We start from the raw sequence: 143,754 nt of genomic DNA, 5'->3' as shown, positions 1-143,754 counted from the left end.
ATTCAGATGGATAACATGTGATTGATTCCCTACACATTATGGAAGTAAATAATCTAAGGGAGCTTACCAAGACTCTGAATTTTCAATATCAACTTCATCGATTTAAGTACTTATTTTTTAAAAAAGCAATTTTAAGCTCGAAAATAATGTGTTTACGCAAATAATTTTTCTAGCAATATGGATTTTATTTGATAGATTGTATAGAGATCTTTTATATGGTGCAAAAAAAATTAAAAAAATATTTTTTATTTATATTATTTTTGAGTTTAAAAATGTGAAATAAATACTTATTTTTTAAGAATGTGTTCTGAAACGGGGCAGAATCAGCTTATTTTTTGCTCAAATTATAAAGTAGAGAATGTGACCACATTCTCGTTGCTCAATCACTTTTATGAATGCAATTTTTTACGATTGGCCGGAAAACCTAGTTTGGTGGGGACGTGAATTGCGTCGTAACCTCAACAACCTCATGACTTCTTATTAGGGTTACTTTATTAGTAAATGGAATGGAATGGAGTTCATCCAGTTTCTGGGCCGTTCCCAGCTCTATCTCGATAATCTAGACCATTTATTTTTTTTAGAGCTTGTTGAGAATATCAAACATGCCAAAAATCATATTGATTGAAGGGAGAATTTTTCATAAGTCTACTATAGCACTATCCAAACCCCCTAAGTCCACTTCTAAATTCTAAAACTCCATAAATCAACTAACCTATTAGTAATGATATAATAACCCTGTGTAGTCTAATATACCCCTGTTTTTTTTAAAAAATTTTGCCCTGTTTTCCCATCAATTTCAAAAACATTCATTTCAAATTTCCCTTCTCCGGAAATTTCTCTCCATTCAGTACAAATCCCATTCCCCCCTTACAGAACGAACGATACTGTTCGTGAAAAACCCTAGACGGTTCGTGAAAAGCAATAGATCGCCTACCATTTCGTCGTCGGCCTGCTTCATTCACCAACGGTCTCACCTGTTGATAGTCGTCGTTCTTTGCCATAGTTTCAGACGGACGTTCTTCTCCGTTCGTCGCCGTTCTTCAACCAGTTTCAGTCGCCCGTTCTGGTCAGGTGCTAGTCGACACTTTTTAATATGAAAAACTCCATTGGTTCTATTTAAAATAGCATACACGTGCCATTCACACCCTGTAATAACACAAACAGCTGTAACCCTAAGTAAATCATTTTTCACGAAACGGTACATAAAGCCATTCTCAATCGCATATTTAGCTAGCACAACCCTGAACTCTTTCACACCTAAGGGAAATTCCTGTCCAACACCCTCTATCAAATAAGCCCAAGCTTCCTTCAAATACCTAATCTCCGCATGTTTACAATACCTTTCCGCAGGGTCCATTCTATCCACATATTCTACATCATCATCAACAACTTCATCAACATCACCCACTTCATCAATAGTACTATCAACAATTAACCTGCTACTATGTTCATTCTCATCAACCTTTGCATTTATGCGATCACAATTACTAAACAAGAAAAGCATGTTTTCAAAATCAGATTCATTCTGAAGAGCACAATAACCATCCTTATAAATATATGAAACAAAAAACCTCCCTACCGACAGATTCTTCCACCTATTACAAATACTGCTTAAGACATCCTTCAACCAACCACCACCCGATAACCTCAACGGAAAAATTTGCAACCCATACTTATAAATAAGGGAAAGTCTATAATACACACCCCCCTAAAAGGGTGTACCATATGCACCTATTTTGTGGTTCATTCATAATATTTTAGAGTGTTTCATAACTTTTGTTCTAGAATTCATAACTTTTCAGTAGTACGATTCGTAACATTTTCATTATAATTCATAACATTTTGGTGTATCTCATAACCTTTATACGATTCGTAACTTTTTAGCAATACGATTCATAACATTTTCTCTATAATTCATAACATTTTAGGGGGTGCATATGATATACACCCAAATAAGGGATGTATATTGTAGTCTTTCCCTATAAATAAACATGATTGTTGAATCCATGACAACTGTACATATAATAGAAAAACAAGGTTATATATCAAAAAGAGGACAAAGTTTCAAACATATATATGGTCATATATTCGCGTATATCATATGTAACTCGTAACTCTACAGAGCAGAATATACAATGTTATATAACGTTATATAATAGCAATAACGCTATATAAGTGCAATAACGTGATATAAGAACGATAACGTTATATACAGAGTATTTGAAAAAGAGAGTATAGAATGTCATATAACGTTATGTAAGTATAACAACGTTAGATACGAAACTGATACAGTTTCAACATCCAACTCTCATATGTACAATAACAACTTCAAAAACCCCAACAACGTTATAAAGATCAGAAACGATATAAAGATCAAAAACTATATAAATATCAGCAGATCAATAGAGAGAGAGAGAGAGAGAGAGAGAAAGAGAGAGAAGCGAGACTGCTTGGATCAATAAAGAGAGATGACAAACGATCACCGGGGGAGATTTTTGTGAGAACAATCGACAGACGATCACCAGAGGAGATTTTTGTGAGAACAATCGACAGACGATCACCAGAGGAGATTTTTGTGAGAACAATCGATTTTTGCGAGACTGCTCTTTCTCTCTGTCGCTCTAATCCAACGTAACTGCCGTTATTTCCCGAGATCTTCGTGTGATTTCAAACGTATAAGGGATAATGGGGTAAACGGATGAGATTTGTATGGGAGGGTAAATCTGTAAAGCACTATTTCTTTTTTAAAATCTAGTGGACTTTATGTCTTGTCAAATACATATTAGTGAACTTAGAGGGTTAGAGATTCGATCAGTGGACCTAGTGGGTTACAAACAGGCTATAGTGGACCCTAGGCCATTTTTTTTAATATAAGGTAACATATGTAAATTCGTGATTATTCATATGCATATATTGTATTCTAAATAGTATATCGTAGGCAGTATTTAAATCTCGAATTTGTGGAGAAAAAAGAATGAGACAACACTAGAATTGGGAGGAAAAGTAAAATCATAAGCTTATGTCTTTCTTCACTCTTTTCTCGTCGGATTTGAAACTAGAATTCAATGATTATATTTTTCTCAAAGTTTAATTTACTAATAAAAGATTAATAACTCCTTTGTTTTTGATTCCCTTGATAACTGCAGAACCCTCAATATCAAAGTCAGTTGTCTTAACAATCAAACAAAAAAAAAAAAAAAATGAACCCAACGGATTGCCCTAGAGGTCAAGGCCTAAAACTTAGAGATTTGCTCTCTCCTAAGAACTAACATTTGAAACCTCTCAGGGGCTAGAAACTCCTTTGGAGTCAGTCCATAAAGACTTTGCTCTGATTTTAATTGAAACCTCAGCAAGTGAACAATGAATTGACTCCCAAAATTAATCGAGATGCACGTAAACTAATTTGCCAGGTCAAATGTGGTGGTAGATAAAACATCGCATTCTTGATAGTCGTATTAATCGGAACAGTTCACTTTTTCTTGGGTTGGACAAGCGCATCACATAGACACATAGGCAATAATTGGTAACGTGATAGCGACTAAACTCAGTACGTCCGTGCAAGAAAAAACAACTTTTGAGATCGCTTGCTCCAATCTGCTCCTCTTCTTGTAACAATTGATCACTTTGCTACACGAAACTAAACGGGCTAGGCCAGCGTGACAGGACTTTGACACCTACTAGGGGAGAGAGAAGCGAGTCCGTTCTAAACAAGTCTGAAAGAACCTTAACATTAGAGAGACTGCATTGATGTGAAATTGTAAACGGTCTTGCTAATTTTCCGCCAACTATGCAAAGGATAATATGTTAATAATTTCAAATAAATTTGGATGTTAATACATATTTTACGAATATTAATAATTTTTTTTTCTTAAATATCAATGCATTTTTTATCTATCATCCTCCGCCTTAAATTAGCTTTTTCCAATTGCGAAAATGAGAGATTGAAGGAATTTGACCTAACCAGCTTATCAACTAAATTATTAATTTCTCATATTAAAATCTAATGAATAGAACAGAGGGAAGTGATTTTCACCCTCTCCAAATTGTTAACCACAAAATCAACGCACATTGATTTTTGCACTCTCCAAAAGTTAAAAATTTGAGAAATGCGAAAATCACTCTCCTAGAACAAAAGGAAAGACACGCGGACTTTAACTTAGCTTTTATTTATCAATCAATCTAAGGACAACATTGTCCTTATATTTTGTTCGTGTTTCAAACAACAAAGTACTTATCGTCGACTTTTAGATAAAAATAACTTTTCTCATTAAACTTTCCACAATGACAATTACACGTTTCGACCTATGCTTCAGAAGTCTTTTTCTCAACATTTCCAGAATTACTAAAAGTTTTTATATTTCTGAAACTTTGTACAGAGATTTTTTTAGTGGGCTTTTAACTGTACTTAAAATGAAAATAAATTGTTTAAACAAGGAAAAAAAAAAAATAGGCAAGGCACAACAAGTCCTGCTGCCTCTTATTTCTGGGCTCACCGAGTTTCAATTTCGCCGATCCGCATTGTTTATTTTTCCTAAGCTTGCTCATCCATGGAAAAACCCGGATTAATTAATTTAATTGAATATTGGTAGCTATATAACTTGAGCGAATTAATCTTACAATTTCTTTCCTAATCACACTAGCTCCTCAATTTTTTCTCAAAAAAATAGTAGAAAATTAGCCTTAGGTCTATTATGTGAAATTCATAAGCTCACAAGTCCACCTATTAATTTTTTAAGTTATCAAATCCATTTTAGGGTACTCTAGAGTAGGGTAGGGTAGGGTACCCAACGGTTTAGACACTTTCATAAGATTTTAAGGTGCACTTTTTCTATTATAGTATAGGGTACTCTAGGGTTTAGGCACTTTTATAAGGTTTTTATAAGGTTTTAGGGTGCACTTTTCTATTATAGGATTTTAGTAGTTTAGGCACTTTCATATGATACACTAGGATTTAGGTTTTGTGAACTTGCGACTTTACAAAATTTTTAGATGAACTTGTGGAATTATGAAATGTCTGTAGTGGGCCTACCACTAAATCTCCATTTTCTTGGAAAAATAACGTCCCATGACGTGTTTTGATAATTAATACCCGTCAATAACATTCTGAGAACATTTATTAATGCTGAAAATGTCATTGGCCGTCATTTTCCCTTTTTTTTCTTTTTGCCGACCGGGCTATGTATTTTAAATTGAAGCCCAGCCCAGCCCATGAGCCACCCAAATTGATGGGCTTGCGGGCGGACCTTATTAGTTAGTACCTGTCATCTCAGCTCCGCCCCTATCACAGGTGATATCTAATTTCCAAAGCTAGGGGTTCTCTTTCTCTATATCGGAATGGGAAGCCTTCTAGCTACCGAGTTCGCACAAGAAGGCGGAGCCGCCGCGGAGGCTCAATTTCCTTCGTCAATCCTTCCGAGGTCAAAACCAACCGCTACTCCTCCTCATTGCTTAATTTCATTGCCCACTTTTATACCTCCGGGAAAAAAAAAATCCCAAAAATAATCATTCGTTGCCCACTTTGATTTTGGGGGTATTTTGGATTATAAAGATTCTCAATTTCTGCTTCATGTCTGAGGCATTTAGAGTTGAGGAAAATAGGAAGCTGCTTAAACCAAAAGAAAACTAGAAGTTTGTGGGCAGATTTATGTGTGTGTGGGGGGGGGGGGGGGGCTGTGGAATATGTGCACCTGATTTTATCGGACTTAGAGTTAGCACACCTAGATTTATGCTTTGCCTTTTTGGTGTTCTTTTTAATGGCATCTCAACATTCTTATTTATTTAGTGGGAAAAAAAAGCTTAGACAAACACACTCCATAACTCACGGATTTGTAACTTTGATGATAAATATCATGGCTGAAAATCATTGGTTTTTTCACATCGTGTAGTTATTTGTAGCACAACCTAACAAAGAACATCTGGTTGGTGGCAACAACAAAGTGGAATAGGAATGGATCTTGCAAAAAACCTAGGTGGTGAGTGGGATTCGTATTGTTGGACGACGTTGTACGTAGTGTTGTTTGAGAGGAATCAATGACAAAAGAGAGTAACAACCCGAGGCAAAGAACAGAAACTTCTTCGGTTGGTGGTGTGTTGTTCAGCATGGGTTGTAGAGTCGTGAGATAGCATATAGTAGTCAACAGTGTGCGAGGCTAAAAAACCAATGTTAATGACACTGAATAGTGAATGGGCTGGCAGTTGGCATTTTTTGTTGGAGATTTGGTGTCGAAGTTTCATTCTCTGCTTCTTGTTGTTACTCTTCAGTAGATTATTTTGACCAAACTTCCAACTTTGTTCATCACCATCGGTAAATACACTCGGTTCTTGCATGATGCCTTCCACTGCCTTTGCCACCAAGCTAGACAGCCTAGATGGTTTGTTCTTTATGGTCGTGATGGTCGTGGTAATGTAGGTAATGGTTGGAAAACTGCTAGAGGATTTGTTTTAACTCTGCTTTGATACTCCTAATTTTTTACTTTTAAGGCATAATTTTACTGGTCTACATTGAAGGTTATGTTAATAAGAATCTGATTTTTGTCTATACAGCAACTAATATAATGTGCTTGTGGAGTGAGAAAAGCTCTGTGGAACAATTAAAACTTTATCATCAACATCACAAAGGATGAGTGCTACTTATTTAGGCTGACAGAGTGAACGTCTTATTACTTCATCTATGATATGTAAATTGTATTCAAGGTGTGAAACTGGCCGTCAACTTCCGGTAGGTTACAATAGCTCACGATAGTTGTAGAAATATGACCATCCTAACTAATATTCTTGCGGTGACCCTGTTGCTCGTGCTCCTTTTCTTGTAGTAATCTTATCGATGTCGGTTTTGATTACCTCAAGTATGGAATTTAATGAATCACAGTTAGGATTCTGTTGGCACTACTTGCTAAGATTTTGTTGTTTTTCTAATCCTTAAGTTTCTACTTTGTCTTGCCTTGTACCTATGAACTTTTAAGCACTCTTTTTGCTTTATAGTTTGATAGCCTTGCATTGGAGGGGGGGAAAAATGAATCAAAGAGAGCAAGAGACTTTGTGTCAAGTATCGAAAACAATAAACTACTGCAAAAGATTACAGTTTTTAGTCATGATCCTTTGTTGCCCATCACAGGTTATCAAATTGTGATCTTTAGCAATGTCAATGTGGTTGTTTTTTATGGTTTTCGTATCCCTTATTCATTTATATTTGCAATGGTTGAAATCCAGAGATGCCATTAGAGATAAAATCACAAAGCAAAGCACTAGGAAATAAAAATCGAGACAGATTGTTGGTTCTATTCTTCCAAAGTTAGATATATGATGAAAAGGAATGGAAAAGGTTGGGCGGCTAAAACGACTATCACTTCCGTCTAGGACTATCCATCCAGCTAGAGTTTTTACTCAACTTCACTTGTTAAGTTTGAAGATAGTTTTAGATTGGTGACTTGCCTTTATCATTTCATTGGTGGAGAGATCTATTGGAGATGATTGTAGCATGATTAAGCAGATTGTACATGGTACAGGGTGCTGCTTTTAGGAATGTACGGATTCTTTATTCATTTTCATGGCATGGTGGAACAAATTAAAGCTACGAAGATTGAAATTGTTTCGACACTTGCAAAGGTTCCGAAGATGCAGACCCGCATTTTGCTGATAATTTATGAATCAGAACAGGATGTGGAGGACATGGAAATTGGATACGTCTACGTCAATTTGTGCAGAGGAGTTATTTCATGATTGCTACTTCATGGGTGTGCAATCTTTACCTGTTGATATTAAGATTGACTTAGTACTTTGTGTGATGTGCCATCCGGGTTAAGGAAGTGTTGCGCCACATCGAGTTACATCTCCTTTAGTACTTTTGCTCTCGGTTGAGGAAGTGTTGCGCCACATCAAGTTACATCTCCTTTAGTACTTGTACTCTCGCCGCTTTCGATTATATTTTCTCAGGAAAGCGGAAGTTGGCCATGGGGAAGGCATATGATGATACTTGAAGTTGAAGGTATTTGGTAATTGGTTTACTCATTTTATTGATAGATTAGAGTGCTTTTTGCTGGTAGCATTGATCATTATGTTACTGGTTGCATGTAAATGGGCGACATGTATTATTAGGTTTTGGTTGACTTGGTGATTTGCAAACTAACAATATCTGTTTAAGATTGTGTTACCCTATCTTCCTTCTCCCTCTGAACTCTTGCAAAATCAGGCCTGAACCAAATACCTCAAAGGTTTTGAAGGCGAACCCGATGGTGTTGTTCTGTCTTGTCTCTTTTTTTCCTCTCTTTTTTATTTGGTTCTATGCCCTGCTAAGCTGTTTCTCCATTAAATTGGTCTGGTGGAAATGGCATATATCCAATGCTTTGACTTACTTATTTTGCATCGTTGTGGTACCGAAGCACAAAAACTTGAAACCTCCAGTTGAAAATGATGACAGGGAGATCTTGTGGAAGATGACACAGTCAGACAGGCCTCTGCATGTGGAGAATTCAATAGTGTATCTGCAATTCGTTTTTCAACTTTTCTGTTTTCCGGTAGCTGTTATTAGTTTTGTAGCATGTTTTGTGGTAACTTTTTCGTAAGTGACTATTAGAAATGCAGTTATCCTACAGTAGATTTGAGGAAGTAACATGTTGCAATTGAGTCGATAGAAATGTATTTCGTTGTACTATGAATGCCGTAATTAGATTTGAGGAAACTGATTTACCATGAGGCCGTGAGAACCTTAGCAGATGCAACTTCTTCCGTCAACCGTTCCTTTCTCATACTTAGTGCTATGTTCTTTCACTTTGTCAACTATTCACATTGTGAAAGGCTCACAAAATTACCACTGTCGAACAGCTAACTTCAAGTGTGAAAAAAAGAAGGTAACTTCAAGTGCAACCTTCAAGATAACAACCAACTGAATCTGCATACCATTTGGAAATAATGATTCAAATGAAGAATGTGGAGTGGAAAATTCCAGGAAATGAAACCAACAGCTTATCTCATGGACTACGTAGCAACACAGGCTCAATGACATCTGAAGTGCTTCTAGGTGAGGTCCTAGTAAATCATTTTTATGTGTTTTGGTTCTTATCAAGACTTATCTGCAATAAAAGATTAAACAATTTGATTTACATTGAACCCTGATAAACAGATCCAAAGATTCTACCTTGATAAACAAATTGAACACATTTAAAACCCTAATAAATAGAGTTATGGCTTTTAAATCCTACTGAATAAACAGCTTCAACACTTTTAAAATACTAATAAATAGAGTTAGGGCTTTTAAACCCTAATGAACACCAAAGATTTTAAACAGTTTCAAATCTTTTAAAATCCTAATAGACAGAATCAAAGAATTTAAAATCCTAATCGCATTTAATCACCGGTTTAAGTTTAGGAATTTCTTGCACTGATTCAGAGATAAGATTCCAAGCCCAACTGATCGGAATCCATTGTGAATAGTTTCTTGAGAGAGTAAGCGAGAGATGTAGAGTAGGAGGAGAGCGAAAGGGAGAGAGGTAGTGTGGTAGAGGGAATTGTAAAGACAACACGCGGTTTGAAACGGTAATTATAAATAAGGTACCTAAGTTTCCCGCGTCTAATATTGCGAGCCGGCCTCTATGGTTTTGAGCCTCCTTTGGTAAAAAATATAGGGCCTCCATACAGACCTCCTCTAAAAAAAGACCAATGCAAATAAAAAAATGGGGTTTTTTTTTTTGATCCATGAAAAAAAATGAGGTTTGTTCTCTGTTTTTTCTATGGCCTCCATATAGACCATAGGACAACATAAACTCTTTTTATAAACTCCATATAGACCTCTATTCAACTGGTGAAGGTAGGCCATATTTCATATTTGGTTAGACCTAGAAGAGACAAACTGAAGCAAAAAATGAAAAACAGGGGGTGAAAAAAAAGTTAGAAATGTCTTGTGTGTAGAGAGGAGGATAAAGAAGTGGATAGCAGAGCTTTAGTGGATGGATCAGGGGAAAGTCTTGTTGTACGTAATGGAAATATATGGTGGGAGTTTGTGGACGGTAATTGAGAGAAAGTTGGGGTTGGTGGATGGATGGCAAATAGTATTTAAATGACTTTCCCTCTTCCCATGCTTAGAAATTATGATTTTCCCTTATTTACCAAAAAAAAATGATGATTTTTCTAACAATGAACAAACCCCCTTGTTTTATATTTTTTGCTTCAGATTCTCTCTTCTAGGTCTAACCAAATCCGAAATATGGTCTTTGTTCACCTATTGAATAGAGGTCTATATGGAGTTTATAAAAAGAGTTCTATAGGGAGGCCATAGAAAAAATAGAGAACAAACCCCCTTTTTTTCTGAGGAAAAAAAAAAACTCCATTTTTTTTATTTGCATTGTTTTTTTTTTAGGGGAGGTCTGTATGGAAGCCCTATATTTTGGGCCAAAAGAGGCCCAAGAGCCCTGTTTGCAATATTAGATGCGGGAAACTTAGTACCTTTTTTGTAATTACCGTTTCAAACTGCGAGTTGTCTTTACAATTCCCTCTACCACACTACCTCTCTCCCTTTCCCTCCTCTCGTCCTACTATATGTCTCTTGCTTTCTCTCTCAAGAAACTATTCTCAATGGATTCCGATCGGTTGGGCTTCGGGATTCTTATCTCTGAATCAATGCAAGAAATTCCTAATACGGAGGTGTTCTTCTAGACTTAAACCGGTGATTATTGGAACTGTGTAAAATCTTTGGTGTTCATTAGAGTTTAAAAGCTAGCCCAAACTCTGTTTGTTAGGGTTTTAAAAATGTTGAAACTGTTTAATCATTTGGATTAAAAGCCCTAACTCTGTTTATTAGGATTTTAAATGTGCTGAATCTGTTTATTAGGGTAGAATCTTTGGATCTGTTTATCAGGGTTAAATGTAAATCAAATTGTTTGATCTTTTATTGCAAATAAGTCTTGATTTGCTAGGATTCTGTCTTTTTCTAATCTTTAAGTTTCTACTTTGTCTTGCCTTGTATCTATGAACTTTTAAGCACTCTTTTCTCTTTATAGTTTTCATATATGATAGCCTTGCATTGGAGGGGAAAAAAACTGAATCAAAGAGAGCTAGAGACTTTGTGTCAAGTATCGAAAACAATAAACTACTGCAAAAGATGACTAGTTGCCCATCACGATTTATCAAATTGTGATCTTTAGCAATGTGGTTGTTTTTTTATGGTTTTCTTATCCCGTATTCATTTGTATTTGCAATGGTCAAAGATGCCATTAGAGCAAAGCAACAGGAAATAAAAATGGAGAAAGATTGTTGGTTCTATTCTTCCAAAGTTAGATATAGGATGAAAAGGAACGGAAAAGGTTGGGCGGCCAATACGATTATCACTTCTGTCTAGGATTGTCCATCCAGCTAGAGTTTTTGATCTTTACTCAACTTCACTTGTTAAGTCTGAAGACAATTTTAGATTGGTGACTTGCCTTTGCCATTTCATTGGCTAAGAGATCTATTGGAGATGATTGTAGCATGATCAAGCAGATTGTACAGGGTGCTGCTTTTAGGAATGTACGGGTTCTTGATTCATTTTCATGGCATGGTGGAACAAATTAAAGCTAGGAAGATTGAAATTGTTTCGACACTTGGAAGGGTTCGGAAGATGCAAACCTGCATTTCGAGGATAATTTATGAATCAGGACAGGATGTGGAGGACATGCATGGATATTGGATACGTCTATTTCAATTTGTGCAGAGGAGTTATTTCACGAGTGCTACTTCATGGGAGTGCAATATTTACCTATTGTTATTAAGATTGACTTAGTAATTTGTGTGACATGCCATCCGGGTTGAGGAAGTGTTGTGCCACATCGAGTTACATCTCCTTTAGTACTTGTACTCTCGCCACTTTCGATGATATTTTCTCAGGAAAGCGGAAGTTGGCCGTGGGGAAGGCATATGATGATAATTGAAGTTGAAGGTATTTGGTAATTGGTTTAATTGCTGGAAGCATTGATCATTATGTTACTGGTTGCATGTAAATGGGCAACATGTATTAGGTTTTGATTGACTTGGTGATATCTGTTTGAGATTGTGTTCCCCTATCTTCCATCTCCCTCTGAACTCTTGCAAAATCAGGCCTGAACCAAAGACCTCAAAGGTTTTGAAGCAAACCCGATGTTGTTTTGTCTTGTCTCTTTTTTTCCTCTTTTTTATTTGGTTCTATGCCCTGCTAAGCTGTTTCTCCATTAAATTGGTCGCTGTGGTCTGGTGGAAATGGCACGTATCCAATGCTTTGACTGACTTATTTTGCATCGTTGGGGTATGGAAGCACAAAAATTTCAAACCTCCAGTTGAAGATGATGAAAGGGAGATCTCATGGAAGATGACACGGTCAGACAGGCCTCTGCACATGAAGAATTTGATAGTGTATCTGCAATTTGTTTTTCAGCTTTTCTGTTTTCCGGTAGCTGTTATTAGTTTTGTAGCATGTTGTGTGCTATCAAGAGCTTACATACACTTGCGTCATTGCATATTCCATGCAAATTTTTTGTAAGTGACTTCCAAAAATGCAGCTATCCTATGGCACTTTTGAGGAAGTAACACGTCGCAATTAAATCGATAGAAATGTATTTCGTTGTAATATTAATGCCGTAATTAGATTGAGGAAACTGATTTACCATGAGGCCATGAGAACCTCAGCAGATGCAACTTCTTCCGTCGACCGTTCCTTTCTCATATTTAGTGCCTTGTTCTTTCACTTTGCCAACTATGCCCATTGAGAAGGCTCACAAAATTACCACTGTTGAACAGGTAACTTCAAGTGTGATAAAAAAAAAAAAAACAGGTAACTTCAAGTGCAACCTTCAAGATGACAACCAACTGAATCTGCATGCCATGTGGAAATAATGATTCAAATGATGAATGTGGAGTGGAAAATTCCAGGAAATGAAACCAACACCTTATCTCATGGACTACCCAGCAGCACAAGCCCAATGACAACCTGAAGTGCTTCAAGGTGAGGTCCTAGTAAATCATTGCTATGTGCTTTGGTGCTCATCAATTCCACGTTCACGAATGGATTGCAATAATTTGGCCGTGCGTAATTGAGTTAGTCACATTTCTTTGCCTCCTGAGATTGAAGCATCATCTTTGGGATCTCATGACGATGTTCTGAAAGTCAAATGTTTGTCGCTTTTCCGATTGTTTTTTTTATGCAGTATTGAGAAGTTTTTCACGATTGTGTAAACAAATTGTCATTTTCAGAATGAGTGTGGATAAGAAAGTAACAGTAGTAAAAGAAAAGAAAAAGGTATTGCATTGCTCAAATAACAGGTGATGTTCCATGAAAATATATACTAGCGACATTAGTTATTGTAGTGTGGGCAGCACGCCCTTTTGGAAATTTTCGGATTTCCAAACGCGAGGGCCCGGAATCGAGGGAGCGCTTAGCTGGATGACAAGCGCTCGCAAAATACAGAGTCACCACTCGGGTTTTGAAGGTCCGACACCCAAGGAACCGTATTTCGAAGCACTTGCCGCGCTATTTTTTATTTGAAAAAGTTTAAGGAACCAGTCCGTCATAACCATATCTGGGTTTGGGAGCCAGGTTACGAGAGGGGAAGGGTTTTATGACACCCCTCTCGCCCAATCCGGAGATCGGTCTCTACTTAAGCATTTTTGTGAAAAGGTTTGCGATTCTTCTTTTATTAATCAATTTTAGCCAATTAAGGCGGGGAAACAGTTAATTGGGGATTCAAAACTGTAACATCTTGCAAAATGTGATCAAAGATAATATGAATGGATGGCATGCTTGAAAGATAAACGAGATAAAACCCAACACTATTACAGGGCATCAAAACAGTGCGTTGATATGAATTGGGCACAGGCAGCAGCCAACTTGCATGCATGGCTCTGCTAGCATGCAAGTTAACTATCGTGCGACTAACTTATACCATCGCACGATGGTTATATCCCTCCAACAGGTTGAATTTCATCTCCTTCTGGGCTCTGGAAGGACCAGTGCACACCCAAGATTCAAACCAAGCAGTTTATATATACTGAAAGGAAATTATTATTACAAGCGAGATGGATAGAAAATAAATACAAACCCCTAAACAGTGGAGGCATTAAACAATGGTCATGGACCAAGCTGCCCATGCAAGGGCAACCACTGGAAACAGACGGACCATCGCGCGATGGAGTCACTTCATCGCGCGAGTGTCATGACTGGACTTCTAGAAATTGCTTTGCATGCCTGAGCTTTGAGACATGTTCAAGAGCAACCCAGGGGCATTCCAAAGCTAAATTACTAAGAGTTATAAGTTAAACTACAAATTTTAGCATGCAAGATAGTGGTTTTAATTCAATCATACTTCAACATAACTTTTTATGCTATAACAAAACAGAAAGGAATCAAAACCCTATCCCCACGAGGACTGTCGCGCGACAGCTATAAGCATCGCGCGAGTAAGTGAGTCCATCACGCGTAGGAGGATTGGTGTACGATTCTTGTAACTCTGCTGACTTTAGAACCAGAACTGGTATTGATTACCAGCCTTGGCTCTGCCAGCCCCCCTCAAGGATCAAAACAGTAAACAGTAATTAAAGGTGTTATACCTTTGCTTGAGTGTTTCGGAAATGGATTGAACTAGGTGGTGTGGCTTGGAAGATTGGAAGTGACTTTAGTAATGAAGTATGAGGAGTGTTTGAAAATGGTGTTGTCTTTCTTTCTTTTTCTCTTTTTTTGTAACCCTTTGCAAGATGATCAATGGGGGGTATATATAGGAGATGAGAGAGTGCTAGGTGGGTGGCAAACAAGGTGTAGAGACCAGCCAACAAGGCTGGCCTTGGTTACTTGGTAGCCAAGGCCATCCCAAAAGGTGATGGGAGTGGTTGTGAGAGTGGTGCAACCCATGCACCTGCAGAACAATGTTTAGTCGACGAAAACGGGGTTCCTCAGGACAGTGGCCCCCTGATCATCACAAAATCCGGCTGGAAAAAGGTGAAAATGACGGGTGTTGACCATCGCATGAGGTACTGGGTTCATCGCGCGTTGGTTTTACCTACCCACGCGATGGTCAACAGTCAAGCTTTGACTTTGACCAACACCTGGCAAGTAAGGCGTCGCACGAGGGACCCGATAGGTCGTGCGATGGTCAGCCCTCGAGGCCAGGGTTTTGACTTAAGGTTTTAGGGTTCAAGATGGATTTTGTTTAGTCCAAGCTCAAACTATTTCACACTCAATACTGTCTTTGACCTGATTCATCATCGAGAAAATAAAAAATTGAAAAAGAGAGCAAATCAATTGGAAAACCAGATTGGAATGTCTACATGTAGATACATTCTGTACCATGTACTTGATACACACCAGAAATGTGTTTCTCATCAAATTTCTTGAAAAGTTCTGGATTACTGTATCCCATTTAGAGTTCGGAAATTATTGCACGTATTAGTTCTAGAATTTCTTCGGTTATGGGCTTAGTTGCCTTTCGATGCTAGTTGCCATACATTGTCCGGTGACAAACAAATATCGTGCCAAGCCTTGCCCGTTCGTGAACGTGCCATGATAATTTCATGGAAAAAATCACTTTCAGAGTGCAATGTGTTGTTTCCAAAGTGTCTCACCCCTGTCCCCTGACATCTTCGTGGCTCAGTTTGGGATCACAAAGAGACATGCTAATGATCATAATTATGGATTAGATTAGAAATATGCAGTTTATTATATTATACTAGTAATGGGTTTCAACTTTCAATCTATTTCTTCTTCTTTTTGCTTTTTTGTTTTTTTGTTTTTTTTTTTTTCTGAAATCCTAAGAATGGATCAGGAACATAGATTGAATTGAATCAGACATTTCTGAGCAATGCGGCGATGCAACTTTCAAATACAATTCTGGGGCACAATTGTGTCCCGAGTTAATCGATATCGGAATGCACATAAGTCCACATACATCGAACGATTCCTAACGCAATTGTATCCGGAATGATGTTAAGTAGACTTTTTGATAAAAATTCTCCGACATAGTTTTCGAAGTTTCGTCTCAGATGCATAATCACCAATGCAAGTGTCTAGGTGGTGAGGAACTTGTAAAAAAGGTCATGGACATGTTCAGATGTTTCTAATGTCATTGCCGTTTAATGAGAATGTTTGAGAAAAGGTGGACAAGAGATACAAAAAGTAGATCATTCTCACATTAAATAATCAATCAAGGACTGGATAAGCAAAAGTTATAATAGCCAAAGTGGTTCACTTTTAAGTAGTACTAGAAGAGAAAACTTCTTGTTTGGATTTAGTATTTTCAATAGCTCTTTTGTGTGCTTTTTTCTCTATAGTTTCTTGTTTGGGTTGGGGGGTGTTTGTTTTGTGAGCATATGGTTTAATGGTTTTAGGGCTAAGCCAAAAATACATCCCATAATGGATACCACGGGTGAAATATCGAGATTCTGCTTTTAACACACCCTTATTCTCCTTTCAATCAGAGTTGGCGTAACTTTGGCTCATGACCTATTGCTTTTCACAGGCATTTGCTTCGAAGAGGCTTGTTGGCCCCCTTCTTAACGAAGTAAAATTGCTTTCAAAAAAGATGGATTGAAATTATAATGTTGTGGAAAATATTGCCCCTCGAGATTTAAATGAAATGCTTGTGAGTTGGTTCGGAAACCATGAGTTATCATAAAATAAAATAAAAATGTTGTTACAAGGTACACCTGCCAACAGCACTCAATGTGCCTTAAAAAGTTGTACTACATAGTTTAGGTTTGGCTCTGGCAATAGCAACAGTCTCATATAATTCAATAAAGATACTGCTACTAAATAGCAGCTGCTAGTGGAAACATTACCCATGTGGTTCCAAACTTTGAAAGAGTCCTCCCTATTAACCTTTCATGGACCTTTCTACCCTCGATTTTGTGGGGCTTGAGGCCTATATTTGTTCATCAAAATACACACATTTTCAGTACCTAAAATGAATAGGCACTCTGCATTCCTTCCTCCTAGTATTAATTACATATGAACCCTAGTTTGAATTTTCCACTCTGTGCTTTCAATCATCATTACCTTTGCCATTATGTAAATCAAAAGCAATCCTTCTCTTTTTGTTTGCATGCACCCTCATATCTAAGTAAAGAAGAAAAAGAATACGGAAGAAAATTCCCATCAGGTCTACGAAGGACAAACATTTCAAGTCTTGGGCCTACTTGATGTTTGCTCGGCCATTAACTTTACAGTTCTTGAATTAGTCGAGGTGGACGTAATCTGGCTCAAACATTCCGACATTTGTAAAAAAAAAAAAAAACTCTCACGAGGTATGTTCACTCTTTAAAAAGGATGACTAATACTCCCCTATCCCATTTTGTTTGTCCATTTTATTATTTGTGTCGTTCTTTAAACGCTTATATGTTTCAATTTAAAATGTTTTTTCGTAATTTTGAAACTTTGTATTATAGACCTAATCGAGAACTTCAAACAAGATCCATATTGTATATTTTTAGAGATTCATATTAGAAAATATAAGCGATTAAAAACTAACGTGAACATCAAAAGGGACAAACAAAATGAGACAGGGGAGTAGCAATTAACACGAAAACCTTTTAATTGAGTGTAATTACCCAGATTGCAAATGGGTAGAATCCAATTTCTAGCCCTTTCACCACAACAGTTAAAAAAACATGTTATTAAGTGTGGGCTTGTAGCCCATGATGATAATTACTTTTGAGGTTTGTTTCCACGAGTGATGAACATGGATGCCACTAGTAAAAGTCCAAAGTTGCACGGGATCCTCTGTTTTAGTATCTCCCTTTTATTTTCTATTATACTTTTAAACTAATTTACGCGCACCTCGATTAATTTGTCTCTCTTCATATTTTTTTTTTGTCATATATTGTGTTGTTTATGTTACGAATATGTTTTGATTTGATTCAAATAGTTTGCATGGAAGTATAGTACCATGTAGTACTATAAAAACAAGCAAGTTTTTGATATATTGTTGATCTTATTTAACGAAAATTCTGGCTCCGTCCCATTGGAGATTTCATTTTTGATTGGATGATTAAAGGAGTTTGAGAGATGAGCTTAACATCAAACCCACTAGCAGTATGTCATGAGCACAAATACACTGTAAAAATGATTATTAACCCTAAGCTCACGTGTAGGGTTCAATAGAATGCACTAAGTACAATAATGTAAAAATTCCATCATTAGCCTTGCAGGAATTGGCATTATGTGAAATGATTAAATTTACCGCCCAGAAAGCAGAGTTTTAAAAAAAAGGGTGGCTGCAAACTTGCAATGCATGATGTGGTTAAAAAGGGAAAAAGAAATGCAAAATATTGACCCCTTTGGTTAATTAATGTTTTTCTTTCTTTCTTTCTTTTTATTATAAATAAAAAAAATGGGAAAGATAATCAAGTGTTCACATGTATTTTGTACCCCAAAAACCAGAAGTGCTCACATGTACCGATAATGCCCTTGTAGATTACATTGGGGTGAACTAGGTAGTCCCCCAATGGGTAATGCAATCATCTCTCTCTCTCTCTCTCTCTCTCTCTCTCTCTCTCTCTCTCTCTCTCTCGTTTGGGTAAGTGAAGGGCCATAACCCAGATGGGTCAGTGCATAATTGTATTTATAGGGCAATATAGATGATGATGGATACTCAATGGGGTTGAATGAATGCCCCTGTAGAATCTTGTGTCCATGCAAAATCTTTTGATCACTGCCATACATTTATGAAATCAACCTCCCCTTTCCAACCCAACCCACCCAACCCTTCAAAATCATGAACGAAACTTTTCTTCTTTCTTTCTTTTCTGAACTTCTCGGAGCACTGATATGAAAACAACTTTACTAAAATGCTACTCTAGACAAAATTGGGTTCATAAACGTCGGACCCAGTTGAGTTCAAAGTTGTGTTCGAAACGCGTGTTCCTAGAATTTTCCTTTTTATTTGAGGAAATTGATATTCACGCTTAATTTCATAAACAAAGTGAAGCGTCTGCATAAAAAAAGGGAGCTTGAATATCAATCAACTCCTTGAAGTGGGGGAAAGTACTCCAAATTGCTGCAAAAAGCAAACAGGTTATTTAAGTGGGGTTGTAAAGATTTTACTAGAAGAGAAAAAGTGGCCACAATTATTATTTGGCTTTGCCATCATTGTTTGTTTCAGACCCAATTTATAACCCAAAGATTCATTCACACCCTTCAACCAATTGCCCTTTCTTCCATTTTAGGGCAGACCCGTTTTCTGGTTATGTTTGATTGACTGGACCATTAACTCCATAGAAAAAAGTGGGTTAACCCTAGAAATGGATATACCACCTCTAGACCATATCATTCTCTACAGATCGATGAGGTTTGAGTATTTTCTATTTACTCCTATTTTTTTGCTAATAAACAAAGATGATTTCCCAAATCAAATTTAGGATCCAATTGTGTGTTTAGGGTTTGTTATATTGTCGCGTCTTATATTGTCTTACTCTTTCTGTCTCATAAAATTAGACTCCTGCAAAACTACGTGCAATTTTTGAACTGAAAAAAATAAGGTACTTATTGAAATTTTTTTTTATTGCAATATAGAGCTTGTGTTAATAGATCCTGATGAGATTTTTTGAACGGTACCAAAAAAATTGAAAATTTTATTTAGTAATTATGTTATTTTTAAGTTTGAAAATTACAAGTAATTTCGTAGGGGACTAACTTTATGGGACGGAGAGATCGAGTATTTGTTTACCTTCTCTCTCAATCTCGGTAAATTACAAATTCAAGCACAAAACAAGTAGAATAATATAATAAGACAATAAGATGTGATAATCAAATGGAATCGTGCAACGAAAACCTACCAAGCACACCGACCGGACGTACCAATGGCCACGTGGGGTCCACTTCAGGCCATGCAAGTCTCACTCCGAATCCCGTATAGACGATCTGAGTCATTCATAATTTAAAAAAACAAAAAACGAATGAGCTCGTGAAAAATCAGCTCAATTTGATATATGTAGGTGCTCGATCCAATCTTTCATTTTTTCATTCTTTTTCCGGATCCGTGAAAAAAATGAAAGATTGGATCGAGCACCTACACATATCGGATTGAGCTGATTTTTCACAGGCCCACTCAGTTTTTTTCTAAAATTATTGGACGGCTCGAATCTTCCGTGCGGACCCGAAGTGGGCTCTGACCAGCCGTCAATACGCCGGATCGATGTACCCGGTCGGTTTCCTTAGGTTTCTCGAATCAATGAGCCTTTCAGTTCACCTGCCCCGTTCCACTTTCTTTTTAAACCTTCTTTTTCCAAAAGAATATAATTTCAAACTCAAATACAATGAAAATGAAAAATATTTTTTTAATTTTTTTTGCACCATTTAAAAGATCTCAATGAGATCTATCAAATAATATCCATATTGGTAGAAAAATTATTTGCGTAAACACATGATTTTTTAGTTTGAAATTATCTTCCTTTTCTAAAAAGTTTTTTTTTTTTTTTGAACTGGAACGGGGTAAGAAACTCTATTAAGGGGGTGTTCGGACAAATAAGCCATTTTGGCTTATTTTTTGTCCTTATTCAAATTTTTTTCGTATCACTTGGCTTATTGTCATTTTTTTGGGGATTATTGCATCTTCACGTCAAGAGGAATCTAAAAAGTAAAAAATTTTGACCGAAATCCAATTTTTTTTGAATAAAGACGAAAAAAAATCAATAATCCAATTTTTTCATCTTTATTCAAAAAAAATTGGATTTCGGTCAAAATTTTTTACTTTTTAGATTCCTCTTGACGTGAGGATGTAATAATCCCCAAAAAATGACAATAAGCCAAGTGATACAAAAAAAATTTGAATAAGGACAAAAAATAAGCCAAAATGGCTTATTTGTCCGAACACCCCCTAAGATTACTTAAAGGAAGCCCAATGATCATTACACTCACAACTAGGGATGGAATTAGTAGAGGAGAGTAGAGCGTCATGGTCTATGAATAAAATTATTATTTTGGTAATACTGTACATTACTTCAAATAAATAGGTAGTAGAATTTTTTTTTTTTTTAACATTTTGATGTAATTCCTACGGTGGATGGCATGGCATTTTTGTCCATAATTTCGTTGATGAATTTGTAATTTTTACATTAAAATTCCTATTAAGGCTCCGTTCCGGAAACGGAAATAAGTCCTTATTTTTTAAGAAGGCAATTTCAAGCTCAAAAATTATGGTCTTATTGAAATCTAAAAATATGTAATATGGATCTTGTTTGGAAGATCTTGATGAGATCTTTTATACGATGCAAAAAAATTTAAAAAATTATTTTTCATTTACTTTATTTTTGAGTTTGAAAATGTGAAATAAGCTGCTTATTTTTTAAGAAGGTTTCTGGAACGGGGCCTAATTGTCTTTGACTACTTTGTTAATCTTCTTCCTTCATGTCCTTCTGAACTGTACGTACATCGAGAAGCTTCACTTAATTTCTTAATTTTCTTTGGCTGGAAAAATCCGTGTAGTTTTGTTTTTCTCAACCAATCCCCAGGCTTGTATACGTAGCACCTTAGTCACATAATTCTTGAAAATATATTTTATGTTCGCGTTCTAAATTCTCGCTCTCACGGATTTTAATTATTTGAGATGTAATTAGAGACGTTTTCACGGTAGCACTCGTGCTCTCACTTGCACACACACGCCACGCTGCATTATGTAACTTAGGATGATACAACATCCCATAAAAACTACTCCCTCCATCCCATAATATTTGTCTGGTCAGCAAAATGAGGACTATAAAATAATGTATTTCTTTCAAGAAAAAATTCAAAAATTTTTCATAAGTTAAAAGAACTCGTCAAGATGTAGTAAATTGTTGAATTTTTTTCCAACTTTTCTTACAAAAATTGTATTATTTTTATGTCTCCGTTTTGCGGACCGGACAAATATTATGGGACGGAGGGAGTACATTTACAAGATTCCAGTAGCTTTTACACACTTTGGGTACGGATGATAATGCCTTGTATCCATCTAACTGTTAAGTGGGGTCGTACTTGCAACTCAAATACTCATAAGACACAACATTAAACCCCAAAAAGTCCCATGAGTTTTTTTTAATCAACCGTCAAGAAATTTGTTTCTTTGCCAATACCCGAAAGCAAAAGATTGCATCACAATAAACAACAATGAACCAAAATTACCATATTTAAGACATGAGCTACTGCAAAAATTAAGCACATCATGCTAACAGGTTCAAGAACACACTGCTGAAGTAAACCGACACTAGGTGTCAGCATAAGAGTCTTGTCCGCGACTAAGTGGTAGAGAATCCTAAGGGAACTACAGCTCAAACCATGAACGCAACTGACATCATCAATCAGGAACAAAAACCCAAACTAGCATGTTGGCCTTCTCTTGAGAGGAATACAGCGCCAACAAAACGCCAACAAGCCTTCGTAGTTACTAGCATGGATGTCACTCCGAGGCAAGCTTTCGCTGTCACGGCAAGCTCTGGCGTGTGCATCACTACAAGAAATCAGGCTTTTTGCGATGACCATAATTCCTCGCAAAATCCGAATTGTTCCTCGCCAAATGCCTTTTGCGAGGAAATTTCATTCGTCGTCAGTTCCTCGCAAAAATATAGTCTTTGATTCTCTTTTGCGAGGAAATTTTTTTCCCTCGCAAAAAAAGATACATTTTGAAAGAAATTGACTTTGTCACAATTGAGTACATTGTTTAGCGAGGAAATTAATTGGACGCTAATATTAACGTGGGAAGGCACAGCGGCCCATGCAGCCACGACGGCCACAGATTTCAACTTCCGAGAACCAAACCAAACAACAAAATCAAAATAACTTATTCGCCAACCAACACCACCCAACGAATCTAGGGAAATTAACTAGATGTGCAATCACCGGACTCAGGAAATCAGCCGGAAGAGCAAAAAACAAACCCTAACCCAACCTTACCTTTATTAGTCACACCATCGACCGCCGCTCATTGGACTATTGCTCACCGCCTTCCCTGCTTCAATCTGAACTAGAATCGCTGAACAACTTGACAAGAAATTGTTACAAGGCCGGACCACCGGATCCATAATGTAATGACCCGAATTTTCACGTCAATTTTTTTTAAACATTTTATTATAATTCTTTTACTAAAAATCATTTTATCATTTATTAAAGTGATTGTATTATTATTATTTAACTCTAGGAGCTAGCCATTACAAACCATTTGATATCATAGAATTTTTTTTTCATATCTTGAACCATAATATTCTTGTACCCAACTATTATAAAACCCTAGCCTTCGGTTCGTGATCCTAAAAATCTAGGACAAGATTACATTGGATTGGGATAAGATTAAATTGGATTGAAATTTTATTAGGATAAGATTTGATTGGATTTGGTTAGATATGATTAAGATAAGATTTTATTAGATATTATATAGATTTTGTTGGATATTATTAGATTATACAAGATATGATAAGATTCTAGTGGATTTTGTTAGATTACATATAGATTTGGAAAGATTTGGCAAGATATTACAAGATATTGTTAAGATTTGATTAGATATTATTAGATATCGTTGGATTTTATTAGATTATATAAGATTATATAACATATTATTAGATATTATTAGATATCATTAGGATTTTCTAGATTCTTCTTTCATGAGTATAAATAAGCTCCATCCCTCCACACACCTCACTTCTCATTGTTAGCTTAGAGAGAGAGAGAGAGAGAGAGAGAGAGAGAAGTTTGAGAATTTATAAATAGCTAGTGATGTTTTGGATTGGTGGGCTAGTGGTGTATTTAGTCGGAAGATGGAAAAAAAATGTTTTAAGGCATTGATTCGTAGACGTAACGACCGGCATAGTTGAGGTAATCCGAGGAGTATACGATATGCTTCCTACTTCCGGAATTTTTTCTTCACTCTCACCTTTGTACTCTTTTTGATTATCTCGTGAATTTCGTTCAATCCTGTGGAATATTGTTGAAAAGTGGAATAATTGGTATTGAATATGATGTTGTTGATTGAGTACCATGGAATTGTTTCGTACATGGATCGAGTGAACTCATGCACCAATAGCCTATCCAATAGCCAGAATGGGTCGAGGATGACCCGATGAGGAAGAAGTTGGGGGAGGATCACAGGTCATGTACTGAGGAGGACATGGTATAAGGTTCCTTATGATTGTTGCTTCGATTTGGTCGATTATCGTTTCTTGATTTCACTTATGAGCTTTGTTATTCTGTTGTATCGTATACTTCTCGGATAATTTCTTTTTCAGGTGTGGAGCCGGATTAGTCGAAATTGAATCGGAGCATTTAAGGATTAATTTGGAGATGTCTTGGAAGAGTTGATAATTTTGGAGCATCTAGAAGATTATTTAGAAGGCAGCTTAAGTTTATTTTGATGATGTAATTTATTTATGGAGAAAATAGGGGCCTAGAAACATTTAAAAATACAATGTATTTTGGAGTTTATTTATAGAAAATAGCGGGGCGTTACACATAAAATGAAAACATAAAAAGCGGACAGGAGGAGAAAACGGGGAAGGAACTACATATGAAGGGTAGATCTAGTGGGTGGGGGAAGGAGAAGAGGAGAGAGAGAGAGACCAGAGGAGGAGGAGATGGGCCAACCCCCAAGCATTAGAAACCCTAGCCGCTGGCCTTTTTTAGAGAGAAGGGGGAGGAGCCAAAATTCCCAAGAGTTATCCTAATTGGTTGGTAGTTTTCCTTCCCCATAATTGATCATGGTTAGATTATTGAAATAAAGTTCAGAAAAGTAATTGTTTGTGAATTTTCTAGTACTAGCATGAATAGTTTGCTTTTGATCAGACCGAAGAGAATATTAGTCGAGGTGCGCACAAGCTGATTTGAATATCCTGGCTATCGAAAACCAAAAGGAAGCCCACATTTACTCGTGAGTGGACGACATTAAATTTTAAGGTCACAAACACCAGCCAAGGAGCCGTATCTGAAGTTATTTCCTTCCTTAAATAGCCAATGTCCAATAAACCCTCTTTCTAGCAAATCCAGCGAGGTGTAGTAAATCATATCAACACATTTTCCACTATGATCGCCAAAGTTGTAGCAGAATTCTTGTATAATTGGGCATTTAAAGGAGTTACTTGGTCAATCGAAATAAAATCAAGGACCATTACGTCAGTGATCATCGATATAGATCAGTCATTACGTCAACCGTCGCAAAAGTGCCTTAAAATGAAAAAAATGTTAACAACCAATTGACCAAGATATTAATAAGGAGATAACCTAAACAATAAACAACGAAGGAGGTACTTATGGCAGAGATATAAAATTAGGGCTAAACTTTTTTGAAGATACATATCAGTCCTTATCCAGTGAGGGATCCCGCACGGTTTTACCGTGCGGACCTCGCTTTTCTCATCAACTTTTGATGATCCGAGCCGCTCAAAGTGATCAGAACGTGATTTTATGGATTCACCCAAGAAATCGGCAAAAAAATGGCCGGGAAGGGCTTGATTGGAGCAGTTTTTATTGAACGGTTCAATAAAAAATGGATCAAATCAAGCCCTTCCCGATCATTTTTTTTGCTGATTTCTCTTAAGTACACCTAAAATCACGTTTTGCACACTTTGAGCGGCTTGGATCATCGAAATTTGCTCGGGAAATGGGAGGTCCACATAGTAGAACCGTAAGGAATCCCTCGTTGGATAATTTGTAAATGCATATATGCTTATATATATTGTCAAAAACATAAGATCAAAAGGCCAAATATGTCATTTTTTTTTATTAAAAACAAGAGCCTATGGAATGGAAACCCATAATTGCAATTGATGTAAGCCAAAAACCCAAATCAAGATTTGCATGAAGGATCCCCCCCACGAGGACACCCCATAATATTAAAGACCCATACAAAAGAACACCTGTCAACAATGATGTTTCACGTTAAGGGCACTCATAACCCATGAGGAAGGGGTGTTTGGATTTGCCCATTTTTTTCATTATTGCAATCTCATCCCCTAAGTTTAGCCACAAAAATGCTTACCTTATGATACCCACAAGCCTAATAATTAGTATGAGTATTATAACGTAAAAACAAAAGACAATCATGGTGTGACAGGGTGAAAAATTTGTAGGGGAGGCATAGTTTTCATTTTTGGTTTTTGCCAAGGTCGCCCTTGGAATTTATTCAGAAGCAAGTCCGGTTCGAGGAGAGTGTACAGATAATCGGACCGCGCTACGTGAAAAGTAAGAATTAAGGATCAAAGAAATTAAGAAAGTGTGATTCGACTCATTACAAACTTATACAGTACTACAATTGTGAATCAAATTGATCGAGTGAGCTGTAAAGTTGCGATTCGAAGCATGAAATTTGCTACACTTCGTTTTTCAATTCTATTTTTGTCATGTTTTCGCTTCTGTAGAATCAAAGCATATGAAGTTCAATTGTAATGCGATGTCAATTTTAAACGGCCATATCAACCGTGAAGCTGAAGCTTCTCATCATGAATATACTTTGAACATACAATTCACAACCCTAACTGTATCATACTAGTTATTAAATGGTGAATGATAATAGGAAAAACCATCTCGATCAATTGTTTTAGAAATTTTCCAAACAGATGATGATTTTTTAGGATCGGAACAAGTTAGAGAGAATTTTATTTATTTTTACATGAGTTTTAGAGACTTATACTTCTTATTTATTATGACATCTAATGTCATCATTTATTTATTTGATCCTCTGGATCCTTTTAACCGATATTGGCTTTGAATTTGGATTTCAAAAAATGTCATCATCTATGCCAATTAATGACAGTAATTTTATTTGGTTAAAAGGTAGGCGTATTTACTGTCAAAATTCACTTCTCATCAATTAATTAAACTCTATTACTAATTATCTTGGTGGAATGGATAAGAGAGAACCAAGACAAATGACAGAGTGTGTGTATGTATATGTGAGTGTCAGTCAGTCTCCCGTAAGGACTACCTCATTTTAATCAAATGCAGACCTCCTTTTTTCAATCGAATTTCGATGATCTAAGCAGCTCAATGTGTTCAAAACGTGATTTTAAGGTTATCTAAGAAAATTCAGCAAAAAAAAAAAAGAAGACCGGAAAAGGCTTCATCTGAGCAGTTTTTGTTTGCTTTTTATTGAACGGTTCAAATAAAAACTGCTCAAATTAAGCCATTTCCAGTCATTTTTTTTGCTAATTTCTCACGGGTACTTTTAAAATCACATTCTGATCACATTGAGCAGCTCGAATCATCAAAATTCGATCGGGAAATGAGAGAAATTGGGAGGTCCGCATTTTAGTTAAAATAAGGTGGTCCTTAGGAGAGAAGGATTGTGTGTGTGTGTGTGTGTGTATATATATATATATATATATATGTATGTATGTATGTATGTATATATATATATATATATATATATATATATATATATATATATATATATATCTAATTGGCAACAATATATTAGCCAAACGAAAAGGGAAATATATCAATTGGAGAATGGTCCCATCCCCAGTGAACCCGAACGTAAAATGGATAATTGAAGAAAAAATGGCTAAACTAGTAAAATGAAATATTAGGGGCCACATGATCATGAGGGTAAAATCAGAAAGTATTTAGACAATTTATATAGTTGTAGGTATGGTTGCATGTGAATATAAGCCCAACTATGGTGTAGTAAACCATTTGGTGTGTACATAAAAAAATAAAGAAAAAAGATTGCGTGAAATTCATTTTGGCGTCCAAACTCAATTTGTTTGAAATAGGATGTATTATTTTAACTGTACTCCAAGCCCATTCACATATTGATAAAGGCTCCGTCGATCGCTTCATTCAATTTTTTCTTGCCTCTGTGAATTAGTGAATATGCGGACGGAAATCGTTCGGCCTTATCGATATTTGAATGGGCTGATTTTTTCAAAAAAAATTTAGAAAATGCGTTTTAAACAAGTTGGACAACACAATCATTTGTCTGAGATTATTCTAAAGTAGGTTTAACGCGACCCGGTGTACATTTGTTTTGTTTTTTTAATTTAGAAAATTAGCAATGGATGTAGATTTGTGCCTTGTTTGAATTCAAACTTGAAAAATAAAAAAAGTTCAACTCAAAAAACATTTATTACGCTTACTTCCAATTATTATGCTCATTTATCTCTCATCTTTTCAATCATTATTCTTATATCTCTCTTTATTTCTCTACTCATTATCCATATTTCTAATTATTACTCTAATTTCTCTTTCTCCACTTATTACCTTACCTAAAAACCAAACCTAAATTTTTTTAAAAAGTCATCCAAAGAAGGCATTGGTTATGCAAGAGTGAATATACACTATCCACACAAAAAAGAAACAAACAAACAAAAGAGAATGGATGAGAGAGAAGGGTGGGAGGGGGTGGAGGTGATGATGGGCTGCGTCGGTTCGAGCCAATCCAAACCATCATTGCGAATCTTCGGACGGCCGAAGCCCACCATCATTTGGGAAAAAAAACCCAAACAAAATCCCCAAACTGCCCTCCCAACTTTCCTGAAATGCCCCTCCTCACTCATCATTATTATTCACATGACGCCATCTCCAAAAAAAAAAAATAATAATAATATTGAAGGGGGGTGGAAACTCCGTAATCATCATCGTAGTAAGAACATTAAATCCTTGCCTATACGAGCCGCCTTCCGTGCTTACACATGCATGATTGTTGTGCCAGAGAGAGAAGAAAACAAGAGAGAAGAAAACAGGAGAGAGAAAACAAAAGGGGAGGGCATGTCTCCCCCACTCCCTACTTTTTATCCCTGTGGGAAGAAAAAAAAAATTGTTTCTCTCTCCTACTTTATTTTGGGCACTATAAATTGACTGCTCCTTTAGTTCTCTTTGTCCCTCACTTCTCCTCCTCTTGTTCTTTTTAACTGCAGCAGAGAAATCTTCTTGTTACAGCTTCCTCGGCCCCAAAGGCTTCTTCTTCTAGTAGTGACCAACCTTCGAAAAAAGGTGATCTTTTTTGAAAGGATAAAGAGCGATAGAGAGGGAGGCCCCCACCCCTCCTCTCTCTCTCTCTCTCTCTCTCTCTCTCTCTCTGTTTTTGTTTACACTTGTTGCATATTCAAGTCCCAAGTTTAGAATTGGAGTTTTAGTTTGTAAACTCTTTTCGACATCTCACCCAACGCATCCACTAAAATGCTTACAAAAATCCATACACATTTTGGTATACTCATATATGCATGTATGTGTGTGTGTGTGTCCTCTGTTTCTTCTTCTTATTCTGCCTCATCTTTCTAACTTCACTTCCTCTGTTCAGTGTACAGGAGGAACCACAACATATTTTCATCAAGGAAAAAATTGGTTCTTGAAATTTGTACTAGTACTTCTTATGATCATTGGTTTTGTTTCTTCTCTTAAATTTATCAAACCTCTCCTCTTTTCACTCACAAAAATTGGGTTCATTCTTGTGGTTTTACTTCTTCAATTGAAATAACGTTTGTGTTTGGGTACATTCAAATGGACTTTCATTTGGGTCAATTTCGTCGTTTTCAACTATGCAAGTGATACATTTTCTTTGTTTCTCTATGAGAAGAGAATGTAATCTGAGATACCCTTTTTGTTCTGTTCTGTTCTGTTTTGTTTACGCTCTGTTTGGCCACAGGGTGAAAAAACAGGGTGCTCGAAAAAAGTGGGTTATGGAGAGGCTCAACTCGAAGCTGTACCTGGAGAACTGCTACATAATGCAAGAGAACGAGAGGCTGAGGAAGAAAGCCCAGCTCCTGAACCAGGAGAATCAGGCCCTCCTTTCCGAGCTGAAGCAGAAGCTGTCCAAGACGAACAGCGGCCCGAAGAAGCCCAATGGGGGCCCAAACTCCATTCCTGATCTCAATCTCTGCTCCACTTCGGGCCCAAATGGGTCCAAGCAGTGATGATGATGACCCCACAACAAAAGAGAGAAATCAGAAGCTTTATGGGCCCCACCTAGGAAGGACTCCTCAACCCTTTTGCTAATTTTTTGTGTAAAACCCTAGGGAGTCAAATAGTGGTACTAGTAGTGCTAGTATTAGTAGTATTTTTAGTTGGTGGTGGTTCTGTTTAGAGATATATATAATAGTAGATATTTACATGTGGTCAATGTCAGATTATCTTTTTTTTGGGGGGGTTAAAATGATGTATTTCTGAACTTGAAGGCTTATTATCTTTATTAGCTTATCAAAATGGAATACAACTCTTGTTACTCTCTCTCTCTCTCTCTCTCTCTCCCTCTCTCATATGGATGCAACCGATTATCTAACACATATAATCTTGATTTATTTGTGCAATTAAGTTGGAAAAACAATGTAATAATATTTGCGATTGCGAATGCCAATGGAATAAGATAAAATAAATAAATAAGCCATAGTATGTGACATTTCTTCACCTTCTGGCTAAGAAAATATTATATATAAATGCATTCTTTTCCGATTAACAGGAAAATTAAATGGAATTAGAATAAGGTGCACAATTTATTCTTTGTTACAAAATGGTCATTTATATCTAATCTTGTAATTGGCCCTAGGAAGTCTAGGGGCAAAAGGGCTGGTTTGGTTTGATTTGGTCTCTGAGGATATAACCGTAACAAAAATTGTCAAGCCCTGGCCCATAGCAAAACCTTTTGCATGCCAAGCCCTGCTTAACTTTTTATTTGGATAATTGCAGTGGCATCCCTTGTTTTTTTCACTCTTGCAAAAATGGTAATTAGGTATCTGAAATTACACTACCACCTTACTTTAAATTGTACTAACATAAAAGAACACCCCAACGTAATCGGTCTGGTAAGTATAACAAAGAGAGAATATCTAATTACTTTCACAGATTTGCATAATCATTTCCAATTGTATTGCATAATCTATAATTCACAACCAAAACTCCTAATTTAAAAAATAAAAAGCTCCCAAAAGCCCCCTAAATAACCGGGCTCGAGGGAGGTGATTTGCGGCACCGTGCACATTCGGGCTGTCCATTTGGTAATCCAACAATCCAGATTTCATCTTAGCAATGAACGGCTCGGATATTTGGATGGTGGACAAGAGATTTGGACAATTGGATTACCGAACGGACAACCCAAATGTGCAGTGCCGCACAACAGTCTTGAAATATTTGCTTAAATATCAAATGATTACTTATCAAAAAAAATATCAAATGATTTTTTCTCCCTGTAATAGTGGTTAAAGTCCTGTTTTTTAGTGCAAAACTCTCTTAATAAACATTCGTTATCATAATATTGAAGGAATACGTACATGCTATAAGTTGGCATTGAAGTTCTAAAAACATAGTGGCAGTGGGCATTTCAATCCCCAAAAATACAATTGAAAAACATTGAACACGTCAAAAATTAAATTGATCGTATAAGACTTCGAAATGCACTAAACTTCAAAAAATTGTGTCAAATAGGTTGCAATTCAGTATTGCACATTATTTTTTTAAAAAGGCATAGTGCATTTCGAAATCATATCAACCGATATACGATCAACTTGATTTTCGATGTGGTCAATGTTCTTGATGCGGGCTCTAAAAAGTAAACGGTTCTGATAATTGATGTGGGCCTAGAAAGAGCCCACAAATGGCCCAAACATCAAGCTCAACTCAATTGCTAAACGCGCGGAGCCGAGCCAAACCTCAAGCTGTCTGCGAATAGCTTAGTTCATTTGAAGCCCTTATCAAATGTTGTAGTTGGCTACAAGGTTCACCACCTTGCACCTCTTTTATAGTTGTTCATTTGCAATGAAAATTTAATTAGGCTCCATTCTGCTAAGGTTCTTATTTTTTAAGTACATATTTTTTCGTTTTATCAGACATGTCATTCTCTCATAATACATCATTTTTAATTCAAAAAATAATTTTTTATTTTTTATTTAAAAAAAATAGGAAGATCCTTAGAATTTAGTCACGAGACACTTAAAAACTCTTGGCTATATACTTTATGGTTCGGTTAGTTAAAAAAGTTGGAGCGCAACGCCACGATGGCCCAATACCTCCAAATAATTAATGTTTTTTTTTTATTGAGTGAGTTTTGTTCACCATCTACTTAATAGGATGAACATTATCCTCCTTCTTATTGATTGAAATGATGTGAATCTCACTACAAAGTGATGTCATGCTTACTAAAAAGTGTATTGCATGGGTGGTACCTACACCGTTTCAACTAATAAGAGAGAGGAATGTTCACCCTCTTTAAAAGAGGGTGAACAAAATCTCCCTTCTTATTGGTTGAAATGGTGTGGGTCCCACCACAAAGTGATGCCAGGCTTACCATGCAATACACTTTTTGATAAGCATGACATCACTTTGTGATGGAATCCGCACCATTTCAACCAATAAAAAGGAGGGTTTTGTTCGCCCTCGTAAGTGGAGGGTGAACAAAACTCAACTCACTTTCTTTTATTAAGACACAAAAAGGATATATTACATGTGCATACACTACATGCCACAAACATACATCATACATACATGGATAGGTAAAATGGTAAAATACATTGTCTTCCCCAAGGTTTTGAAGAAGTATAGATAACTCCTTGAGATTTCTAAAAGTAATACTAACCTCCCCTATCATAGTTCTCTTTTAAGTGCCATTACGAAAAAATTTAATTTTACATTTTTGTATCCTTAACCAATACACAAAATTCCACTCCAATTTTTTCTACCAGTCTGCCACTATTCTTCCAATTTTTTCTTTATCTTCATGACCAAGCACTTAAGTACACAAAACACTATTATTATTATTTTTTCTGTTCATTTTAGATTCTTTTACCTTGACACTTGCCTACACATTACCAACAATCAAGTAACTTTTATCGTTCCGATAGGTAAATGATGTGTTGGTTTCAGGTTGAAGAACATAATTATGTTCACTCAATATACAAAAGTGAGTGAGTAGTATCTAACTGGTTCTATATATAGATTCTATTCGTATCTTTAATTAACTTGTGTTTCATGGAACTTTGTTAGTTACATGAAAGTAAAAACGCAAAGTTCTCACCAAATACAAAAAGCAAGAAGAGCTAGTTATTTATTGGTAGACAAATTCAAGCCTTATACGTTGATTGCGAGAAAGACAGAAGCATCGCAACAAAAATTGCGATAATCATGCTTTGCTTCAAGAAAGACGATGAGAAAATGAGTAGCAGTGAGTGTTTCAACAAAATAGAAAACATGGGATTGAAATTAGTTAACATATAAAAATAAGGGACAGGAACCCAATCTAATTTTGAGACTTTAGATAATTAGCATTAATGATTATGTCTCTTAGAATTTTAAAAAGTACTTTGGAAACAATCATAATCAAGTTCACCACCCTGTTAAACAAATTATAATGTAGGTTCTTTTACACCAAACAAAGTAACAATGGATTTGGTTGATTGTTGGAGAAACAAAAATATGAAATTTGCCCTTTTTTTATTTTTATTGTTTTGTATAATTTGTCTAACATGGTGGTGATTTAAATCAACTCTTTGATTCAAAATATTAATTTGGAAAAATTATACAAAAGGGTTAACTTTGAGATAGAATGTCTGGTTGTAGGGAAATAGACTTGACTAATTGAAAACTATTTTGAAGTGCAAAGTTGGCATTTCGAAGGCTTGTGATCGGACCGCCACAGGAAGGGGCTAGGGGTTCATGTGTCTATAATCAAATTAAATAGAGGAGTGCAATGTAACTTTAAAAACCTTAAGAGGAGATATATGGAGTTGTTAGAAACCTCATGGGAGATAAATGTAATATACCTTTGGGGGCTTCTCAATCAGATTATAGTGTGAGAGGAGTATGTGATCGAAAACATGGGTACTGACCATTCATCTCATGATCTCATATAAATAATTTGAGCTATTTATTTTGTTTAAAATATTTTTTTAAAGTCCCTTTAAAAATATTTGAATTCGGAATTGGTAAAGGCTAGACCAATTGATGCAATTTATGGCCCCTTTGAATTCAGTGTGTTAACAAATCAAGCACATTTGGATATTAAGATGATTTTTTACAAGGGCTTTTAAAAAAATATATATTCTAAACAAAATTTACGACTTGGATCATTTATACAAAAGCGGAACTCCTTAATGGGTTTCAGCCAACATCTATACACTATCAGAACATAATGGTCGGTACCTTAGTCACAAAAATTTCACAATTTCCTGCATCCCCGCTCTCAATCGTCACATTCTTAACTTTCGCTCTCTCGAATTTTAATACTAATTTGAAATGTGTTCTAAAAATACTTTTACGCTTGCACTCGTTCTCATGCACTCTCGCTCAAAGTATGTTACTTAGGTCCCATTTTCACTTAAAATTTTCCACTACAACTTATTAGCAGTTGTTGTGAAGTTGTTCATGCTAAGCAAATTTTCTTCTACTAATTCAATACATTTTCTATAACTTATAATTTAATTAAAAACAATTTAACGTTTATTATGAAATACAAGAAGTAATTTATAACTTAATACCTAACGGAAACCATAGTCAGGTTGGCGAGTGATGGGAAAAGAAAGATCTAATCAGAGGTAACGTCATCAAAGATTCAGAAAAGCGAAGTCAATGAAAGCTTATTTTAATGATGAGATTTGGATTTTGATGAAAGAGTGGGAACCCACAATATCAACTCAATGGACATGACCATCCCCCACTCATCACCATTTGTTGGTTTTGGTTGACCAATCAAAATTCAAACAAATCCCATCTATCAGATTCTTCACTCAAAATTTAACAGACAAAGAACGTCTATTCAACTTAAGATAGATAAATAAATCCAAATTCTAAACTCTGAAGAGACTAACTCTGAAACGAAATCCAGCAAAAGTCAATTTGGAGGCATAGGTTATGATGATGACTGAGCTGAAATGAAATGAAGATTATTGCACTATTCTATACGTTTCGGATTATTGCTCTATACTCTTTCATCTGGATTTTTTTGGGTAAAGATTTTGACAGAGATTTTTAGAGCAATTAGTAAGAAAGATATGTAGAGAAATGAGAGTTACAAGTGAAGAAAAAATTTATTAAAAATGAGAAAGAGTTTATTTCAAGTTATTTGAGACTAGGCTCCGTTTCTATTGACAAAAAACACTAAAAATTTAACGTATTTTATCATCTCGTTTTCACTAATAAAAAATACTAAAAGCTTAATGCATTTTACCAATTGGTTTTTACTAACAAACAAGTTTTTACTAACTCAATAACTTTTTCACTCACATACCCAATTAAAACTTTTTTTACTATCAGAAAGAACTTGATATTTCTCAACAACTTTATTTACTATCAAAAATACTTAACAACTTTTCAACCACAAATAAAAATCTATAAATTTTTCACTACCGAAAACAACTGATTGGTCCACAAGTATTGCAATCATATATTTATGCAATTCATTCATGTATAGTGAGAGGTCTCACCGTGGTATAGTTACATGTCCACAACCACACCAAAAAAAAAAAGTTTATGCATCTTGGGGCATGATAATCTCAAATTACCAAATAATACTTTTATCTTTCGGCAGGAAACCAACAAAAAAGTATTAAACCATCGCTATTTCGATTTTGCTAATCACCGCCCATCAGACGGTGGATAAGATGTATATAATGTCAACAAGTTCGAATCTTAATATAGATTTTATGGATATTAATACACATCCACGAATATGGAGGAAATTTTTCTCGAATATCAATACACTTTTTGCACATTATTCACCGACTATGAACTGTGATTAGTATTTTCCTTACTGTATTTAACCACTCACATTCGAGTAAGGGCCTATTTAATTGACAGTGCTCCAAAATCATCCAATAATTTCTTGCTCAAAAAACCAAGACCAAGTTATTTGATTCATTGTACGGAAATTTGCATGTTTTGTCCACAAAATGTGATTGGTTCACCTGCAAGTGAACGGTGAGATCGGTCTCTCAGAATTAGTTAAAGTGCACTTAAGCTGAAAAAAAAGTGATTGGTTCATACAATCTAACTTTATTTGTTTTTCCAATATCATAAAGGTATAACTTGGTCCTACTCAATTTTTCAGTTTTTTTGCCAAAATGGAGAAGATTATCTATATTATAAAATAAAGCAGTTTTTATTTACACATACAAACATGAGCACCCTTATAACCGTCGATCACCTTCAAGCTAAGATCGTACCGTCCGATTAAGAGAATGTTTTATTGAGTTATACTTTGACAAGTTGTTGTGGTAATATACACACTTTCCTTTCCAATTTATTACCTTTTGGCTTTTTATATTATAAGTTGATATTATTTCAAAAGGGTTGATAATTAACCTGTAAATTATTGCCTTTTTTTTATTTCTTCCCTCTACCTTGGCATGAGCTTTTTGAAGTGAGGCAAAGAATGAGTTGGTTATATTGGACGGGTGGAGCAGACAACTTATTTAAGTTAGGACTGTATTTCGTTTAGACGTACCTTTAGGTGGCACGTGCATCCGGTAGTATTTATAATAATACAGCGGCACTTACATAAGGAAATTCATTCAAGTTAATCATCTAACTATTGTAAACTAGAAAAAAAATAAGGCAATTGATATTTTTCACCCCAACTCAGAAGTGAGCCTGACTTAAACATTTATACCTAGAATTAGCAGTTTTAAAAGAGAGAAAGTGCAAGCCAAAGATAAGACTCCAACTAAATATAAATGCACCAATGAACTTTCAAAAAGCTACATGTAGGGTAAGAGCATTGTTGGCATGGATATCATTGTGAAACAACATCGCCCCTGAAAAAATCCGATTTCTAAACCAATAATCGTTTAAAGACGAAACAAAACTCTCGAGAAAACGAAATACAAAACTCTCACGGATGTCGTTGACCTTAAAAGACGGAAGAAAAACAAAATAAAAAGAAAAGTATAAAGGCCTTCTCCTCCCACTGCTGTACAAGGGTGTGAACACCTAAGGGGGAGGGAAAGGGAGAAGAAAGATAGTATTGGTGTCGGCTAGGAGAGAGAGAGAGAGAGAGAGAGAGAGAGAGAGATTGCCAGCTCATTATGATTTCATTGTGTTCAAGATTTTTGGGAAATACTCAAAACATATATTCTCTATAGAGCATCATGTTCGGATCTAGGTCATCAATACAATATATAGGGCACTGTTACCCTTCACGAATTATACGTGTATATCTGATGCATGTATTTATGGATATCTGTCAAACCACAGATACTATCACAAGAGATAAACTTATTTTCAAAACTGCAAACAGTTTATTTACGGAACCGTGCAATTTTAATCGTCTATTTCGTGCGAATAGTTTTTTTAAAATCCGAACCGTCCAAAACACTTTTGAACGGCCGAGATTGAGCTCCGTAAACATTTGTATATAGCTGCTCTGTAAATAAGATTTTCTCATTATCACAATATATGTTTTAGGCAGAGAAATGATGAGAAGTTTTGAAGTCTTGTGGAATTTTCCTTGTATGCAATTCAAGTCAATAAGGATGATTTGATGAGATGATGGGGGGTGTGGGCAAGGGTCCAGGGGCCGATGACCCAGATTCAGGGCTAGGATGACCAGACCCCCCCAAGTTCAGCTGCCAGAAATATTTTAAGAGAAGACTTCAAAACCTAGAACTGGCCCCATGCAAGCCTAAACTTCAAGTACAATTGAATAGAGTAGAGTATATGACAAAAACAGGAAATAGATAGTAATAGTAAATAAGAGAGACATTACATACGAAACAACACCTAACAAAGGATCTTCTCCGGTCCAAGACTGTCCGGTTAGCCCATTTACGATATTTTTTGGACTCATTTTGATGATTTAAACCGTTCACGATTTAAAATTTGCCAATAACATTAACCACATCATTAATCAAATTGATCGGGGGCACCGGTTGATAAAATTTCGAAATGCATTTATCTTGAGAATATAAATAGGTTGTGTTGTAATCTTGTTATGTTAGTAAAACAAATATATTCCGAAGTCATTTCAAACGATATTAGGATGATAGAATTTTGAAATGCATTTATCTTGAGATCATATAAATGGGTTGTGTTTTAATCTTGTTTATGTTCTAAAACAAATGTATTCCGAAATCATATCAAATGATATCTGATCCTGATTTTTGGTGTAACTAATTTTCTTGACAAATTCTAGAATAGAGACCCGGAAAGGGTCCAAACGGGCCAGCTGGACGATCATTCCATTTTCATCAACTGAAAAGGAGCCATTCCTGTCTAGAATATGTACCACTTTTTAAAGACTAGATATCCAAGTTTCTAATCCAGTACTGTGAAGATGATCTTAGTTTATGCACTTATAACGGGAGTAGCATCTCGAACTTCATAGTCTAGTCTAGTCGATTGTTTTTGCACATTCTCAATAAAAAAAGTTACCGTGTCTTTCGTCGAAAACAGTATTTGATTTTCTCTCCCATTGTGTACATTATTTCTTGATTTGTAATTACGATTTACTTGTATCGATGTGAATTTGTTTTTAAATGTGCGCTCATACAAATGGTTGATCTGTTCTTATTCGGCATCTATTTTTCCCATTGGGCATTCTTTCTTAATCTATAGTTGTCGAGCTAGCTGTAGACCCCGTAGTACGTTTTTTCCTTGAACGGCGAAAGAAAATTTTCATTCAACCCTTCAGTATGTTGCTTACCATAATTTGTACCTACGTTAGTGTTGATGCCAAGACTATTAAGGAAAACCACAACCTCGTCCAGTTAAGCGGGAAACAAAGAACTTTAAGCAAATAAGGTTCTATCTGAATCAAGAAATTGTGGAGGAACTTATCGAGGGAACGAAATGGAGAACAAGAAAATAAAATGATAATCGAATGAAGAAATGGCTGTATTTATTCGTGCATATTATTAGTACACATATCTACACTTTCACACAACTTAAATTACATACTACTTGAGATGGAGTTGTATCAAGCAATAAGCATCACCAACACGAACTCCAAGCAGGACAAGTACAATACAATCCTCTTACAGAGAGCGCGAATTTTGTTTCCTAAGCACAATATCTCTGCCAACACCGGCAATTTTCTATACTATCATTGTACAGACCTGGATATGTAGCAGGAAAAAGAAGCCATAGAAATCCAACCATGCCAGCAACAAAGGCAAAACTTACAATCCCTGGGAGAATAACAAAGAGCCTCGGCGCGCATCAGGATATCTCCAAGGATACATATGTAATGAAATGAAATGCCGGTATAGAAATTGACAGCCAAGCATCACATGGATAAGTAATAGGCAGAGCAAAATGCTAGAGAAGTACAGCTTTGGCCTTGTGTTTAATGTAGTTGACCCAAACCATGTAAATTTCAAATATCTGGCTACGGACTCGTACTGGAGTGCAACTTTGTTCACCCTCCTTAAAAGAGGGTGAACATTATCCTCCTTCCTATTGGTTGAAATAGTGTGGATCCCACCTCAAAATGATGTCATGCTTACCATACAATACAATACGCTTTTTGGTAAGCATGACATCACTTTGTGGTGGGATCCACACAATTTCAACCAATAGGAATGAGGGTAATGTTCAACAAAACTCAACTCCTCATAATCTAGGAGCTTTCAACAGAAATAGCTTAACAGCCACATTAGAAGCATTTCTCGTCTTTTGTTTTGGGACATGTGATACATGAACTCTCAATAAACATACAAATTAAATATCTTTGTGTTGCGACCCTTTGGTTGGAGCACTTCGTGTGACCTGATCCTTGTGCCACGAGCAGGAGGTGCGTTGAGCTAATTCATATTCTGATCAAAACTTAATTATTACATGGAATTAACCCTTTCCCTCCCAATTAACAATTCCAGAAAAACACATGCATTCTCGTGATCAGTATCCTAAGGTCGATGAGAAATGAAAAAACTGGATTTACAAAATCCCGAACCAAATTTCTAGAATCGGATGAACTTTTTCAATTGAACAAGTATGGGGAAAGGATCCATGGATGAAGACAGAAAAGTATATTCATTTTCGTCTCCAAATCTTCATTTTCAATCTGTAGAGAAGAAACTGAAGCAAACTAGCTATTAAATGACACTTTAGTTTATCAGAGACAGAGACATTGTTTTTGCAAGGTTTTGCCGAATGCAGATACGATAACACAAGCTACCCATCCCCATCGTCAAATTGAGCCAATTTGTTCATACCTCTCTATGTAAGGCAAGAGAGAATTTATGACCTAGCCCTAAAAGTATCCAGAAAGTAGGCAAGGTGCATCAATAGGTTAGCATTATCGTCCAAAGGAATCCCTGTGTAGTTCTAATTTCTGGCATCAAGCAGCCTCGTAGTCAAAGTTAGTCATTTTATCCTAGAGGACAGTTTGCATTATCCAAAAAGGGGTTCTCTGTCGATTATAATTGCCCATTATAATTGAGAAGTAAATAGAGTAAGTTATTATGAAGCTATATTCTTGTCCCACGTTGCTACCTCTATACCTAGTCGGCTGATCGTTTCATTGTCTATGACATAAGATCATTCTACCACTAGGCAATAGGATAAAATAAAGTATATAATAATGGCAACCGACGTCGTTTTGCTGAGGGCCTTCGAATGGGGTATGCAAGAAGCTCCTTGTCCCACGTTGCTACCTCTATACCTAGTTGGCTGATCGTTTCATTGTCTATAACATAAGATCATTCTACCACTAGGCAATAGGATAAAATAAAGTTATTGTCAGAACTATGGCTCATATGTTATTGGGGGGTGCGGGGGGCGTTATACGGTAGGGTTCGTACAGGGATATTTTTGGGATACAGACCAAATACCAGTTTAGGGTTAGAATAGAGTCAATATAAATACTCTATGTTGTAAACCCTAATTCATACTGTGATAATAAAGAACAGCAGCCGCTCTCGCTCCCGTGGACGTACCCGGTTTTGGGGAACCACGTATATCTCTGTGTTGATTCTTTACTGTTTATACTCGTAAATCGTGTGCGTGTGTGTGTCGATCCTAACAGTTATGTATGGGGGCAAACAACGAACTACTAGTAATCATAATAAAGGGTGTTAGTAGTCAACCTTGTCTTGATAGACGTAAGGGATCACTCATTTATGAGAAGAAACTAATTTACCGGCTACAACCAAGTAAGCCTAGAATAAATAACCCACTATTGAGAGGTTTCCCAAATCGTCAACAGTCATGTATAGATTCCAACGTAACGGAAATATAAATCAAACGATGGATTAGTTCTGAGAGAGAATCAATTCACATACCATTCCTTGGCGAATACAAGACAGGCAAGCCCATAAAATTGCAAAATACATGGGCAACCAGTGGAGCAATAAGATGTCCTGCAGTTGCATGTGCATTCGTTACTAAAGAAGAATAGTTCACAGACTTGAGATGTATTCGACGCCTCATCTAGAAAGGGTTATCTTGCCCAGACATTATTTACCAACTATGGTTGGAAATTTCAATTTAAGTACAGCTTGATTGTTTGACACAAAAAAACAAAACTGAAGTGCAGCACAATGCATCAACCTGTCCATTTATAGGGGGAAATACCAAAATACGTAACCGTCATTTGTCAGATATTTCACAGAGCAAATATGAAATCATTGTACCTATTCTTAATTTTCACAGACCGGGAGAGATTTCAACTACAGGTGAGCAATACATACCATTTGAAGCAAAAGTGCAAGAATAACCAATGTTGATCTGACAAGAAACATTTAGGGCACAAGAATCCCTCCTAAAAATTAACATCAGATATTAAAGCATCACCCACCTGTACGAACAAAGAGAAATGATGCATATGATCCAAAGATCACAGTATAGGCAAGCTGGAGACCTGATAAAGACCAAAATAAAAACGGCTTCATAAAATCTAAATGATAGATTGGAACTTTTCTCCAACCAATGCCAAAAAAAAAAAGGAAAAAGTAAAGAAGAAAAATAGGCAAGAACAACAACAAACCACCTTCTCTAGCTCCTAATTCTAACCTATTCTATAAACCTAAGAGAGAGTTGAGAAGCATGTACCTACAACCATGGAAGCTTTCAGCAAGCTACGGTTTTGCTGGGTAAATACCTCGAAGAAATGATTTAAATGAGCTGCAAGGAGATTACATACTCATCTTAGTATGTGAGAAAGAAACTGAACAATAAATCTTCTGAAATATGTAGCAGATTCTGATTTAATTATTAATTATCAAACATACTTAAAGCTACTGTACATTTTATAGGACATAGATAGTTTGTTTCCATTTACCGCATGATAAAAGAAAGATTCAGATACAGTAGCAGTCATGTAGAATGTAGCACACTCGTGTAAAATGAGTAGAGTATTCAAAAGAACATTAAATCTTATACAACCAGCACATTAAATCATCTCAAATTCAGCCAATATAAGGAAACAACTACCATTCCGAATACTTACTATCCAGTAAATCAGTTAGAATGATGTCAGATGGCCCCTAAGCAAATGCAACAGTGTTAGATTATTGAATTAGTTCGTTGTACAGAGTTTCATTATTTATCCTTAGTATGTAAATAGTTAATTAGTTTGGACCTCATTGTAATTGTTGTATCTTGCGTTGTATATATACCCAGTTTAATGAAAGTTACCCTAATTTTGGGTTTTCCACAAATCGATACTGTCGTCTCTCAACTTTACAAACAGCCATACGGAAAAGATAACCATGTAACCAGTTGGGGAAAAAAATGAACATTTACTTATGTGACGCTTTGAAAAAACATGCCTGTGCCCCTAAGTTCTTGTGCTTAAGAAAGGGCGGTGGTGAATCCTCCACAAAGAAGCAAAGGTATCATGCTACAGCTGTTGTACAAAAGTTACAGCATTGCACCTTTTTTACTGTGAATAAAAATGCCATATACCATAAATGAAGCTTAATCATGTTACATCATAACTGGTATCGGCTGAAATCCAAACCAAATAAACTTACCCAAGCTGAAGAAAATGGGACAGAAAAATATGACGCTGTATGTTTTGAATCCTCCACAAAGAAGCAAAGGTATCATGCATGCTCTGAACACTAGCTCTTCTGTAATTGGTGCCTGTTTAGCAAAGCATATAAAGGATTGATATCAACTAGAATGCCTGAAGGTTCAAGCCTACATCCAATAGGAATGCATTTAGTTATGGAAAACTAATCTCATCAGGTCCCATCCTTCATGCTATCCATTTACTTCTTTTAACAGACCTGAAATAATTGTGTCTTTATATCTTTCCACCAAACCCATATCCACATATTTAAGGTGGAAAACAAATAACTATAAGCATCCATTGGTGGCCAGCTGTCACAACAATTAGGGGAATGGAAACAATAACCAAGGAAATTGGAAGATTCGGAACAACCAGGGGAATCAGAACAATGCACAGGGGCATAATAGAAACAATTATTAGCGACTGGTAACAAACAATCTGCAACAAGGAAGGGCGTTCGCGTTAGTGCCGAGCAATGCAAGGAATGCAGAAGCAGTGGTTCCAGGTAATATGCTTATCTGGTCATTACCAGCATAAGTACCTGTAGATTCATGATCTAGGCACTCATTTGTATTGTTACGTTGCATCGAGATACCTCGAAAACCTGACTTGTTGTGGTACATTCGAGTAGCACAAGCATGATTCACATCTTCATTCCAATTACCAAAAACTATAAGATATTGTTGGACTGCTTACTGTAGAAGGCAACCAACCTTGTAATGTGCTTATACACATTCACTAATATGCCCAAAAAACCCTTTAAGGAAAAGTTGACGCCTTAAGCCGATGACGACAGTGTATGTAAATTGCTGGATAGTTCAAATTTTAGGAAGGTTAAGCACTACAGACAGTATATCTCATTGTATCCCTGGTAAATGAGGTTACAATCAACAAGGAAGTTAACACAAGAATTCCCTACACAATTCACCTATTTATTACAGTAAACATTAAACTCTTAAACTCTTAGGAGTTCATAGAGTAGGTATTTTCAAACACTTGTTTGGCTCTGTACTTTAGGGTCAATGAAAGTATTGATGATTTAGACAGATGCAGAAAGTGGGAACGGGGGCAGGAGCGGGAAGAGGGGTGGAGGCGAGGGAGAGGAGGAGGGATAGACGCTCCTCATTTGGGAGCGCTGGGGGGAGCGTTAGGAATAATTAATGCAAATAAATATGTAGTAGAAGAAATTACAATAGTGCGTAGTTATTGTCAACTGCAAACATTGCTTCAGCAATTATATGTAAATATTTGGTTTCTAATAAGTACTTGAGTAACGAGTTAATAATTTTTGAGTATCATATCATTACTTCTCATTTCTACTGAGTACTTGCGAGGTAATATTTTTTGAGTATCTTATCATTACTTCATGTTTTCTCCTGCTTGTTATCCTTTACTTTTTTTCTTTTGAAATTATATGCCCAAGAGGTTCTATCCTTGTTAGGAGCGAGTCCCTTTCTCAATGGGAGCAAGGTTCCTTAGAGAGTCTGACTTGGGAGCACGGAAGCGAGGCTCAACCTGATAGGAGGTTCATGCAACTTACATAGAGAAAGCCCTTACCAGTTACCGACTTACATAGGCATGTGAAAAAGTTCAATAGAAGGAAAAAAGTGGATTAATTAACAATAACAAAAAGGTGAAGATACTAACCACAAAATAATTACGCCATGCCGAGACATTGGAAGCAATTGAAAACACTTTGCCGATGAATCTTTGCAGAACATTTTCTGTACAGTTTGACGGTTGGCCTTCACCATCATTGCACTGTTCCTTCCATGAAGCAAGCAATGCTATGGACTTGAGGACCAAAGAGCCAGCATACATTAGAGATGTCAAGGTAACAGGATAGACCACAGCTTGCCACTGTTTCAGACATAAAATCCCCAATTCAGCAGGCAAATTAAGCAATCAGACACCTTTTTCCAATCTGCAAACCATACAAGAATATATACTGATATCACCACTTCGAAACACTAGCTCATACCAAATTCAATTATACAAGACGAACTCAAAGACTCACCATGTGGTCCAGTCGGATGCCATAAACACCAGATAAATAAGATGCCTCCCAGCTTCTTATCTGGCATAGTTAAAGCATATAATGATAAAGTCAGATATGTGGATGGAGGCCACTCAAAAATTACAAATTACAAAGGTACATACTGCTGATGTACGCCTTTGTATACAAAATCAAACAGAAGTTAAAATCAAACTTAAGAAAAGATGGAAAAGCGGAAGAAGAAATCACACAAAAAGATAATGCTTGTAACCAGATAGATAACGCAAGGGTTAAACCATAAAGAAACAACAGCCAAGTGGATAGGCCATAGGCTCAACGAAATCTTTGTTCAACTAGCCCAACAACAAATGCCGACATAGGGTACACAACTACACATTCATAAGAGGTTCTGCAAGTTAACAGAGAGCGAACCAAAATGTATGACTTAACAGTACAATCTATTTCACCTTTTTCTTTTTGATAAGTAATAATTTTATTGAAAAGGCATCAAGGGGATGCCACCCGTGTACAAAAGAAAGCAAAGAACAAACGTCCAAAAAGCTGACAACCACCCAAAAATTCTACTCAATCAAATGAGCCTATACCCCATTCTAAATGCCAAAAATATCTAACATGTCAAGAAACTGTTCAAGGGAAGGATCTCCCACCCTCAATTCCCAACTAACAAACTGGCAAGGAAAAGATTCTTAGTTTTTGGCAACCACCTATACTTGATTGAGTTATACTCAAATCAAGGGAGACTCAAAATCCGACCCCTTCAAAGAAATCAATCCTATTGGCTAACCATTCCCTTCCGCGCTCAAGTCACCCGACATGCTTCCTTCATTAACTTCTGGATTAAAAACCTATCCCAAACTTGACTCACATTTTTATGTTTGTGCACCACAATGCATACTTTAACTTTTTTTTTTAACGCTGCAGTAAGCTCAGTGTCAGTTGTGTATGCGGGGTATCCAAGCCCACCCCACTCAAGCTTTGGCCCGAGTTTACCCATCCATGCCAATCATTGAACGTTGGGAGGTGTGGCTCAAAGGAAAACGAATCCGAATAAAATTTACACATATTTTTTGCAAGGCTATTCCCCCTCCTAAGAGAAATAAGTATTTAATTTTTAAATAAATACTTATTTGAAAAATTAAAAGTGATATATTATGAGAGAATGACTTGTCTCATGAAACGTAAACAGCGCCATCGATCAGTGCTTCATACCAATTGAAACTTTTTTCAACCCAAATTTGAGTAAAAATATGAGTAAGGGGTAGAGATGCTCTCTCTATTAACTAAATATCTCAGCCCAGAGTCCTCTACATTCACTACCTCCATATCCATAAACACAAAAATATATCTATCTACGTACAAGCAAAATGCAAATAACGTAGGGAAGGGGAGAGCTCACGGGGAGGATGAGAGCGGAGACGACGAGGGAGAGGACGGAGGAGACGGCGGCGCACACGAAGCGTCGGATCATGAAGCTTTTGAAGGAGGTGGGCGGCGGGAGGCGGAGGATCAGCGTCGGGGAGTAGAGAATCGCGACGTAGAACAAGGCCATGGCCGTACACGCCGCCACCGCCACTGATTTCGATATGCCGCCGCCGTCTGCTTCCATCGCGGCCGCCCCACGCTGCCCGAGATCCGCTGACGACGGGCTGAACATACGATCGTCTAAGTACGCGATAGATGTACGTACGGAACTTGCTGTGAAGTCTTTCGGTCGCGAGTGTTTACTTTGGGTGGACTACTTGGTATCTAATCTGAAGTTTACTCTGCTCTTTTGTTTACCAAATGTTTTTGGGTTCTTCCAAGGCGGTTCTATTTTGTCCGTCGAAGCCCCTGCTTGTTAAGCTCATCCCACATAAGTCCCATTTTAGTAAATTGTCAAAAATATCCCTATCTCATCTGCAACCTTGGTGTGAATTCTTAGATGGTAAATTATTGGGAGTGTGATTTCTGCAAAGGATTGTACTAGGGCCGAATTCACACCTCCAAAAATTCTGCAAAATGACGACATAGTAAAAATATCTTTAAAAAAAGGATTGCACGAAATAGCGCAACAAAAGAGGATCCGCACGAAATTCGAAGCAAAAAATGAGATCGGCCAAAAATCTCCCGAAAAGTATATACTGTTTTTGCTACAGACTAGGAGCGTTTCTTCATTCTAATACTCTATATATTTCCTCCGGCCCAAAATAGTATAAAGCTCTATTTTTATTTTTATTTTTTGGTAAATTGATGATTCATTAAAACTTAAATTAAGAGTTTTACAAGTCGGGGTATACAACCCCAATCAAATCCTCATAAAATAAGCTAGCAACACAATTAGGGATAAAAGGGTAGATACGTAAATCTCTCATCGAAACCGGTGCGTCATTTGCCAATGCAAAAAATGAGACCGGCCAGAAATCTCCCGAAAAGTATATACTGTTCTTGCTACGGACTAGGAGCGTTTCTTCATTCTAGTACTCCATATATTTCCTCCTGCCCAAAATAGTATAATGCTCTATTTTTATTTTTATTTTTTGGTAAATTGACGATGCATTAAAACTTAAATTACGAGTTTTACAAGACGGGGTATACAACCCCAATCAAATCCTCGTAAAATAAGCTAGCAACACAATCAGGGATAAAAGGGTAGATACGTAAATCTCTCATCGAAACCGGTGCGTCATTTGCCAATGCATTCGCACAATGGTTTGTTTCGTGGTAGATATACTTAATGGACACCGTTTCAAACGCTTCCATTAGGGACCTGCAATCAAGTAAAATGTTACCAAGTGAATGCATTTATCATATCATTAACAAGCTGTATCGATCACACCCAAAGCATCAACTTCGTTTTCCAAATTGTTCACGTTTTCATCTTTTGCGAGAGCGCGAGGCCATCACGCAAGGCCCAAATTTCTGCCATTAGACTGTTGGCATATTTCTATGAAAACCACCTAAATAATGCATCTACCACAATGAGATCACGGAGAAGCCCTCCTGTGCATGTCTCGTACCCAATGCCAAGTTAAAGGCTCCATCGGTGTTGGGCTTCACAAAATTTCCTCTAGGAGGAACCCACCCGGCCCACACAGATATCTCTTCTATGTCGCGTAGGTTTTTGCTGGACCAAGAAATGCCACTCCAAAGATTTGCTTATGATGGTCTTAGCAACAGAGAAAGGATCCGGCCAATTCGAGTTGGAGTTGTAATCAAAGAGGCGTTCGTTTCTATCAACACTACAAGAAAAAGTATGTTTAGTGACGAAAAAGTGGCGACAAAATTTAATTTCGTCGCTAAATGAGTATATTTGGCGACAAAAAAATAAATTCGTCACTGTTTTGATAACTTCCTTGACGAAATTATTTTGTCACCAATTATAACTATTTAGTGACGAAAAAGATATTTTTGTCACCAAAAGCCCCTATTTGGCGACGAAATAAAATTTTCGTCACCAAAAGAGTAAAAAAGGAGACGAAATTATTTTTTGTCACCAAAGATAACTATTCGGTGACGGAAAAAATATTTTGTCGCCAAATGAACCAATTTGGTGACGAAAAATATTTTCGTCTTCTTTTTACGTTTTCAGTGACGAAAAATTTATCCTTTGGTGACGAAATTTATGAATTACGCTTTGTCACCAAGTATATTTCGGGCATAACTCTTTGCTCAGAATTCCGATTGAGAGAATCTAAATTGGGTTTGAACAATAACATAAAGAGCTACGACTTTCATGTTTATTAAAATTGCTAATTTTAATGTTTAATAGTTCAAAATGGCGTTCAAAATATATTTTAATGTTCAATGTATGTGTTATATATTAGATATTTCAAACATATGCTGCAAAGTTTGTGTGGTGTTGTTGGTTAAAGCATGCGTGCAAAACGTAGGAGACTCGGGTTCGAAACCCCGCAGGAGCAAGAAAGTGAGATTTTTTTCACATATAAGAATGTCTTTCGTGACAAAAAAATTCGTCACCAATGGGTCACCTTTGACTAGCCAAAGGGAATAATTTGTGACGAAATCAATAGGTGACGAAGAAAATTTCGTCACCAAGTCATTTTTCCGTGACGAAATTTTTCGTCACCAAAAGGCACTATAAGTGACGAAAAATAGATTTCGTCACCAGGTAGGAATCCTCGACAACCTTTAGTCGACAAATTTTTTTTCGTCACCTATATTATTTGTGACGAAAAACATACAATTTGCGACGATTTTCATTCGTCACCCAATGTAATTTTTCTTGTAGTGCAATCCAAATATGCCAAATAGCAAAACCCGAGCAATGATTGCCCGGGATTTTGGATTTAGAAATGCATGTCCTGGGAATTGAGCAAAGGAAATTGGATAGCACTCCAAATGGCCACAGCCCGATCACAATCGCAAAGAACATGGCAAGTCGTTTCCACTTTCCAGTGCAGAAGGGCGCCAGGTACTGTTCCGAGAGGCAGTGATATGGCGAGGGAACATATCACAATATATTAATTTTGTTTAATAGATCTCTATTAATTCTATACCTCAAAATTTTTAAAATCACAAAAAAATATTATGAATTATAAAATATAACTTTTTTTAATAAATGACATGACTGTCCAAAAAGAATCATTAATTATTTTGGGACATAGTCACATAGGAAGTAGTATAAAATAGTCTTTCAATATCATTCTTATAAAATTTTATGTTTCAATTGTACCCTTATGATTTATGACGTGCGCTTTAATGTTACATTTTCCGTCAACAAGTGGCCTGATGGAAATAGCTTAGGTTGATAACGGGAGGCTGATGTGGGCCCAATCTATAAATTACTATTACGTCTTCCGATCCCCACCCCTTCATCTCCCTCACTGCTATTTTGATTTGGATTTTGTTGGTCCGTGTAGCTAGTGTGTTTAATCATGTAGGTTAAGAGGGTATTTGGTAAGCTTTGTGATTTTTAATCCGGACTGTTCAAAACACTTTTAGACACGCGCGATTGAGTGTAGCAAACTCTTTTTCACGGCACACCTGTAAAAAAGTTTTTCTCTTTTTTCTTTGGAAATTGAAATCTACACTCCCTTTTTTGACATCTACACTCCCTTTTTTGGATTTTAGTGTTGAAAGTGTATGTAATTTTTTTGCTAAAAGACAAAAAAAGGAGTGTAGATGTGAAAAAATGGAGTGTAGATTTCAATTTCCTTTTCTTTTGATGAAAACTAGCAGTGGCCGGTGTAGGGCTATGACATTTTTGATGTAGCATGGTCGTATTTTGGTGGCAATGAATGAGACCAACATATTTTTGCTATGTGAATCTGTGATCGATATGTTTTTTTTTTTAACACATCCAATTCATTTCATAACAAAACCCAAAGGTAATACAGATTTCATCAAAAGATACAAGAATGAGCTAAAACTACCCAGACTTCGACACAGGCACCCCCTACAGAAGCAAGACCGGCGAAATCGCCAGATGAGAACCAATCTAGATCTAAATAGTAGAGAATCCCAAACGGAACGGACCCCAGCTCAAACTCGAGAAGCGCATATGAAATTTGGATGGTTTCACGGCCGTGATACCAGCACCCGCTGGCGGACAAGCGGACGGTGCACCCACGGCTACTGAATACCGCAACCGAAAAGCCCAATTCAAACCAACACCACTCCAGGAACACTGTCACCGGCACAAGTCCGGCCACGGCGGCCACAGATGGCATCCAAGCACCAGACCAACTAAACTAAAAAACAAGAAAAACAAACCAACAGGAAAAGAGATACAGAGTTTAAAGAACAAACGCGTGCCGGGTGCAACATTGGGCCCCATCATCACAACGCGAATTTCTTTTAACTGAAGCTCAAACGCCTACAACAAAATTACAGGAAAAATAAAAAATACCACAGATCCAAGTTCGAACCCTTCTGGCAAAGCTCCGAAAATAGATCTGATGCTCCTAGAAACCCAAAGAATTACCAACTCATTCCAACCATGGCTTGGGTAAACGGTGGACGACGACGGGGGCTGCGAATGGGGACAGAGGAAAAGGACAGGGGTGGAATTAGCGGGGATGGTCTGGGGATAGAGGGGGATGGGTGTAGGTAGGGAGGGCGACCGAACGGCGGAGATGATGGAGGGATGGGCTACGGAGGGATGGTGGGGATGGAGGGGAGGGCACGGGGAAGGGCTGGGAATGGAAGGAAGAGGTTGCAGAGGATAGTGGAGGAGAAGGCGGCCGGCCGACGGAGATGATGGTGGTAGATCTGAGGGGAGGAGATTATATAGGGGAAACAAAACAAACTAAAAGAAGAGGAAAATGAGGTAAAGAAGAGAGGATAGAACCTCACGAAGGAGGTAGACAAACCCCACAGGGGGGGTAGGAGCTCTCAGATCTCAGCTCCCTCCCGCCGCCCGCAGCCATAGGGAAACCCTAGGTTACAAAGCATAGAGAGAGAGCGTAGAGAGAGAGATGAGGAGGGGTTGAATCAAAAAAGGCCTAACGTGATCGATATGTTGATTACATAAACAAACTTACAAAGTGGCAAATTCCAGTTCCATTAATTACATTTACAAATTCCAGTAGTGCCAAATCTGCCATCACATTAGCAACAACAAAAGGCATAGCAACAAGGCCATTACAAAGGGCATTAACACCAACAGCCATTACATTACACAAAACAAAAGCCAAGATATTTTAACTAAAAGCTACGTACATAAAATTTCACCAACCACCCAGACTGTGTGTGTGTAATTTGATAAAGCCAAGATAGTTTTGTTGGTGAAATGTTTTTAATAATGTTTCAAAAAAACAAAAAAAAAAAACTCCCTACATTATCGAAACATTTCACGAAATGTTTGAGCATTCTGGTATTGAATTTTCAATTTCAATTCTGGTATGGAACAATAAGAATACGTATCATTTATACTTAATAAAATAATCTAAGTGTTTGTAATCAAAGCATATGATAAACAAAGTAAATGAATCACTTACTAAAACTGTCCGGTTTCAATTGCTGAATCAGAAACAGTACGTACATGACTTGGAGGGTTTATAAGGACTAGTGGGTAGGAGTAGAAACTCAGCTGATTACAAGTAGCTAGAGACTAGTTTCTACTGAAAATTGACTATGAGACAGAGTTCCGAACTTCTCAAGTAAATGCTCTTTTACTATATTATATTGATACATACATATATACTTTATGCTTTGTTCTTTCTTTTGAATTCTTTAAGTAGTGCTTCAATTAATTTATCAATCACTCTCCCAATTAAGTATACACTCTGTCTCCCATGTGCTTTAATACTGTATTTGTGCTTCCGCCCCCTTGTGAAATGTTTTCGATAATGTTTCAAAAACTCCCTTAAGGGAGGGATGTGGGGGGGCTATTTCAGGGATGGTTTGGGTGCTAGCTACTTGGGGACTAGTAATTGGGGGCCTGATTAGGTCATTAGGGGCTGTTCTAGGGGGTTGTGTGAGGCTGTGGCATGGCAGGAATGAGGTTGGTTAAGGCAGCTCGCGACGGAAGCAATGCGTGTGACCTTGGAAGCTTTTGGGTGGTGTTTTAGTTGTGGCTCAAGCATTGACATGTGAAGTTACCTCTTTGCTAACAGGTAATTGTTTTTCTTCTGGTTGTATTTTGCTTTTTAAAAGAAAAAAAGAACAGAAAAACTTCGATCGAGAGGCTATGAGGTAGGTTGAGTATTTGCGAGTAGCAGTGGTAGGAGAGCATTGTCATATTGTGCTCTCTCCATGCTCTTCTCTTCTTATTGTATTGAATTTATTTGTTTAATTCTTGTAACAAATGAAAATTTTCTTTTGCCGGTAAAAAAAAGAAAGAAGAAGAAGAACATCTCTAGTTGTGCCTCATCAAGTATCGAATTTATTTGTTTACACGATTGGTGTTTTTAAAACCAATTTTTCTATAAAAACAAAAACAAAAAGTGTATGTGCTGCAAAGGTGCTTATCAAACAAAGGCCCAGATTATTAATGTAACGCTTCGATTTATGGAAACGTTAATTTAATAAATTTTTTAACATTTATTAAATAGAAAGAAACATGAAGTCATTACATGCCAAATTATCCCCAAATTTGTGTTACACTTATTTAAATAGATAAGGGAGAGGTACTAGGGTAACTTCTACTTCTTTGGACGTTTGTGTTCTTCTACATACTAGCGAATGTCCGTGTCTGAAGGCACGACACAACACATTTTAAAGACAACTAAAGCTACGGGTCGAGCAATGAGCAAAGGGAGGACATGTTGAAAAAAATGGGTAGGAACAAAATAAAATATGATATATTTTTGTTGTTGCAAAACTTTGATATGTTAATTATCTATGTCTGCAGCACTCCGTAACAAAAAATTTTATTTGTTAAGCCTCTACCCGTGTGTACATCACTACCAATGATAATCTCAATCACATATACCGAGTTAATTGCATTGATAGGATACACGCTGAACTATATTAATCCAAACCATAAAATTCAAAACCAATATCATGTTGCATTTATAGAATTCAATTTTAATATACATAAAAAATCTAAAAATCTATATAGAGTCAAATCTAATACAAAAATGTAGGGGGAAAAAAGTGTTCAACATAGGTCTTATTGTCTTGAAATTTGTCTCTCCATCTGCCTCCCAAGAGTTTTTGTACCAACGCATATCTACTTCATCCAAAAAGCACAATTAGAAACATGAATAACAACCTAAAAAAATAATTGAGCAAGAATCCCTTCTCGTAAAAGTAAAATGAAGACTAATAACAGTTACCTTAATTCTAGATCTCGTTTATTTGTCTTCCAACACCATCATGGTATGATTATGACCTTTGTAGATGTACTTGTGGATATACGTAACAAATTTTATTTCAGGACAAACTTCCACATTGATATGAGAATTATATTTTCTCGAAATGTATGTATTGTATGGCACCACATCCCTTTTATCAATTCGTTGACCCTTTACAATATAGAGGGAGTAAAGTAATAATGGCATTGGTAGGCATACCCCATGCATACGATTAACTTCTTGTTCATCATGAATCATCACAATTACATTTTTTTCTCGAAGACATGTAACCTTTGTACTGAAAAATAAACCAAAGCAAATATGAATTAAATATCTAAAGTCAGATTAAGCGATGCAATTGAGTAAATAGTTCTTACATATTTCTGCAAGTTACCATCGAGTTGCATAAGAAAATGAAGAATTCACCGAATGCATAAGAAACAATTAATTTGATTATTACGACCAAGGTATAAAATGAAACGGTTCAACTCACATGGCCATAGACGCTTAGATTGTCCATGATTAGTTAAAGTCCCAAGAAGTTATCTGAAATTTGAAAGAGAGTAATAGTCAAAAGTTATCATGGGAATAACAACAGAAAACGTTTTAAAGATATATATAGACTCCCATAATATTAAATGAGTGACAAAAAAAAAGTAACATAAAACTTCAATTTGGGGTGTGTTTGGTTAACATCATAATATTTTCATTGATGCATATATGGTAACGTTTAAAAAAATGTCAATAATAACACATGTTCTAATGAAACGAAGTTTAAAAAAATAAAAATAAAAAAGTTTACAATTACTCTATGTGTTAATCTTGCAAAAAAATGTTGTTTTGACAACTATCAAGGAAAAAATGAATAGGGTGTCGGCGTTTAAAAAAAAAAGAAGAAGAATAGGGCGTTAATTAGTTTTGCACTCTTTCTTTTCCTATGTCGGTAGATATTAAAAGACATAAAAAAAAAATGCCCCTAGCCTCAAGTAAATACTCCAATTGCTTACAATTTTTTGTAAACATGCCTCTCATCGTTCTCTTCTCTGTCATTTTAATTTTAGACTTTCTAGACATCCAGAGTCGGCTTCAAAACCAGTCCTATCTCATTAATTTTAGGGTGTAAATATGGCCGATCTTCTTGTTCTCTTGTACAGTAATACAATTCTTAGGAATTTAAGATTCTGAAAATAAGGAATAGATAGGTTAAAAATCTTTATTTTTGCATCTATGTCCATAAACATTAAAAAACGTTGTGGTGTTAGCAAAATGAGAAGCACAGTCTACCAATATTCTTAAGTCGTTCTATATCTATATATGAACATAAAAAAATACGTATCAATCTATATCTATGAACATAAAAAAATCCGTATTGTTAGCAAACGTATTGTTAAAAAATCTGATTACACATGAAAAGCTATAATAATCACCAACAAAACTCCAAACCACAAAAATATTAATGGGACCGCTCATCACTTTCCCTCTTTTTTCAATTCGTTTGACGCAAACTCAAGCATACATGGCATCAAAACATCAAGAATGGTATTCCGTTCACGTACAGAGCCTTAATCTTCATAGAATAGCGAAGGGCTATAATTCCATTCTCATAACGTCTTTTTTTTAAAAACTGTAGAGAATGAAATTTAGCTCCGTGCATTAGAACTGGAAAAATTGTTGAAGAAGAAGAACAAAAGATTACCTCACTATCGGTGTCTTGGTGATGTCTGCAATGGTCCTTATGGCTCAGCATTAGAAGTTGGAATGAAAAATCATCATTAAATTAGAAGTAGGAATTGAAAGCTAATATTAACACATTGTATCATGCCGATTAAAAAAGAACACATTATATCGTCTTTCCTTTACCTTTACGGGAACCTTTTTTGCTTGCCACTTAACAGTGGTGGGAAGGATGTAGATATCTCTGTGTCTTTGTGTGTATGAGAGAGAGAGAGAGAGAGAGAGAGAGAGAGAGGAAATTCACAGTCGTGATTGTGATTCCTAAACTGAAAAGGAAATTCAAAAATTTTAGTAACTGACAGCTGTGATTGTGATTGCCGCTTAACAACCGTGATTTTTTCCTCATTGCAATTCATTACGTGATTGGGGGTTCATTCTTTCCAAACATACTTGTTATATATATGCTAGGAAAAAAAGAAAGGACATTTAATCTCATACCTATTATGATTTCTTGCGGACCCCCGATGATGGCGCTAAAGAGGGCTGCGTGCGTGTTCGCTGAAGAGATGATGGGCCAAATCATTTTTCTTTTTTGATTGGAATGGGTTCCCATATCAGGAGTGGTGGGGATTGGGAATATAAGTCGTCCCAAATCTTTTTCTTTTTTCATCGGAATGGGTCTCATTCCCTTTTTATCAAAACAAAATTGAACTTGCATGAAAACTGAGAAAAAAAAATTCTTCGATGTTTGAATCCCTTGCATGAGAACTTAAAAAAATCATTCAAGAAACTCCTAATTTTTGGCAAAAGAAACCCAATATGAGTAAAAATCGTTCAAGTAAAAAATCAAGCTTGCATGAGAACTGAAATAAATCGTTCAAGAAACTCCCAATTTTCAGCAAAAGAAATCCAATATTCGTTCAAGAAGAAAATAGAACTTGCATGAGAATTGAAAAAAATCCTTCAATGTTTGAATTTCTTGCAACGTTCAAGAAATCGAACTTACCTCACTATCGGTAATGGTCGTTCAGAAGTTGAAAAACGTGAAAAATGTATGCCCATGACAAACAAACCGTAAAAAACGTGGACCTTAATAGAAGGTATAATCAAATTAAATTGAAAGCTTTGAAGTACCAAACGTGGGCCTTTTCGGCTGAGAAAGTATTAAGAATAAAATCACAATTTATCTGATAATCACAGGGAAATTTTTTTTTTTTGAACAGTCATAGGGAAAATTGAAAAGTTTGAAGTAGCAAACGTTTGATCTTACTGTTTAAAAAAAAACGTTTGAAAATCACCCTAATTTTCAGCATTAATTTCCCGAATCACAGGGATCCTTTTTTCTTTTTTTTTTGATTAGCTGGTTACCAAAATGCGATGATGATAATCCTTGGATAGATTTGGTATTTACCAAGCTACCATTTTGAACAACCAACGGTCTAGATTTATAGAGGGGACAAATCTGAGCGTTGGTTGTCTTTTGGATTCAAACCCAATCCTCTCTTATTATATAGACTAGTGAATGACCGTGCCTGAAGGCACGGCGCAACGCATTTTAAATACAACTAAAATGAATTACAAAACTATTGACCACCCCCACCAACGAAACTGATTTATACGGAAAGATTTGTTTTCTTAAATTAGTTTCATGCGCGTGCCTGAAGTCACGGCTCAAACGATCGCACACACAAATAGACATTGGACTCACGTGCAATATATCAATCCTTGTCTGTAGCATTCAACTTGCAGCTATACTGCAGCCCCAAATAGCTGGTATCCCCAATGTCTCTGTCACAACAATGTAGTAACTGAAACCTAAAATGTGAAAAAAGCAAAGTAGTTTCCAGTAACATCAAAAAGAGGCTCAAAGCCTGAATATTGTATCTATAAGTTTGTTTTGTGAGCTTAGATAAAATGCAACGTGCAAGTGAAATAAAAAATAAAGCGGGATTCATAGTGCAAGGCTACAAGCAATATTTGAACTTTTACGGGATTGAACTATGAAGGTTAAAAAGAGGAGCTTACATATCAGGCATTGAACCACATGTAGGCTTCAGAGCATTTTTACTGAGTCTTGGTGCAGAGGGGGACAATCAGAGAAAACACCAAAAAGTGAAAGTAAGGAGAAAAGTGGAAAAGCAAACGCCAACTCTTTACATCCATGAGTGATGACTGCATCAATTGTAGTGAAGAAATCCAACAGTTTTAAGTTGATTCCAGAAGCAAAATGGAATTGACACCCCATGTTACAAAGAGTGGGTCCAGGAAAATCAAAACAACTAATCAGTTAAACCATCTATTTAAGGTTGACCATCACAAAATAAACTAATCAATTCAACAACCAACCAAATAAACCATCTATAGAATACAACATCCAAGTATGGCTCATCTCGCACCCAACCACACAAATTTCTTGAATTCAGAAATACACCTATGCAAATGTAGATACAAAAGTTATACCTCTCTGTGGCGTTCAGCAGTGGTAAAGTAATGAATGGATTTGAGACACCTCGAAACTTGGTAAGAAACTCCTTGTAATTTTCCTCGGTGAAAGATCTTCAACACCCACACCTTCAGAACTTCATCACCCATACCTTCAGATACAAAACTCTTCAATTGGACTTCACCACAAACCCCAATTTGAACCCTCGTCCCAACTTTCAAAACCCATGCCGTTATACCCGTCGATTTGGGAAGAATCGCCGACATCCATTAGTGCACATCCCCGTTTACGGTAGGTTATCAAACTGTATAAAAATTCAAGCAAACAAAGAGGAGTTTGACAAAACTATACTAAGCGGTGACTGGCAATTTCAGAAACTAAAGATTATGTTTAACACTAAACATTTTCTCAAATTTTTTTTTTTTTTTACCTTTGTTGATATCAATTATCATCAACCAATCATAGATACAGACTTGCGCATGGGTAGCTAAATCTTCAGCCAACAACAAAACAACAAAACCTATAAAAGGAAAAGGTTCAAGAAGTTACATCAAATGTAGCTAACTTTCTAGGTGATTTCCATGAGAGCAATCTGAAACTTCAAATGGTGGAAGTGATAATTGGCCTATAACGGACACACTCAATCGAGTACACAAAGAAAGGACCCAAAAGATGATGACATTGCTGCAAGGAAAAAAATAAAATAATACCAACTTTACCTAAGTAGCAAAAGAGATCACATAGTAAAACTTCTAAGCAAGTCCAATTCTGCATTGCACTACCTGATTGACCGGCCGTTTCAAATTGGGATTGGGGCACAAATCCTTTCCGTCCCTTGTGAAGGGAATAGAAGTCTCTTACTGGTGGCATCGCTGCACAATTTACCATCTCCTTGAAGTCAAAAAATATTGGAATTCATAACTTGAATTTTGGCATACAAACAACTTCATACTTTGTTGTAGACGACACCGGCACAATGAATAAAATCCCAAAATTTAATAGAATAGCGAGGAAAAAATCCCCAGAAGCACAATTTAGTGTTTTCGTTTCTTTAACTGTTTGTTTTCGTTTTTCATTCGAAGAATTCACAACAAATGATCTCAAAAGCACGTAGCTAAAAAATATACCCACCAAACAATTGCATATAGTTCTGAGAAAAGGATGATGAAAATGACACCATAGGAATTGGATACAAAAATGAAAAAGATTCGATTTTGGTTAGTACACCCATTTGGGAACAGCCAAATCTTGTGTTCAATAACAACAGTCAACTGAAAATAAGAACAAGAACAGAAACCAGAATGCACAAATTAGGCGAAAAATACCTCTTTGTTGGCTGACATATCTAATCGAGCAACCTGACATACACCTCACGTACACCCACTGTTCCTACCATTGAACAACCAGCTTTCTAAGAACAATAACACTTACTTCAAGATTATCCAAATAAAAGTCATCCTAGCATGCATAATGAAAGAAGTAAGCTCAATTTAAAAAAAATAATAATCAAAACTGCTTACCCATCTGATCAACTTCGCCTGTAAACAACTCCATACATCAATCCCCAATCTAATTCTATGGAGACCAATTTTTGGCTCAAATCAAAGTCCAAATCAATAAACCCAAAGTAATCTCTCGGCGTAGCTAATTTTTTCCTCTTCAAATAAAAAATCTGGATACTTATATACACAAACAGTGGGTTTACGGTTACGGGTTTCGGAGTTTGAGGATTGGGGTTAGGGATTTTTCAAAAAATCCATCACCATCCTTGAGAGAGAGAGAGAGAGGTGGTGCGGTGATGGAGAGGACTGGTGCCGCTGATGGAGAGGTGGTGCAGTGCTGTTGGAGTTGGGTTAGTGGTGGTGGTGGGTCGGAGGGAGGGAGAGAGAGAGGGAGTCGACAGAGAGGTTGAACGATCGAAGAGAGAGACAGAGTCGAGAGAGGGAGACGGGGAAAAAATTAAGATTCCTCTTGGTCGTTTAATGTTTAATTTTTGAATACAACTTCGATCAGACTATGACACCCCCAAAATCATATTAAAGTAGAGAATCCAATTCGTTTCCAATTAGGAATCGGTTTAAAGCATGAGAATACAACTTATGGAATCGTTAGGTTACCTGGAATCAGATTAAAGCACGGAGATAGCAGCGCAGGTGCGGCAGTGGGGGAGGCGTTGGCGGTGGCAGAGGGGGAAGGTGGCAGAGAGAGAGAGAGAGATACAGGGGGAAGGTGGCAGAGAGAGACATGGAGAGAGGGAGGCGTATATGGATACGGGGTATTTGTGTGATTAGAAATTGCTCAGAAAATGATAAATATTTACGGGCCAACCATCGAAGAATGGAGGATGTAGATTTATAGAGGGGACAAATCTGAGCGTTGGTTATCTTTTGGATTCAAACATAGCTCTGTTTTATTATATAGATATTATTCTGCTCAGCACCGAACTCTTCTAAATTATAAAACTCCCCCTGTTCGTTTCTAAACTTTGACATAAGATGCCAGTGTCTAAAAAGTAACACCGTGAGCAGTTAAGTTCAATAGTTAACTTCAATCTCTATGTCCCATACACTAACAAAAATAACATATAACAATTTATCACTTCTATAAAAAAAAAATTTAGCATCACAAAAATAATTCAAGGTGTCAGTGACCATCCTTTCAGGACCTATCGGGCTCCTAGGCCACACACACACACCCGAGCCATAATTCCGCCGACCATTCTCTCAAGACTTATCGGGCTCTCATGCTCACACACACACGCCAAAGCCATGATTCCGCTGACCATCTTTAATGGATCTACCGGGTTCTCATGCTCACACAATTATCAAATCTTTTCCATCTTTTTTTTTCCGTATTTCACTTCTCATTTCTCGTGTCTCGTAAACATTCATTATTATCTCGTGTTCACATTATTCTTTCAAAGCTTGCTAAAAATCATGCGATAAAATCAACCACAATTTCATGCTTTTCTATTTTCAATAGCAATATAAGTTATGACATCACAACCTTGTCAATCATTTAAAACATTTCTAGGCGTGTGTTTGACAGTGTAACAATAAAAATCAACTTTCCAAAATGGAGAACTTCATCATTTTAATGTAAGTTTTGGTAAACAATAGGACCAAACCCCAAGTGTACATTTCCAGATTACCATTTCTTGTCTAATGTACTTAGAATTTCATCATGCGAGATATTAAAATTCTAATTCTACTAATCCAATCCTAAGTCATGCTAAAAAAACCAACAGCACGTCACTGGGTTAGCATTCTCTCCTTCATGAAAATTACCTCCAAGTTTTCAGTTTGCAACGTATTAAATTTTCTTTTTACACGCAACTAGCAAAAAGGCCGATTTGCGATATCTAAATTTAAATTATAACGGTTATATACTTAGGTAAGTAGGAAGGAGGTTTCTACTGTTCTTCTTGGCGGTAGGGCGGCTACGGAGTACGTCAGGTGAAAATGCGGGCTCGTTTCGGCTCGACCGAATTATAAAAAGAAAGTAGTTTTCTTTTTCCAGAAACACAAATATTTCTAGAAATTTTGAAAACCGAGGTCAAAGGGTGATTTTGAGTAGTACTGAATAAGTGGCAAAGAGGTGGTGATGTTGCACAAAATTCTCCTCTCCACCATTTAGTTCCTCAATTTAATTAGGGGATTTCAAAGTACGTAACAAAAATCTAGCAAGGAATCTAAAAAAATCCTAGAGTCCTAGAGAAAATTTAAGGTTTTTATGGCTAAGAATCAAGTACAAGATTTAGATTTGTTCTCCCATCTCTCTCTACCTAACTCTCTTTGCTAGTTCTCTCACATGGGTGTATAATTGCCTAAGATTCTAAGATCTTGTGGAAAGATCAAGTTGGTACAAAATCTCATGGGTTTTATGTGTAAGGCAAATCTAGGAAAAATCTATATCAATTCTCTCTCTCAATCTCCTACAATAAACTTCTTAAATCTGAGGGAATCATTAATCTTATATTGTATATCATATATCTAGATTTTTCTAGGATCCTAATTAGATTTTGCATATCATAGCTAGATTTTTCTAGGATTTCTTAAAATAACAATTATGACTCTCTCCTTATCTACATTTATACACTATGATTATACTTGGATATCAATCTCTCCCGGCCACTTGCTAGGATTTGTAAACAAAAATTTAGGTTAGAGTTTGCATGTACATATATATCTATATAGTTTTACATATTTATTCAATAGGTTTTAGTATTTTTTTTAAATAATAATATAAAAAATCGAGTCATTTATTAAAAGAATACTAAATTAACATCTAAATGAAAGAATTTCAATTAAAATATTTAATTTTATTATAAAAATTTAGAGTTGTTACAACTAAACACATTTAGAGCAAGTTCAGCAACCTCAGTAAAACCAAAATTAGGTAAATTAATTACCTAGGCAAAAGCAGAAAACCACCCTCACCATTTTAGAAGATTCGTAATCTTGCTAGAGTTCCTCGCTTTGATGGGGCGATGAACTGTTCACGAGCATCTCCTGGGGATGAGGTGCGCGCAGATGTATGGCAAAGTCACAAAACTCCCAAATGTTTTTTAGTGCCAAATAATTCTTAAGTATGCACCGAGCTAATCCCAAGGGGTTGGTCAAGTGGTCTTAACCTGAGACTTAGGTGTTTGCTTCATCCTAAAGTTTCAAGTTCGATTTTCTTTGCTAATAATTAATTCTTGATGCCACCTTCACATGTGCGTGTGAAACGGCTGCATGTGAGATGGGTTGTAGGGATTAGTCCGAGGTACGCGCAAGTTGGCTCGGAACATCCTGCATTAGCCCAAAAAAAAAAAAATAGAGTATGCACCGAGCCCATAATGGTACAATCTGAACCCTATCGTTTTGTAGGGCTGGTTGAGAAGTTTATTCGTTAAAAAAATTATCTTCGTTGAACATCTCTGGGTATCTAAACATAACTACTGTATTTTTCTAAAAGTAGTTAAAAATCGAACTGGTCTGTTTTTGGTGTGGTTATCACACAAAGCCAAAACCAAAATTGAACTGGCCGGTTTTTCAATATCAAAAACCAAAACCACGGTAAAAAAAAATTGGTTTGAAAATCGCATCAATCGATTCAGTACGGTTCGGGTAACCAACACATTCTGCGAGAATATTGTCATACCTGGGAAGAGGAAAACCCAAGTGAAGAGGAAGAACAAAAAGGTATACAGGAACCCACGGGCCACAGGTAACATCAACAGGCATCATTACCAAAACACAGCAGACCAATTATTGTACTTGGTTTTGTAATCGATCATTTATATTCACTTTATCATTATTCTGTACGGAGTATATGTTTTTGTTGGTGTAAGATTTTGTTGTACAGTAATACCCATAAGTGGTGAAACATTTTGGGGTAAATTTCACCAATCTTCCCTGATGTTCCTGACAAATGCAAAAAATTTCTCCCGAGGTTTCTGAAATATCACTGCACTGCTTACGTTTGAAAAAAATTCTACATATAGATTCCCCCGTACGACTAACTTGACTTAAATGTCAAATTTAGGAAGCAAAAGACTTCAATGCCCTCTCCCTGCTCTTCCTTTCCTTTCCTTTATCTCTCTCAATATTGTCTTTAGAGAAAATCTTTTGTAACGGCAGAGCCATGAATAGTTATTTACGGAGCTAATCGCGACCGTTCAAAAGTATTATGGACAGTCTGGATGTTAATAAAAAAATTTCGGAAAAGAGTTAAACTTTTTCCCAAAAAAGTTTCACTAAAATCCGAACCGTCTAGAACATTTTTGGACAGTTGCGATAGGTTGCTGCTATAAAAAATTTGTTCACGGCTGAGCCGTGAATTAATTTATCTCGTCTTTAACTCTGTGTAGACACCCCAATTTGGACCTATTAATTATCCTTAATTTGTGGCCTTGAGGCTCCCCAATGATGAAACGGAATCAAAACAGGACTTGGCTAAAGCTTGAACGATGCCTCTTGAACTTTTACAAACCAAAATCATCTTTTTCCTCGACATCCTGAGGGTAAAATTGGCACACATTTTAGCATACCAAATACTTTTGAATGAATCTAATTGGGTTAGAAAGATGACTCAACAAACTTTCCAACGCTTCGAAAAATATCCAAAATTGAGTTCGGGAGTGTCCATGCAGACACTCTTGAGCGCTCGGGAGTGCCACTTTTGAGCGCTCAGGAGTGCTGACAGACCAATGGATGATGAGCTTGACCTTTGACCACGTTTTTTTTTTTCTTCAGATTTTCAACCTGCAATTCAAACCTAAATGTAGCAGAGACCTGTCTGAGCCAGCAGGGCATCTCATCATGCCTGTTTTCCCTCCCAAAACCATTTTCTCTTTATTTTTGATTTAATTTTCAAATTTCAAACATTTTCTCCTCTCCCCTATATATACCCCCTCATTCAACACATAACGGGCACGAAATTGAACTCTCTCACTCCTCCATTTTTCAAAAAAAAAACTCTAGTTCACAAACACCATCAAACATTTTCCAACTCAAACATTTTTCAACTTCCATCAAAATTCGAACTCACAAAAGCATTTGAAGTCTTAGACTTCATTTTTCTACTATTTTTTACCCATTTTCAAACATCCAAGTCAGTCCAATAAGTTTTGTTCTAGCACAAAAGGTAAAAAATTCCATTTTATACTTGAAAAGCCACTATTTTTCCATTTCTGAAGGAGATCAAGGGCTTGTACCAGTTCCTCATACTGGTTAGCAACAAGAGCTAAAGGTTATAAAAAGTTTTTCAGTACACCAGAATCACTCCTGAGCGCTGGGAGTATTGTTATTTTACTGCAACTGAATTCTCCTTCTTTGTTGCTATTCATGTGAGTTTGATGGATACTAGGTGTGCACTGGTCCTTCCAGAGCCCAATTTGATTTATTTTCTGTTTGCAAGGAAGCAGCACTTGGATATTCAAAACCAGTTCTTGTTTGTTTGAGTTTGATGCTGAGCAAACCGACCTAAATGTTATCCTATTTCATATCTCTATGTTTGAATATTCTTTTTATTGTAAAAAGCACTAAGTTCTATTTTGCGGGAGCAAAAGGGCACTCTTGAGCGCTTAGGACCACTCCTGAGCGCTCAGGACCACTCCCGAGCGCTCGAGAGTGATTATAGTAGCAACAGTTTATTTTTCTGTCATCTTTTATCTTGCATTATTTCATCAATATATACTATACACCGGCACAGGCATACACCTCTTTACTTGATACATCTGTGGATATCTGCTAATTTGCTTAATGAAACAAAATATTTTCGAAAATCCCGCAAATGTTCAGTAGAGACCGATTCTAAATCGGGCGAGGGGGGTGCCGTAAAAACCTTCCCCCTTCGTAACGTGGCTTTCGAACCCAAAACAATCTTTGGTTTTCAATTCAAATCATCATTTTCAAATCAAAACGGTTTCTCGGGTGGCAAACCATAAATCCGGGTAAGGACTCTTCAATTTTTCAAATCAAAACATGTTTTTCGGGCCGGCCCGATCCACCCGTGGCTATGGTAGCCCACACTTTGGTTCATTACTTTCCAATTCCCATGTCAGAAGTGGGAGGAACCCATGTTGGATAAAATGGAATTTTAATTATTAAATTAAAAAATCATTTGGGAGTGAATTAAAATTGACTCCATTACAATCACATGATATTTGGTGAAGTTGGAAAGGTCTCACGTCGTTGATTAATATGAAAATTAAGAATATATATTTCCTAAGTGTGACTAAGGAAATTGGGCTTTTCCCATTAGAGTTATATTCTTTTTATGGGAAATGATTTTGTATCAAAATTATTAACTCCTAATGGTGAAGAGGTGTGTCCATTCAAAGGGTTTTAACTTCCAAGTGGAAAAATGTGTCTATTCAAAGGGATACCTTTATCAGATGTTTATTTCCAAAGGGTTTATCTATTCATGCAACTGGTTGCAACCCTTCCATATAGTCACTTGTCCTTTCCGAATAGTCACGTTTGACACTATTTATAGGATTCAAGTGCTTCTCTTTTTGATACCGGAAAAATTACAGAGCACATACATTGCATTCATATTGAATCTAAGAGAGAGTACTGCACAAGTTTGCGTTCGCCTGTTAAACAAATTGTAGTGTTACTTCCGTTCTTCGAAAATTGGGTAATTCTAGGAGGCAAACGTTCAAGAGACCCAAGAGCACCGGTGTGGGAGACAAATTTGCTTTAAGGATATAGTATTATTCATAAAAATATTAGCCTCAATTGCCAATTTCCAGACGCCTGAAATTGGTTCAGTAAGTTTCTAATCTTGTTTATTTTTGGTATGTTGCATATTTCCAGTGATAAACGAATCCCGTTTCCAACAACCCAAAGTTAGAGAGGGCAGTGACGTTTCAGAAAGGTGAGGGGAGGTTTCTGCATTTGGGGAGGTCAGTGAAATTTACACCCAACATTTTGGGAGATACTGGCCTCTGAACTTAGTCAAAAAAATACTCTTGAAAAGGCTGAATGAAACTATATATACAGTAAACTAGTAGAAGAATGCAGACAAAACCCTAGACCAAGGCAATTTCAAATTTTGGACAGACTGGGATGCTCTTGCCATTGGGTCAGTGTCACCTGTATCTTTATAATTCTCCATAATTGGGACTAAGAAAGTATAATCAACAGAAAATTTGTGTGGTTCAAATTTACTCTACTTAAGTGTACGGGGATCGTGTATTCGAGTATGAATCTAGACCACAAATTTGGGTTATCGGACAACTTTTATGGTCTTAATTCTAGGACGTAATTAAATATTCAGACATATGAAAATGAGAAGGTCTACAGATTTGGAATTGAGAAAAAAAAAATGTTGAAAAAATGAATTGGGCGGTTTTAAATTCGCTTGATGGTGTAAAAATCACATAGTCCAGGTGAATAAGGCCGCACAATTAACTTTAAAAGAAAATTATGGTAGCTTCAATCTGAGATTCCATAATTGCCATTTGAAAATATGGCAAAAGAGAGCATACTGTACCCGTACCAAAAGAGACATATCACAGGTCACAAATCACCTTTTAATAGAAATGGAACAACATGATACAAAGCTCAAAAGAGACAAACAAGAGAGGAGAGAGAAGAGAACGAGAGAGAGAGAGAGAGAGAGAGAGAGAGAGAGATTCTTGCAGCTATTATTGCAGGTACAGGTTAAGTATGAGAGTTTAGGCTTAGCATAATAAAATGGAGCTCTCTTTATTACTAGTACTACTAGGGTTAGGGTTAGCGTCTTCTGGCAGCAGTTTCTCTCTGTCCATTGAAGAAGACCGCGGCGACCGGAAGGCCGAGGTCGTTCTCCGCCGCAAAGCTCCGGGTGGTGAAGTGGTCTCTCGAAGAAGGCGGGTCGACGGCCTGCCTGCGTTTCTGCTTGAACAGAACAAACACAAACCTGTGGATACCTATGTTTGGCCTCGGTATCTCATAACTCACTACCTCCCTTCCTGTCAAAACACAACACAACAAACAAGGAAAAGCCATCAACAGCTGCTCTTTCCTCCTTCTCTAAGTAGTCCATTTAAGTAGCTAACTCAATCTACGATTGGAAACGGGCCGAGTACAGCCCAGGAAACTGTCCATGACAACAAATTAACGATCCAGAACTCATCCCTGAAAGATTAAAATTCTTCCGAAAAAGAGTTTCTTTAAATATGGACCGTTCATTCGTTTTCCTAGAGGGTTTTATGATCCGGTTGTCCTGGTTTCTATCATTTCTGAATTGGAACAGCCTGAATACAAAGAGTTATGCGCACATATCAAAATTACACACATGTGTTTGGATCTGCGCACATAAATATATGCACGAAGCGTTGTCGATCTTTTATTGCTTTTGGAAAACAAATTACATGGAATGAGCTTACCAAATGTAGCATCCGTTGTGCCCGGAATGTCTGTCACTATCCTGAAAAAAAAGTCGTTTGAAATCGATACTTAATGTTCTTCTGTAATTTTATGGAAAATGAAACGTTGCTCACAATCAATGAGGATTACAGAGAGTGAGTGATTTCTTTTCACTAAAATAACATTTTATTTTAGATTATCTAACCCAAAAAGAGAACTTTAATTTTCTGTTAATTATTATGCTTAAGCTTGTGACTAACAAATCGTCTGTGTATCCTACAAATTAGGAAGACTCTTTTCTCTATTGACCATTTAAAGATTCGGTTTGTTTGTAGTTTCAAACCTATTTAATTAAGATCTAGTAAGCTAGCTAGCCCTAGGTTTGCTCGTGTCATTTATGCTTTGCTCAATTCTTGGGGGTTTTTTTTATCGACAACAAAGATTTTATTAAAATTAGAGAAAACTCAACAAAGGGTACATCGAGGTGAGGCCTAATGAAATGCCCAAGAGCCGGGGCAAAACAAAAGGCAGGGAATTTCAGCAATTTTTTTTAATTTCATTAAGGTTTTTATTTGTAATTTCCTTGATCGAGTTGGTCTTAGAAAAACTCAAAGTATGCAACATATTTTCTTCAATGTTTAGTTTTACTTCCTTAGAGACTCTCTTTTCTTTCATTTTAGTAAATCTTTTGCTCAATCCATCAAGTTAATTATATAGAAAGACTTACTTTGTAGATACAATTGTGTTAGTTTGCTATGTTTTTTTTTTAATAAGTATACTAAAAAGCTACCACAATTTTCTGACTTATAGTTCTACCTAGATATTCAATTAACTAATTAATAATGTAATTATCCACATATTTCCATGGATTCATAAGGGTGTTTCCAGGTATACCAGTGCAGGTGCTCCCTTAAATAAGGATCACTAGGGCCAGGAACATCAGGATCTGTCATTACCTGCATTTAAAGAATGTAGAGTTCAATTAAGCTCAGACGATACACAATAGTAGGATTTTAAAATCGCAGGATGTGCAACGGTATCGGTGATACGCCCATATATCAACCGATATCACACAGTATGATCAGCTGACACATAGGTAAATACCAGAATCAGAGGTCAAAATTTCATTAAGTACGTAACGGCCGATATAGGTTAGGTAACTGTTTATATCTAAAATCATGATAGTATATGATTATACATGAATTTTATAACTAAGATAATGCAAAAAGAATGAAGGGGGCAAGTGGAACAAATCAACTACCAGTGTGAAGAAAGTCCTCAGGTCACCTCCATGGATTTCAACCCTAGGTTTGGTGGTTACTTGAGAAGGATAGAGCTCATGGCCGTTAGAGACCTGCTTGTTGTTGTAAGTCGCCAACATTTTCACTGTTGGAATGAAAGGATCGAGTACATCCCCAATCACTCTCCCTACTATGAGAGGCTCAGCTGACATTCTTGCCATCAGGGAGAGATCTAGAAAGAGAGAGAGAGAGATCTAGAGAGAGAGAGATTTCCAGATATTCAGGAGAACTCGGGAGTTCTGTTTTCTTCTCATGAAGGGAAGTAGAAGAAGCTCAAGTATATATATACTGTTGGGGAGTACACTGAAAGGTTAGTAGCTATGAGTATTTTAATTCTAGGCATGGCTAGAGAAGGAGCTGGGGAGAGGCTTGAGTGGTGGAGTACTATTGTAGTACATATGAAAGCTAGGGCTGCTGCTTCACTTATTGTGAACCCCCCTATCTCTCTCTCTATCTCTCTCTCTCTCCACATCAAGAAATATTTCTATGATAGGTATCATTTTAGCTTTCAGATACACTATCCCTCTCTCTCTCTCTCTCACTTACTCACCACTGGACTGGGTCCCTTGGAATTGGTTCTTGATTGGCTGTGAACCTACCTGGGACCTTTTTAGTTCTTTAAGAATAAGCTTTTGTTTTCTATAACATTATCACCTATGATGTAGCTAGCTAACCCACGGCATAACAGGCTGAGGAGCCGTTCAGGTGAGTTTTGTGCCAGAGTGAAAAAAAACCTTTATCTGAATTGTTCATTTTATGGTTTATATATAGGTATAAAAATTAAGTTGATTGAATATCTATAGTGATTGAACCAATTTTTTTTTTTTTTGATCGACAAAAAAAAATTATTAAGAAGAATTCGATAGGTTACATTGAGGAAAGGGGGAGGGGAATATCCAACCATGGGTTGGATGGAAAAAAGAAACAGCATGAAAAAAAACCAAACGGCGCAGTGGAAAACCAAAGCCGAAAAACAGCAGAAGATGTACTCCTAAAGCACTCCAAAACCTCGGACAACCAAGCAGCACCAAACCCCAAAACCAAAACCACCCCCTAAGGAAAGGCCCACCACAACAGCAGAAACTACAGCAAAATAAAAAACCAAATCAAGAAACACCCAAGCAGCAGCAACACCACAAACAGAAATCTCAAAGGAGACCAAAAAACAGAAGCAGGCTAAGGACACCCAAAAAACCAAACACAAATGATTAAAGAGACCAACATAAGGAGAGCACGATGAAAAAGCGCCATAAAGACCGAACCAAATTGTTATCCAGCTGTAAGTATTTTGAAGTCACTGGGTTATCAATGTACGACCGACTTAATTTTTTTTACAAAACTTTTCTACTCTTCCAGATCTATAAAGAGAACGGTTTTTTATTTTTTTTTTGATCCGCATATAAAGAGAACGGTTCGAATCCGATTTTTCCAGCTAGGGACGGGGCCTGCATAGAGGGCACAACTGCACGCGCCCCCATTTCTATCTAGGAGATACTTTCTTCGTACCATTAGATGCGAGCATCACATGAATCAATTATTCATGGGTACCTTAAGGTGATGTGGTTGTAGCTAGGACAAACATATAGTGATATTTGTCATGTCACATTATATATAGCAACTGCGTGAATATACGAGTGATCCACTGCATGATGTGATTGATGTGATGTACCCTATGTTACTCAAGTGCGTGTACATAAATAAATTTGGTTTATCATGTACAATACCACTCAAGTAACAATCTTCTCATGTGATGAGAAATGGGACCTATATATTACTATCAAATTTGACAATTTGAGTTGTACATTTTGCAGATTTTGAAGTTATGTCGTATATGTAGAAAATTAGTATGATAAAACCTTAGTAAAGGCTCGATTGAATCATGTTGTTTTTTATAAGCAATTGGTGACCAAACACCTGACCATCATCTATGTTCGAACAACCCAATTTTTCTCGGCTAATATATATGCATCGAGACTAATGAAATGAACTGTTCAAATCATCTCATTATGAAACCGTAGTGAATTCTATTTTGCATCCCATGAAAGATTCTTAATTATACACATAGGTTCATGATTCAACACCACTTGTACAAATATTGTAACCATATCAAGACTTTGTGTGTAGTGCATGTGGTCCCAACTAAGCACTTGACATGGTATTCTCCTTTTTAGCGAAAAAAAGGAAATAAGAGACTAACTTCTAGCTAGGGTTTGAGGTTTCTGCTTGAAAAATACCCAAACTGAAAAAGTTTGAGAATCCAGCTTTTGCATTTAAGGTAATGAATAGGTGAGTGAGATTGTGTGGGTTGTATTGGTGGTGGTTGTTGTTGTTAGATTAACAATTCCTAGAATTTGTTCCGTTAAAGGTTTTGAATTTTTGATTCTAATCATTATCATATTTTTCTCTCCATTTATTACTCATATCTTCAATTATTACTCTTATTTTTTTCTTTATCTCTCTTCAGTCATTACTACTAAATTTTTAATTATTATTTTATCTCTCTTTATACACATTATCTATAAATTTAAATTCAAAATCCCAAAACGAATAGGTATAAACCACCTCCAAACAAGGAAAAAGTAAGTTTGGCAGATTCTTTTGAAGATGGGGCCCCAAACTGCAAAAATCAAAGCATAATGGAACTCCACTCCACCACACACGTTGGATGTTAGTGCTGAGGGGTCATTTCAAGTTATAAAAAAACAACTCAGAAAAAGGGTATCCATAATTGGTAATTTAAGAAGGTGGCTTCTACAAGTAGAAACCCAAGTACTTTGATAAAATCCCACATTGGACTTCATGTGACCGTTCCCATTTGCACCACAACATAATAACATATGTTTCTGCTTTCCTGTGCCTCTCATCCTTTATTTCCCAGTTCCTTTTCTTTTCCCGTTCTACTGTTTCCATTTTTGTCGACCGTCAGGGGTGTTAGCTAGGGCGCTTACGCGCACCTTGAATAACTCCCTTTTTAATTCGGTCAAAGGCAGGTCATCTCCGTAAGGACTGGGGATTCATAAGATTTTACTTTCTTGCGGCCTGACCTCAATTATCGAACCTAACCAATTGTTTTAGGAGCCAACTCATCAACCAAACTAACCTTTGGGGCTAGTTTTCTTCTCTATTTCATGCTTTATATGTCATTCAAGCTAGTTAGCCTAGTTTGATCCTTGTGTATTTGCACGTATAGATGCGGGGGGGGGGGGGGCGGGGGGGGGAATGTAAGGAAATAGGAATCACTGATGGCCTTCTTTGCTATAATCAGTTTTCGTACTCCAGATCAAACGATTACAGGCTTAGGCCCCATTTCAGAAACTTTCTTAAAAAATAAGCAGTTTATTTCATATTTTCAAACTCAAAAATAATGTGAATGAAAAATAATTTTTTAATTTTTTTATATCGTATAAAAGATCTCATCGAGATCTTTCAAACAAAATCCACATTGCATATTTAATTTTTAGATTTCAATACGCCCATAATTTTTAAGCTTGAAATTGCCTTCTTAAAAAATAAGAACTTTTTTTTTTTCTTTTTCTGGATCGGGCTCTTACAGCACCTTACCCGGCGAACCTTCCACTGATCCATCAGTGCTTTTGAAGAAATTAAAGCATTTAATATAAGTATTTTAATTACTTAAAATGGGTCACTATTTTTTGGCCTTAAAATATGAGTGTTGGGTGTTCCACTTTCTTTGGAAAAGAATTTTTTTTAAAAAGAAGGTAATTTCAAGTTCAAAAATCATGTGTTTACGCAAATAATTTTTTTATCAATATGGATATTGTTTGATAAATCTCATTAAAATCTTTTAAAATGTGCAAAAAAAATTAATTTTTTTTTTCATTTTCGTTCTATTTGAGTTTGAAATTACCTTATTCTTAAAAAAGAAAGTTTAGAAAGAAAGCGGAACGGAGCCTAGGTGGCCTCCTGGTCTACTACGTAGGGCCGGGCCTAATAACTCACTATTCATCCTATTACAATTGTTCGATTTTTTAGTAGGCAATAAGGAACTACTTATACAGACAAGCGTACCGTTACTGAGAGAGGACATGGACGATAATTAAGAAACTTTCCACGGAGTATTTGGCCTATATATCCAAGGATAGACGCAGAATCTCAACGTTTGATCGACCAACATTAATATTTTTCACATATAAAAAAGTCGTATCAATTTCTTAATTCCATAACATTTTATATATAGAAATAGTAGTATCATAAAGGTTTCCAATTAACCTATACAGTCATAAAGATACAGTGATATATAATCGTCGATACATACAATCTTATGCATCCATATATACTTTATTTACAAAAGGTAAAATATTGAACTTAGTGTGAAACTTTGTATACATGCATATGATCTTAGGAGGACGACTGTTCGATTTTGTCCAAAAAAAAAAAAAACCTTAGATGGCAAGCATTAAGTTTTTTTTTTTTTTAAATCGCCGGGGGAAAAACTTGTGTAATTTTTTACGTTTCTTAGAAAAAAAACTACTCCTATAATTTTTAAGAAATTTTGAAACTTGGGTGGGATAGATGATTGCGTGGGCTCTTCCGTCCCGCATCCTTGGGCTTGTAAAACTCCACTACTACTTTACCCACTGCTATGGCCCAAGGGCAATAAGCAAGTAAGCCTTGCTATGGTCACTGTACTGGGAGACTATACATTGGTCTGGGCCTATTATACACTTCGCTCTTGGGCATGGGGCACCAAATGTTTTTTTGTTTCTTTAATATTATTGTATATGTTAGTGGTCGTTAGCGGAGTTGTAGTATGTTAGTCAACAAAGGGGTTCAGAGGTTGTCCATAGTCCTGAATTCCAAATTCGCCTCCCGTGGGACTCGAACCTCCGCCTCCTCTGTGGAGGGAGGGCAAGACAACCAACTTCACTAGGAAGGATTTTTTGGCGCCAAATGTTTCAAATAACTGCTAGCTGCATAATTCTTTACCCTCGTCTCTTCAGTATTGCATTACACTTGCTCTCTAAAGATTTCCAAATTTTCTTAGCAGAAGAGTAAGTTATAGTACTATCATAGAAATCATAGAAATGATCGGCTTCGTATTCTTCACCGTTCATAAGCGGGGTTTGATCTCCGTAAGCCCCATCCCCTCCCCCAATTCCCTTAGAATAGTTTAGATTAGAATTAACGAATGACAAAAAAAAAATTAAATAAAATTTGAAATGTAATTATTTTACTTCTTCACTTTCTTACTAAACAAGGGCCGAAGGAAGGCCTTTCATATAGACCTTGCAAACCTTTCTCATTTAATGTATTTGACTACTTGTATACTTAGGTCCCGTTCCGCTAAGATTTTTATTTTTTAAATACTTAATTTTTGCTTTACGAGAGATAAATACTTAAGTTTTCATGTTTCATCAAAATGTGGGCTCACACATATGTGAAAGGGTTTAGTTAGAGTTATGATTGGTGAGTGACTCTTGCAACGTAGGTTAGTACTAGGGTGTTTCGGTTTTTAAAAAAAGAATGTAATTTCAAGCTTAAATATAATGAAAATGAGAAATATTTTTTTAATTTTTTTTGCACCGTTTAAAAGATCTTAATGAGATCTATTAAATAAGATACATATTGATAGAAAAATTATTTACGCAAGCACATGATTTTTGAACTTGAAATTATCTTTTTTTTTTAAAGATACTTTTTTTAGAAATCGGAACACCACCTACGCCAGATAAGAGGCTTGACTGATTTTAGGAGTAATAGAGATGAAATGGCATTTGTGCCCTTTTGAGTGGGTTGAAAAAGGCACGTGCTTTGCATGTGACCACTTTTCCATCCAAAATTTTGACAGGCTTTCCAATTTGGGATGAATGGGTTGGATTTGATTAGTTTAAGCCTTTAAGGACCAAGTAAAAACATATTTTGAGTGATAAATTTAAAAAATAAAAAATATATCCAAAAGAAATTAATTGTAGGTGCTCAATTTTGAATCCCTCGTCCTCGTCCTCGTCATCGTCCAAGTCAAACGATCAAGCAAACGAGACAGCCAGCCTGAGACCCGAGATCTGTACTCTCTCTCTCTCTCTCTCTCTCTCTCTCTCTCTCTCTGTGTGTGAATCTTGGAGTAATTTTTTGATCTGGGTTGTAGAGAAGAGTTGGGCAAAGAGAAAGAAAGATGGCGGCAGGAGTGAGCAGGAAGATATCAGCTGCATCAGCTAGGGCTCACACTAGAAGACCTAAACAGAGCACTCCCTTTCAACTCCCCTCGGGTGGGTTTCTATTCATTTCATTCCAATTACCATTTCCTCGGTTCCTCCATAAGAAAAATCTCAAAATCGTATCCATGGTTTATTCCTAATACACCAGACAGAAAAACTTAGAATAAACTTCTCAAATGGATAGAATAAAACAGAATCTCGATGTATCAATACTATTATTTCACAGAAAAAGAAATTGCCCCAACAAGTTTTCATAGTTCAGAATTGTTGTATTATAGATTTTTTTTGGGTTTGACAGAAGAATCACTCAAGGGTTGATTTTTCACAATGAAGTGTTTATCGATTTCGTTACCGAAAAATCTCTTTCCATAATTGCAGTCAGGACTGGATGAAGCGAGACTAATGACACAAGTAGATAACACGAATAGATATGAAAGATTCTTTTGTGTCTCTAGTAGTGTCTAAGGTAAAGTAGTAATTAATTGCTTTGAGGTTTAAAATTTTGTTGCTGGATTGAATGGTGAATAAGTCTTGCTAACTTTAGATTGTGAAGGTAATAATGGCACAAGATATAGGATCTCGACGCTTTAATCCGATATTTCAAGACAATTCTACTGATTTTCATAGACTTTTAACACATTTTTCACACGTCTCTCAAGGCTAACCTATGTCCATCTATCGGGTGTTAGCGTATTCCTTAAAAGATGAGATTATGTAGCAGGCAAACAATCTATGTTTTGGTATTGACTTCAAAGTGCCCTAATTTTACACAACGAAAATATATTTTATTTTTTGTTTGGGCCACTGAGGTGAAGGTCGAGATGCCCTAGGTCTATATACGATGCTGCGCAATGAATGAAAACTATAGATGATGCTGCGAGATGAATGAATACTACGAGTGAAAACATAGCAATCACACAAGCATACAAATGATTTTTGTGGTTCGGCTTGAAGCACTTGTTCCACGGGAGAAGATTAGCAGAAGAATTTCACTGGGCCAGCAATATCTCTGAATCTTTAAGACTTGGAAACATAACAAACACTCAATGTAATTAAATTGGGTCAGACCTAGAAGCCTGGGCGTTAGCCCTTGCAAATGTACTTCGGATTGAACTAGAGACAACCCACAATAACATATTACATGTCTGTATGGAAACCCTCACCCACCGGTTCAAACTTCAATGTGCCAATCTTAGATCTACCAAAGGAAAACCCAATACTTGACATACTTTTGAGAACCAAGAACATTTTATAAAACTCTTTGACTGCTGAATTTTGAGTATCCTACTTTCATGCAATTCACAGGATTCAACAAACAATTGAATTGATACTTTTAGATGGTAAAGAATAGATTCTGGAAAGGTAAGTAAAAAATTTAGACTGTATTTCATGTAAGGGTTGAAGCTCCAAAAGGAGAGTTGGGATTTTTTTTGATAGGAGATCAGAATGTTTTTCCTTGGAGATGGAAAATTCGACCGCCGGGTTTTGTCAATTTGCAAGTTCTTTCTCCGCACCGAACAGTGCTTTACCCTTAGATGTCCAGTCAACTGCTGCGCCTCAACGCATTTCGGGGAGAACCAGCTAGCTCTGGGTTCGAGTGGCATTTCACCCCTAACCACAACTCATCCGCTCAGCTATTGATGTGCTTTATGTTCTTTTGTAGGTTCCTTGAGAGAGTTAAGAGTTTTTTTTATAATTCTTTTTTACTCCGTATTTAGCTATGGGAGCAAGAGTTAAGAGTTTGCTTTAGTGATTTTTGAATTAAATTGATTTCCTACTAACACCTGCATTGTAAACCTATTTCACCTCAAGATTGTTTATGTTTTTGTTTGCTTTACAATATTCGGGATTAATACCTAAGCTTCGTTTTTTCTAAGATTAGTTTTCAATGTGAGCTGAATAAAAAATGATTGCTTGATTTTCATATCATTTCTGATAGGATTTTCTCCAATCATTTTTTTTTTGGCAAAATTAGAAGCAAATTGTTAACCTCAGTGCTATATGTCCTGAAGTCCGATAACCATATGATTATTTCAGGGTTGTTTAAGAAAATTCTTGTGGCTTTCTTTATGGGATTACTGGCATGGGCTTATCAGGCCATACAGCCACCTCCACCCAGGATATGTGGCTCTGCAGATGGCCCTCCTGTTACAGCACCTAGGGTAAAACTTAGTGATGGAAGGCATTTGGCCTACAAAGAGCATGGTGTCCCGAAAAATGAAGCGAAGCATAAAATAATATATGTCCATGGCTTGGACTGCTGCAGACATGATGCTGTAATTGCCACGCAATTATCCCCGGTAAGGATCCTTTAGCTGTCGTTTCTTTCGTTTCGATTTTTCTGTAGGCCTAGGATTCTAAGTCGCGGTATCCAGATACATATCGGTGACACTCCTTATCACTTATTGTCACGTATCGGCCGATATCAGCCAATGTATTGGTCAATAAGTTGGTATTCAATACGTACGACAGCTATATTGGCGACCATGTGTAGGCCTTTAGTTTGATTCTTATGATTGTTGTATTCTTGGTTCACGGTCGATTTCCACAGGATGTTGTTGAAGGTTTAGGGGTCTACATTGTGTCAATTGACAGACCCGGTTATGGAGAGAGTGACCCTAATCCAAAACAAACATTGAAGAGTATGGCTACGGATATAGAGGAGCTTGCCGATCAGTTGGGACTAGGATCCAAATTCTACGTTGTTGGGTTTTCTATGGGCGGGCAAGTGATTTGGACCTGTCTCAAGTACATTCCTCACAGGTATGGTTTCGCCAAGTAACACACGAAAGGGTGGGGCTAGGGAGTTAGATACATTATTCACAGACCAGGTTAAGTATTTTGCATTTCTTTGAGTTCTGTGTCCTTTTCTGTAAGTGTTGGAGATGCAAGTGAATCTGCTGAGAAACATAAATAGCATTATTGGGGGTCCTGTTGGTAGTTTTTATTTCCTATTTGTTACTCTCAAGTCTCAACTTTAAGAGAACACATAAGTGTCCTTTTTTTTCCACAGAAAACATATCATTGTTTATATAAAAAAAAAAATTAAAGAAATATGTTTTCAAGTTCTCGATAACTATTTATGCTTAGCAATTGAATAGGAGATGAGTTAAATGTTTTTGCTTTCAAAAATAGTTTCTGAAAGCATCCTGAAAAAACTATCTGAAAACACCATTCAAACCGTAGGTTTCTTTTAATCAACATGTTGCTGTCTGTGCTCTTGTAGTGATGTGTCTTTGCTTTTACTCTGTCTGAAGTTGGGCACATGAAATGTTAACAGGCTCGCAGGAGCAACTCTTATAGCTCCTGCAGTCAACTTTTGGTGGCCTGGTTTTCCTGCAAATCTTTCTGAAGGAGCCTACAACCAGCAGTTTCCTCGGGATCAGTGGGCATACCGTATTGCTCACTACACTCCATGGCTTTCCTTCTGGTGGAATACTCAGAAGTGGTTTCCTTCTTCTAGTGTATTAGCTCAAAGTCCTGCTGTTCTATCTCGCCAAGACTTGGAACTCGTTCAAACTAGACCGGGAAGGCCACATGAGGTACTTACTATGATATTATGACTAGATTAAACTATGATATTATGACTAGATTAAATATATTGCAGGGGTCATCACTTGTTGTGACATTAACAGCCGCTAATTATCATAGTACAGCTTGATCTTTTTGATAAACGCATCTTGCTGCATTATTGAATTAGCAGTGAAGTGCCTTTTTTTTTTTTTTTGTTGACAATCTACGTGGTAAAACACCATTTTACCTCGCAGAGTGGATACTAATTGTAGGAGAGAGAGGTTCCGTAAAGATCGCTTACGTGTACATATTCATGAGCTGGAGAGGTGCGATTGGCCGATGATTAGCGGAAAGAATAAGGGAGAAATCTTGTGGGTGAGGGAAAGGCAGAAGCTACAGACGGAATAGAGGCAGCGTGTCTCTTTCGTTCTCTGCGGGATGTTCGGCCTTTTTCCGGGGCTGAGTGGGTGAGGTCACTCTTTTTCTCTAAGGAAGAATGTTTTCCTTCCTCAAATTCAGTGCTCACGCACTCTCTCCCAAAAAAAGATCCTCCCTCATCATTGGGAATGTCAAGGGTATTTATAAAGCACCTGGGCCTAGGTTAGGCCCAGGACGGCGCTCCTATTAAATCCTGACACGTGTTCCCTCTGCACCTTCTAGCCTTGGGAAGACTTGCCATTTCCGCGGACATTTGTCTGCGGGGCGGCTCGTAACCCCGTGGCGATACCTCAATCCCAAGCCACTAAGCCACAAAAGAATTCCCCCTATTCCCGCTGGAGCGAGGTCGCGACCCGCGGCGATCGTATTTTCTCCACGGAGTCCCTCTCGAACCCTGCCTCTGGGTTAGGACGGGACCCCGGGAACTCTTTAGTATCATTTTTTGTAGTCACAAGGTCTCCTCTCTGATAGGATTATTTCAGGATGCGTCTCATAATTCCGCGGTAACATCGGGGCTCCGCGGCAACTTCCTGCGGACAACCTTCGCGGGAACTAATATCCTTGTCGCGCGTCCACATCCCCTCTTCTCATTGGGTGGTCAACTACCCTTAGTTGGGTAAAGGTCAGAACGAGGTTACTTTTCTTCGTGGGTCCCGCTGCCCGTGTCTATAAGCAATTGGAAGGTCAAATAGTCTCTCGGCAGCAAGTTTGACGATTTTGACTGTACCTACACTAATTAATCTGTTTTTTGCCTAGTTCCTGTACCCTTCACTTAGAGGTTTAACGAGGCCCACACAAATGTATGCACCCGCACACGATCCCATGCAGCATATGGGCATACATTTCGGGCTTTGTCTTGTATGTTGTACATCTTGCATTTTTTTGAACATCATCAGTGTTTGTATATTAACTGGTGACAACATCATAAAGCAATCCACAATAGTTGCATGCTTGTAGGACTTGTCAGTACGTCTTAATAAGATTCAAAGTACATGGCTTGAGAGATATGTTTATGCTACACTCCTTTCCATGGCTAAATTTTGATAGGCACAAATTGATTGTATTTGTTGATTGTCAAAATATTTAGTTGTTTCACATGTGGCAATTTTTACATGGTCTTGGAGTTGAATTCTATCCAAAACAATATAATATAGGATCAGAGCCGAGTAGGCTGCATGTCCCTGGCTTGCACGCCGCAGATGTTACCGTGCAGTGGCAGAGGCAAGACCAGCAAGGGCCCGTGGCCCCACTGGAAGTTTTTTTTTTGTGTGTGTCTTCTTCTTTTAGTTTGACTCATAGTTAACCTCATATATGTATTTATCCCAAATAGCCATGAAGAAAGTATTTCAAAATTATCAAATTGTATTTGTATGTGAAAAAGAGGGAAAAATTGTTCCTCAAAACAATGTAACTTATGTCACTAGTGCCCCCACTAACAACAATTCCTGGCTACGCCACTGCTACGGAGTAAGAACTTTGGGCGTCCCACATTGCCTGGACATGAAAGTAATGTGCACTATATAAATGTGAGGGCACCATTTTGTCAACAACTAGCTTTTGGAGTTGAGTTCTAACCAAGACTATGCAAGAACTATCATAATATTGATGAACTATTCTTTGGATTCAACTTGAGGTTTACCAAAAATTCCAACCTTATATGGATTTTATAGCGCATGGATGTTGACAAACTGAAGGACATAACAACAACATAACATAACCCATCTAGTCCCCAATCATTGGGGGTATGGGCGGGGGATGATTGGAGACAGACCTAACATTTGACAATATATGCACAAAGTGGCTGCTCTTAGAATACCACTAAAACAGTGGCCCCCCTAAACCTCCAAGAACCGAGGATCTACAAGGACGTTTTGTTGTAAAACCATGCCCCCAAATCAAAGCCAAATGGCATCAGAGAGGGCAGGCCTAGTGACCCAAATTAATTTATGTGCACATTACCATGCTTCCTTCATTGATAGTCCAGAGCATTGGTATGCACAACACTTAACACGTTACATATCCGTGGTGCCATCATATCTTGAGTTGTTTCCAAAAACTCCCAATAAAAACTATATGAACGATGAATTTGAGTGATATCGCATATCCCATACTTGTGGTTGGGACTGAAACTGTCACCCATGGAATGTGTAATTTTGGAACTTTACGCGCACCAAAGTATGCTTGAGAGAAGATGTGGTTACTGTTTTTGTGATCGACGGATATCCATTGATAACATATTGTATATGTAATATAAGAACACTATGAAACTCCTCCCAATTGCTTGGAGTCAAGTTTAGGGCTCTACCATACGTTGGTGTACATTTTTTCCTTGCTAGCAATATTTGTTATCAAACAATATGTTGTTCATAAATGCTGAAATGTAAAGAAAACTAGCAACTTGCAAGATCGGCATCTTTTTTCTACTAATAAGCACAGGCACTTCAAAGAGGTCGCGTGTGCGTGTTAGACATGTGTCGGACACCGACACTTCTCGGACACATGTCCGATACTCTTTTTTTCGTGTCCGTAATTAAGAAATAGAACCTTAATTCGGAATGTGCCCTCAGCTGTTTTTGCAGAGTCTGGCAAGTCTTAAGTGTCTCTGACTTAGACATTAGTACGTGAATGACACTTCTTAGGCGCTGACGAACATGTAATTGTCTGATTTCTGAATTTTGTCGTATCACTATCTTAAACAAGTTAGCAAAAGTTCATTGTTAAGACAAGTCATATGCAGATTTCACTTGAAAGAAATTTGTGGAGAAAGGCAAAAGGTATGTAAGTAGATTATCAAGTAAGTTTTAAGAGGATTAAATGTATGCATTTCTTTAACTGATGAATTCTGATATGCATTTCTTTTGCTTTGAAATCACATTTCATTGTAGTTTCAGAGGAAGTAATGTGCACAGCGACTTCGGGACCCAAAATCATTTCCCCGTTTTGTGAGGTCCTGAATTAGTCATGCCTGTATTCTGGAAACTCGTTTTGTTACCTACAGTTGTGTTCTTAAACCCTTTAATTGGGAATATTTGATACTAACTCATTGAATTTTTGGTTCCTACTGAAGTGGAGTGAAATTGGGATTTTCAGATTGTGTGTATCTGCACTAGTCTTACTAACCGTGGTTGCTAGTATAAAATATCTGCAACGCCTAATTCTGTTTGTTATGCCTTCCGGCTTTGATTTGGTGGCTTCGTTTCATGGCATAACGTCCCTAGAGTTCCTTGATATTTTGGAGGTATATGGGGGGGCCACCATTTCAGTGTAAAACTCAACCACTTTATGCATATAATGCCAAAGGTTAGGTGTCTTAAGCCCTCCCCTGCCCCATATCCCATCGATTTCAGATTACATGGGTACTGTTATTGTTTTGTAAATAAAAAAAAATTAGCCTATTTAGTGCCCATTGATAAGTGTCTGTGAAGGGTATACTTGTGCAGAACTAAACTTAGGTCTTTGGAATTGAATGGACAAAGAAATTGTCCTCATATTCAACCCCCCAACCTAAAGGCTATTATGCTAAGTTAAGACCACTCAATTATTACCACTTGAACTAGTTTTTATACTTTCTAATATCTAGTGATCTGCTCCTTCATAACCCAAGGTGTTGTTTTTCTACTGCTATCTTTATTGGTTCTCAGGCACAGGTTAGACAGCAAGGAGATTTCGAGTCCGTCCACCGCGACTTGATAATTGGCTTGGGAACTTGGGAATTCGTTCCCCTCGATCTCAACAATCCGTTTCCCAACGACGACGGTTTGGTCCACCTATGGCAAGGAGATGAAGATCTTCTGGTGCCCGTTACAATGCAGCGTTATATCGCCCAACGGCTCCCTTGGATAAAATACCATGAAGTTTCGGGGTCTGGGCACATGTTCCCTTTCGCCCGTGGAATGGTTGATGCCATGATAAAAGAACTTTTACTGGGGCAAAACAGCGAGCCGCAGATTTGATGGTCTCTCTCAGGCGGTCTTTGTTACTTTTCTTCTGCTTTCTGGTTTGGGTCCTGGAATTTTTTTTCTGGGTATTTTGGTATGTCTGCAGAATAGTTGATCAGCTGTTGATTTTTTGAAGTATGCTGTAATTTTTCCCCCTTTTTTGATAAAGACAATACACACTAGACGAGGTTGGAATATGCTTTATGAAAACTGCATTTGCTATTAATGTGTCTGAAACGATGGAAGAAAAACCCTAATGCCAAGAGGACCGATGGTTTTTGAACCCGTGGGGATTTTTCACGGGCCCACTTGCAATTTTTCAGGATTTGATAATCTGAATGAAAAATGAAAAAGGGTTTTGAGGGATATGGCCTCTTTTCTTCTTGTCATGTTTTGAGGGATATGGTTTAGCGAATGAAAAGATTGGAAATGCTGTTACTTTTTTTCTTGCCACTGTTGTCTTTATATATAAAGAAAAGAAGATATATATATGCTCGTATTAATTGCCAGCGATGATGATTATCTGGCAAATTAACTAAAGTTGCAATTTTGGTCCGGTACATTTATTAGAAGAATCCAATCATTCATTTTTTAATTTTTTTTTTTTGGTACATCGGAAAATCCAACTTTTTATTACCCATAATGTATGAATCTACGCGAATTTGGAATAATTTCCTTTGACTTTTTTTTTTTTTTTTTTAACGGGAGTGTCCAATGCTCTCTTCTTCTTTTTTTAGTTTTCCTTCAAAAAAAAATTGTTAAATGAATACTTACAGGAAAATAGTTTTTTTTTTCTCCTTTACTTCACTTTCCCTAAGAATAACTTTCTTGTACAACATTTCTGGTAACTGAACGGAGCCTTAAAGGTAATTAGCTCAAGGAATAAAATTTCAAAATTGGCTTACCCCTTCAAATTTGAGCCTTAGATCGCCCGGACTACTATATATGTTCTGACCTAGTTGCTTGGACTGCTATTTGAAATCCAATAATGCATTTTCTATGATTAAAAAAACAGCTATGAAAATTAAAACCAAAGACGATATATAATACTCCTATATGACAAATCCACTCTTGCGAAAAAATTTCGTTGTCTTACGTACTGAACATAGATATATTCCAAAACGTGACGGAATGAGTTAAAAGTGACTTAAACTCAAAGAGGTATTCACGCTGTGAGAAACTTATTCACGGACGAGCTGTGAATAAGAAAATCACGGAGACGCCATATCATGGACATCCGTTTCAGGAATCAACAGTACTACGGATTTTAATAAAAAAAAATCTGGGGACCCCGGAAAAGTTTGTTTTATAAACCGGACTGTCCAATACACTTTGGACGGATGTGATAGTGCTCCGTAAACACTTTTTCTTGACAAAACTCTGTGAAAAAGATTTTCTCAGTCACATTATTGTACAAGTTTTTGACTCATTCCATCGCGTTTTGGCCAAAGAGGTATGTCGCGACCACAACAAGTTGTACAATAATTTGCACAACATATACACTTATGTGGCACTATATTATTAGGTAATGAATTAATGAGAAAGTGTCCAATGATATAGTGACACCTCAACATGTTTGCAAAGTGTTTTGCTGAGTAGAATTTTTCTTGGCCAAATGGATATGAGCAGAGAAATCATCTAAAGGACTTCCCTCTCAAGAGCTTGCACGTTCCAATATCGTCAAAGCCACACATTTCAGCTACATAGATTTGTCCGATCGTTAATTTTAAAATTAAAAAACTCCGAAATATATCGAGAGGTGTGCGCAAAAAAAAAAAACCAAAAAAAAAATGTTTCCAAAACTGGAGAGATCCTGACGTTCTTCGATTCTTTCGTTTCAAAAATTGAAAGGGAGAGAGACACGTGTTGATCAGGGAAGAATAGGAGCAGAGTAGAACGACTGTGGTGAGGCCACATGGCAGGTACGTGGCTGCTGCTGAACGAATTTTGACTCCTTCGCTTGAGTTGTACTTTCTATGGAGGCGGGAGTATAAACTTTTTTACAGTGTGGGTCCCACTCCCACCCCCCCGGTGGGGCCGACCCTTTCAGCAATTCATGGCTAAAAACAATCCCCTGTACGCAACAAGCTGATTCCATTGTAGGAACTTGTGTAGAAGACTCATCTCTCTCTCTCTCTACATCTACACACATGCATAAATATACATACATTTTTTTGGTCTACTTTTGTATTTGTATATGTGTGTAGTTAAGTTGATGGAGGTTGCGGATATAGTGAAGTTGATGTGTAGTTAAAAGTGCATGTTCTGAGCATTTCTGCCGAAAACTTGGAAATGTTAGCTTTGAAGACTTGTTCTCAGAAATTCCTTAAGCTTGGGTGACAACAATCGACAGTAGGTAATTTTTGACATGGTTTGTAGTCACTTCATGCTTCTGGTGATTTTGATTTTGAAACATGCTCTCTCTCTCTCTCTCTCTCTCTCTCATCCAAGTACGTATATGTATATAAGTATATATATGTTTGTCATGAAATTTCTTGTCAACATATATACATGTATGAAGGTTGTAGTGAGTGTGGGAGGGCTTCAAAAGTCAACAAATGAGCTGCTTGAACTTGCAGCTCGGTCCTTGTATTACTTTCTTGAATATATATACTCTGCCTTTGACCTCTTTGCTAAGTAGTAGTAGTATATATATAGGTCGAATCAGGATTAGTTTTATCATATTCTTGTTTTGGTAATGATGTTTGACTAAACTTAGTTAAGAGGCTCATATACTTGTTTTTCAACATGTGCAATAGTGGTGGTTTACTGGGGAGATGGGTTTGAAACCACCAAAACCCCACCTCACCACCTGGTGCAAGGAATATAAGGTGTCCACCACTTGGTTCTCACTCTAATTTGCAGGCAAATACTTTCTTACAACTTACAAGAGACTTGCCTCCATCTTCCAATTAGTGTTGCTATTGGTTGCTTAATCTTTTTGCAAGTGGTCTAAAATATTTCCTTATGCGGCTATGCCTCGTTTGATTAGCGGGATAGGACTAACTGCGTCTATTCCTGAGGCAACTCATGTATGGTTCGCGGAATGGCTTTCGAGATAAATAATCCTAGGCTAAATTATCATTATATGTGGGGTGGTATTGCCTAGCCAATGGAAGTTCTAGAAAATTACGAAAATATCCTTTCTGCGAAGACGAACATGTGATGGGATGGAAAGAATTAATAACGGACAAATAGTCCAGGGAACTACAAATATCAGGACTGTTAATTTCGTCTATTTTACTCTGCAAATCAAACGAGGCGTTAGATTATAAGTTGGTGTGCTCTAGAGGTCATATTAGGAAAAAGGAACTTATAATGGGATCTAGACAGACCCACCCAATGAAGGCCAATTCACACAGTCCTAGTCAGGCCCAACCAAATACCCTACATGTCAACCTAAAATATATTACCGAAGTCTACGTTCACCGCTCAATTTTTACCGCTTCCTCCATCGCTCTTAATCTCATCGTCCAAAAGTTTTTTGGACGGTGAGCGGTGAATGTTGAGCGGTGGCAAATTCACATAGTCCTTATCAGGCCCAATCCAATACCCTAGTGAGCTGGCGTTGTGGCCTACATGTCAACCCAAAATATACTCCATTACAGAAGTCTACATCTACCGCTTTCTCCACCGCTCTCAATCTCACCATCCAAAATTTTTTTAGACAGTGAGCGGTAGAACAGGGCAGTGGGCGTAGAACAGCTGAATATATTGAAGTTGGCCTTGCGTTGATGTAACGTGGGTCCTATTGTCTTTTATGTTTGGAAGTCAGTTTTCATGTATTGAACTTTTCATGGGAAAGCTAGACGTTGCTGGAACTTTCATTTGGACCACTTCCAGCCATTTCCGGAATACCTGATTTCCAAAAACTCTTGAACGGAAAGTTAGAACCCGATAACGATCCGCCGCTTTAAAAAGTCCTCCTCAACCTCCTCCTCCTCCTCCCCCCCACCCACCAATTCAACACGGGGTGGCATTACGATCAAAACCATTAATTTTGTAGATCATGACCTGAAAACCGTAATTGTAAGACTTCAATTTGATTGGGTATCAATAAGCACCCTCGTTTCGATTATGTGAAAGAATAGGAAGTAAGAATTTTGATCCTTCTTTTTTCAAAAAAATATGTTTTGCTTTGATGGTTGCAAGTGTTTGATCAATCTAGTATTATCTCTCTCTCACTAGAATATTCTCACTTGGGTAACTTCATGCACAGGTTAACATTGATCATCACAACATCTTTTAACAGCGAACCGACACAAGCTCAACTGAAACTGAAAATGGTGCTGACAGAATCTGGAATCATTTCAAAAGGCGAGGCGGGGTCGCCATTGCAGTCGGACCAACAGTACAAAAGCCCGGCATTCCCCTCTGTAGGAAGGCAGTCATCAATTTACTCACTCACCCTCGACGAATTCCAACATTCAATCTGTGAGAGTGGGAAGAACTTCGGGTCGATGAACATGGATGAGTTCCTCAACAGCATTTGGACCGCGGAAGAAAACCAAGCCCAAGCCCAAAACCCAAACCCTGACACTGCCACCAATACAGATAACAACAACAATCTGCAAGTTTTCACAGGGGAGGCTCCTTCGACAGATAGAGGTATTGTTGAACATCCGAGCTTGACAAGACAGGGCTCTCTTACGCTTCCTCCACCCATGTGCCAGAAAACAGTGGATGAAGTGTGGTCGGAGATACACAAGAGTCGGCAAGAACAGCAACAGGGCGGCGGCGGCGGTGGAAATAATAATAACGTCCAAAATTCTGGTTCTACCCAGTGGCAACCCACTTTGGGGGAGATGACTTTGGAAGATTTCCTAGTTAAAGCAGGGGTAGTTCGGGAACCAGGCAATCCACCACCGTCATCTCAGCAGCAGCAGTTTGGGGTGTACCAGAACAATAACCACCACTCTGGAGTTGGTCCTAGTTTTGTTTCAAGGCCCCCCATGGGTTACGGCAGCGGTGGAGGTGGCGGTAGTAATATTAATGTGCCTACTTACCAGACGTCGTCTCAAGGTGGGGGTGGGGTTAGCGAGTCGTCAGGTTATGCAGGAAATGGGAAGAGGAGTGGTGGTTATCCACCGCCACCACTGGCGGTGGATTATGGTGGAAGAGCGGGAAATGTACCCGGTTGTGGTGGTGGGCACGGTAAGGTGCAGGGGTTGGGGATGGGGTCGCCAGTGAGTCCAGGGTCATCTGACGGGATGTGCTTGAGTCAAGCGGATGGTTCGAATCAGTATGGGATGGATATGGGTGGGATGAGAGGGGGACAGAAGCGGGTCTTAGACGGTCCAGTGGAGAGGGTGGTGGAGAGGCGGCAGCGGAGGATGATAAAAAACAGGGAGTCCGCTGCGAGGTCTAGAGCCAGGAAGCAGGTACTCTTTTCTCATAGCTGCTGCATTCAGCGAATGCCTGCACATTAGTTATAGAGGTTTCTGACCATGATGAAATAAAACAAGACAATAGCATTTGCGCCCAGAACTGAAACTGTCAGTCCTAAATATACGTTCAGCTTCTTACAGCTTTGATCAATTAGCAGCTAAGCTGTTGTCTGATAAAAATGGGGAAAAAAATAAATAAAAAAAAGGTAATTTTTTCATTGGCAGAGACACCTTGGTTTATAGTCTGGTTTAAAAAACTCATTTGGCATGGTGGTATAAGGGATATAACTAGCAGGAGTAACTGTGAACACTAATGACATCCACCCTTCAAAGTGAGCTCCGGTGATTAATACTTGTATCATCAGAACTGACTCGTGCAAATAACTGTGCGCGCTTGTGGGTCGTTGGTCCCAACCACATGGATTAGTCATAGCGTTAGGGGTATTGACCACAACTAATTGTCCTGTTTGGCCCTAAACAATAACACAAACGGGGAAAGGAGAAAGAGCTTGGGGGACTAATAACCTGTATCCGATCTTCGTCGACATATGTTGATTGCCACATCTCGAGTGTATAAGCAGGGGTTCCCTAATGACATTTTTAACAAGCTCTTTTTTAAGCGAGTCGGAATCCCTAATGGCCTCCTGGTAAGACATCAACAACCACTTAAGCTCGCAATTTGACGTAAGAGTGCGGACCTGATTCAGGACATCGCTGATAGTTGACGTAAGAAAGCATGAAAGATACGAAAATCAAGCCAGTAACGAGGTCATCCTAGAAAAAATTGATTGGTGAGTTAACAATTTTGATACCAAGATACACGATCCCCTTATATGCTTAATCTCATCTCATAGATGCATAGTCTATAGATAAGCAGATAATTAGGAATGCTCTATAAACTTTCCTCCACTTAATAGAGCAGTTTTTATTGCTTATAAGTCTGACATTTTCATGCTTTTGCAGGCTTACACAGTTGAACTAGAGGCAGAACTGAACCAGTTGAAAGACGAGAATGCCCAACTAAAACTGGCTCTGGTGAGAATAAAAATGATTTAGCTTCAATCAGCTACGCATCTAATTTGATACGGGAAAAAAAAGAAAGATATGCATCTAATTCATGGAACTGACGATACGCTGTTAATAACAGGCTGAGCTGGAGAGGAGGAGAAAGCAACAGGTAAAAATTACCACTTGGGAAAATATAAGCTATTTCGTAACTGAAATCGAAAAGAGTTCCCAACATATCTCTTGTGTTTTCTCCAAAGCGCGCGATCTGCATCCACACCTCCATTTAGAACAGCACTGTCATGTTCTTTAATTAGCTTTAGTTGGCCATGTACCCATAATTTGCAATTTTGCAGATGTGGTGTGATCTGATGGCACTGTTCCATGCGGAGGTGTGTATCTGTGATGCATTCATTTGTTAAGCAGATAGACTTAAGACTTTTTCCGGAGAATTTGTTTCCCCCTTTTTCCACTGCAAAAAGTGAACGTGTATTTCACGGTTTTCGATATATCTGCAGTATTTTGAGGAAGCGAAAATGAAGGCTCAGACCAAGGCTCAAAGAGCTACAGAAAAGTTGAGGGTGATGCGGCGGACTTTGAGTTGCCCATTGTGAAGTCGATGATCAAGATCAGATGACCACTCTTTAGAGGCTATGATTTTAGTGAAAAACAACAAAACAAATCAGGGCCTAGTTTAGGGTAGAATTATACAAGTTTTATGCTTTTCATTTCACCTCGTAACGCTTGTTTTTCCCTCTCGAAGTGCTTGTATATATGTCAGCTCTACTTCGAAGTCCACAGTTAAGTCTCCAGGAAAGTTCTTTCATCAGATTATCGCGAATACTAAGGTTGTCATGAAAAAGAAGAAACAAGGTCTTGGATTCAGGTAAAATCCACTAGTACGGAGCTTACAGCTAGTCAATAATGTTGCAAATCTACTGGACGTTTTGGTGCCCAAGAAACCATAAGCATTTCATACAATCATACTCTAATTCCTCTGTACCTATGAAGCATCGACGCACCTCGGACGTTGACATATCCTTGTTGGGCACGCGAGGAAACGTAATACATTGAAGACACTGGCTTGTCTGGCACTCGAGGATACGCAATACGTTGGAGACACTGGCGTGCCCATAGAATTTTAATATCTTTTAAGGTAGGACCAGGTACGCCACTTAGACACAGGAGGACAGGGCTGACTGAATGCTAGTTTGCAAAATTTTAAAAGTTCCTTCGGGAGTAAATACATATTAACTGCAGAGTATTAGTCCAAAGTATAGTATAAACGTGTTTGTGCGCGCGCGCTTACACAATCTGCTAGCCCTGATTAGTGGCTGCAATATAGGTATACGTAATTAAAAAAAATAGTCATAAAATTTGGAGTCCCCTGTCAGTGTGTCCATTTTTTTTTAGAAGGGCTGTCTCCCTTATCCATGATGTATCTCTACACCAGATACTAGAAAGAAAAGCGCCCGACCCGGTAACAAAGAAGAAATCCATAAAAACTTTTGCTACATAACACTGTGCCCACTTCAGTTTTAGTGGCTAGTGGTTACTGGTTAGGCATATCAAACTGACTTGGTACCAGACTGTAATAATGTGTCTTTTCTTTTCTTTCCCGTTCATGGTTTACAGAAGGCAAACAAGGTTTTCGGATATTGTAACTGGAAAATCCTATAAGTCAGCGTCGTAAAGTACACTGTTACTTAGAGTGAAAGTACGTAGTGCCAGTACAATATTCCAGAAAAGATCCGACTTCAACCTCTTCTCTATTAACTCAGCTTGCTGCCCTATTTGAGAGAGAGAGAGAGAGAGAGAGAAGTTCGGTCTATCTCACTGAACAATTTTTCCTGTCTTTGTCCACAGCCTTTAGCAATCTGAACAAAACAATTCCTCTACATAATAGGATCCAGTCGCCTAAAATATCGTTACTCAAATTCTTGACACCTACTGCGTTAAATATTCTGGCATTTGGTTTCCGTTATATCAGTTATCTTTGCCGTATAAGATTCCAAATACAATCTGTTTGATGTACATCTGATCAATAACCAGAACTCTTACCACTTCTGAATTTTTAGCATCACAAGCCAAATTCACCCTAGTATGCAAGCCCAATAACATCAATAAAGACGACAATATGCATGAATGATGGCCGGAAGGGAAATGAAGAAGCACAACATGGCAAACAAACAAACTCAGAAAAAAGAGAGAGCTGACATAGTTGAGTTTATTACCTTCTTCTGTAAAGCACTGTAATCCCCAAGCTGACCCATGATTTTACTTGCCAAAAAACACAAACTAGATTATGAAACAGTAACAATTTCCAGAAAAACTTGGCTCCCAACAACTGAAATGCGGATATTGTAAGCAGAACTAGGAAAACTATGCATCATGGTGGATTATTATTTTGAAGAGATTTGCATGAAGAAATAGAGATGGCTAAGAGTCCAACTTGAGGAGCAACTCAGCAAAGAAGAGTAAACAACCACCCTGAATCCATGTAAAGGAGTATCCTTACTATGTTTCCAAGTACCATCCTCCTTCAGGGTTATGCACAGAACAAGGGGCTTTTGACAATCATATAGTATTATATTGACAGTATCCTCTGGCCCTAGCCCCTATGCATTGAGAGAACGCCCACTCTACCTCTGCAGTCAAAATACTATCCTTTTCTTAATAAAGAAAATCAACAATCTTGAAGAAGTACGTTAATATCATTAAAGCATATGGAAAGTGGTTAACAATTGAAACAGTATCAGAGAAACTGATACGTAGGCAAAGTTATTGCCAAAACCAAAGAAGGTAAGGCAGATGAATCAATAAAATAATTAGAACCTCAAAAAGACGAATGATAAACAATTTGTCATATCCAGGTCACACAAAAAAGAAAAAGAAAGATTGTACGCTTTTACACAGCCCGGATATCAACTCTTTGAGAACTAAGTGACAATGTTTCAAAGGAAGTATAAAGGATTTGAATAAACAAGATTAACAACTCACACCTACATAAGATCCTGTACTCAATCATCTCTCAGTGTCTCAAAAAAAATCCTGCTCTATATTAAGCCATTTATTTTCAGTTCTGAAGTATACGGAAAAAATCCAGATAAAAAAAGTATATGGAAAAAGAGACTGACAATAAAGAAAAAACTGAAAATCACGTGGACAAATCATTTTTATGCTTTAACAACCACAACCTCCCAATTCCACAATGTTATTTATGTGCACACTTTTACAAGCTTATCCATCTGCATTGAGTCTCCATATCTCTTCGCGAGAGCAAGAAATGTGGTAACAAAACAAAATGGGGCATTTACAAGCATTTGTACAAGATGTATAAAAATACATGACAGCGAGCTATGATACATGGACTATTTGGAATGCATAAAGTACCCGATTTGGACTATCAGCTCTCAGATGAATGAAATCCGTGCCTGACAATTGGTTAGAAATTTATATAGTATCCGTTAAGTAAGGGTATCCATAAGTGGAATAAATCTATATTAACTTGGGTTGAGATAAATAAGAAAAACAAGCTAGCCTGCACCTTAACAGAGTGTGGCCCTTAATCTCCCAAAATTGTGAAACAGGATTCCTGTATCCCACCCCAAGTAGTTGGAAAAAGGTTTTTTAAGCCTGAGTTTGACTTCAACACCAGAGAGGAAAAAACAGAAAATTAAAGCAACAATACAAAAGAAAGGACTTGCTCTTTCGTATAAAGCACTCCACTGAAGTTCTCCCCCTAAAGTTTTTCACTTCTAAACAAAAAATATATATACTATTTGAGTAACTGATTTTATGTTCAGAAGTGAAAAATAACTGATAGCCTTTTTGCTGTCTCCTTTAATTATCAACTTTGCCAAAGGTATTTCAGTGTGACTTTTTAACCAATTTTTAAGAAAGGACCTAACGAAAGCTTGATTGCTATTTGAGTGAGGAAGAATTACTGACATTCAAAAACGGAACACGAGTGGCCTTTGGTGGCCGTAAGATCTACGACACAGTATACCAATAATTGAAAAGATAATATAAGACCCATTTGTGTTATGGAACTATGAAAACTGCTCAACTCAAAATTTGGCTCTAATCAAGAAAGAGGATGACATAAAATCCAAGCATAAAACCAGTTTTCACACAGAGAAGTTGCTGAACATACAGTTGTGCAATCAGTAAATTAACCTGAAAGTTCAAAAGAACAAAACTCAAGAAAACAACATCGAGACGATGATCAGATCCCCTTCAAGTTTTTAATACCTGTCGTACAACCGAATTTGGCCAATACTTGAATTTCTGTACAGGCACATTGCAAATCATCATTCATATTCAAATTGGATCTCCACGTGCAAATATTTCCTCATAAGCCGAACCAAAGATGAGGTAATAAAGGCCAGCATTTGGCATTCTTCATGGGTCTTGGCCTCAGAAACAACCCCATAAATGACCAGCTTCCTGAGATTGGGGCACCTTTCAAGAAACCCTTCAACCCAGGGTGCAAACAGATCAGAAACTACCGTCCACCCAAGTTCCAACACAACCACGTTTTCCAATCGAAACGATCCTTGCAATCCAAATTGAAGTGGGCCTTCTCTTAGATCATAACATAAGGACAGGTGGCTCAACAGAGGAAAGCACGCTGATATCGTCTCCAAATCAACAAACTCGTCCTCGTCGTCAAAAACAACTCCCCAGAGCCGAAGCCTTCTCAACTTCGATGATCTTGAGATCATATGGTGGAACTTTTGCCACATGATTGTGAAATTACTCACATCTACGACCTCAAGATTTTCAGTACCCTCGCCAATATCAAGTTGAATGACACTAACATCATCAATCTTGAGAAATCTCAAGGTCCGTTTGCTAACAAGCTCAAAAATCTCAAGGGTACAGTCTTTCAAGTGCAACTTCTCAATATTATCTGCCTCCAGTACAAACTTGTCCAAGCTAATTGATTCAACATAAATATCCTTCAAAGAAACACTACTCAGTTCCATAGTGGTTTGTGCATCTGACATGGCAATATCTAGATTGACAAGAGACAATACCTCGACTTTTGGGCACGCAGTAAGCAGAATACTCAAATCCAACGCCGAGACACTAACATAACTCAACGAAAGAGACTTCAGGCATGGAAATTTCAGATAACTTGGTTCAACACCCGTGATAGAATTATGAGCCAATGCCAACACTTCCAACTTTTGTCGACCACATTTCTCGAGGATATTAATGCTAGGGGTTGTCCTTACATTATAATGGAGCTGGCGTAAGGTTTCTCTGGTATACATTAGCCAAGCAATCACCGGAGCAGCTGAGAACTCATCAACATCGTCCATAATGATTGTTAGGGATTGAAGCCCAGTTGTCTGCAAAATTGTTTGGGTGATGAGAATTTCAATTTTACTAGCGGTGAGTTCATGGAACACAGGCCAGTCATTGGAGTTGAACGAAAGGGTACGGAGGTGGTTCTGCCAAGCCTCTCGCCATTTCTTGCAAGTAGTAGATGCTATCACGACATCTCTTGCCGCCCCAAGACGGGATAGTATGTTTCCAATCACTTCAACAGGTAAGAACTCCATAACCAATCAAAAGAGCCGAACAAAAACTGAAATAGCTATTGTCCGCCAAATTCAGACAAAACTTCCAAAGTGACAAAACCCAGATAGCTTAATCTAAGGAATTCAAGTATGATCAGAACCCAGAAACCAAACAGTGAAATCTTCAAAGTAACAAGAAACACCCGGATCAGTTTTGGGGGGGGGGGGGGGGGTGTGTGGTGTTGTGGGGTGGTGTGGTTTAATTTATCACCACATCAAAACCTAGCATCTGGATACAAATACGAATCCAGTGGCTAGTGATCTCAATAAAAATCAAACAAAACCACCACTATCCATCAAATACTATGAACTAGAAGTCTGACGCGGGGACATTAATGTGAACTAGCATATCTTCGAAATTCCTGAGATCTGGGGTGGGCTTACCAGGAGAACCAGATGGTCATGAATGACTTCACAAAGAAACAAAACCCATCAACTGAACCAGCAAATTACTTCCCCAAGCCGTTGGTTGGTATATCTACCCGTCAATTTTGGTGAATGTAAGTTGTGAAAGATGTTTAGAGAGAGCATACCAAGAGAGGTGGAGACGATGATTATGAACGGATAGGAATTGATGGAGATGGAGAAAACGATTATTGGGCGAGGAATCTATGAGAAAGGTTGGGCATATGGGAGAGGAGAGAGAGAAAGGGACAAAAATCACAAAATTGGAACTTCCTAAATGCACCTCCAAAAACTCTGTTCACATCCTTCAGCTTTGTGGTGTTGATTTGGGCTGCAAACAGGCAAATCGAGCCGAGCTCTACATCGTGTTCGAGCTCGAACGAGCCTGAAATTCAAGTTCAGCTCATCTTCAAACTGAGTCGATCTCTTAATGCGTCGAGCCTATACAAACAAGTCTATCTTTTGAGCGTTGAACTCGACTTGTTTAGAAAATAAACCTAAAACTCAAGATCGAGGTCGGCTCATTTACTAAATGAGTCAAACCGAATCACGAGCTTAGAGTATCCACAATACTATAATAAAAAAATGGATAACGAAAAGTTGTAATATCAACTTTTGATTATTTATTTAAAAAATTGTTAAAATTAGCAATGTAGATGTCTACAATGGCATAATTCAAATAGAATAACCAAAATTTGTCACATTATCTTTTCAAACTACAAAAAACTAAAACTGTGAGCAGTAGAAAATAGTTTTTCTGACAATAGTTTTGAAACTAAGAAAAAATATTTACTAGAAATAGAAAATAGTTTTTGAAACTTTTTAAAAAAAAATCTATTTTCTAAAAAAAACATTTTTTTTTTACAAAAATATAGTTCAAAAAAAAAGAGAGGAAAAGGGGGGAGAGATAAAACATTTTTGTATAATAATTGGTGTATTTGATTGAGAATATGTAGGGTTAAAGAAATATTTTTATATAATGATTGGTGTATTTGATTAAAAATATGTAGTATCTATTAAATTTGTTTATTGTCAAAAAATTGCTAGTTTTGGTTATTCAAAGCCCAAAATTTGATTATTTTTAAGGAGGTTGTCAAGTTTGATTATAACATTGTGAGCCATATTTTGCACCAACATTGTTAACTTTAAAAACTTTTTACTTTTGATTATAGCATTGTGGCACTTTTAGCTCAGTTTTGCTTGTAGCCCTAGCATTGATACGAAACCCACTAGTTTATAATTCAATAGACATTTGAAGGATGTAAGTGATTTATGTTTTATAACTACACTTCTTCTTCTTTTTTCTTGCGAGGTAAATAATTAATATTGTTCTTCTAAGCGTGAAATAGTATCCAAATAAAAGATTAAATCTGCAAATCCACACCACAAGAGAACAAAAGAAGAGAGCGGAGTATGAAAATTTATTGCTTGAAAAGATGTCTCCTGAATTAGAAAAGTAGCCTCTTGATAGTAACTTTGTCTAAAATTTAGTGAAGCTAAGGTGAGTATTCTAGAAGATAGTTTTTTACAAAGCATTCCTTGTGAAAAAAAAATCAAATCTAAATATAAATTTGAATAAAAATATTACTTGCATAATATAAGAGTGAGCAAAGAATCTTCTAAAATTTGAAAAAATATCTAGGTAAAACTCAATTTGATGTGAATTCAAGTGGAAAACAAGAATAAATTTTAGGGTAACTTACACCAACCTCTCATGAGGTTTCTTACAAATACACTGGACCCCAACTTTTCAACTAATTACACTAACCTCTCTTAAATGTGAATAACATAGATAAGTTAGATCCACTCCGTTAGTCTTCCGTTAGACTTGTGGATTCCAAATTAATGACCCTTAAAAAAAATGCGTCGCTCCCATTTAGTCCTTAAGTTCCCCGTGAGAATCCAGAGCAAAAGAATTAAAGATTTTTTGGGACTACATTGGTTGAAGAGTAAATTGATTTGGTTGTTACTTTTTACTTTTTGGGACCAAATAAATTAATTTGCTTAAAAGGCAAAACATGAGTGCAGTAATTTAAGGAAAAACTTATGAGGAAAATGAAAGCTACACACAAAAAATATTCACGGCCATTAACTTAGAATTAGCAAATCTAATGGAAGACTAACGGAGTAGATCTAACCTATCTACATTACTAACAATCAAGGGAGTTAAATATGAGACACATGATGCCATCCTCTTCAATGGCCTTCTTGCTATGGACAAATACCAAACCATCTATTCTTACATTTCTAACAGTTTTTAAGGAATTTTTCTAAGTTGACTTCATATTTATTTTATTTCTATAATTTTCTAACAAAAACGAACAGGAAATATCAAATTTTAACTAGAAGACTAACCAAATTTACATGAAAAAAAATAAATCTGGAAAACAGATGGCTTTGTACATATGCCAAACTTTGTCTAACAATTGTTTGCCTTTGAATCTTGGTTGGAAATAAAGTAGGTACTAATTAGGACTCTTTCAATTTGGCCCCATAATTGCTTTTTTCCCAAACAATCAAGAGAGTTCGTTATAACTAGTTAAAACATTTGGAGCGCAATGTATTTGTCAGAAACCTCAAGGGAAGTAATTTACTAGTATTTTTTTTGGCGCCACTATTCGCAGCCCTTTATTTTCTCCCATAGCGCATTACATTTCGGTAAATGGTTGTTGAAAATCATAAATAACATTTCGGTAAATTACTGTTGAAAATAAGATTATATTTCAGTAACTACATATCGAAAATATGTTCAACTTTCGGTAAACAACTGCCGAACATACATTTTCGGTAAATATCTGTTGAAAAAAATATTATATTTCGGTAATTGGATGCTGAAAATATATCTCAATTTCAATAACGAACTGTCGAGTATAATTGAAAATTTTTAATAAGTTATGGGAGAAAATAGAGAGCTGCGAATAGCAGCGCCCGTCTTTTTTTAGATGACTCCTTAAGAACAATTTAATGCAATAGAATATGGTTAGGAGTCCACAGAGTTTTAACATGACCACTAAATACTACTGGCAAAACTAAACTAATGCGGTGCTTGTTGTACATCCGTCGGAGAGTACAAAACCCCAATTCAGGCCCTGCCTCGAATGCTTTCTGGCCCTTCTGGGCACTGCTCATTCACTCCTCCACTAGTCTGCAACCCTAACAGGTATCTCTTTTATCTTTATTCTCTCTAACCCAGATGGCATTTTTCTTTCTTCGTTGTTACATTCTTGGTGTTTTAGGGTTGCTATTGTTATGGGTTTTCTGCTTTAACAGTCACTCATTTCACTGAATTTGGTTTGTTGGTTTTGTTTTTGTGTAATTACCTCTTTGGACCTTTGCTGGGTTTTAGGCTTTTAGCTAATGGGTCTGTTTCTATTTAACTATGTACAGTTTGCATTTGTTGATACTTGATACTCAAATTTCTCTTACTAGTCAGCTAAGTTGTAGTTACTCAACTCCAAGGGGATTGGCCAAGTGGCAAGGTTTGCTCCCTCCAAGCAAGGTCGCAGGTTCGATTCTTCTTGCCAGCAACTCTTGGGGCCACCTCACCTTTACACGTAAGTGTGTGAAACAGCTGTGGGAGGGGCTATAAGGATTAGTATGAGGTGTGCGCATACTGCCCGGGACACCCTACATTACCCACACACAAAAAAAACCTATATTGACTCTGAGTTTATTTTTGTTGCTCTGTCCAGCCCATATGGAATTTCTGTCTCCTGTTCAGAATTGATGCATTTCTTGTGTTCTAGGGTTCCTATTGTTCTGGGTTTTATGCTTTATCGACCATGCATTGTTGATAATCGGTTTGATTTATTAATCTTTTATTTCCCCTTAAAACACCTCTTGGACTTCTGCTGGGCTTTAATTCAATGGGTCTTTTTCCACTACAGCTTAATACAATCTTCATTGTTCATTTTTTGAGTTTCTCCTACCAGTCATGCATGTACTGTTCCTGAGTTCATTTTTGTTGCTTTTATATAGCCACTGACTTTGAAGTATTTAAATGTCTAACCTTTTCTTAATTTAATACTTTCTTGTTTTATGTTTCTCTGGTTTTGATTCACAGGTGTAGAGACAAAGTCTTGCAATCGAATCCGACATATGGTCAGTTCGGTTTCTCAAATTTCTCCCCCAGAATAGTAAGATTACCTTACGTTTGAGTTTTTTTATTCCGCCATGGCAACATGTTTATCACCCTATTTCACTCCTCCTGATACTCTAAGACCAACTGGGCTCGTAAGTGTTCAGAGGGGGAGGATTCTGATGGAAAGTCACTATGGAAGAGTAGGTTCCCTTAAGATGTTTGATGAAAAGAGGATTCTTTGTGCTAGCCGAAAGAGTGCTCCACACTCTCCTAGGTTCAGATGTTCAGCCAAACCCTATAGTGTCAACCACTTCAACGATAAGGACCCATTCCTTAACCAACATCCCGAAATCTCAATGCTTAGAGGTGACGGTAACAATACAGTGATTAACCTAAGAAAGGATGATCCTAGTGGAAGTGTCGCCGAAGGCATGAGAGATTCAACAAGTTTGAGCAATTACAATGAAGCCAAGATCAAAGTTGTTGGTGTTGGAGGTGGTGGGTCGAATGCGGTTAACCGGATGATAGAGAGTGCAATGAAGGGTGTGGAGTTCTGGATTGTTAACACAGATGTCCAAGCCATGAGAATGTCGCCTGTGTTTCCTGAGCACCGGTTACAAATAGGTCAAGAGCTTACCAGAGGACTTGGGGCTGGTGGGAACCCAGATATCGGCTTGAATGCTGCCAAAGAAAGCAAAGAATTGATAGAAGATGCAGTTTATGGTGCTGACATGGTCTTCGTGACTGTAAGTATTTCTCATTATCTCTTATTTTCCAGGATAATCTGTTCTTTATACTTTTATTAGCTATATTCAAGTGTCCATCTAAAAACCATCAGCCATTCTTAATCTGCCGGTTTCCTGCTCTACCCAGAAAAGAACAAGTTAAGAAAAGAACATTGATGGCTGAGGAGGAGAAGGATTAGCAAGTGCAAAGGACCCATAGCCAAAGGGTTAAGAAATTTCCTCTAAAAGTTACAGTCCCCAAGTGAGTGACCTTCTGTGATAGACAGTTGAGGCAGCTGACCCATTGAACATCCTTCTTTGACATGCAAAATTCAAACACTGCAGTAAGAGTCGTAGCCCTAGGTCTAGTTTACAAAGATTGTTTTATTTATGCCTAAAAAACAAATGAGTGTTCTATTTATCAAATGTTTATTCTAGAATTGTGCTAGGATAGTTAGCTGGTCTTCTGCTCCCATATATGTTGCTCCCTACATTGATCCATTGTCGCAAACTAAGTTCTTTCTTTGTAGTTTTCTATGTTATGTGATTCTGTATTGCGGTTCACAACTAATGGGTAATGTAGTTGCTATGAACTTGACGAAACCGTATCAAGGTATGTTATACCTTCAGTACAACATCTGGACCTTGCACGTGTCCTATGTGTTGCATGTTTGTACATCCCAGGGTACATCATTGCAGCAGATTATGTTTCAGGGTTCAGTTTCAACACTTTGGTGGTAAATAAAGCATCTTAAGGCTGAGTGGCCATATTCACATTTAGTCAATCATCGTGATTTAGTTAATTTTCTCAATATCGTCTAGCTGGTAAGATTCTGAGTATTCTGGATGCTGACTGCAATGTTTTATCAATGTTGTTACTGATTTAGAGCCTAACATAGCTAGGTTATCGGGTACTTGTTTTCAGCCCCTTATCTGGTGTTACGAACTCAAGTGATATGAGTATTCCAGTCATGGCATGGTATATAAATTGACTGGGGATAAACTAGTGTAACTACTGTAAAACATATAGACCAGGATTAACTTGTCTAATTTAAGAATTGAGCGTATGATACGTTCAGAAAAATTGGTTCTAGCATATAATGACAGTATTTGGTCGATTATTTATACCTACAGTTGTATTTGCTAGAGTAGATGCAGTACCTGATGACTGTCGAGCCCAAAGAGATTTTAGATTAGTAACCAGCATCATCCATGCCAGCCACTCACTATTTTGCTGTCTCTATAGCTTTTGTATCTTTCTCTTATGTAAGCTAGATTATGGTTTGCAGGCTGGAATGGGTGGAGGAACCGGCACTGGTGGGGCCCCTGAAATTGCCGGAATTGCAAAGTCAATGGGTATCTTAACTGTTGGTATTGTCACAACGCCTTTCGCTTTTGAGGGACGAAGGAGGCAAATTCAAGCCCAAGAAGGAGTTGCAGCTTTGAGAGCCAAGGTTGACACACTTATTGTCATTCCGAATGACAAGTTGTTGACTGCAGTTTCTGCTTCTACCCCAGTAACAGAAGCATTTAATCTGGCTGATGATATTCTTAGACAAGGTGTTCGTGGTATCTCTGATATAATTACGGTATGTATTGCCCAAATTCCTCATCTTTTTAATAAGTAAATAGTTATATTAGAAAAGGCATCAAGGGAATGCCACCCAAATTCCTCATCCTGAGTGTGATGTTGATGGCATTAGTGAAATTTTAGAAACCTCAGAATTACGCTGCAAATTGTATAGCTCAGGCAGTTAGGCTATGATCAAGAGGGGGAGGGCTGGATATACTTTATTTCCCTTGTTTGCGAGTAAAGGATGGAGAAGCGGAGGAGGTGGAAAGTTCAAGAGAGGGGGCTTTCCTTCTATAGGCCACCGTATTCCTCAAGGAAAGGGCTTCCTTTGTGTTTCAATATCACTATTCTGGACATCTTAAAAAGTCTATAAGTTGTATTTCATTCTTTTTTTGATGGTTTAAAAACTAAAACAAAAGCTAATCAAGATTTTTTGATTGATTGAAAAATTCTAAAAAAGTATAAAGAGAGAATATAAATTTGGTGAACCGATTAAAGGACACGACTGTCGAAGATGGATCAAAAGTTTAGGAAGGAGTATGGTTTTCCCTTTGAAAAATTCCACGTCCCTCAATTTATGGCCTAATTTCCCTTTCTTCTGCTTTTACATCCTTTGTAGAAGGCAGAGCATTTAAGGATTTCCCTATAGGCTGTCTTGCATTAGGCCTGTGCTGTATAAAATTTTCAGTTCCCCCCATTGCACTGTGTGTCCATCGGATATGACGGGATTAAAGGCATGGGACAGCCAGATTTTACAATTGGATCCTTCAATTTGTAATGCTGTCTGAAGAAGGACAAGCTCACTCTAGATAGAACAGGAGGTTTGTAGTATGCCCACATGAATGGAAGATAGAAATCCTCTTTTTCCCCTTAATCCCCTAAATTTTCAAGTATGTTCCTAAGTAATTACAGCATCTTATGCTATTAGTTATTAACAACACCTTACTGTAAAAATCTTAGGTATGTAATTTTATTATATGTTCATCGTGTAGACATGTACCCATACATATACTTCAAACGACATGGGCGCCTAAATGAGTGTGACTATGCTACCTGCCTAAGTATGCACAGTAAATTCTGTGCAGCATACCAATTCAGGATTTTGTTCGGGGAAGTTGACATTCCTTTTTGCATGAAGTGCAGCCTCAAGGCCTTCAGAAGATAATTATCTTTTAACTATATATGATCATTTGCAGGTTCCAGGGCTCGTGAATGTGGATTTTGCAGATGTGCGAGCTATTATGGCGAATGCGGGTTCTTCGTTAATGGGGATAGGAACTGCAACTGGTAATTACTAATTAGTTTCTTATCTGTTCATAAGTTTGTACCTCTTGATATTTGATGTCCAATCAGAAACACTTTAGGTATATTCAGTGCGGCGTAAAGAAATTTGTTTTTGCCTGCAAAGAAAGCATGCCTTATGGATTCAACTCATGAGATGAGAGATATTACAAGTGACCTGAATTAAGCCAAGAAAATACATATGCAAGAATGTAGATAGGAATGATGTTTTGCTTTCAGCTGTATTTCAAGGTTTGATGATATAAGGTGAATGTTCACTTGAAACACAAGTAATCTTGTGGGAGTTGTTCTTGTAGGGAAGACCAGAGCAAGAGATGCTGCATTAAATGCCATTCAATCACCTTTATTAGATCTTGGCATAGAGAGGGCTACTGGAATTGTTTGGAACATAACTGGTGGTAGTGATTTAACCTTGCTTGAGGTCTCTCTCTCTCTCTCTCTCTCTCTCTCTCTCTCTCTCTCACACACACACACACACACACACACATCATGTTGTTGATCTGGTGTAATTAACGTCTGTGCATTCCTGCTCACCTCATATTTTCTCTGAGAATAAATGCATCTTCTGAATATCTTAGTATAACCCTTTGAGCCAACTTCTAAAAGTCTCTATGATACCTGCAATGCAAATATACTATGCTTATAAATGTACTGAAGCCTATGTGAAGTATGAACTCTAATTATCGTTGTAGAGATAAAAATTAGGTTATTTCGGAAAAGTTCCACCCATTTCTGCAACTTGCGTTGCATACCTTGAGGGGTTTGTCAGTGTTCTTAGTTCCCACATGAACAGAACATTGAGAAATTCTTATGCTCAACCTTGTTCTGATGGCAATATTGGCATTTACAATTTGTTCACTCATATGTATTTGTCAATCTTTGTGCTCACGCGTTGACTTTTACTTTGTACCTAAATAGCTGATATTATTGGTGAGGAAAGGTTGTCATAGGGTACCAGCTGTAGAGATGTCCAATACATTTGTGTAGTTTTGTATCTTTATCCACTCGTTATGGAGTGACAGTTGGACTTTTACTTGATGTAAATGCAACAGTAAATTGGGCTAGAGTCCAAAAGGAGTGGGATATTGGGGTATTTAATCCGGGCTAGATTTTTTTGAGGCCCGGAATCCGTTGCTTTAAAAGTCCTAGCATGTCAGGTCCTGTAATTGACAAAAATGCCCTGGAATATTTGACCATGCGCGCGTCTCTCTTTTTCTCCCTCGAATCGCATGGCCCTCTCTCTCCTTCTGTCCTGTGATAGTATCTACCTACTGAAGAAGAAACACTCGTCTGTCTCACTCTTCCACTATAATGACTTGTCACCCTCAACACTTTTTATTTTCATAAAACTCTACCCCAAATTCTTTTTTTTAATGATAGGGTACCCTAGGGTTTAGGCACTTTTATAGGGTTTTAGGGTGCACTTTTTAATTATAGGATTTTAGTGGTTTAGGCATTTTCATGGGGTACCCCATGATTTTAGGCACTTTCATAGGGTACCCCATGGTTTTAGGCACTTTTATAGAGTAGCTGGGTTTTAGTGATTTAAGCATTTTCATAGGGTACCCCATGGTTTTAGGCACTTTCATAGGGTATCTTAGGGTTTTATTAGGCACTTTCACTAACTTTTAGTTATTAGTGAATTTTCACTTGTTTTGCAGAAAGATTTTATTAGTAATCATGCAACACAGTTGTCGACGCATGTCCTGGAGCTCAAAAAATAAAATATGATGAATTTTTGGCGAAGTCCCCCACACAAACTGGGAAAGGAGACAAAGCTTTTACAGGTGGGACCATGGGAGTGATTTCTGTGATAGCTTTTACAGAGAAATTTCTGAGTGGGAAATAGGTGGCGTATGGCATACGGTATGCAAGGGGTATTTTTGAGAGTTTTGGTGTTTTTGGATTGCGCGCGTTAAAATGTTATTGGATGGACGAACCGCTGCAATATTATCATACGCGTGGATCTACGGCTGAAGCTCCCAAAATGCAATTACCAGATTGACATTCCAAATAATTTGAATAATTGCTTTACGCACCCGTAAACAGTGCTACATTTGTGAAGTGGTTATGGTCATTCTGTTTAATAAGTTATCGGGCTTTTGATGTCACATGTTTTTAATACGGGAGTGTTATTACAGGTAAATGCTGCTGCGGAAATTATCAATGACCTTGTTGATCCTAGTGCCAACTTAATATTTGGAGCAGTGATAGATCCGAATCTCAGCGGTCAGGTAAGTTACCGTTTTCAAAGCATGGTCGGGGATGAGGGAGGGGCAATCGCCCACCCAAAGTTTCAAAAGTAATCCTGTTGTATTAGTGCAGGGTTGGTTAAAAACAAATTTAGAAGTATGTAGGTTCAACGGCCCTAGTTCAACTTTTGGTCAGACCATATTTGAATGCACATCTTTCCTATCCCCTAAGATTGAAATTCCGCGTCTGTCCTTGTCGGGCAAGAAGTGCTAGCCATCTTTACGTGGACAACTGCTATGTCACGTACTTGTTATGTAATCATACGCTTCATTACATGATAAATCCAAAATACAGAAGGCCGTTGGCGGAACCAAAGTGGGTTTGTATGTCCACCTCTAGGAGACTTATTTCACATTTCAAGCAAAAACCATCTTGACACAGAAAGATGTGGGAGAAGAGGGAGAAAAGAAACACACTATAATCACTAAGACACAACCTTATCAACTCAAGTCCATTAATCGATTCTGGATAATACATGGACAGAGGCTTAAAACCCTAACAAGAAATGAAAACTGGAAGCAGGAATCTGAAACATAAACCTGTGAGAAAAGAAATCTCAAAATATAACAGTTTATCGAGATCGTTTTGCTAAAGATTTACGACATCACAAATAAAATTCCGGTACAAAAATCTTCTTCCCAGGTATCGGTCCTCTTAGACTACCAGTCTCTTTGGCAGGGATGTCCTTTTTAAAATACATATGGTAACTTTGCCTTGGCTTTTCTCAGATCAGTATTACACTAATTGCTACCGGATTCAAACGCCAAGAAGAAAGTGATGGGAGAACCCTCCAGGTATTATTTTGTAACCCACTCCCTCCTCTTCTCCTCAGTAGCATTTGTTTGTCAAAAAAACAAAGAAAAACTTTATGCGCACAACCCATTCATACTTGAGCTGAACAAAAGTCTACCAAGCACCCAAAAGAAGAAGAAGAAAAGAACAGAAGTCTTACCAGCTATCAAAATGCAGGCAACACAGCTAGGACAGGGAGATGTCACTCTTGGAACTGATCGACGGCCTTCCTCTTTCTATGAAAGTGGGTCAGTGGAGATTCCAGAGTTCCTGAGGAAGAAAGGCCGCTCTCGCTATCCAAGAGCTTGAATTGGCTTTATTCTTTACCTCTCGTAGCATATACCATTTCGAATCTTGTCCCGTCGACTTTGCTTTTTAGGCCATTCAGGCATTCTTTGGTAAGTATGAGATTGACATTATGCGATAAAATTTTTTTTTTTAATCTTTCAGAGAGTATAAATATGTGTAGATGTGTTTTTGCCTTGTTTGCTGGAGGAAGAATCATGGAAATAATGGCCTGCTGAGTTTCAATAAACTAGAGGGTCATTCTTTTTTATTTCTCTTTATTATTCCGACTGGTTTATATTCCCGGTGCGCTTAAGCTGTCCCAAATCCCGGTTATGAAAAAAGGAAGAGAAATTCACGTATTCTTTTATATATACTGGATTCTCGAACGCTGCAAATCAGATCTTCTGCTTGAATTTCATTTTTCATTTCATCTTTTTTTGGGATCTAATGTGTACATCATGGCAACTGAGTATATGTTAAGAATAAAATGTACCACTATGTACGAAATAAATAGCCAAATGAAACAGTATAAAAGTACAAGTGAGAAGAAAAAGGTGCTAGCTGCTGTTACTGAGCATATTAGCTTCTTGCAATTTAGCTAAGCATTTGACACCTGCATTGGAAGCAAAATGACAATAAAAATTGCTACGCTCAGTCGTCGCAGCTGGATGTGCAAAGACGTCGACATAGATGTATTTAGAATTATCGGATATGCCCCATTTACTGTATGGGATCCACGTGTATGGGACGATTCTGGACGCATGTCACGCATCTATGTTTGGATTGGTGCACATTTGTCTGTGTTTTTGTTCCGATCTACTGTTATTGTATGAATACTACTAGAATACTAGTGAAGAGTTCCAACGACGAGCAGTTGAAATCTGTTGCATGATTCAGCTGTTTATCGTTGGAATGATTGGAAACACTCTCATTTGGAGTAAAAAGGAATAGCAGATATGCATATCAATATCTGTAGAGAGAGAGAGAGAGAGAGAGAGAGAGAGAGAGAGAGAGAGAGAGAGAGAGAGAGAGAGAGAGAGAGTCTTTGGCCAGGAAAAAAATGAATTAAAACAAAATTGAATGGGAGGGGTTGAGATTTTTAATCAAGTTGCAACCTTGACAACAACACAAATGAAACGTTGGTAGTTGAGTTTTGGCATCAAAATAAATATCTCCTCGTCCAAACAAGTCTCAATCTCACATTCATGTTCATTGGACTTTTACATACGCAATATATGTATAATTACGTCCTATTATTTCTCATGATGTTGAAAATTTCAAAATCAGCTAATTTTTTCCCTGCCTAAATACACTTCTATTTTGGGTAATTTAATGAAGTTACGAAAATATTCTTCTGCTTAAACTTTTTTTGCTTGCACTATTCCTTTACTACACTAGAAGATACTACTTTTGTAATTTCACCCATTAAAAACAGTTAGAAAATGTATCTTAACTGGAAATTAGGTACATAATTTGACGTCGGACCCTGCAAGTAGGCGACAAGGTTGGTTCCCCAGGATTACTCGAGGTGTGAGTCAACTGACTAAAACATATGAAAAAAGAATTTGATGGTCCTAGTTAGTAATATTCTTCCCCTCAAAAAATATCAACCCTCATTGGCCAAAACCTAGAATATCAAGACAAAAGTCTTCAAAACCGCTCCCTCCTCACAATCTTTTCGAGAAGAAGTCGCCCCCCTTTTTAGGTCAACACATCTACTTTCTCTTCTCTCTCTTAACGGCCATTTGTCGATGGGATGTAGAAAATGAATATGATATCTCCCGAATAGTATATATGAACTACTTATGTTCGGTGTTTATCACCCTTATATAGAAGGGGATATGAACTAGAAATTAGGAAAAGAATATGATGTACCTTCTTTTAATAGGCCTAACTAGTACTACAATTCCCCTATAAAAATCTCAACCCTCATTGGCCAAAAGCTAGAATATCAAGACAACAGTCTGAAAATTATTTGGTAGTCTTGGGCCACCGCAACATGGTGATCCACTAGACCACCACACATTTCTGTCAACCCAATACTAACGGGTCTTTTGCCAACGGAATATGTTTTAGTGGATATTATATATGGGCAGATACAATATAAAGATAGATATTATTGATACAAGAGGAGATTAGTTATACATCATTTATTTTGGTATTATATAGAATGGAGATATGTATATGCTTGGTTTGTTTCGTAGTTGATATGCATGGATATGATTAGGTAGATAATGAACAGAAGTGGTGTTTTACGAACTTGCCCTCATTAAATTATATAAATGGTTTAAGGCCCAAACTAGATTTTCTGCTGGGCAAATTATAGTTACCCCCTCTAACTAACCCTCGCGTACACTTACCCCCCTCTAACTTTTTTTTTTGGCTCTCAACCCCTTCAAACTTACTGAAATTCAAACGGTCATAACTTCAAACGGTCATAACTTCTTCGTCCAAAATCGAAAATATGCAAATTATATATCGATTTCGAGGTCTTGAAGTCAGCTTTCTAATGACACCAAAATCACATCACGATTCAAAGCACACAGAAAGTTATGATCAAAAGAGTAAGGGCTGGTAAACAGAAAGACTGTTTTGATCATAACTTTCTGTGTGCTTTGAATCGTGATGTGATTTTTGTGCCATTAGAAAGCTGACTTCAAGACCTCGAAATCGATATATAATTTGCATATTTTCAATTTTGGACGAAGAAGTTATGACCGTTTGAAGTTATGACTGTTTGAATTTCAGTTAGTTTGAGGGGATTAAGTGCCAAAAAAAAAGTTAGAGGGGGTAAGTGTACGCGAGGGTTAGTTAGAGGGGGGTAACTATAATTTGCCCTTTTCTGCGTAAGGAAAAATAATAAATTATGGAAAAAAGAAAACCGTTAGAAGGAGGACATACAATACTTTCTTCTCCCACATTTGGATAATAATTTACCAGAAGACGCCGAGATCGTCCACCCCTGTCTTGATCCTCCACATCTCCCTCTTTTATTTCTGGGTGACGCTTGGCAGCATCTCCCATCTCCCATTCGGAAATGATATGGGTGGAATTTTTGTTTGTTTTTTGTTTAAGGAGTTGAAGAGAGGAGAGGACAATTGGGTAAAAAGTTAGCCGGGGAGGTTTGGGATTGTTCTATCCGGCTCCTCCCCCTTACAATCCACCCGGTTAATTAATCCAGCTAATATTTCACCTACCAAACACCAGATATACGTGGATCCATGATTTTATATTCGGCGGATAATTTATCCGCCTTCCATATCCCATCAGCAAATGGAACGTAAGTGTTTGGAATCTATGAAAATATGTGATGAATAATGGTACTGTAGCACCACCCGACAGTGCTCCAAAACCACGGAATAATCAATAATTACTCAAAAAGTCTTCAAAACGACACCCACTTCAGAATCTTCCCAAGAAGAATTAACTCCTTTGTCGCCCCCTTTTTAATAGTCGAATGTACCTTCTTTCAATTCTACAGAAACAATTTTAAAACACAACGTCGAATATATTGTAACTCTTTCTGGAATCATTTAATGGACACGTATATTTAGCGGCTTCGGATGCAAAGAATTGTGTTCCTAGACTTTTTTGTTGTCACCAAAAAGCCTGGTCATATCAGACCCATCTCCTGCAAAGCAAATGTGATTGTTTTTGCATTAGTTGCAAACTCTACATGTATAAGTTGACTCCAAATACATCACGAAACAAATTAAAATCTCAACGGTCATTCGTTGTCTTTGCTTGCTTCCAGCAATCATATTGATTCGCTTCAAAATATTTTTCATTAGCATATCAGTTGTTTTCCTTTTCCTTTTCCTTTTCCTATTAGTTGATCAATTAACAAAAACGCAGCAGTATTTTTCTGTACACGTATTAATTGGACTAGACATCGAACGCCATTAGAAATACCACAATTTTGGAACACAAATTCGAACACATAGACCCGTGTTTCTGAATTGTCCAATGCACAAAAATACACACATACATCCGAACGATTCCAAACCGAACCGAACTCATGATCTAGTCGAATTGCGTTACTAGATTTTGTTAGACATTGCACTCTCAAACCGAACTCATGATCTACCTACCCTACAATTGTGGCCAACTTGGCCAAAGCCCGTTTGGTTAGTACATTGAAGTTGAAATGTACGTTAAAAGGAAAGTAGAACTGAACCACACAATGAGGAATCCCATCCCAAACAAGGACACGTACCCTTGTCAATCACCATACAAAAGAACACAATTGAACGGGTGACGTGTAAACGAACCCCCCCACTCATTTCTTTCCCTTCTCTTCCCCAAGGCCCACAGATATAGCTTCGCAGAATCTCATAACGAAAATTCAAGGAAAATCGAAATCTAGAGAGAGAGAGAGAGAGGGGAAAAAATAGAGAGACACTCATCTTCGCCAATGAAAACCCAAATTGTTTCGACCCCAACAGAGCCAAAGGAAACCAATATCTCAAGTGAAGAGCAAATGACAGAAACCCAGGTCAAGAAACAAGCCAACGAATCAGAGGACGATCAAGCCGGGTCGCAAACCCCGGTCCAGGGTCGGGTCCGGGCCCAAGCAAGCACAGCAAGTGAGACTGCAAGGGAGAGGCTGAAGAAGCACCGGGTGGAGGTGGCGGGTCGGGTTTGGATACCGGAAATGTGGGGCCAGGAGGAGCTGCTCAAGGACTGGATTGATTGCACCGTGTTTGATGCCTCGTTGAGGATGAGCAATATAATGTCGGCCCGAGCGGCTTTGGTCGAAGAGGGAAGAAGAGTGAGAGCTAATTAATTCGAGTGGATTGAGGATAGAGAACAGGTGTTAGAAATTTCAATAACAATTTCTAGTCTTGTTTTGTTTTGTGCTTCCTTTTAAGTAGTAGTAACTGGTAAGTAGATTTCATTGTATTTGGGTTTTAGGACCCGTTCCGATACGATTCTTATTTTTCAAGTACTTATTTTCCGCTTTACGATACATCTCATCCTCACAATACATCACTTTTATTCTAAAAAATAAGTAGAACTTATTTTCCTTGGCAGAACGGGTCATGCTTGTCTTGCTCATTGATAATATAGAGAATATATATTTTTTTTTTTGGCTAAGTCGTGTGAGATGTTTATTACTACTAAATGATTAGTTGAATTTTTCATGATTAATTTTTGACATTCAAATAAATGATGAACGTGTACTGTTCATACGTAATTGTTGAGTTTGGATTGTTTAGAAAGCTTATTATTTGAGATCAGCTCGTGATGTAGAGAGAATAGAGATTAATTAATATATATATATATATATATATATATATATATATATATATATATATATATATATATATATATATCGGGGCGGTTCCGGGGACACCTAAAAAAACACCTAAAAAAACACCCCATAGCTCCCGATCAAATTTTGATGATCCGAGCCGCTCAATGTAATCAAAACGTGATTTTAAGGGTACCCGTGAAAAATCAGCAAAAAAAATGACCGGGAAGGGCTTGATCCGAACAGTTTCGAACGGTTTTTTATTGAACGGTTCAAATAAAAACTGCTTAAATCAAACCTTTCCCGGTCATTTTTTTTGCTAATTTCTCGCGGGCACCCTTAAAATCACATTCTGCACATATTGAACGGTTCGGATCATAAAAATTTGATCGGGAACTATGAGAATGAGATTATGGGTGTTTTTTTGGGTGTTTTTTTAGGGTGTCCATTGAACCGTTCCGTATATATATATATTGAAGATATGCACTGCACTATCTGAATTCTTTTTAAACCTTTTTTGGTCATAATTTCTTAGATTAATTGTTCGGTATACACGAGTCTGTTGAAATCCAATAGATTGAAGTTGAAAAAAAATTCCGATAAGACGCTGAACGGCTGTTTGGGAGCTGGATTTTGTATTACTATGATTTTCCGTTTTCCAAGTTTTTTCCGTTTGAGATCTCAATTGTGAGAATGGATTCTCTCCCAATGTATTTTGAAAACAGAAATGATACTGGTACAGATTTATATCTGTACCAGCGTGTACAAATGGCTTTTTGGGCATGTTTTGGGTCACAAAAAAATGATCGGAGCCGCTCATTTTGTTTAAAATACTTTGTTTATGGTCTTTGCAAAAAATAAACTCAATCCGGTTCCGGTAAGAACGTTTACAAAATATCCAACTTTGCATTAGAACTCAGGCCTGAATTCTGTAACAAAGTTGGATGTATTGTAAATGCCCTTACCGATATTGGATTAAGCTTATTTTTTACAAGAATCTTAAACAAAGTATTCTAAACAAAATGAGCGGTTCCGATCATTTTTTTGAGATCCGAAAGAGGTCCAAAAAGTCATTTGTACTCGCTGGTACAGATTTTAGCACCACTCTTTTGAAAAATACACTTTAGAGGCATAATTGGAGAATTAGTTCTGGAGGAGGTTTTACATTTTCATTTTAGATTATCTTTCCAAATTTATAATATATTTTTAGCATTATTTTCAAAATATCTATTCATAATTTATTTAGAGCATTATCTTCCCAAACACTATATTGTTGCAAAATATACGTTGCACGTAAATCTCATAAACTCTATCATATTCATAATTTATTTTTATCACAATACAAAATCACTAAAGTGCAAAATGCAAAAATAGTTAGGCTCCCAAACGGGCCTTTGGATCATTCGGAACCTTGTTTGAGATTAGCTCAAAGCTCGCCAATTTTCTGAACTCAAACATAAACAGACAAAAAGTCTTTGCACACAACTCCAGATACTATTATGTGCAGAGCCGTTTGATGCATGCGGATCCATATGTATCAAATGGTTCCGAACGCGGTTGTAGTCAGAGTTTCTGTTTTAAAGCGATGAGCGTATATTGCTCTAAACAAATGGCCAATAGACACAATGATTCGAGTGATGTCTTGGTCGGAGTTGTGTTTTAAAGTGATAGAACGATTTGAATAACGAATACGAATTTGACAGCACGTTCATGCCGAGGAATCATTCTGATTTTTTGTCAAAAAGAAAACGAAGTCCATTATCCAGTAAAGCAAAAGGCCGAAAAGCGCACGAAGTTCCCTCTAACCTCGGGTTAAAGTTTCTTTTCGAGCTGAGCAATGATCACAGATGTGCTCAAAACCGTTTGATGCATGCGAGTATCCAATGATGCACGTGAAACTCACTCGTTGAACAGTTGTGAACACATTTGTGGTTGGAACAGTATCCGAGCATCTGTGTAGAGAGCAATTACGCTTTCTTCTCTCCCTCTCCTGGTTTTTTGAGTTTAATGCATTTGAATTTGCATCACTTTGGTATCTAGACGTATAAACTTATAAATATACATATCTGAAAAAATAGTAATTACTTCTGCATTTATCAATACAGCTCAAACATTAGCCATTTTGTGGATTTTCTTCTTGTTTATTAGTAGTTAGCTATGATATTCACGAATTAAGGATTGACTAAAGTACATTTGTAATGATTTAGTTCTTTTTTTCTGAGGGAGTAATAATGATTTTAGTTCATTGAGTAAATTGTTGCTCATTCAGGTCACGAGGCAAGATCATTTGTACCAAAAATCCTTGTGCCTATGTGCTGAGGGGATTTCCGGCCATTGGTTTTAAACATTTAAAAAAAAATCCACACAATTCAACGGCTAGAAATCCCTCGGCACATGAGTTTTCGGAACAAAAAGAGATCGTACCCCTCAGGCCACTGGGTAGTCACGTGTGCGAAAGCTCAAATTTGTTGACTTAACAACACGAGGCAATTTGACAAAAGAAATTGAATGGTGGAGAGAATTCATTGATACTATCTAGTACAGTGGAATACTAGGCCCCAGCAGATGGCATGAGATCCCCTGTCCGACCCTCTTCCGGACAAAGGCCTGTCCGATCCTCTCTCGGCCGTTGATCTCGCAAATTAAAGGATGAGATGAGCAGAGCACTTTTTGCTTCAAAACAACGTCGTTTTTAGCAAAAAGTACTCGGCCCATCTCATCCGTTGATTTGCAAGATCAACGGCCGAGAGGGGGTCGGATAGGCCCCTGTCTAGAAGTTGTTTTGGAGTAAAAAGTGCTCGGCCCATCTTATCCGTTGATTTGTGAGATCAACGGCCGAGAGGGAATCGGACAGACCCTTGTCTAGAAGAGGGTCAGACAGGAGATCCGGACTCCCAGCAGACACACGTAATCATTATTCGAATCGTTCATTAATATTACATTTTATCAAGTCTACGAATCACATCTGTGAGACCCGTACTTCAATTTTCTTCCGGTTAATAGTTTATAATGGGGATTAATATAATTGGAAGACTTGTGGGGATTTGAGCAAATATAGGAATTGCATGGAAGATATACGTGCTTATTTTGTGATGGGCATGCACGTGATACTGGAGTGTGTGTGCATCAATTAAGGGTAGTGTGCTGTATGGTTAACAAACAAAAGAAACAAAAGACAGAAAACTAGTGGGTAGAGAAAGTTAAAATAGTTTTGGAATATATTTGAGATAAGAGATGATATCTTGTGCATGGTAGCGGCATGTTGAAAGCTTGGAAAGACAATATAATAGTTGTGCTGTATACTTTTGTGGAAAGGGGATAAATATCTGATCTCTCTTCTTTGAGGAGGGGAGGAGGAGACGGGATACGTGAGAGAGAGAGAGAGAGAGAGAGAGAGTGAGTTGAGTTAGTTGAGAGGGCCATTTCTTTTTCTTGTTCTTCTGTTGGAGGGGAAGGATGCTTGGGCAATCTTATTAATTGGGAGGAAAGGGAATGTGGAGAGTGTACACAAAAAAAATTGTGTAAAACTTTTAAGGAAGTGTGTGGAATGGCTTTTCAGTAGTTGTTAATTGTTTATTCTGAGTTTATGGCGTAAAACAATTCAATTTTGGTATGTCTTGGTCGTGGTGCTTGAGTAGTCGGGGTGTTACAACATCTTAGACCAGAAAAATTAGATCGATCAAATATCGGTAATCACACACTTATATCTTCCAATTTCAAGACAGATTCGTCTTGAAAATTTTACTGATATCCGTAGAACATAATACAAGAAGACTACTAAAAAGGATCCCTATTGGTTTCGAGAGAATGTCGAATATCGCCGACTCTTGGGACAAGGATGTCAACTTCCATGTCTTGACGCCATTATCACTGGCAGATACAAGTAGTCTGCTGTCCTGCTAAGTTTCCATGGACAGTTGCACACACATTGTGTTTAAAACTGTTTCCGGACATCTACAAACAGCATCCTTTCCCTCACCTGATTTTTTGAGTTTAATACATTTGCATTCTCATAACTTGGTATCAAAACCTTGGCCCCATACTGTTTTCCTGCCAATTCGAGCTCTAGTTCTTTTACCGGAATGTAAGTTCTGAATGCTAATAGAACCATGCTTATCACTTGGGATCAAAGCCTTCGGCCCCTACTGATTTCCTGCTAATATTTCTTCCAGGAACAAAAGCTGCTTGATTTGAAGCCAAAATCCGAGACAACAGAGGTTTAATAGGTTTTGATTATGCTGGCTAAATTTTTTAAAATGACTTCAATTTTTAGCCACATTACATAAGCTGATGGGTATGAACTGAGTCGCCTGACTAGCATTTTGAGACTTGGGGATCAAAGCAATAAACGTACGATTCAAAGACTTGAGAACTTGACTACAATGAAGCACGAGGATACCATTTTGCAAAGGCCAATACACCTTGTAGAAAATAGTGGACATGCCATATGGGCCACGGTACTAGTAGGATGCATAGAGAAAATAACTGACCTGATTTCATCAACGAGGGGCACTTGCACAGATCTTGCTTCTCAGCTTCAGAGATCATAGGGGGAGTAACTTCATCAAACCACCCAGGTGTAACAGAATTTGAAGATGCGAAATGCCACATTGAAGAAATTGACAAACTCCTCACCAATTTTGTTTCGGTCTGAAGCCCATGAACCATCATCCAACTTTACGTAGTCAATTGAATTCCTTTTGCGGCGATTCGGTGAAGTATGGTAGATGGATGGAAGAATTTAGTATTCGAATCCCCTTCCCTCAACCATAGATTTCTAGACCTTTGTTTCCAGAGAATCTCTGCTCGATGAAAGCCGTTCTGCCAGTTGTTGCTTGGGGAAATCTTCCTGCCAAAGGTTCTCATTGGACGGCTCACTCTTTTGGATGATGTCAATCTGCTCTAATAGCTTCTTAATAGTTTCCTCAACTAAACCAAAATGCTCTTTATTCCATTTCTTTAGAACGAACTTGGTTTCTTTTAACTTCTGGGTCAATACAAAAGCATTAGAGCCTACGACCTGCTTCTGCCAAGCTCCTTCCACAATGCAAAGACTACTAGGGTCTCGAGTCCATAAGGCTTCGAACTTGAAAGGTCTTTTAATTGCTGTTCTTTCCACCACCAAGTCTAGGATTAAAGGAGAGTGATCTGATTCAGTTGCCGATAAATGCCTTATAGTAGCACGCAGAAATAAGTCTCTACTCTCTCCATTCAACGGTAGCAAAACCCCTGTCCAATATTTCCTTTATATTAGCTCTGCCCCTTCTATTATTGGACCATGTAAATTCGTTTCCAGAAAAACCAGTGTCTACCAAACCCAGGTAGTCAGTAAAACCCCAAAATCCACCAGATGAAGGTTCTACAGAAAGATTACCTCCTCCCTTCTCATCTTGGCCAGTCACATTGTTGAAATCCCCAATAAAGGCAAGGGCCTTCCAAAGTATTACAGATGTAGTCCATAGATTCCCAGTGATTATTTTGTAATTGGTTATTGCTTATTAGCAGAAGCATATACACAATTTAGGAGCCATGAATTTTCACAAGGGGAGGAGAACACCAAAGCTGAAATGATAGTATAGTCTGTATAGAGTAGACTACTTCAAGTTCCACTCCCACTTTCCAAGCTAGGCATAAGCCTCCTGCCTTCCCTTTAGCTAGAACGATTTGATAGTTCGCAAACCCCCTATATTCAGAAGATACCTACTGCATTTTTGAACATTGATTTTTGTTTCAGCCAAGAAGAACCAGTCAGCACCTTAAGTGGCGAACTGTTGAGGTATGGCCAATCCTCAACAGACCTTAAGTGGCGAACTGTTGAGGTATGGCCAATCCTCGACAGTTCCATATGGGTCCAATCATTGGGAAGGTGGGGGCATGATAAGGCCCGCCTCCTCAGCCATAGAAGTACTATCAAAATACCATTGAACTCTTGAAGTTTAAGCTCAATGATGAATAATGGCCCATCCTGGGTTTAGCTATCCTCCTAGAACAACCAATGTTCTAAAACTCGCTCGGTGGTCATCACTTGGTCGACCACCTTCGAGTAGTATTCTAAAACTAGGATTTAATTGCCGATTAATCGGAATTTGGCCTCACCGATCAGATTAATGCCTAATCGTTTGAATTAGATGCTCGGGAGGTTAATCGGAGTTAATCACATATTAATCGGCGACTAGTTGGTTGGTGTATAGGCAGCGATTAGTCGGCTATTAGTAGGGGTAAAATCTGCAATTTTGGAAAATCAAGGGGTGTAACTGTTATATACTTACCAGTTTAAGGGCGCTTCGAATCGACGATATCACAGTTTTAAGGGCTTGTTCCATAAAATCCATACCCAGTTGACGACGATAAAAAAAAGCTCGGTGAAACCCTTAAACACGATCGATCTAGGAGTCATCTGGTCTCTCTATCTCCGTCTTCCCTACTTTGTTTCATTTGGAAACTTTGGTTTGAACATTGAACTTCGTAATTGACTAGTAATTTCGTACTTGGTTTCATTCGGTTTGAAGTTGAACTATGAATATTGAACTTCTCATTATGTATTGACTAGTTATTTGGTAGTACTTACTACTTAGTTTCTATGTCATATTGAAAAAGTTGTTCAATATTTCATAAGGGATGACATTTGGGGAATATTTATAAAAAAAAAAAAAAGGGACTAATTGCTACAAGTTGATTAATTGGCGATTGATAGGGCTCAAAGCTCGAAGGTGGTCGACCGAGCAAGTTTTAGAACATTGGCTTTGAGACCTACTAATCGCCGATTAATCGACTTGTAGCAATCAGTCGGGATTTTTTTTTTTTTTTTATAAATATTCCCCAAATGACATCCTTTATGAAAACATTGAACAACTTTTTCAATACATAGAAACTAAGTACTACCAAATAACTAGTCAATACATAACGAGGAGTTCAATGTTCATAGTTCAACGTTCAAACCAAATGAAACCAAGTACGAAATTACTAGACAATTACAAAGTTGAAAGTTCAAGGTTCAAACCAAAGTTACAGAATGAAACAAAGTATGGAATTACTAGTCAATCACTCCTCCTCTTCTTCCCCATATCCGTCCATAACTTGGTCTTCATCGAACTCAAACTCAAATTCCTCATCTACTTCCTCTTTGATATCATCTCCCAGCAAAAAATTTCTCCATGAAGGGACCAGACAACTAAGTTTGGTATGGTTTGGTTTTGTCTTCGACTGGGTATGGATTCTATGGAACGAGCCCTTAAAACTGTGACATCGTCAATTGAAAGCCCTTAAACTGGTAAATATATAACAATTAAACCCCTTGATTTTCCAAAATTACAGATTTTACCCCTATTAATCGCCGAATAGCTGACTAATCGCCCACTAACCGATTAATCGACTAATCGCCGCCTACTCGTCAACCGACTAGTCACCTGATTAATCGGCAATTAACTTCAATTAACCTCCCGAGCGCATAATTCAAACAATTAGGCATTAATCTAATCGGTTAGGTCAAATTTTCGATTAAATCCTACTTTTAGAACACTGAGAACAACTCATCTCAATAGGCTTATTAATCTACCCCATTTTCGTTGGACAGTTCAATAACACAGAATCATAAGTCTCACAGTTATATCCTTATCACTCTGAAGTTTAAGACTCATAGCTTCCACCCTTTCCACCTTTTACTGTCTGCCCATGTACTTGGATTGATCCCCCTCAAAAGCTCTTTTAAGTTGAAGCCTTTCCGTACCATTTGTTAGGAGTTCATCTAAGATTGGTTGTGGTTCGGAGAGGTAGTGGTTTGTGGGTTGTGGTTGTGGGTTCAATGATAGTGTGGGAACAAGTGAGTTAATTGATTGAGCAACCTGGTCATTCTCTGGATTGTATTGCCCATCCAAGACCCATTTGTCTTATACTCTTATGTGGCTTACTAGTGTATCTATTTTATTATATAGTTTGGGACGTGTACTTAGGGTGACATACATATATATCCACATGTCCCTGTCCTACAGTTTAGAGAAAAAATAATGTATCCACATGTCTATGTCGTGTCGTATCCATGCTTCTTAGCCAATGGACAAGGAACATTATATGAAGGCAAGTGCACTTAATGGCTTAAGTAGGGGATCATTTTACTCACGACAATGCAATAACTGATACCATTTACCTCTTTCCATGCTAAAAAGAGGGATGTTGCAATAAAAACGCATTGGGGGACGAGTTGAAGTGAGCAAAGATAAAGACACAACCGCCAGATGAGTATATAAAATATTTCGAAGTTCAAACCAAGAAACAGAGTAAACAAAACATGAATCACACACCAACGTACATAAATTCGACAGAGTAATATTAGCTTCACCAGAAAGTGAACCAAGAAAATCAATTTCAGCTATCCATTGTCTGTTGACACCATAATCATTAAACACCATATTTCCACCATTGACCATAACACAAAACTACACCGAGCAAAATCTACAACAAAAGAGGGAAAAAAGAAAGGACGACATCAAATCCTTATTCTGACAAACAAATTAGAGTACCATGAAACAGAAAACTAACCCAGCCATTTCAAATGTTTCGACTTTGCCCATCGTTCCATCGCATACAAAAGCAAGTACACACAGCTAGCCTCTCTCACAATGTATCTCAAACATCCAAGTTTTCCATCTGAATGCTGCTCTTGAGGGGCACATACTCTCCAAGATATCCACCAAGATGATCATAAAGAGCACTCTTGTCAATCCCCTGGTGGTGATAACTTTTACAAACATAGTAAAACACACTTTGCACCATCAAACCCACCAAATTTACAATCACCAACAACCCAACCAAGAACCCACCAACCATAATCCTCGCAAGCACTCCATATTCAAATCCCCCATGAACCACCACCGACCCAAAAACCCCATTAATCAACCCACATATCAACAGGTACCCGAAAACAAGCAAAGCCGCCATCCGGGTCCTACCCTTCAACAACTCATAACTCTTCTTCATCGCCGCGAACCCGTAGACGGGTTCGAGCACCGAGACCACGCTAGCCAAGTGCCACAACGCGGTTATATACACATGCACAACAAGAAACAGCGCAAAGATCACAACGATCGAGAAGACCAGCAGGGCCGCATTCTCGGTGTCGATCGCGACCATGAGGAGAACGAGAAACCCCAGAAACACAACATTGTAAATCACCATAGTGAGGGTGACCCATAGGTAGGTTATAAAGAGGCGTTTGAAGACGGACGGGATGGCGGCGACCGTGGAGGAGAAGGAGACGGGCTTGGAGGTGTAGAGGGAGGCGACCGTGAAGACGACGGCGGCGGTGGAGAGGAGGGAGAAGGCGAAGAGGAAGATGAGGTAGAAGAACTGGAAGGCGAGGAGCTTGGTCCACTGGGAGGAGGACGGGGAGGCGGAGGTGTCGATTTGGGAGAGGAGGGGGTGGGTGAAGAGGGAGTGAGCGAGGATTGCGAAGGAGAGCGGGAAGATTAGGGTTAGGGTTATGAAGTAGAAGGTTTTGGGGGATTGTTTTGGGATGGAGGTGGATTCCTTTAGGATGTCTGTTAGGGTAAGGAATTGGAGCTCTTCCGGTGGGAGATCCATGGTTTTCTGTCTAGCTCTAGCTCTTGCTCTTCTGGTGGGAATCCGGGTTGAGTTGGAAATTGGAGATCTAGATCTAGAGAGAGAGAGAGAGAGAGGAGGAGGAGGAGGCTGGAGAAAGTGGTGCAGATGGTTGTTTTCCTGGGAAAATTAGTAGTATTTGGGGATGTGATATACAGAGCCATGCTCAAACACAATTATGGTAAATAGTAACTCACACTTTATCCTATCTACAAGATTCATGATAGAAAATTATTTATAATTTTATTGAGACGAGTTGATTAATTAATAACTAATGCAGTATCTACAAGATTCATGATAGAAAATTATTTATAGTTTTATTGAGACGAGTTGATTAATTAATAACTAATGCAGTTGGTTTGTTGGTCTTAATTGAAAATGATGGGAGTAGTTAATTTTTATAAACCTTATCAATCATGTGAAAAATCTTGTTAATTCGAGACGAATTCATAACTGATGACGTGCATGTATATATTTATAAAATGAGCTTGAGGGGTTTAATTCAATGTGACCAGACCCATTTTTGTACAGTTGTATTTAAATGTGTTTTTGTGAGATTAATTTATCTTTGATTAACAAGATTTTCAGGTGACTTTTCAACGTGCTTTACAAAAAAACAATTCTGCTTGTTAAAGTAAACATAACATGGGCCATCAAAGGATCAACTGTCGAGAAGACGTATCCTTAATTAATACTGTCTGATTTAAGGATGTGTTTGATTACAGGACTAGAAATGTGAGCTTAAGATTAGGGAAATACAATGGCCTCATTCTAACTGTTACTCCCTCCGTCCCAAAATATTTGTCCGGTCCGCAAAACGGAGACGTAAAAATAATAGGAGTACAATTTTTAAAAGAAAAGTTGGAAAAAAATTCAATAATTTATTAGATCTTGACGAGTTTTTTTAACTTATTAGATCTTGACGAGTTCTTTTAACTTATGAAAAAAATGTGAATTTTTTCTTGAAAGAAATACATTATTTTATAGTCCTCGTTTTGTGGACTGGACAAATATTATGGGACGGAGGGAGTATTTTCCTCCTCCTTTAATGGTTAAAAATAGTCGTCATCATATTTTATCCCATTCTAACCAACCACCATACAACTAATCCCAATACTCATATAATCTCATCTACTATCCGCGGACTTCATTTGTCTCCTCCACCCCATTCTTCATTTAATCTTTCCAATTATTCTTGGGAAAAAAAAAAAAACCAACAATCAAACGTGAGGGAGGAGTATTACAACGGGAAAATAGTTGTTAAATAATGGTGGAATGGATTCATCCTCAAGATATCTAGTAATGGAATACGAGGCCCCAACGCATCTCCGTTGAACCCACCGTAACACGCAATCACCGTAGTTGAAATTGTTCATTAATGGTTTACATTATAAGAACCACACGATCGACAAAAAAAAAAAATTTAAATTGATCAAAAATCGATAGCTACACTCTCTCTGTCTTTCGGTTCATTCTTTGTATTATGTTGCGCATTCAAGACACATGGGAAATGATATTGGCACTCTCAAAATTAATGCAGACACTCTAAAATCAGTATAACTCCAAAACCACTTTTCTTTGTTTTTTGAAGCGCCTGCATTAATTTTTGAAGTGCCAATATCATTTCCCTTTTTGTCGATCATTTGGCAACCAATGCCCATCAACTTGACTAATTTCATTGAATCACTGATTCGCGAATAGCACTACCAGAACTTGCTTACTGACATTCACATCTGAATGATAATTATACCAGAGACATTATTGCAAAATTTACCATATTGTATTCTCTTATTATTCTCGCAGTATCAATAAGAAATAAGAATTCTGTGAAAATTTTACAACCACACCCGGGAAATAAACCCACTCCCTCAATTCCGTGAAGCTACGAGTTACATGAACGATATCCCTAGAACATAGTACAAGAACACTACACATGCATTTCTACCGGTTTCAAGAGAATGTGAAATGTTGTCTGATTTTAGGGTAAGGATGTCAACTTCCATATCTTGACTGAGCCATCATCACTCGCAGATGCAAGTAGTCTGTTGTCCTGCTAAGTTTCCAGGGAAGAAGAGTAAGAAAGTGTTAGAAAGTTTCGTACGAAACCAGGGAGAGAAGAGAACTTGCATAAATCAACATCCACACACACACACAAAAGTGTCAGTGAAGATTCTCTCTCTCAGGCCGAGGTCGGGCTATCACATGGCAGAGTCTCCAGAAAGACATTGGCTGAAATGCAACACTATTTCTTATCCGAGCCAACAATTTCTTATCCGAGCCAACAATTTCACACAAGTGGGTAAACTGGTTCTTGACAGGGTTGTTCTGTTCCGGTGACCCAAACAGATTCGCTGCATTCTCAGGTCCATATTCAGTACGTGTAATTACGTAGACCATGTGCAACTGCAACACCTACATGCCTTAAAACTTGGGAAACCTCATCTTTAAGACCTGTTTTCAACCAAACCAAACTGAGCTTAAGTCCCAATCATTTGGAGTCGGCTTCGTGATCCATTTTCTCCGTTGAGCTCTGTCGAGGGCATCAGTGCAAGGTTTTTTTGTTCATCTTTTGACATTGTGAATCATATGATCTATCTAGTGATTGCTTTCTGGATGTATTCTCTTTATATGATGCATTTGTTGTTCTCTTTTTTCCACAAAAAACCACAAAATGTACAAGGGGACGACATGCAAGAACTCAGATCGAAATAGCAGTCAGTTCAGCAGAACTAGTTCCAATAAGAAACACTAAAATGGAGATGTCAACCTGGAAGTACAACATCCAAACAAATGATACCTCATTTGAAAGGACATAACCCAAAACCCGAACCACCCACTAAATTCTTATCATGTGACATGTTTTTGAGAGAGGCTGAATAAGAAAGTATAATAAATTCAAGAAAAACAAGTTTTACCGAATAGCTCCATTGCACTGAATTGACATCCATGTCATGGGCTTTGTCCTTCTTTAGAAACAATTTACACACAGGTCCGTCAACCTGTAACAAGACAAAAAGTTGAGAACTAAAACCTTTTGCACAAACAAAAAAGAGGCCAAGATACAAAATAGGACTGCTAAATTTCCAAAAGTCCATAAACATCAACTCTAAAGTACAACATATCCTTCAGACAACAAAAAATAATGAAGAACCACCAAGAGTAAACAAATCTAAAAGAAGCAACAAAACTCCTATGAATTTTGGCTTTTCTAGCAACGTTACGTTCACACTAGTAATTTCTCCACAGCCCCAAAAAGAACTAATACAAGGGGCATAATACATAATAAGATGTCACAAGCACTTCAAAGAGGAACTTTGGGGCTAGTCCATACAGAGCTTTGCTCCGACTTTAATTGGGGCCCCTGCTAGTTTACGGTGGGATTGGTCTCCCAGGATTAGTCGAGGTGCCTGTAACCCTGGCTCGGACACCTGGTTATTGAAAAAGTACTTCAAAGAGGAAGACAAATGAAAGTACCAATGTATAACGAAGACCACGACTTGAACTGTACAGGAATATGAAAGGTGGAACAACATTTTAAATCTTACAAGTCCTCTGTAACAGAACTCAGAAATTCCATGGTTGTTTTCTTTTTAACGTAATCTTTAGTATAAGTACAAGATATTTAGGTAAAATACCTCCCGAAATTGAAATGTTGTACGGCTACAGAGTTCTACTTCTACCCCCATCCTGGAATTGTTCTCAAGGTCATTGTTAATTGGTGGCATTACTTTCATATGTCCATACGGCGTTATTTTCGTACTTCAATGATTCAGTTCTCAGTCATCTAGTTTCATAAGTACCAAACAAGAACGCAAAAGACAAAAAAAATGTGATTCTCACAATAGCAATGTCAAACCGTCCATGGGTCAAGGATAACAGGGGAATTATTTAAACAAAGGTGAAAGAGAAGGATTATCAGTACCAAACCGTCCTTGTTCTCTACAAATAAACGTATAGCATCATCGGCTGCTCCAGTAGCAATTATTCCTTCCCTGACATATTCACACCAACCATAAAAAGGTCAAAATGACGAGGAACAAGAGACTAGCAAAGTTATCACATGGTCCCATAAAGATTCACTATCCAAAAATTTAGCCTAGTAGAAAGAAATAAACTTATAACATGGGCTCGTACTTTTTCTATCATCCCAGTCAAAACCATGCTTCAATTGAGAATGTAGGATGGAATAAAATTCACACTATTCTGGGTTAACTAGGCAAGAACACTACTAAAATTAAGGATCATTAAGTTGTTTACCATTATGTTGTTTGAGTGTTTGTGCATGACTACATGTGTGTGAGTGCAGGCATTAATGAATGAGAGAGTAACTCGGAATCAAGAACAGAATAAATATTTAAGCACGTGTAGTTAGCAGAAGAAAGAAATATTCGTCACAACAACGCAGTCTTGCTACCTTGACCAATGCACTGAAAAGATTGTTCTGTCGTGATAACCAGAAAGGGTGCAGAGATGGCTCCTGACAAAACACCAAAAGAGCCATTTAATCAGTACATGTTGCAGTAAATTGAAAGCATGGAAAAGCACTTCACCAATATGAATAAAACTGGTCAGACTGTGGAAACTATGAATCCAACCCAAAAGCTGAAGCTTAAGCTTTTAGGTGGAGAGGTCCACAACATTAGACCAAGTGATCACATGTTCCATTCCGAAGCAATGCTGGATTTCATATCTTAACATCTCCCCTCACGTGCATCCGCGTGTGAGGTCTATCAAGTGTAGCCTCTTTTTGGGTCTATCATTGTGCAATCTTTTTGTTGGATCTGTCATCGTGAGGTGTGGATTGTGAGTTTTGTAAAAAGTTGGGTGGAATGGGCCCCACTTTGGCACCTGGGGAAAACTTTGTATCCAACCCAAAACCAATTAGCAATGAGTGAAGAAGTCCCTCATGCTATTAAGTGATCTCTTGTTCCGTACCTAAACAATGAGGGACTATATTCAACACCCCCTCTCACGTGAAGCCACATTTAGGACTGTCATGTGTAGCCATTTTTTTGGTCTATCTTCGTGCAACCTTTTTTCAGGTCTGTCATCATGGAGTGTGGGCTTTCTCAATTTTAAATTTTGCATGGAATGCGCCCGCTTTGATACCGTGTGGAAATTTCGTACCCAACCCAAGCTTAAGGTTTTGGGTGGGGAGGCCCCAATGTTAGATTAAGTAATTACCCATTCCATTTCGAAGCAATGTGGGATTTTATACCTTAAGACAGAGAATAAAACTACAGCTCACTTGAAATTTATTGCGAAATAATGAAAAGGATACAACAATGAGATCTATACAATTCTTTGGCAGTAGCCAAAAGGTAATTAGCATAAATCGTGAGGGAATCTTCAAATATGCCTGTTCCGAACCACAATATTTCCATAGCAATGTTTCTAGTGTGTTTCATGTAAACATGGTTGGTATATTTCATCCATGTCTTAGTTCATTAGAGTATGTGAAAAAATTTAAGTGGCATAGAAGTACACTTCAGAATAAAAAGCAAAACCTAAAAGCTATAGTACTAAAACCTCAAATTAATTGGCATCACTCTAGCTAACTGTGTTAACTCAATTTTCTGAAGGTAAACATAATTATCCATTATCCAACCATATTTTCATAAAAGAAGAGACCTAAACATTTATAGTCGTCCTTGTTCCTTCATTCTCGGATAGCCCTTGAATGCGATAATTACTTCTGCTCAAGTTATCCGAGTAATTTAACACATTTGGAAGTTAACGATGGGCACTCAAGGCAAAAAACTTTTGCGCTTAACTTTCCAGATTGTAGCTGCAAAATTTATCTCCTCTTAAGAAGAAGGAAAAAATCCACTCCTCAATTATATACAGTCAAAGGCACAAGATGTATTCCTCACCAAGTTGCATTACCATCCCCAGACTGCATTGCTATGATGTCTGTGCCCCAAATTTTTATAGTGAGATCATCACTGCAAATCCAGCAAGTATAATTGTTACATTGTCCCCAATATGCAAATGAATCCTAATCTCGTATTGCAATAAACAGGAATGAAGATGTGAGAAGCATTATACATACCTGCAGGTAACCATCTTGTCTCCGCTAGCATTAAATGAGAGGGCCCAGACTGTAGATGAGTGTCCACTGAAAAGACAACCAGTCAATAATGTATTCATCGCCCTGTTTATTCATAAGCTCATATACTAGGAACCAGTAAGTTTATATTACAACTTGTAAGCCCTAAAATGGTCTTCAGGAAAAAAAGTAACACATCCAAACAATGATAGGTAAAAGAAATATAACATGGCAGAATAACTGAAGTCTGTTTGTAGTTATAGACCAAAAAAAATTAAATTGCAAGATATCACATTGTCATAGCATGAACAAAAATTATATCAGATATCCCATTGCCAAATGACCTTTTCTCTTTCTCCCTCTAAATGGGGCCCAAAAGTGCTATTTGAATTTGTTTGAAAAAATTTGAATGAATAGCATGTCGGGGAATAGAAAAAGGTTGTTAATTTTGGCATTTTTAATGTTACAGCATGCCAAAACTTGATATGTTGGCCATCATGCATTGGAGATGTTCTAAGGTTAGCCACTTGTGAAATAGGTCGAAACGTTGAAGCTTCTGCCCATCCATCTATACAAGAATCCATGCATGATAGGACAAGCACTATCGGATGGCCTTTCTCTTAAATTAGAGTTACAGAACAGAAAGACTTAAGTAGAACAAAACCTCATTGCTTGCAGATGGTGGCGTAGAAATCTAAAAAGTTAAACTTTGCCAACTAATCATCTTCTTCTCCCATAAATCTACTAATCTAAAGTATAAACCTCTCAAATCACAGATAAAAGAGGATTTCATGCATTGGTACTACTGTTCAACAAAAAAGAGCATTAAAATTAGATCCATAGAAAACAACACATTTCAACTTTCAAGTTCTTGGCTAAGTAATCCCAAAAAAAGACACCAGAGGAAATAACACCAACAGGTTCATGTCCACTTTAAAGAAAAACAAGATTCAGGGTTAAGGTAGTACTTGTTAGATTCACCTAATGTTTGAACACAACTCCAATCATCGTCACCATCCTCCGCCCAAACCTGTAGAAGAATCGATGCATTTAGTATTCTATTCCTACATGCCATCCAATTTCCTTAACTTGACTGAAAGCTGCACAAGTTGACAGGATAACACATGATGAAGTCTACCTTGATGGTGTTATCATAGCCACACGAGAACAGAACATCCATCGACGGATGCCACTGGACCATTTTAACATCTTGTGTATGCCCTTGCAACACCGAAACGCAATCAAACTCATTCCCAGGCAGTACTTCCCAAATCCAAACAGATTTATCTCGGCCACAAGATGCAAGCAGCGACCCAGATGCATTCCAGGAAACGCTTTTTACTTCATTTTCATGTCCCTAAATTACCAAAATTAGAACTTTTTAAAATAAACAAAATACATGGCAAAAGATACTAAGATGCCAAGATTTTGAATGATGATATCTGTAAAACTGGATAAGACAAGTGTCCATTGAATCACTTCACTCTTTTCTTTTCTTTAATTGCAATATCGATTCTTTCATCTTTATAGTCAGTACGAGAATATCAAAATGCAAACTTGCAGCCACTGCCTATTCCGATGAGGAGAAAAACAAATGTCAAGACTCAAAATAATCCAAATATGGAATAACAACATCAAATAATACCTCCAAAGTGGACACACATTCAAAATCATCCCCAATATGTTCCCAAATAGCAGTGGTGGCATCAAAACTTGCAGTCGCCAATAATTTACCAGATGGGGACCAGGCACATGATCGAATTGTCCTTGTTTGTGTTTCTTCCAAAACTGCCTGTGTATCATATACCAAACATTCCAGAAAAAAAAATCATAGAGAATATTCAATTGAGCGAATTCAATATGGACAATAGCAAAATAAAAGACCAACGGAATAAACAAAATGAATATACCACGAAATATGCACAAGACTTCTATGTCCTATATGCTGCATAAAATGCCAAGGCACCTAGTAAAGACAATTTACAGTAGATGAGAGATGGCATCTTGGGCTCAGGGTCCAGTACAAACACAATACTAACAAACTACGCACTGTAAAGGAATGTTCAATGCAACAACCTTACTCGTATTGTACTTTCATTGTTTGTAATCTTCACTAATCTTCACTCAGATGTTGAAGTGCCCTCTGGCCAACCTTGGTTGAGCAGTTCTCATTGTGTTTTCTATGCAAATCATAGGAGCAGTCTAGTTGAACCATTCTCCTCCCTCCCTTCCTACCTTAACCAGAGTTGATTCAGTCCTTTCCAATTGCGGTTGAATTTCTCCCACACAAATCACATCAAATTTGTTATGGGTCAGGCCATGACAGCAAAACACTCCAACCCATGTCATAAGCTAGATTACTTTACCTTCTTGATACCAAACATAGAACTCTGAACCTTTGATAAATTATGTTTCCTTGCAAATTTTTCTCTTAGCAACTAAATGGTGTTCTTTGCAGCCAACAAAGCCCACTGAAATAAACTTAAAGAATTTTGAAGGAGGTCAAGACAAAACTAGGGGCAACAAGGCCCACATCGAAGAGCACGGCATGACGCGTGGCTGACTTAGAGTTGGGTGGCCCAGGTACCAAATCCTAACTTGCTAGCCAAGTACACACTAAAAATACATCACATCCTGTAAAGATATGCTCAATACAACACTTCTTCATGTTACTTTGACAGCTTATACCCTTTTCTTCACTCGCTAACTTAGCCATCAGAGTGCCTTCAAGCCAACCTCGGTCAGGTGGTTCTTGTCATGTTCTATTGGTGCAAGCAAACCAGGGTTCCATCTCAGAGATTCTCATCCCCTCCCTGATTCAATCCTTTCCAATTGCGGTTGAATTTTTCCCACACAAATTCATGAAATTTGTCATGGGTCAGCCCATGAAAGTAGAAGACACCAATCATTAAGCTTATGATAAGTATCGGGCCTATGCAATATGAGCTCTTTTGGTTATCATTTTTTTCAAAATTTCCCCTTTGGCTTGTTGGGAAATAAGATGGAAATATAACAAAGAAGAGTCTTTCTCTCCTTCCTTCCTACTCAACAATTCAACAGCATCCAAAGGAAACCAAGCACGATGAACATGATGCAGAAGAACCAGCAAACCAAATCATTGTATCTTAGGTGGACAAAAAATGCAGGCAAAAAGATAGCCTTTTTTTGAACTTTGGGCAATGTGGTGCTGACCATCTCCTTTAATCATTTCTGTTTTTACACTTACCCCTTGGCATGCTACAGAGCCGGAGGCATTAAGTGGGGGGAGTGGCACTTCACAGGTGCCACACCCAGGTACCCAAAAAAATAAAATAATAAAGTCCGGGATCGCAAAATAGAAACAGCATTATTCCACAGAGAGAAAGACTTTTGACTATTTGTATAGAAGAAATCATGGACGATTTTTGATATTTGAAAGAACGTCGAGCTCCATTTAGATGGAAACATTAAAGTATTTCCGTTCAATGTTAGATGGATGATTAAGTAATGGTTAACCGTAGAACACGTCTACCTTTTTACCAGGTAGGTAAGTATATTGATATATATTTGAGTTCCACGTCCAAATTTAAATCATGGCTCCTCCACTGGCATGCTACACCGAATGAATATTGGTTCGATGCATCCCCATGAAGTACTAACTAACACTAATGCATAAGCAAGAAGTGTGTCAAAACCGATGGTAAAAATAACTGGTCAAGATAGTAGCATTTTTGGCATAATCAAAAACTTAAATTCCTGTTGCTGATTCAATTAACTGACCAAGTTTAGCAGAATTGTTTTTCATACTACAAACCTAGAGCGAAAGAATCCTAATTTTGCCTAACTTGGGCTGAAATTCAATGTATAAACGCTAAAGCCTCTCCCTTTTATTTCCCGTTTACGGTTTACCAAAACTAGTGAGCCACAAAACAGGGGCGAAAAATCGAGAGAGAGCGAGAGAGAGGAAGGGACCTTGCACTCGAAGGAACCGGTGAGTGGGCTCTGCTGCCAGATTCGGACGGTCTTGTCGCCGCTGCAAGAGGCGAGCACGGCCGGAACACCGTCGGCGCCGGTGGTGGGGTTCCAGGCCAGGCCCCAGACCCTGTCGGTGTGGCCTTCTAGCCTCTGAATCTCCTTCAGCTCGTAGCTGCCGTCGTAGAGGTTCATCGTACAGATTTGGCGATTTGGAGGGTTTGGCAGGGTCTAGGAAGAGGGGAGAGAGAGGGGGGGTTGGGGGTGGGCGGTTTGGGGACCTGAGCGGCGGGATCAACTGGCCCGAGCCGCACGAGGAGTGTGGTCAACACGTGACTAGTAAGGGTGAATTTGGCCTAATTTTTCAGGTTTTTTTCGAGAGATTATTTTATTTGTTTTCTCTTAATTTTTAGTACAAGATTAAATTTCTACCTTATACTTTTCGTGGCAAAGGGAAGGAAAAAATCTAGTACTATAGCAGAGATTAAAATTGAAAAAATTCATATAAGAAAACGAAAAAATACTCATAAAGTCAAAAAGATCAATTTTGGGAGGAATTTCGTCGTTTAATGTGAATTTTTTGTTTATATTTTTATATTTTTTATTTCTCTCGTCCTCTTAATCTTTTAATGTGAGAATTTGACCCACATCCTGCAAAGATTCGAAAGAAAAAAAAAACTAAAAAGCCCCGGAGGCTCTGGCCTAAATTTGCATGTCCTTAATAAATGTGTTATAATTCAGTGTTGCATACCTTTTTTTTTTATAAATTTAATGCATTATTTTACAAAATTTCAATTTTATATTAAACTATATTCGATTAATTTGATTTTTAACGAGGTCGACGAATTCTAAAAAATGAACGAGCATAGCCAGACCAAACTGACCAAACTGATTGTAGCCGCACTTGACTGAACCATTGCCCGTAGGAAGGTTTGATGTGAAGTCTTTTTAATCATTGGTGCGAAAGGGAGTTTTGAAGGAGTTTCGAAATTCCTTCGTCTGTGGAGTGCATAACACCCGGCGAAGAACAGAGGCACGGACGCCCCTGCTCGACTCTTCTCGAAGGGCTATACAGAGTCGTTATGCGACGAACACCCGTATACGTCACCTTCGTAGTCGTCGGCGCCTTCCTTGCCGAACAAGTACCGTTATAATTTAGGGCTTTTCATTTCCACCCATTCATCATCAAATTCTTAGACTCGTTTCCTTCGGCTTTGGAAATTTATCGTCTTTTTGTTGTTCTAACATGACCTGTAATGGAAGAGGTGATCAAAGATGTTCTGCATGTGAAATTCTCCATTGGATAAACAGAAATTCGACACTTTTTTCGTCTTTATTTAATTTTTTTATATTTCCCTGTTTCCCAATTCAAAACAATGTGGGAAAAATCGGAAATTTCGACTAGAAGATCAAGAGAGCTTGTCAAAGCCAAAACTTAACTTAACTTTTTTTGCTTTCGGTCATAATTTTTTTTTTTTTAGACTACTTGAACGGATGATTAATCAACAAAAAATAATGAGACATTTACCCAAAAAAAACAATTAAAGGAGATAATTGAGGCATTTACGAAAAAACAACAATTGATCTTTACCGAAAAGTGTTGATTTCCCGCCCCAGAAGATATAGTATGAAAAAAGGCCGTTGATAAAAACACATTTGAGAAAAACTATCGCGCATATCACTGCATCTGGCAAGTGGAGTGCATCTTGTTGAGCCATATCTGTCATAGGAACCGGAGATAGTGAACACCGAAGTAGCTGAGAGAGAACATTCAACCTTAGGTGAATGGGATGGTTTTGGACGAGCATCCAGCGTGGAAGTTTTCGCATAAGCCAGGCACGCTGGATGCTCGTCCAAAACCATCCTATTCACCTAAGGTTGAATGTTCTCTCTCTCAGCTACTTTAGCTACTTCAGGTTGAATGTTCTCTCTCTCAGCTACTTTAGTGTTCTCTATCTCCGTTCTATGACAGATATGGCTCAGCAAGATGCGCTCCACCCGCCAAATGCAGTGATAAAGATGAATCAAGAGGTATCAGGTTAGGGCGTTTGAGTGCGTGATAGCTTTTCTCAAATGTGTTGCCATTTTTCTCAAATGTGTTGGCATCACCTAGTTGAAGTCGCCTTGCACCCCTCAAGGCGAGAATCCATTGCCTTGAGGCGCCTCTTGCCTAGGCGTTGCCTTTGACAACTATGGACAACACTTTACACACATGTTCATTGAGATTTTTTGACACACACACACACATATCATCTTTGCTTTGATTACATAATGTATTGAATTGATTGCTTTCGATCGTGATACTGACAAAATCCAACGAGATTTTGACTTGATCGATACGAGATCACGGGCAGGATTCTCTATTCTAAGCAGAAAGTTTTATGGAGAGCGTTTCCTTTGTTAAGTATTTTCTCTACATCTATCCATTGGGATTCGCTGGAAGATTCCACGAAGAGCATATAGCTTTATGCAACATTTTTCTTTTTGAATTTCAAAACAAATAAGATTGAAATATGAACTTAAAAGATGTTTCTTTTCAAGCCTTTTAGAACTAGGGGAAGCCAAGACAGTCTGAGGCATTGATAGCTTTAGTGAGAAAGGAGACGTTTGAGAAATTACTAATCGACCTAGTTTTGAGAAGAGAGTACCTCGCAATACATATTTCTTCAATCTTCAGTGAATGGAATTCTTTGAAATACAAGAAAAAGAAAGAATGCTGAAAAGGAAGAAGAATGAAATTAGTTGGGTGCCACCATGTGTAGCACTAATTTAGAGAACAATTTAATCAAATTCTTGAAATTATTACACCACCATATATGCAAAGGGTATATTCCTCACATGATCTAGGGCCACGGCCCTCATCGTCCCTTAGTTTTTCCTTCCCTCCATGAAATCACATACTAATTGTGGCTTAAACTTGTCATTATCACGTTTGTGTTTCTTCAACTTTTTTTTTTGTTTTGATTGAAAAGTAGGTTTTCTATAACCTTAACTTTTCTCACTAGCTTCTTTTTTTGGGCAAGTTACTTTACTTACCATGTTCCATATCATTTTTTTTTTAAAATTATTTACTTCCGGTCAATATTCACAAACATGTGATGGAGACTCAGAGAGTATCGTATTTGGGCACACCTAAAAGAATTGACAAGTTTTAAAATTTTCCTTGATTAGTAGTTTATATCCTTTTTTGACTGTAGACAAGATTTCTTGCATATACCGTTATCCGGAATCTTTTTTCGCTGCCTACTCAAATGTAAGTAAAATTCCTTTCCTCTCTCCTTTCTTCTCTCATCCTATGTCTTTTCATGCTATCTTGGAATAATTGCTATTGCCTAGGAAATTATTTTGGTGATGATATAACTTCAAGTTTGTGGTCAGCAATGCGTTTCAACTAAAGAATCTTGTAACTACTTTGTTTGATTCATGAGTTTTTTTTTTGGCATGTAGCATTACTGCACACCAATCACCAATTACCACTTGCTCGTCTCCCAAAATAACTCAAACACAATCGCAATGGATGTTGTGTGAATGAGTCACAATATTACAGGCAACACTTCGCAAATATTATATTGGAATCCAGAACGATGCTTCGTTCTTCACTCCCTGAAAACTCTTCAAAATGGTTTGAAGGAAAACCTGCAAGGCTGTAGATATAAATGGAAAGCTATTTTTTGTTATTACCCTTTAAATGTACATCATTGGCGTAAGTGGAATGTACATGGATGATGCAAGATATATAAAACTATGATGTATCAAAGGTCGGCTGTTGTAGCCAATTTGAATTTGACCTTCACAATGGTATTACGAGGTCATAGTCTTGCGTTGACTTCTGTTAAATAGTGTAAACAGGTCTTTTCCATTTTTATATCACACAAATTATCAAATCGAAGTAAGTTCTCAGAATTATTGGCTATATTGAGAAACATTGTAATCAAACACTAAGAGTCACCCGTGCAATGCACAGGGTTTTACAAAAATAGGAGCAAATATATGGCTGCAGAGCATATAAAAAGTGGAAATTTAGAAAGTAATTATGGATTTAAAAGGTTAAAATGTAAAGTAAAAATTGGGAAGGCAACTTGGGATGTCAATAGTCAAATAAGGCAAGAAATCTAAAGAATTTGCACTCTTACAATCCGTCACGAAAATGTTAGATCGATATTTTACAAAATTTCAAAACCCAACAAGTTAAAGGGCTGCAAATGAGCCAAGCCAAGTCAAGCTTTGGAATATTCAAGCTTGGGTCGGTACATTTACGCTCTACTTGAGCTTGGCTCGAGCTCAATCCAAAATAATGAAAAGCTTGAGCTTGGCTTGCTGGGTTTGCGCCAAGCTTAGCTCGGCTCAAGCAGAGTTAGCTTGTTTGCTTCAACCCCTTAGTCAGGCATGTGGCATCGACCACGAGGGTGACTAGCTCTCTTTGAGTTCGAGTAGTTATACTATATTTTAGACTTGTATATGTGTTGACTGTATTTAATGTATTGAATGTAATTAGGAAGATACTCAATTAGGTAGAATCAATTAGGGATTTGATTAGGTAGAATCAATTAGGGATTTTATTTTATTTTATTTTATTTCCTTATTTTACTTTGTATTCAGTCTATATATTGTACCTCATTGTGAGAAGAATAATATATCATTCAAGTATTTCGACATGGTATCAGATCGGGTTCCAAGAACCTGATTTCTTCTTTCTCTTCTTTTCTTGGTCTCTCGACCAAGTATCGTCTTTATCCTCTTTTTTAGAGCTAGGGAGCTTGTCTCTATTCTCTCTCGAACGATCTCTGTTTCTCAGACCTATCTGAGAAATCCATCTTATCCGACGAAGTACTCTCAGTTCTCAGCAACACTGAGACCCTCATCTAAATTATATTAACTCCGGGTATCTCTGTTGCATCCCCACCAGATCTGGTAATATTTGGTTTATTCTTATTTTTTGGTTTGCTCTCGTATTATGGGTGATAAGAATAAGAAAACCGAAACATCTGGCTCTAAGGACACTGTTAGGGATCCACTTCATCGTCGTTCTCTCACCTCAATTAAATTAAATGGGGCAAATTATTTGCCATGGTCACGTGTTGTGACTGTTTCTTTGCGAGCAAGTGGTGAGACTTCCTATATCACTGATGCCCCATCTGAAAATTCTGTTTGGATTCAAAATGATTCGTATATTATGACTTTGCTTTGGAATAGTCTTGAACTTGATATTTTTAACAATGCTGCATGCCTTGACACATCCAAAGAAGTATGTGATACTTTACATGAGTTATATTCATCCGAACAGAATCTCTCTCGCATTTATCAGATTTATCAGAATATTTTCTCTTTCCAACAAGGAGATCAATCGGTTGATGAGTACTTTTCCACCTTAAAAGGGATGTAGGATGAGTTAAATGTTTATCAACCTTTAACCACAGATTTAAAGGTTCAGCAGAAGTACAGAGATGAATTTCGAGTTACCAAATTCTTGTCCGGGCTGAATACAGAACTTGCTCCTCCCAGTCCCCAAATTCTTTCCGGCAAGGAAGTTCCTACTGTTGGTGAGGCTTTTGCTCGTGTTCGAAGGGCTGCTCCTCAGTCTTCTGTTTTAGAGCATCCAATTCCATCTGCTCTAGCTGCTCCTGCTACTAGTCTTATTCCATCTTCTGGGAATTTTAGCCACTCTAATCCTCCCCACAGTCGTAGTGGTTCTTATGAACGTGGTGGTCGACGTGGCGGCCATGGGGGGCGTGGTGGTCGTGGCACTAAGAAGTATACACATTGCAATGCAACCAATCACACTGTTGAGTTCTGTTGGAAGCTTCATGGCAAGCCGGCTTGGGCTAATCAGGCTACATTTGAGGGGGAGCCGTCTGGGTTGGCTCCTCCGGATCAGATTACTATCTCTAGGGCTGTGTATGATTCCATGTTTCACAAGGCTAATGCATCTTCGACTTCCATTGCGACTCATGTCTCATCAGGTAATACTTGCTTTCACTCATCTTCTCGTACCGGCAGTGCTCCATGGATTCTCGATTTTGGCGCATCTGATCATATGACAGGTGATCATATGACAGGTGATTTGTCTTTTCTTATTGATGTTGTTACACCTTCCGTTCCTTCCTATGTTACTATTGCAGATGGTACTAAAATTCATATACATGGCATTGGTACTTATCGTGCCTCTGGCCTTATTTTTACTTTTGTCTTATACTTACCACAATTTCCTTTTAATCTACTTTCCATTCATAAACTTTCTCAAACTCACAATTGTTCTGTACTCTTCTATCCCTCTCATTGTGAATTTCAGGATCTCAAAACGCAAAGGATGATTGGTGGGGGGTATGAGAAGAATGGTCTGTACTACCTTCAGCCGTTCAATCCTTCCAAGTTATCTGCCTTCCACTCCACTACCACACCTTACCAGTGGCATTGTTATTTTGGACACCCATCTTCTGCCAATCTTCGCAAGATAGTCCCTGATTTACCTAATTTTTCTCCTTTTAATTGTGACACTTATGAACTCAGTAAACATCGTAGGGTTTCTTTTCCTTTATGAGTTGAGTCACCTAGTTTAGAACCGTTTGCTTTAGTTCATTCGGATATTTGGGGACCATCTCGTACCATAAGTTTATGTGGTGCTTGCTATTTTGTTACATTTATTGATGGTTTTTCTCGTTTAACTTGGGTATATCTTCTCAAAGATCGGTCTCAATTATTTTATGTGTTTTCTAATTTTTATGTTGAAATTGTCACTCAATTTAATGTCAAATTACGTATTTTGCGGACTGATAATGCCCAAGAATATATTTCTCATCAATTTACGCATTTTACTGAAACTCATGGCATTATTCATCAAACTGCTTGTGTAACCACTCTTCAACAAAATGGGGTTGCTGAGCGGAAAAATGGACCGATTTTAGCAGTTGCTCGAGCTCTTAGGCTTCACATGCATGTTCCAAAACATTCTTTGGGGTATGCAGTTCTTACAGCTAATTATCTGATAAATAGAATGCCATCTCGGGCTTTGAACGGAAAAACTCCTTACCAAATTCTCTTTCCTAACAAGGATCTTTTTTCTCTACCCCCAAAACTTTTTGGTTGTGTTTCATTCGTACATAATTTCTCTCCAGGTCGTGATAAGCTTGATCCTCGTTCTTATAAATGTATATTTCTTGGTTACTCTCGGACATAGAAAGTATACAGGTGTTATAGTCCCTTGCTACGTAAGCACTTTGTAAGTGCTGACGTGACATTCTTTGAGACCGTCCCATATTATTCCCCACCAGGTGCACGATTACAGCCACTCATGTTGGCTGATCTTGGTCTGTCACCTTGTCTTCTCGAGATTGCTCCTCAACCACCCATTACACCGGTCCGTCCTCCCGAGACTGCCCCTCGACCACCCATTAAACAGGTCTATGTTCGTCTTCGTCGCTCTTCCGCCGCCGCACCACCCATTGCTCCTGCAGACCCAACTTCTTTACCCACATCATCTCCTTCACCATCTGAGGATCCGGATCTTGACTTGCCTATTGCCGTTCGTAATGGTACGCATTCTTGCACTTTCCATCCTATTTCTCAGTTTGTGTCCTATGATGGTTTATCTCCATCTTTTCGCGCTTTTTCTGTGTCTCTATCTTCTGTTGTTGTTCCTAAGTCTTATTTGGAGGCTCTTTCTCATCCTGGATGGCGCTCCGCTATGGAAGAAGAGATGCGTGCCTTGTCCATATATCATACTTGGACCCTTGTTTCCAAACCTATTAGAGCACATATTGTTGGTTGTCGTTGGGTGTTTACTGTCAAACAAAATCCTGATGGTACTCTTGATCGACTAAAAGCTCGTCTTGTGGCCAAAAGTTTCACCCAAACCTATGGACTTGATTATATTGAGACTTTTTCTCCAGTGGCCAAACTTAATTCTGTACGGATTGTTCTCTCTCTTGCGGCAAAACTTGATTGGCCTCTCCACCAGCTTGATGTCAAGAATGCCTTTCTAAATGAGGATCTGTCTGAGACTATCTATATGGAATAACCACCCGGTTTTCAGTCCAAGGGGGAGTGTGTGTGTCGTCTCCACAAATCTATATATGGCCTCAAACAGCCTCCCCGAGCTTGGTTCGATAAGTTCAGTAATACTATTATTTCTCATGGTATGACTCGGAGTCAGGCTGATCACTCCGTGTTCTTTAAAAAGACCACTCGTGGTATTGTGATTCTCGTGGTTTATGTGGATGATATCGTCATCACTGGTAGTGATAGGATTGGGATTCAAACACTAATTTGCCATATTGGTTCTAGCTTTCTTACCAAAGATCCAGGCAAGCTTCGATATTTCCTTGGCATTGAGGTGGCTCGTTCCAAAGAGGGTATCAGTTTATCACAAAGGAAGTACACTCTCGATCTCTTGAAAGATACAGGTTATATTGGGTCTAAACCTGTAGCTACTCCTATGGAGACTAATCTTAAGTTAATGCTTGAAGATGGTGAGCTGATTGACGACCTTGAGATGTATCGGAGACTTGTGGGAAAACTTATTTATCTAACTATTACTCGACTCGATATCTCCTATGCAGTTAGCGTTGTCAGTCAATTTATGACTCGTCCTCGAGTTTCTCATATGGAGGCAGTTGTTCGTATCTTGAAGTATCTCAAAAATGCTCCCGGACGTTGACTTCTCTACAAATCATCTGGACATCTTCGTATTGAAGGATATACAAATGCTGACTGGGCAGGATCTCCTACTGATCGTCATTCTACTACCGGCTATTGCACCTTTATAGGAGGCAATCTTGTGATATGGAGAAGTAAGAAACAACACGATCTAGTGCTGAGGTAGAGTATAGAGTAATGGCTCATACTGCTGGTGAGTTGACTTGGTTGCGCACACTTCTACAATAGTTTGGGATCCTGGTACATGGTCCTACTCCTCTATATTGTGATAATCAAGTTGCTATCCACATTGCTAATAATCCAGTATTCCATGAGAGGACCAAACACATTGAAGTTAATTGTCATTTCATTCGGTCAAAGGTGGAATCTAAAGATATTAGCACTCCTTTTGTTCCTTCAAGCTCTCAACTGGCTAATATTTTCACCAAGGCTTTTCCCAAGACTTCCATTGATACTATTTGTCACAAGCTGGGAGTACACGATGTTTATGCTCCAGCTTGAGGGGAAGTGTTGACTGTATTTAATGTATTGAATGTAATTAGGAAGATACTCAATTAGGTAGAATCAATTAGGGATTTGATTTTATTTTATTCTCTTTCCTTATTTTACCTTGTATTCAATCTATATATTGTACCTCATTGTGAGAAGAATAATATATCATTCAAGTATTTCGACAATATGTATGAGAGTGCAACGTTAGAAGAGTGATTCAAATGTTTTGATTCCCTTCTTCTCCTAACATCACTTGGCTTCTTCGCACCTTCTATTTAATCAAAATGCAACCCATGGCAACCTCCTCCCAAATTGCTCTACAAACAAGTTTTCTCAGCCATTACGTTTATTGAAACATCAAACTTGAACTTAATTCCACACACAAATTCTTGCACATAAACACTTGTTCAGATATACATGTGAGGTGAATCAAGAAACTGCTTTACATGTATGGCTGAACCACCTTAGCAATAACTGTCTCGCCGAGAAACTTTTATATATCTCAGGTATAGGAGGGGTATTGGTATCCCCCTCCGCACCGTTTTCAACCATTTTTCAAGCACACTTTGATGATCAGCTTTGTTTATTTTGTAGAACTCAGCAAGAACATTAATCTTGCCAAAATTTATGATCATCAGATTTTAGTAGATACATGATTGGCACACGTGAAAAAGCAAGAAAACAAAAATTGGATTCTAATTGTGTTTTTTTATGTAATTTTTTTTTCTTCAATTTTCACGCGTGTTGATTATGTATCCACTAAAATCTTATGAACATGACTTTTTTCAAGATTAATATTCTCATCGAGCTTTACAAAATGAACAAAACTGATTATTAAAGTGTGCTCGAAAAATGGCCAAAAAATTGAAAACGGACATGAGGGGATACCAATACCCCTCCTATAACTGGGATATGCAAAAGTTTCTCCTGTCTCGCCTGTTCGGATACAATATAGTGGGAAATGTTTTCTTGTAGTTCAAGTGTTGTGGGGTTTTATCCATCTACCTTCAATGTTAAGAATCTTTGTTTGCGACTAAAAAAAAAAATTGTAAAGATCCATCTATCTTCAATGTTAAGAATCTTTATTTACAATTACAAAAAAAAAAAACTATCTATATATGTTACAAGGATCCTTCATTTTGGCTCAAGTACGCGTGTTGATATGTCCGACACCCGTATCCATTTGGACACTCGGATCTAATCGTTATGATATTTATAGAAAAAGAATATCAAATTAGCTAGAAAAGCAATATTTGGAGTATTTCAAATGGACGGAAAATAGCAAAAACATATTTTTCTTTATCCCTTCTTGTTTAAATACGTTTCTAAATATTAGTTAAATACGTTTCTAAATATTAGTTACAGTACAATCTGAAAATATTATGCAATTTGGGGACACATATCCCAGTATCCTACTATTTATGTTTAGGAAGGTTCCACTCTTGGACATGCACCCGTACCCGATACTCGCACCCGAGTCCATGTAACATCTGTCTGTGCATGTTTCGTTAAGAATAAAATCTTGAATGTCACTTAGTATAAGAAGTATGCTGAAAATGATGTTCTTGGTATGGCCAGGAAATGTAATCCTCGTTCAATCCCTACATTTTGCTGTAATGCTTCATACTTTCTCCTTTTAGGTAACCACAACGGGGCGTTCGCTGATTGGAAGAAATGTTATAGCGAACAACAGAAGAAATTAAGTCCCTTAGTCCGTGATAATTGTGGGGAAGGAGCTAGATGTACTGGAACTACATGTGATAAGAAACATCTCATTGTAAGTTTTTTCTTACATCTAGAAACTTATTTAAATGCATTTTTCTTATAAGGTTTCGTGTTAACATTGCATTTTTGAATTTCAATATTTGCCTTCATTACTCTTTATTTAATCTTTTTAAACATTTTTTTGGGTATATGGTATCTTTTTTTTATGTTAAACCCATCATTAGATGTCTAGCCAATGGAAGTTTGCATGATAAGTATTATTCTTTTTGCCGAGCAAAAAAAAAAAAAGTATTATTCTTTTTATTTCTTCGTGTAAATTGTGTTTTACGTGACCTTTGCCAATGTGATGCTTTCCAATGTGGAACAATGTTTGAACACTAGTTTGGCTTTTATCCCCACCACCCCGCCACAAAAATTTAGATAACTTGACACGACGTATTTATATCAAGTATTCAATCCAGTTTTTTCCACCAAGTTACTTTTTGGTTGTTTTATTCTATACCAGTTCTGAATTTGAGATCGGAAGTGCTTTCACAATCATGCTTCTCTGTAATTGTAGGTGACATTTCTAATTACAGATTCTGGGACACTTAAGTTTCCTTCTATTAACAGCCATTCAGACCTTGACATGGCTTTGGACTCCTTGGAATACATCCTGTACGACATAGTTTTGGTATAAATAGCCGGTGCAAAGTGCTTTCTTTTTCGTTTCTCCAGTTTTTTCTCTTCTTCCAATATGCATCCGTGCCATGAGCTTCAAATTTTTGGATGTAGGCTGGAAAGGTGTGGTGGGCTTCTCGACATGACACTAAAGACTTGTCATATTTGTGACGTCTACGAAATTGATGTAATCTTTGTTTGTAGTTGTTTCAAATTTGTTTGATGGATTTGATACGTGGCTCCGTAATCACAGTTTTACAGTGCAATCGTTAGTCATCTACCTTTTTTGTTTAGTTTTTGGTTCATACGTTTGTGCATCAAATACTGCAACTTCACGATTTAGTTAAATGCCAGTCAATAAATATCAGTCAAAACCATACACTTCAGGGATTGATCTTCGGCTCCCTGACTTGGCTTTACTCTTGCTACCGGAACAGAAAGAGGGATTTTTTCTCTAAGCAAAGCCAACTGACCAGGACACTGCGAGGTGGGTAGTTTATCTAGGGCGAATGCCTCCTAACGAGTAACGGAGGCATGCGAAGGTAGGCTCAAGTGTTGATTCTGCTCGTGAGCGTAATGGTATTATAAGCCTGCCTGACTGTGAGACCGACTGGTCGAATACAGACAAAAGTCGGCCATAGTTTTTCGGGAGTCCCGTGTGGAAGGGCTCTCGCTCAACGGATCAAAGGTACATCGGAAGAAAGTGAATCGGAACTGATCCACGTTGCCCGATACTCCTACTAATGAACATAATGGGAGACTGACTCTCAAGCGGAGAGGCCTGCCAATCATTAGGAACAGAGAACTAGGAGATGCAAGTCCCTGGTTAGGATCAATCAGAGTTACAAACTGCTAACTAAAAAGTGAAGAGGTCAAGAATCGAACTCCCAACCCCATGCTTAAACTCGCGCCCCTTAAAACTCACTCAGTAAATTTATCGAACAGTTAGTGAGCAGTTTTCTTCAACAATTTTGTTCATCAACATGACTCCCAACGAAAGCTCCCATCTTATCAAGGAAAAAACAGTAGCAGGTATTATGCACAAAAATTAGAGAATTGCGTCTCTCACACTCATCTACGTCA

General features: G+C 37.6%; 9 protein-coding genes, 2 long non-coding RNA genes, 1 other non-coding gene and 1 pseudogene across 20 annotated transcripts; 6 read left to right on the top strand and 7 right to left on the bottom strand.

The window, feature by feature from the left end:
- Window positions 1-28,640: 28,640 nt before the first annotated feature.
- Window positions 28,641-30,106, top strand: LOC131319200 (uncharacterized). Its single transcript, XR_009197923.1, has 2 exons — window positions 28,641-28,873; window positions 29,526-30,106. It is a non-coding gene; the product is annotated as an uncharacterized LOC131319200 (long non-coding RNA).
- An 8,542-nt stretch (window positions 30,107-38,648) lies between these two features.
- On the bottom strand, window positions 38,649-46,652 carry LOC131319415 (CAAX prenyl protease 2). Of its 2 annotated transcripts, XM_058349645.1 has the most exons (8): window positions 46,226-46,652; window positions 44,830-44,889; window positions 44,460-44,672; window positions 42,772-42,883; window positions 41,849-41,920; window positions 41,595-41,657; window positions 41,080-41,157; window positions 38,649-38,985 (listed from the first exon to the last, which is right to left on the bottom strand). In XM_058349645.1, the coding sequence occupies exons 1-8, from the start codon at window positions 46,481-46,483 to the stop codon at window positions 38,858-38,860; spliced, it is 984 nt and encodes a 327-aa protein (XP_058205628.1). In that variant the 5' UTR covers window positions 46,484-46,652; the 3' UTR covers window positions 38,649-38,857. The 2 variants fall into 2 exon arrangements, with proteins under 2 accessions (XP_058205628.1, XP_058205629.1); XM_058349646.1 differs by lacking the exon at window positions 44,830-44,889 and having other exon boundaries at window positions 46,226-46,597.
- Window positions 38,992-41,073, bottom strand: LOC131319416 (uncharacterized). The gene is made up of 3 exons (XR_009197958.1): window positions 40,453-41,073; window positions 39,402-40,293; window positions 38,992-39,185 (listed from the first exon to the last, which is right to left on the bottom strand). It is a non-coding gene; the product is annotated as an uncharacterized LOC131319416 (long non-coding RNA).
- Window positions 46,653-66,693: 20,041 nt separating the features above from the next.
- LOC131319107 (protein TERMINAL FLOWER 1-like) lies at window positions 66,694-69,313 on the bottom strand. Its single transcript, XM_058349228.1, has 4 exons — window positions 68,788-69,313; window positions 68,421-68,482; window positions 67,547-67,587; window positions 66,694-67,129 (listed from the first exon to the last, which is right to left on the bottom strand). Exons 1-4 carry the CDS (start codon window positions 68,986-68,988, stop codon window positions 66,912-66,914), a joined length of 522 nt encoding a protein of 173 aa, XP_058205211.1. The 5' UTR covers window positions 68,989-69,313; the 3' UTR covers window positions 66,694-66,911.
- Window positions 69,314-74,729: 5,416 nt separating this feature from the next.
- On the top strand, window positions 74,730-83,118 carry LOC131319173 (uncharacterized). Its single transcript, XM_058349324.1, has 6 exons — window positions 74,730-74,852; window positions 74,934-75,054; window positions 77,041-77,303; window positions 77,555-77,766; window positions 78,284-78,545; window positions 82,596-83,118. Exons 2-6 carry the CDS (start codon window positions 74,961-74,963, stop codon window positions 82,905-82,907), a joined length of 1,143 nt encoding a protein of 380 aa, XP_058205307.1. The 5' UTR covers window positions 74,730-74,852; window positions 74,934-74,960; the 3' UTR covers window positions 82,908-83,118.
- On the bottom strand, window positions 80,822-80,929 carry LOC131321443 (small nucleolar RNA snoR100). Its single transcript, XR_009198490.1, has one exon. It is a non-coding gene; the product is annotated as a small nucleolar RNA snoR100 (small nucleolar RNA).
- Window positions 83,119-85,067: 1,949 nt separating the features above from the next.
- LOC131318911 (protein ABSCISIC ACID-INSENSITIVE 5) lies at window positions 85,068-90,074 on the top strand. 3 transcript variants are annotated; one of them, XM_058348954.1, is made up of 5 exons: window positions 85,068-85,248; window positions 87,145-88,273; window positions 89,243-89,314; window positions 89,427-89,456; window positions 89,803-90,074. In XM_058348954.1, the coding sequence occupies exons 2-5, from the start codon at window positions 87,176-87,178 to the stop codon at window positions 89,896-89,898; spliced, it is 1,296 nt and encodes a 431-aa protein (XP_058204937.1). In that variant the 5' UTR covers window positions 85,068-85,248; window positions 87,145-87,175; the 3' UTR covers window positions 89,899-90,074. The 3 variants fall into 3 exon arrangements, with proteins under 3 accessions (XP_058204937.1, XP_058204936.1, XP_058204935.1); XM_058348953.1 differs by having other exon boundaries at window positions 87,112-88,273; XM_058348952.1 differs by lacking the exon at window positions 85,068-85,248 and having other exon boundaries at window positions 86,994-88,273.
- Window positions 90,075-91,587: 1,513 nt separating this feature from the next.
- Window positions 91,588-95,590, bottom strand: LOC131318912 (F-box/LRR-repeat protein At1g67190-like). Of its 3 annotated transcripts, XM_058348958.1 has the most exons (3): window positions 95,260-95,590; window positions 93,539-94,644; window positions 91,588-91,932 (listed from the first exon to the last, which is right to left on the bottom strand). In XM_058348958.1, exon 2 carries the CDS (start codon window positions 94,612-94,614, stop codon window positions 93,598-93,600), a length of 1,017 nt encoding a protein of 338 aa, XP_058204941.1. In that variant the 5' UTR covers window positions 94,615-94,644; window positions 95,260-95,590; the 3' UTR covers window positions 91,588-91,932; window positions 93,539-93,597. The 3 variants fall into 3 exon arrangements, with proteins under 3 accessions (XP_058204941.1, XP_058204940.1, XP_058204939.1); XM_058348957.1 differs by having other exon boundaries at window positions 91,661-91,932; window positions 93,409-95,585; XM_058348956.1 differs by having other exon boundaries at window positions 91,661-91,932; window positions 93,539-95,585.
- Window positions 95,591-98,253: 2,663 nt separating this feature from the next.
- LOC131318908 (cell division protein FtsZ homolog 2-1, chloroplastic) lies at window positions 98,254-106,689 on the top strand. Of its 2 annotated transcripts, none has more exons than XM_058348950.1 (8): window positions 98,254-98,440; window positions 99,344-100,107; window positions 101,376-101,675; window positions 102,856-102,946; window positions 103,258-103,382; window positions 105,103-105,195; window positions 105,943-106,008; window positions 106,184-106,689. In XM_058348950.1, the coding sequence occupies exons 2-8, from the start codon at window positions 99,454-99,456 to the stop codon at window positions 106,313-106,315; spliced, it is 1,461 nt and encodes a 486-aa protein (XP_058204933.1). In that variant the 5' UTR covers window positions 98,254-98,440; window positions 99,344-99,453; the 3' UTR covers window positions 106,316-106,689. The 2 variants fall into 2 exon arrangements, with proteins under 2 accessions (XP_058204933.1, XP_058204934.1); XM_058348951.1 differs by lacking the exon at window positions 98,254-98,440 and adding an exon at window positions 98,724-98,882.
- A 3,823-nt stretch (window positions 106,690-110,512) lies between these two features.
- On the top strand, window positions 110,513-111,258 carry LOC131318907 (protein BIC1-like; annotated as a pseudogene).
- An 8,592-nt stretch (window positions 111,259-119,850) lies between these two features.
- LOC131318906 (uncharacterized) lies at window positions 119,851-121,309 on the bottom strand. Its single transcript, XM_058348949.1, has one exon. The coding sequence runs from the start codon at window positions 121,122-121,124 to the stop codon at window positions 120,171-120,173; it is 954 nt and encodes a 317-aa protein (XP_058204932.1). The 5' UTR covers window positions 121,125-121,309; the 3' UTR covers window positions 119,851-120,170.
- A 1,591-nt stretch (window positions 121,310-122,900) lies between these two features.
- On the bottom strand, window positions 122,901-131,544 carry LOC131318904 (protein CIA1). Of its 2 annotated transcripts, none has more exons than XM_058348947.1 (10): window positions 131,143-131,544; window positions 128,837-128,983; window positions 128,330-128,548; window positions 128,160-128,221; window positions 127,195-127,260; window positions 127,016-127,087; window positions 125,557-125,619; window positions 125,065-125,134; window positions 124,058-124,141; window positions 122,901-123,192 (listed from the first exon to the last, which is right to left on the bottom strand). In XM_058348947.1, exons 1-10 carry the CDS (start codon window positions 131,335-131,337, stop codon window positions 123,121-123,123), a joined length of 1,050 nt encoding a protein of 349 aa, XP_058204930.1. In that variant the 5' UTR covers window positions 131,338-131,544; the 3' UTR covers window positions 122,901-123,120. The 2 variants fall into 2 exon arrangements, with proteins under 2 accessions (XP_058204930.1, XP_058204929.1); XM_058348946.1 differs by having other exon boundaries at window positions 122,901-123,195; window positions 131,143-131,480.
- A 488-nt stretch (window positions 131,545-132,032) lies between these two features.
- LOC131318905 (uncharacterized) lies at window positions 132,033-142,943 on the top strand. 2 transcript variants are annotated; one of them, XR_009197831.1, is made up of 4 exons: window positions 132,033-132,284; window positions 141,865-142,063; window positions 142,571-142,684; window positions 142,786-142,943. XR_009197831.1 is itself a non-coding variant. In XM_058348948.1 (4 exons), exons 1-4 carry the CDS (start codon window positions 138,431-138,433, stop codon window positions 142,840-142,842), a joined length of 549 nt encoding a protein of 182 aa, XP_058204931.1. In that variant the 5' UTR covers window positions 137,449-138,430; the 3' UTR covers window positions 142,843-142,943. The 2 variants fall into 2 exon arrangements, 1 of the variants encoding a protein (XP_058204931.1); XM_058348948.1 differs by lacking the exon at window positions 132,033-132,284 and adding an exon at window positions 137,449-138,671 and having other exon boundaries at window positions 141,927-142,063.
- Window positions 142,944-143,754: the final 811 nt, after the last annotated feature.

Source organism: Rhododendron vialii, chromosome 3a, assembly GCF_030253575.1.
Source record: "Rhododendron vialii isolate Sample 1 chromosome 3a, ASM3025357v1".
NCBI classification, from domain to species: Eukaryota; Viridiplantae; Streptophyta; class Magnoliopsida; order Ericales; family Ericaceae; genus Rhododendron; species Rhododendron vialii.
This window is presented reverse-complemented; position numbering and strand designations above follow the sequence as displayed.

Coding starts and splice junctions, on each gene's coding strand:
- LOC131319415 (XM_058349645.1), bottom strand. CDS start 46,483: ATGTTCAGCCCGTCGTCAGCGGATCTCGGGCAGCGTGGGGCGGCCGCG. Junction 41,158..41,594: donor ATTTCTCTTTGTTCGTACAG/GTGGGTGATGCT, acceptor ATGCAACTGCAG/GACATCTTATTGCTCCACTG. Junction 38,986..41,079: donor CTTGTATTCGCCAAGGAATG/GTATGTGAATTG, acceptor TTATTCTCCCAG/GGATTGTAAGTTTTGCCTTT.
- LOC131318908 (XM_058348950.1), top strand. CDS start 99,454: ATGGCAACATGTTTATCACCCTATTTCACTCCTCCTGATACTCTAAGA. Junction 100,108..101,375: donor CTGACATGGTCTTCGTGACT/GTAAGTATTTCT, acceptor TATGGTTTGCAG/GCTGGAATGGGTGGAGGAAC. Junction 105,196..105,942: donor ATCCGAATCTCAGCGGTCAG/GTAAGTTACCGT, acceptor GGCTTTTCTCAG/ATCAGTATTACACTAATTGC.
- LOC131318912 (XM_058348957.1), bottom strand. CDS start 94,857: ATGGAGTTCTTACCTGTTGAAGTGATTGGAAACATACTATCCCGTCTT.
- LOC131318911 (XM_058348952.1), top strand. CDS start 87,104: ATGCACAGGTTAACATTGATCATCACAACATCTTTTAACAGCGAACCG. Junction 88,274..89,242: donor GGTCTAGAGCCAGGAAGCAG/GTACTCTTTTCT, acceptor ATGCTTTTGCAG/GCTTACACAGTTGAACTAGA. Junction 89,315..89,426: donor CCCAACTAAAACTGGCTCTG/GTGAGAATAAAA, acceptor TGTTAATAACAG/GCTGAGCTGGAGAGGAGGAG.
- LOC131318904 (XM_058348946.1), bottom strand. CDS start 131,337: ATGAACCTCTACGACGGCAGCTACGAGCTGAAGGAGATTCAGAGGCTA. Junction 125,135..125,556: donor TTTTCAGTGCATTGGTCAAG/GTAGCAAGACTG, acceptor TGAATATGTCAG/GGAAGGAATAATTGCTACTG. Junction 124,142..125,064: donor TAGAGAACAAGGACGGTTTG/GTACTGATAATC, acceptor GTCTTGTTACAG/GTTGACGGACCTGTGTGTAA.
- LOC131318905 (XM_058348948.1), top strand. CDS start 138,431: ATGTTGGCTGATCTTGGTCTGTCACCTTGTCTTCTCGAGATTGCTCCT. Junction 138,672..141,926: donor GCCTATTGCCGTTCGTAATG/GTACGCATTCTT, acceptor TTCTCCTTTTAG/GTAACCACAACGGGGCGTTC. Junction 142,064..142,570: donor GTGATAAGAAACATCTCATT/GTAAGTTTTTTC, acceptor CTGTAATTGTAG/GTGACATTTCTAATTACAGA.
- LOC131319173 (XM_058349324.1), top strand. CDS start 74,961: ATGGCGGCAGGAGTGAGCAGGAAGATATCAGCTGCATCAGCTAGGGCT. Junction 77,767..78,283: donor CTCAAGTACATTCCTCACAG/GTATGGTTTCGC, acceptor AAATGTTAACAG/GCTCGCAGGAGCAACTCTTA. Junction 78,546..82,595: donor GACCGGGAAGGCCACATGAG/GTACTTACTATG, acceptor ATTGGTTCTCAG/GCACAGGTTAGACAGCAAGG.
- LOC131319107 (XM_058349228.1), bottom strand. CDS start 68,988: ATGGCAAGAATGTCAGCTGAGCCTCTCATAGTAGGGAGAGTGATTGGG. Junction 67,588..68,420: donor TTAAGGGAGCACCTGCACTG/GTATACCTGGAA, acceptor CTTTTTTTTCAG/GATAGTGACAGACATTCCGG. Junction 67,130..67,546: donor CACAACGGATGCTACATTTG/GTAAGCTCATTC, acceptor GTGTTTTGACAG/GAAGGGAGGTAGTGAGTTAT.
- LOC131318906 (XM_058348949.1), bottom strand. CDS start 121,124: ATGGATCTCCCACCGGAAGAGCTCCAATTCCTTACCCTAACAGACATC.